The sequence below is a fragment of the Acipenser ruthenus genome, chromosome 1 (genome assembly GCF_902713425.1).
Source record: "Acipenser ruthenus chromosome 1, fAciRut3.2 maternal haplotype, whole genome shotgun sequence".
NCBI lineage: Eukaryota > Metazoa > Chordata > Actinopteri > Acipenseriformes > Acipenseridae > Acipenser > Acipenser ruthenus.
Genome location: NC_081189.1, coordinates 38558843 through 38674852, shown reverse-complemented (window position 1 = coordinate 38674852; position 116010 = coordinate 38558843). Strand labels below are relative to the sequence as shown.

The window sequence follows — 116010 nt, the reverse complement described above, 5'->3', positions numbered from 1 at the left end:
GGTACAGCAGCAGTGTCCCCCCACCGGGGATTGAACCCACGACCCTCTGGTCAAGAGTCCAGTCCCTTTTCAGTCCTTTCCATTTGATTAAAAGGGTCTAATCCAGGCCCTGGATTAAATTGACATTATAGTACTGCTGTAGCCAAGTTAGTTTTGTTCATGAGGTCCTATAATACAGTGGTTCCCAATCCTGGTCCTGGGGACCCCCTGTGTCTGCTGGTTTTCATTCCAACTGAGCTCACAATTACTTAACTAGACCCTTAATTGAACTGATCATTTGCTTAATTAGACCTTTTTAATTGTTTTCAGCTCTTAAACAGTTGCAGAGTTCAAGTTACTTATAAAATGGTATAGCTAATTGAAATATGCAACTGTTAAGAGCTGAAAACAATTAAAAGGGTTTAATTCAGCAAACTGTCAATTCATTTAAGGTCTCATTAAGTAATTGAGAGTTCAGTCCCCCCCCCCCCCCCCCCCCCCCAAAAAAAACGGCAGACAGTGGGTCCGCAGGATCAGGATTGGGAACCACTGCTATAACGCTCCTAAAAACCAGGCTTCTTTTTTAGTCTGACTAACTTTGGTGCATTTGTGAAATTCATGTTGGTGCTCAGAAAAGATGCTGGATTAGGAAAGAGTGAATGAGGGAGCAACTCTGTCTCCATGCAAATCCAATCCTCAGCTTCTCTTTGGAGACTGCCGGCAAAACAGTGCAAATAGAAACGCCTGCGCGTATTTTGTATTTTTTGTATATTATGGATGTTTATATGTATGTGTGTAGTGGTGCACGGAGTGTGGGTTATGTAGCAGAGCGATTTAAAATGTATATTTGTATTTAGGCACAGGGATTACACAATCACTTCACATGCAGGTTAAAGTGGGTATTTGTATGGGGGCACGGGGAGTGCACAATTAGTTCACATGCAGACTGTGCCGAGATTCGATTGAATGATTGATTAGCAATCGAGTCTCACCACAGCAGCATAAAAGAGCGAGTGCTTCACGCACAAGGGGTTGGTGTGTTCAGGGAGAAAACGGGAGAGTCAGGAGAGAAATAAAACAATTGCTTCTCATGCTGGACCTACCAGCACCATACTTGTTTTGGGGCTTCTTGTTAGTGTTTTGTTTGTCTGTTTTAGCCAACGTGCCGTTTTGTTTTGAGTTCAGTGTTTGTTTCTGTTTTGTTCAAACCTTTTATTTATTTTATAATAAACCGGCGCACCAGTGCGTTCAGTCGCCATTTTGTGTCCTGCATTTCTTGGCCTGACGTCACCACACGAGCCAGCCTGTTCACAAGGTGCTAAACAAAGAAGCTACTGAATTAAGTTTTTAATTTCAATCTCACAGGGTTTGTTTGTATGACATAACAGAAAACAATGAAGCTGACGAAGCTGTTTTCTATTTCTTAATTGCGTCCACCCAGAAGCTTGTTTCCCCCTTTAATATTTTAAAATAACAACTGAATACAGACAACAGCACATTACAGGGGCGAATGGAGGAGAAATACAGTACTTCAATATCCCAAGATATTCTTTTAAAATCTTTTATTTTAGTATTGTGTCCCCTAGTGTTTATTTATAGTTTTGCAATGATTGGACAACATTCCAAATCAGAAAAAGTAACAGCACTGGAGTACAAAGCTTTAAAAAGGATCCCGTTTAGTCAACATCGACAATGTAACGTTATAGGCATCAACTTCATGTAACATTTCAACAAGAAAAAAACAATAATAATACAATTATACTAGCCAGTCAATTTGAGTGTCATAAAATGCAAACATTTAACCTACAACTACAGCAGCTGCCAGATTTAAAATAAAAAAAAAATCCTAAACTTTAAACAAGTCAAATCATAATATCTGTGGGAAAACTATAAGTCAGCATGTAAACATTTCAGCTACTGTGTTCATCTGTCTATAGTTTTCCTTCAGAATACATGATTTTTCTATCTACAGACCCCATTTTAACAGCACAATTATGAGGAGGACACCAAGAGGTGGTTCAATAGTTACCACACCGTTTAAAAATCATTCTACATGCATATTACAATTCCATGTAGATCAGAAACTAAAGCAAACCACCTTAAAACATCATTTCTGTACATATAAATCCTCTTGCCTGGAAGCACAGTATTTACCCATACAGGAGAGTTGACATGTAGGAATATGAGAAACAAACTGGTTTTATTGTTCTTCATGCTTCATTGTTAGCAGAGCTTTAATAATCAGATGGATGTTTTACATAAATCATCCACTTTGTTTGCTTTTATGCTCCAGAGGGCATAAAATCATTAAGTAATGGGTATTTAAATTAAAAAATTAAATAAAAATAATACTACTTCACTCCAGCGGAAGTGGTGCACATTAAAACAATACAATAGAAACAAGTTATCGTTTCAAGTTTCTTCTAAAAATAATACCTTCATCTCCACCATCAGCATCACCATCATCATCATCTGCACATATGCTAAAATCAGCCATTCTTTAACAAATGGACACTAAAAAGACTGTACAGTTAGTAAAAAAGAGCTGGGATTTACTGTGGAGGTATTGCATAAAACAGCTGTGTTCTTTGTTTGGGGTGGCATATTGTCACAGAGGAGGTATTTGAAACTTTAGGGTGAAGTTGCTACAACCACCACCACCGTCCCAAAACTACCTCTGCAGTTTTTAAATGTCAGGTTGGCAATGTCAGTGCCCCTTCACTATGCGGTGAACGGAGCTCTGTAGGTCAGCCTGCAGGAGATGCCCCAGATGTCTCTGTTCTTCTTGCTTCCCACAGTGGGTCGGGCGATGGTGGTAAAATAGCAGGAGTTGATTTTAATGTGCGGCAGGCCTTTTGTCAAAATCGGTAGGTTCATGTCCTGCAAGATCCCAAAAACCTCCAGCATCTTCAAAGATGGAAAGTTCTCAAAATCCCTGTGAAATAAAACCAACCAAACAAGGTCAGAAACCTCAGTAATATAGTTTTGAAGGCAGCGTTTCAAAAGGGTAAATCACCATTTTTATTGGCTTAATGGTGTGAGGCAGCACCGTACTGCATGTGTGCTGCATCCTTTCAGCACAGTATGAACACAATGACATTATTATTTATTTCTTAGCAGACGCCCTTATCCAGGGCGACTTACAATCGTAAGCAAATACATTTCAAGTGCTTTTCAGCACACACACACACACACACAAAAGACTCTTGGCATTAGTGCCCATCAAATGATAAAATAATGCATCCGTTTCTGTTTTATGCTATTTAAAGACAGTAAACATGTTTAAAAATATAATTTCAATAAATATAAACTAATAATACCTGAAAGTGGATGTACACTAAAAAATAGAGCATTTTGACCACTGTCAGTATTGTATACTTTTGGTTTAAAAACTAGATCTAATACTTTTTTTTAGTTTTTGGAACACACTCCATAATAGGGACGGGAAGAAGGGAAAGATCGTGTGCACCTGATTTAAGCTCTAATGATAAATATATAAGTGATTAGAACTTGTCTATGTCAGGTGTGGAAATAAGACCCCCATTACATAGCAGTTTGATCCATATCCATTCACCTAGCACAATGCAGTGCTCCAGTGGAGTACTGTATATACTATGTTTATTACAGTGCTGTTGTGGGGGTCTGTACCAGGTCTCCTAAAAGGCTGTACTTACACCAGGGCCGCTGGGTGGATCTGGTAACACCGGCTGAGGGCTAGCTGATGGAGGGCTGGGAGTTTGCAGAAATGCTGAAAAGAGTCTGATGTCAGCAAGACACTGTCACTGGAAATGAAAGCAAAGTGAGAGAAACTGTTTGACACAGAAATGAAATGCTCAATTTAATAAACAATATAAACAACGTACATAAATGAAGTTGGAGGTTATTCCAGAATACATTTGTTGAACAATTAATGTTACGAGAAATTTAAACTACGGAAAACTTTTTTTTTTTCCAGTTCAATTTGGAACCTATCTGAACTAAACTGAAAAAAAATGAAGGAAATAAGAGTGTGTTACTCACCTCAGATCTAGGTTAGTAATGTGTGGACATCTTGACACTAATACCTCCACATCTAATTGGAAATACAAGATTTCAGAAGTTACAAGAGTTCAAAGTTTAGAAAAACTCATATGAGGACCCTTACCTTTTACATCAGTGGCTTTGTTTACATATCAACAGTATTCCACATTTGTGTATTAGGAATTGAAATATACAGTCAACCTCGGATAACTCGACTGGTGGATAACTCCACACCTTCGCTTAATTCGACAGACAGCCTTGGTCCCGGGTTTTCTCCATATAAAATATATACATCCTGCCTCTTACTTTTTAATTCGACACCGCGCTTTACTCGTAGCTCGACATGTATTACCGGTACTGGTTTTTGTTCACCGAGCTAATTCTGTATAACGTACATTTGTTAACTTAAGTCGTCAAATTAGACAGTACAAACCAATACCTAAAAGTATAGTGAACAGTTTGTGGTTGGATTTTTTTCATAAAAATAACGATGTAGTTATTTGATTAATTCTTAATTCAATCGAACTATACAAGTTGTACCAAGTGTAGTGGCAGCAGAAAAGAATATCCACTAGAAACTGTCCTCTGGGCATCACATGATTCTAGCGCATTTGCCAAGCACTCCCACCTTTCACTTCCCGAGCTCGGCAACGAAACCAACCCAACCCACCCTGACACTAACCCAACCCCAACCCTAACCTTAACAACCCCAGCCCTAAAACCTAACCCTAATACCTAACCTTAAACCTAACCCTTAAGAATCATCTGATGCCCTGAAGACAGTTTCTAGTGGATATTCCTTTGTGCTGCAGGGTAGTGTCCAGAAATGTACTGTTGTCCCTTTAAGTAATACAACGTAACCTAGCATAAAGGAAGTACAGTCAAGAACCGGAAGGATTAAAGCTTGTGACAGACAGACAGGCACGGCACAACGCATTTTGCCGCCTGTATCGCTGCCATTGCTTTCCTATGGTGTTGGACAGATCAACGCGGGACGATACCGCCAGTTTTTTTCTGGCTGCCGCACGGTACCGTCGGTGGATTAACCAATGACAGCCAAGTGGTGACAACACGTGCTTGCCAGGAAAAATCATGAAACTGTTGTCTACGGAGGTGTCCAAGCACCCTGAAGTGTTTGATCCCTCCCATATTTCACACAAGGACAGGCAAGTCAGTATTTTATACATCACCCCTGATAAGCAAACCTGTAGCCAATTTTATAATGTTATGACTTTTTGCCTTTTTTTATTTCTATAGTTTGCTACTATTTTTACTAAATAACTGTCTATAAAAGGATACATTTTCTAACACTTTAGTAGTAGGCTACTTGCTGTCAGCAATGTATTGTATGTTTCTTTGCTAAGCTCAGATCGCTCATTTCAAACACCTGCATATACGTGACAGAAAAACAACTTTGAAAAACAAAACAGTGTTTTATTTAGTAGATTATATGGGGGGCATTACAGCTATGGCCACAAGTTTTGCATCACACCCTATAGAATTAATAATATTACGTTGACATATTGAAATTGCATATAGCTTTGTAGTTCCAAAAACTGAAAAATCTGACACTTTGAAATCTAACATGAAATACTGTACTACTATTGTAGTTTCCGGTAGACTTCTGAGATACCATTTTGTAGTTTCTTAAATTGCGTGACGTTAAATAAAATATCTAAATTATGTTCATAGGTTTATTTTTTTAATTAAGGTCTGCATCCTAATATTCTACGAGGTGATGCAAAACCTTTATCCATATATGTAAATTCTATTTGAGTACATAGCCTTCAGTGTGGTACTGACAACTACTGCACCGCATAGTGCATACCACTCCTGTGTGTCCGGGTGCAGACTAGCGGTACTGCACCGTGGAAATGCCCAGCGCTGTGCCTGTGTCTCGGGCATACAGACAGTGTGTGGACAGACACGACGAGAATAGCAGTAACAGCAGCAGAGTGGTAGATTACTGCAGGAGAATAGTAGTAAACATCATTAATGTTAACTAATAAACCACGGAATAAAGCTCATGTGCATCCGAATTTTCATTACTAAAAGAGTAAGGACATTACACCGAGTTTGTTGTACAGTACTGTATACTGTAATTGATTAATTCACTGCAGTTCTTTCAACCATTTTCATAAGTACATTTAAAGGGGAACTGTAATACAAATGAATATATAACCATTTCAATAGAACATATGTTAACTAAAGCTTTTGATGTATTTTCAGCCTCTCCTAGAGCAGTATATCGTATAAAAAACATTAAAACAAATTAACATTGAATGTATTGGAGCTCTCTTCTGTCGCGCTTTGTGCGATGTCCTGTCGTTGACTCGCTCTATAGTCACACATAGTATTCTATTGACCGTATGTCCTGTTCCTATATTATGTAGCCATTGTGTTGTTATGGCCGCCCTTTGTTGGTTTAAAGGCACAGGCACACAAAAATACTTTTTGTTATCCTTTTGTTATTTTTGCACCTGAATGCTTTGAATTCCGACATAATTCACCCTGCAGGCGTTCACTGGTGTGGGTGGCTGTCAAAGATATGATGGAACAGAGGCGCCAGAAAGGTTCCAATATGGCGGCGGCCTGCATTTCCAGCTGACCCAGAAAGCTGACAAAAAAAATTAAATGCTGGCCAAACGTTTGACTTAACAAAATTGGCGCAGCGAGACGCATTTGTTACGTATACAGAGCACTTAGAGAGCTTTGTTATTTTGAGTACAGTTCCCCTTTAACTAAAAATAAATTTATAAACACTGTAACTGTAAAAGTGCGAGTTCTGTTACTTCCATGCAGGTTAACCCGTGGATAACTTGACCCCTTGGATATAAGTCAACACTAAATGGCCATGGAGTTAACCGAGGTTGACTGTATTTTAAATTCTATTTATGTGATGAGGAGCTAAAAAAAGTCACTGTAAACATACTACTTTACATGTTAATGAAATAAAGTTTTCTATGTCAATATTTTTCACAGCGACAGGTCATTCCTGTACATACCAGCAATGTGTAAGTTCTGGCGGTACCCGCTGAGGTTTAGCTGCGTGACGCTTTCAGGAATGTTGTTCACGGCCGCTTTAACATGGTCCGAAGTGAATTCACACCAGGACAGGTTCAGTTCATCCAGGCTGTAAATCACAAAGACAGAGAGAATTAAAAAAAAACAAAAAAAAAACAAAAAAAAAAAAAAAACAAAAAACAAGAGCTTAACATGCAGGAAACACTTTTCATTGCAATGCTCAGGACTGTTACCAAATCTGTCCAGCTCTGTTCAGGGTCTAGTTTTAAAGCTATAGTGGCTCATACAGACCTGTCAAAAACAACAATAATACTCTGAAGTCATACTCTCCGTACTTTATCCGTGACGTTACAGATTCAACTTAGTCAAACCATGTTTTCTTCTTTCTTTGATGTGATGTTTTTGGAGCGAATTGGACTAAAGTCTCCCCACATCACCCTGCAAGCTTCTTTGGGGATTAAAGTTGATTATATTATTGCTCTGTGATGTAAACTACTGTCAAAGGGCTAACCCAAGCCTCCACAGGGGCAGGGCTGGTACATTAACCATCTGTCCTATCAAGTCCCTTGGCCATTAGAGGAATTTAGATTTGAGAGGCCCCCCTAAATGAGAGAAAGACTTACAGTGTGCAGTGGTGGAGCATCTCTCCCAGTGAATGTGCAGAGAATCCTGAACATCCAGACATGTTCAACCGCAGCAGCTCAGGGTTCTGTGCTAAACATCTAGATGAGAGGCAAGTAAAGAACAAGTCTTACAATCTTTCAGCCTATCAATGGTTTATCAACAGACGACATCTATACATCTTTTTAATCCGCTCCACGTACAGTGTTCACCTCTTTTCTTGGATGGGTAAAAAGTTGACCCCTTAAATGCAAAAGATCAACACTTTCATCTTAAATGGTTTAGGTGTTATTTTACTGTCTGAGGTGTTATTTTAAACCTTTATCTGTTTTGTTTAGGTTTCTAGTTCACAATTGGAAATTAGATCTTAGAAGGGCAGCCACGTCCTTAAGATATTCTGTGCATCAGAGCTTTGGTACATGTTCTGTTTCAGTCATCGCAATGACTTTAAAAAAGATTTATATATATATATATATATATATATATATATATATATATATATATATATATATATATATATATATATATATATATATATAAAATGACCTCTCACAGAGAACAAATACATTAGTATTGCTATGGAGATAGTGCTTCTAAGGCACTTACATGAGGACTTGATCTGAAAGAACCAGTCCCTCTAAACTGAGGTCCTGGAGCCTGAAGCAACGGCCAATGATGTCCTCAAGCACTGCTACACTCACGGTGCAGCTGGATAAATCCATATGTTGAACACGCAGAGACCTGCAAAGGCAAAACACAAATAAAAAAATCTAGTGAGTTTCAAATAATGGGGACTGAGGTTAACACAACACTAACATAGCAGCATCAACGACTGCAAAAATGATTGTGAGAACAGAAATTCATGAAAGGGGCAGAGTCTCCAGCTCACCTTATGTTTTTGAGAGAAGGTTTGCCTATGCAGGTCCTGGGGCAGCGCAAGGCCACCACCCCAGCTGTCAGGACCTGACTGAGGGCCGGCGCAAGCAGTGCCTTTCTTGTCAGATCAACGCTGTGCCACAGAGACTCATCGAACCTGGAGGATAAAGAAACACTGGTTAACCAGTGCCAGCTCCCGGGAGTCTTCTACAATAAGCTTGAACATTCATGACACAGCCGTCTGTCCAGAAAAAAAATACCCCAAGGCCTCCTGTGTAATTGACAGCAATAGTTAACAGGGGTTTTAAAAGAGGTCAACAACCAAACCAAAATTCCTGATTCATGACACACACACACTGAAGGTATCAATAAAGAAGACAGTTCCACACGCAGGGATTAAATTATAGGTCTTCTGTCTAACTGTATGTGTATGCTTATGCTTCTTTCCTGATTTTTCTTTAATTCTCTAACATATGCTACTACCGTTGCTAGTTTTTATTTATTTATTTATTTATTTATTTATTTTTTAAACAGGGATCATAAAAGGATAAGAACTGCAGCTCAGACATCATACTTATTTATTCATATTCCCGAAAAATGACTTACGCCAGGCGGTGCCAACGTTTACAGACTTGGGAAACCTTAAGTAGGTCAACCAATGGAAGGCCATGAAATATTCTCAGTAGCAGCTCGTCAGGTAGGCTGTCCCAGGAAATCACTGGAGAAACAGAGAGTCAAAGAAAATATTAGCTGCAGTCTAATTCCTTCAGGTTTCACACTTAAGCAGCAGTACCAAAAATAAATAATAATGCAATTATACAAGTGTTTTGACAAAAAGTAGTCAAGACAAGGATTATAAATACAAATTAGGATATATTCTGCTGACTTTATGCTCTTCAGAAACACAGCACTGATTACACGCTCCCGTCATGTCCTACCTGCTTCGGATTCTCGCTTTTTCCTTGGCCTCCGAGCGAGAACAAAGGGGACGTCTTCATTCTCTTTCCCATTGCAGATTCGGGGTCTTTTCTGCGGAGGAGACCAGCTTTGTATCAGATCCTGAGGAGTGCACTCATTTTCACAATTGTCCTCGAAAGGGACCTTGTGTGTCTTCTTGGTTTCCTGCAGCTGTGTCCACTTTGGCAAGTTCCCACTGGAGGAAGGGAGCTCCTGAAGGTGCTTTCTGTGTTTTTAAAGAAAAAAAGGTTTTCAATAAAATATAGTTTACAGAAAATAAACATTCCAGGTGGGCCTGGGTGTGACCCTTGGTAGTTAATAGCCTGATGCAGCGTGGGCACCTCCCACACCCTGCGTGTTTTACTGTGCTTCACTGCTGCTTTTTAAAATGAACCCATACTACCACTGTTCTTTCCCACAACAGAAACGTGATTTGCTTTTGTCCGATTAAATTAAGTGGAGACATTATGGACAAATCCTGGGCAAGCTGGAAGAAAGAAACAAAACATCCTGACCTGGCAGAAACCGATTAACCTACAGTAAAGGTCAAATACACTGTGCTCCAATAAAATGCAAATTTATTTTATTGTTAGTTCTTTACTGGAATACCAAGATCTTATATCTACAGTTTACAAATGTATATGGCTTTAGCTGAATTAGGTCTAAAATATACTTCTGTGGATGAAAAAAAACCAACAACCAACAAAAAACTAAACAAAACCCCAGAAATAACACATCTAATTTGACTGTTGTATATTCGTATTGATATTCTTACCTGGAGTTATATATTGTGTTAGACTGTAGCCAAGGGTCTATTTGTTAACCCATCAACAGACAAACAAATGCTACATAACCATATGGGGAAACATGATCACAGCAGACAAGTACATTCCTAATGAATGAGCTAGGCAAAAAGCTACAAACTGAGCGGAGGACAAGATTGAAAAAACTTAGGCCCGGGTGTTGTTGTTTGAGCTCACGTAGCAGATCGACACGAACACCAATTTATAATTTATATAAATTGAGAGGGTCTGGAACCAACTCTCCAGTAATGTTGTTGAAGCTGACACCCTGGTATCCTTCAAGAAGCTGCTTGATGAGATATGGGATCAATAAGCTACAAACAACCAAACGAACAAGATGGGCCGAATGGCCTCCTCTCGTCTGTAAACTTTCTTATGTTCTTATACAACAGAACACGTCCTAGGGCACGGTCATTTATATATATATATATATATATATATATATATATATATATATATATATATATAAATGTATACACACACACATATACTGCACTGTACGGGCTACTATTTACCATACAAGCTGCAGCATGTATAGTATATGTAGGTGGTATCGAGAATTCTTCTTTACATCAAACAATAGCAGACTTAATTGCACGCGCTCAACTTTTTCAAAAATACCTTAGAACTTACAAATAAAGACCTTGATAAAAAAAATGTTCCTAAAAATGTGACCTGACTATCTTTATTTTTGTAATGCATTTCCAAATAATGTATCATTTTATACTGTGCTAGATTTCGGCATGCTACATAAAGTACATATGTAATTGTTTGATGATGTGTGTTAAAATGCAGTACCGCTGCTGCTGCGATGGTGGGTTGTTGTCCATTGCATTATTTTTGTATCGCTGTGCAATGCTCAGGTCAGTTGAATTTCATTATTTCATGCTGAAATATCAACGATCATGTTAACCCCGATTCATGTACAGTCTTGATTTATATTAATATTCTGGGTAACTGTTTCGTTATGTCTTCCACCTCCAGTAATAACGTTACAGAATCTCGGATCACCCCACATTTAAAACGTATTGTAAGGATTGACAACATTACCTTTCTCTGAACATCTTCGTTTGTTCCAGTTATGCGTCCTAATCAGATCGTTTTATAAACGTATGTATATATTGTTTATTTCAGTATATTAGCATATAAGCGGGATAATTTAAACCTCCCGCTTCTTAGCCCGCCTTAAAAATTAAACGAGATACACTTTGGAACACTGAAACAGGAAGTGCAATTTGATTGGCTCTCAGTGTTCTGACGTTAATGGAAATTTACAGAAATTCCACAGACGCTCAATGAACAGGACATCATGGAGTTGAATAAATGTTGTATTCTACCCACACAATACCCGATATATTATTTTTTTCAGGCTAAGTTCACCAAAATGGTTCAACAAATAGAAACGCAACTAAGCGCATAAAATAAAACCTGTAAAAAATAAAAAACTGTATAATAACCTATCAAAACCTCAACACATACCGGATTAGCGTATATGAAATACCCTTTAAAACAAATGTGTCTTAAAATGTACAAGAGAGCAAAGCCTTTCAAGGCCCTGAACGCCATAAAAGCACTGAGCCGTAGATGAAACAGCCCATGCTAATTAGATCATCTGAATTTGGGGGGAGGCAATATTTACGGGCAATGGTGAACAAAGTACTGACTGTAATATGTGACCATGCCACAATATATTTCCCTTCTTGTGTGTCTTTACCCAATAAAAAAGTGTGCTCGTTTAAAACAAGGTTACACAATTTGTATGATCCCACTATACTTTTGAGGAACAATATTATTAGTCTCGTAGTACTGGACGGTTGTGTCTGTGTTAATGGTAAATGTTTTTTGTACAGTACACTTTTAAATGTTTTGATTTAGTAGTAGTAGAAGTAGAAGTAGTAATAATAGAAGTAGTAATAATATGACAATGATATACAGTACATGGTGAACCAAAATGTTCCTGCGAGAGACGGAAGACATAACAAAAACTAGGCTGTTCGGTCATGGTTAGCAATTTTGGTGTTGTCACAATTCTAAATTATGGATAGCTTCCAAAAGCAAACACAATTGTGAATCAGCTGAAACCCGTGTGAAACGTCGGCGAAACTGACGCTATGTTTCTCAGTGACTTCTGGGACTGATAGTTTTCCATACTAAATTGTGGCGTGCAACTCATTTGGTAGTCCATTTTAAAGACTACATGTCCCAGCACCCTCAGTAGACCGAGCGTGACATCACAGGCAGGAAACTACCGCGAGTGTGGTATGACGCGCCTCCTTTTATGGAACATACACATCGGAGGATTGCTGTAATTTAACAATTTGAAACATTACAAGTGGGAGTGCTGTACACATCATTACTGACAGCCACCGCGAAGAGGTAAGATAATGTTAGATTTAATAACAAATACAAATAACCAATAATAGATGAGTAGTGATGTGAAAAAAACCAGGTCAAATTATCGTCGATACAAGAAAAATAAACAACAAAGCTCATAGGTTGAGCTTTTTATACTGAGGTGTACAGCGTTGTAGGTAGGGATTGCATGGATGGTATTGGACAGACCCTGGTTGAGACAAATGTATCTTTGCCAGCCAGCAAGTCACCAACACCACCACATATACGGACTCTATACACAGTGAATTGGGACTGTAAACACAGTACAGACCAGCAGAATGTTAAACAATTAGCATTAGTATTACGCACTCATTCTTTGATAATGTAAAGTATATAGTCAAGTTGGTTTCAATAGGGTTTGGGTGCTAAGCCTGTCGTGTTACTAGGAGCAGTAGTAAATAAGTATTCAGCATTCAGAATGATGTATTTAATCAAAAACCTGCCCAAAAATCCCTGGTCTTTTGAAGATCACTCCTTGTTGAAGTATTTTTCTGTTGTATTTATTTAATGTGCCTCAGGTTCCCTTTTTCCTTGTCAAAAAATGGGCACCCTCTTGTAATTACTGCCCTATGTTAATATAAATAAATAAATAAATTCAAATTACCCCAGAGCGACTCCTACTGGAGAAAGGGCGCTGGGAGTAATCACACTTCCCATTGACATAGCTTGGTACATTGTCAATTATTTATTTATATATATATATATATATATATATATATATATATATATATATATATATATATATATTTGATTGGCTCTTGTAATGCTGAAATTTGCATATTTCCCTATTAGTTAGAAAAAAACACCTTTGCTCTTTACACTCTGGCAGAACTAAGAGCTACTCACAGTGATACATTGACAGCTCCTTCATGCAACTTTATTGTATTATACCATTACAATTGTTTTATTTATTTCAGAAAATTAGCCTCTGCACTTCAAAACAATGCCCACAGTCTCTTGCTTTATTGTCACCAAAGACACAGCCTTACAATGTGTGATCTGACAGGCTGATTGTCTAATTTCACAGGTGACAAAGCTCTTCAGTTGGCAGATAAATAGTAGCTTTCTGGCTGAATAGCATTCGATTGGATGTCTGGCTTTTTCACATCACAGTTCAATAGTGCATATACAGTTGTCTACAGGCTACTGCAGTTAAATTTAAAAAAGAAGTTCAAAAAAGAAGTTGCTGCTATGTAATCATTTCCAGTTTTGTTTGTGGAAGGATGTGCTGTGCTAGAATCACAACCAAGGGATTTTTGGTGATGCCTTTAATTCGAATCAGGTGAATATATAGCTGTATAAAATAACAGTATATTTCTAGACCACAAAGGTCTCTTCTGATGAAAAGAGGGAATTGAAGGTAAATAAACCTTCACCAGTGCTATAAACTGAGCTGTAAGAGGAACTTGCTTTTTTCCATCAGTTCCCACTTGTCACCTAAAGAAGAGGCCTTTTGTGATCTTGACAGCTGATGCGTTCACTCAGCTAAAGGTATAAAAAAAAACTTGTGGAAGAAAATAAAAAACATCCCATGTTCCTATGTTAACTTCAGAGACAAAGCTCCCGAGTGGCGCATCCAGTAAAAGCACTTGCGTAGAGTGCCGGATGCGCCCTGTAGTCTGGACGTCGCGAGTTCGAGTCCAGGCTATTTCTTTGCCGACAAAGGACGGGAGCTCCCAGGGGGCGGCGCTCAATTGGCCGAGCGTCGCCTGGGGGGAGGGAGGGTTAGGTCGGCCAGGGGGTCCTCGACTCACCGCGCACCAGCGACCCCTGTAGTCTGGCCGGGCGCCTGCGGGCTTGCCTGTAAGCTGCCCGAGAGCTGCGTTGTCCTCCGACGCTGTAGCTCTTTGGAGGCTGCATGGTGAGTCCGCAGTGTGAAAAAAAGCGGTCGGCTGACCGCACACACTTCGGAGGACAGTGGGTGTTCGTCTTTGCCCTCCCGAGTCAGCGCAGGGGTTGGTAGCGGTGAGCTGAGCATAATAAAATAATTGGCCATTCCAAATTGGGAGAAAATAATAAAAATAATTGGCAACGACTAAATTTATAAAACAAAAAAAAAAAAAAAACTTTAGAGACAGCATTCAGGGTTGATGAGTTTATCTAATTTGCCTATTTTATTGTTTAATGTTACACTTTAATGTTAAATTATTATTATTATTATTATTATTATTATTATTATTATTATTATTATTATTATTATTATTATTATTATTATTTATTTCTTAGCAGACGCCCTTATCCAGGGCGACTTACAATCATAAGCAAATACATTTCAAGTGTTACAATACAAGTAATACAATAAGAGCGAGATAAATACAATAACTTTTGTTCAAGCAAAGTACAAGTGTGGCAAAATACAATTCAATAATACAGCAGATAATAGTGATAGTTACATCAGGATATGATTAAATACAAAATACTACAGGTTAAACACTTGGCAGATTACAGTATTCTGAAGTACAGGATTAAATGCAGTAAAATAGGGGGCAGATAAGAGCAAATAAAGCGCATTTAAATGAAGGGTGATAGTGTCCCAGGATAAAAACAGAGGAGTTCTACAGGTGCTGTTTGAAGAGGGGAGTCTTAAGGAGGTGCCGGAATGTGGTCAGGGACTGGGCAGTCCTGACATCGGTGGGAAGGTCATTCCACCACTGCGGAGCAAGGGTGGAGAAGGAGCGGGCTCTGGAGGCAGGGGAGCGTAGCGGAGGTAGAGCCAGTCTTCTAGTGCAGGCGGAGCGGAGAGGTCAAGTGGGGGTGTAGGGAGAGATGAGGGTCTGGAGGTAGCTGGGTGCAGTCTGGTCAAGGCATCTGTAGGCTAGTACAAGAGTCTTGAACTGGATGCGAGCGGTGATCGGGAGCCAGTGGAGTGAGCGGAGTAGTGGAGTAGCGTGGGAGAAGCGAGGCAGAGAGAACACCAGCCGGGCAGCGGAGTTCTGGATGAGCTGGAGCGTGGTGACGGGTGGCGGGCGCAGGGAGGCCAGCCAGGAGGGAGTTGCAGTAGTCTAGGCGGGAGAGTACCAAGGCCTGGACCAGGAGCTGGGTAGCGTAGTTGGTGAATTAAAATGGCAAGCCAAAAAGCCAAAAAGCAGACCTTCTGAAGTGGACAAAAAGCATGGGTTTCTGCTTGTAAACGTGTTGGAAATTCAGATTTCAAATATATTATACCAGTAATTGGTTAAAATGTCTTCTCTTCCAACGTAGGTTACATGTAAACACATTCTTGGCAAAAAATATTTAGCATGCCACTCCTTTTATTCTGTATTTAAGGCAATATTCCAAATACCAACTTTACTCAAATGGTTGTACAGTAGTGAAAAAAATCTGTCCTCTACCCCTGGGCTAAGTGCTCAGACAGTTTAGTATCTATGGCATTCAAATCTTGACACAAAATTGTGAAAGCTATGAATGTGCTCTTTTACTTATATCTGAAATAGGAGGTACCTTGCACCAGGTGCAAACTCTGTGAGTGTTTGTTTTTTTTAATCGGTTGTTTAAGAAAGCAATGTACCAGTTCAAATGAAAAACTCGCAAGCTGGAAGTTAACATTTGAAAGTACCAAAATAACAAAGCCGAGACAATACAATACAAATTCATCTCCTCTACACACACCTTCGTCATTCTGTAACTTTTGCTAAGGCTGATGTGAACGTGGCACTGTTCCAGCCTTGCCATGAATAATGTGTCAGCAAGTTATACTGTATACAGTACAAGGAGATGATTCACTCAGGGTTTGCAGTCATTCAGAGCACTTGAGTCGGTTACCTCCTTATCTGTCCATCTCTTGGCTAAGTTCTGAACTCTTCTCCAGAAGCACATTCTGTTCTAAAGGTATTTTCTTGTGTTTGTAAATGGCTCGCTTTTTGTTTTGAAGATACTAATGCCAGTCGTTTGGTTTGTTCTTGGGTCACAACACACTGATCTAAGCTGGGAATTTCTATATTTGGTCTCTTGATTGCTAGATGGGGATCATTATTATTGCAGTCAAGCATTGTTAAACCATTTAGGTTAATTAATTCTGTCCATTTATGGAAACTGCACACATGCTCGCAGGATATTCAGAATTATATAACTTATTAGCAGTTTTTGTAATTTTGCTTTTGGGGTTTTTAATAATTTTCACTTAATAACTCATACCTAATGTTGCACAAAGCTTTGCTTTGCACCCAATGCAGTATACGGTAATGTGTTTTTTACACTGCCTTCTTGTCTTCCACATGCCTCCAACAGCCTCGATTTTCAAACAGCTATGCACAAACAAACATAGAAACTATATTTACTATCCTGCATTTATTGGAATATATGATCCTACATAGACCATAGCCTTGAAAACTGTATTATGAATCAACGTCTTATAGTATTAGGAAATGTCTATTTTTATAACTACAATAAATTTCATATTTTAAGCAATTCTGAAGAATCTCAAGCAGCATTTTATTCTTAAAACATTTAAAATAATATGTTAAAGCAGTGTTTAGAAAACTGTCTTTCTGTTCCCTTTCAGCTCAAAGTGCAGTTCTTGTGGGGATCACACAGTAGCTTTTTTTTTTTTAGTTGGCCAAATTCTAGTTTCTTTCAGTCGCTTACATCTATACCACAAACACACACACGGAAAGGGAATTTAAAACCATTATAAAGTTAGGGAAATGTCCTCTGTGAAATATCAACTGTAGCTTCCCTTTGAACTTTTCTAAATTAATCTATTGAGTGTTTATTTTTACTTCAAACTGTGCTAGATTAAGGTCATGTGCAGTGTCAGCTGTTACTCAACATATGGTCTGTAGTGAATCAACTGTACATAAATGTGTGGCTATTGTACATATTGGGAGATCGAGCACAGAGATGGATTATCCTAGAGCTTGCAGAACACAGAGAATTTATTACAAAGTCTGTTGATGCATTTCTGTACAGCCATTTGTTTGACATACATTAGTATTCTATAGCAGCAGTGAAGGTCATACTTTTGAATTGTTTTTTCAGGGAAATGCTTCCTTTAAGAAAAATCTTTAAGAAACTAAGTCAAGTAGGCACGTTATATCCAGTGCATTCATCAGTGTTCTAGGTCCTTTGCTCGTATCTGAACCATGTGTCCATTCTAACCAATTTGCTACACTATCTGAAGATAGTGGTCTAAAGTCTGAACAGTCCTCAAGACAATGGATTTATTGTGAGTCACAAAACCATGAGATTTACATTATTTTGTTTGATAATTTAATTAGATTATAATAGAAATAAAAATTGTTTTCATAGAAACATCAGTTTTAATATTTAACTAATAAATATTAAAAAAAATAAATGGATATAAAAAAAAAGAGTTATGGTGTTTCAGAATAATTTCTCAGTTAAGTATTTCACATTTTTAAAATACGGCTATGGAGAAGCAGGATTATAACCAAATACCAGTTTGTCTGTTTAACAAAACATACCGACAAACAGAAGGCAGCCTTCTGGATATCACTGACCCTTCCCTTACACCCTGCACATTGAATATTCGCAACTGTGCAGGGTTTTCTGCCATCGTGGGGACTTCTCCCCTTGATCAAGAAAACCCCTACGTACACGAGTTCCTTTTGAGTTGCACGAGTGCATTTCAGTCAGTGGCCTCTAACTTTAAGATTGTTGTCTACATGATTTTTTGCAGCCCAATACGATAGAGAGATGCTATTGTGTTTGGTGCTGTAAAGAATCCAAACATCAGTCAGTGTCACTGCAGATTGATTGACTTCAGTCTTTTTCAAGCCTGTACCGTCTGACCTTGATGTGCATCATAATCCTTCATGTGAAGCTGCCCACCCACACGTTTCTGTTAACAGCGCTGTCCCATTGGTAAATCTTAAAAACCTGAAAGTACTGCACAATTGCAGATCGCAAATCTGTATCCTGTTGCTGTAAGATTTTATTTTCAGCCCATCTTTCTTCGTTACAGGCCTGTCTGCACTAGATGCAGATCCACCTGCTGTTAACCAGCGTCACCCAAGACTGATGTACATTCGTTGCTATGGTTTCGTTTTTTGGCTGCTGTTGGACATAATAATCCCCTAATTGCTTGCCAGTTGTTGTTCAGGTTCTAATAAAGCTCTGAGGGTGTGGCCCTTTTTTTAGAATAGACTGCCTAAATTATTAATGCATTCCTTGAAGCCCAGTGTATAGCATGTGTGCTTGAGTGGAGATTAGTGGAGCAGGGCAAAAAGTACACATTTCACTGTCTCTAGGGAAAACATTCTAAAATAATAAGTGCCAGTTTCACATTTAACCTCAACAGCCCTAGTGCTTGTGTATGTTTGTAATATACACTCAGTATTTTGTTGGAATTATCCGTTTGTTTTTTGCATCTGAAACTGACTGTTCCCTTCTTTTCCATTTCAAAAGCATCACCCCAAAGAGCCTCCTAATACTCCTATTGTTCTTATACAGTCAGAAGTGACACCTGACTATCATTGTATGTTCATTTGGAACCGAGAATCTAAATCTATCTTCTCTTTCCAGACTCATTATGAACCACCAGCTATAACTGGGATCCAATAACTGTCATTTGAACCATGAGCGGGGCAGCTTTAGGAATCGAAATTGTGGTTGTTTTTTTCTTGGCGTTGTTCCTGCTTCATCGATATGGGGATTTTAAGAAGCAGCATAAGATGGTGCTCTTTGGCACGCTGTTAGCCTGGTACCTCTGCTTCCTCATTGTCTTCATTCTCCCGCTGGATGTCAGCACGGTAAGGATCTCTTTAGTGGCAAACTCGGAGCATTATTTATGTTTTAGATGAATGATAATCTTGCTTAAGTTCACCATTCCTGTCATGCACTTTTGGAACTAATACTGTAGCCATTTGGCACCAGGGGTAAGTGAACCAACATAGCAATTTTATTTTTTTTCAAGAGTGGTTAAATGTGGAATATCAATATTAGAGGTAGAGGTGTATTATATATACAGTAACAGGATCGAGGATTGGATTAGATTAGATTGCCTTCTCTATCTAACACACAAGATGACAAACTCTTAACCACATTTAATTGGACAGCAGCCAATCAGGATGCAGGAAATTGCCAAGCCTACTTTAGACCCCACATTCAATACCTTTATTCAGTAACTTCACTACTGTATTTAAAGTCTCAGACTAAGGTAGTAAGTTCTCCCATGTCTTTTTCCTACCACAGCTTATAATTGACCTGCAGCAATAAAACCAATGAGCAATTGTTTTTTTTTTGTTTTGTTTTGTTTTTTTCAGACTATTTACAAGCAGTGCAAGATTGATAATGAAGAACATTCTACCTATTCTGCAGTAACAGTTCATTCCAATCAGTCCACAAGAAATGACAGCATCACTCCAGCAGGGTATGAAGGGAACTCTGATTACATTATAGCACTACCTGTATTTTGAGGATCACTTCTATAATTGTGATGCAACCAAGTATGGTCTTTCTTTAACACAACACAGAGTATTGAATTCAGAAACACAGGTCACTCACTTAGTTTTGAATGAATAGTTGGGCTACAGATTTAAAACAAAACAAAACAAAGAAAATATATATACAGGCGTGCTCAAATTTGTTGGTACCCCTCCACAAAAAACGAAGAATGCACAATTTTCTCTGAAATAACTTGAAACTGACAAAAGTAATTGGCATTCACCATTGTTTGTTCCATATTTAATAGAAATCGACTTTGCTTTTGATTTTTGATTTAACATAATATTGTAAATAAGAAAACAAATGAAAATGGCATGGACAAAAATGATGGGACCCCTAACCTAATATTTTGTTGCACAACCTTTAGAGGCAATCACTGCAATCAAATGTTTTCTGTAGCTCTCAATGAGACTTCTGCACCTGTTGACAGGTAGTTTGGCCCACTCTTCCTGAGCAAACTGCTCTAGCTGTCGCAGGTTTGATGGGTGCCTTCTCCAGACTGCAAGTTTCAGCTCTTTCCATAGATGTTCGATAGGATTCAGATCAGGACTCATAGAAGGCCACTTCAGAATAGTCCAATATTTTGTTCTTATCCATTCTTGGGTGCTTTTAGCTGTGTGTTTTGGGTCATTATCCTGTTGGAGGACCCATGACCTGCGACTGAGACAGAGCTTTCTGACACTGGGCAGTACGTTTCGCTCCAGAATGCCTTGATAGTCTTGAGATTTCATTGTGCCCTGCACAGATTCAAGGCACCCTGTGCCAAGCGCAGCAAAGCAGCCCCAAAACATAACCGAGCCTCCTCCATGTTTCACTGTAGGTATGGTGTTCTTTTCTTTGAAAGCTTCACTTTTTTGTCTGTGAACATAGAGCTGATGTGACTTGCCAAAAAGCTCCAGTTTTGACTCATCTGTCCAAAGGACATTCTCCCAGAAGGATTGTGGCTTGTCAATATGCATTTTAGCAAATTCCAGTCTGGCTTTTTTATGTTTTTCTTTCAAAAGTGGATTCCTCCTGGGTCTTCTTCCATGGAGCCCACTTTCGCTCAAAAAGTGACGGATGGTGCGATCAGAAACTGACGTACCTTCACCTTGGAGTTCAGCTTGTATCTCTTTGGCAGTTATCCTTGGTTCTTTTTCTACCATTCGCACTATCCTTCTGTTCAATCTGGGGTCGATTTTCCTCTTGCGGACGCGCCCAGGGAGGTTGGCTACAGTTCCATGGACCTTAAACTTCTTAATAATATTTGCAACTGTTGTCACAGGAACATCAAGCTGCTTGGAGATGGTCATGTAGCCTTTAGCTTTACCATGCTTGTCTATTATTTTCTTTCTGATCTCCTCAGACAACTCTCTCCTTTGCTTTCTCTGGTCCATGTTCAGTGTGGTGCACACAATGATATGAAACAGCACAGTGACTACTTTTCTCCATTTAAATAGGCTGAATGACTGATTACAAGATTGGAGACATGTGTGATACTAATTAAAGAAACTAATTAGTTTGAAATATCACTATAATCCAATTATTTATTATCTTTTCTAAGGGGTACCAACAAATGTGTCCAGGCCATTTTAGAATATCTTTGTAGAATAAGCAATAATTCATCTCTTTTCACAGCTTCTTTGCTTTATTCTATGACATACCAAAGGCATGCAAGTATACATGATAAAATAGCTTTTAATTTCATCACTTTTCAGGAGGAATGAAGCATTATTTCAGTGAGCTGTAAGGGTACCAACAAATTTGAGCACGTCTGCATATACAGTGCCTATAGAAAGTCTACACTCCCTTGAACTTTTTTCACATTTTGTTGTGTCAGTGCCTCAGAGTTTCATGCATTTAAATGATGATTTTTTCCACTTATCTACACACCATACTCCACACTGTTAAGGGGAAAAAAAACATTATTGAGAAAAAAAATTATATATTAAAAATACAAAACTGAAAGATCATAATTGGATAAGTCTCCACCCCCCTGAGTTAATACTTGGTGGAAGCACCTTTGGCAGCAGTTACAGCTGTGAGTGTTGGGAAAGGTCTCTACCAACTGTGCACACCTAGATTTGGCAATATTTGACCATTCTTCTTTACAAAACTGTTTCAAGCTCTGTCAAGTTCCTTGGGGAGCGCTGATGGACAGCAATCTTCAAGTCATGCCACAAATTTTCGATTGGATTTAGGTCGGGGCTCTGACTGGGCCACTCAAGGACATTTACCTTTTTGTTCCTTAGCCACTCCAGTGTCGCTTTGGCTGTGTGACCAGTCTTGGCCATAAAAGCCTGTAGCTCTTGCAAAGTTGCCATTGGCCTCTTGGTAGCCTCTCTGATCAGTCTCCTTCTTGCTCAGTCATCCAGTTCGGAGGGACGGCCTGATCTAGGCAGGGTCTTGGTGGTGCCATACACCTTCCACTTCTTAATAATCGTCTTGACCGTGCTCCAGGGGATATTCAAGGCCTTTGATATTTTTTTTATACCCATCCCCTGATCTGTGCCTTTCAACAACTTTGTCCCGGAGATCTTTTGAAAGTGCCTTGGTGCTCATGGTTGAGTCTTTGCTTTGAAATGCACTACCCAGCAGAGGGAACCTACAGGAACTGCTGAATGTATCCTGAAATCATGTGAATCACTACAATGTAACACAGGTGGAGGCCACTTAACAGTGTGTGATTTTGAAGGTGATTGGTTACACCTGAGCTAATTTAGGATTGCTATTACAAGGGGGGTGGAAACTTATCCAACCAAGCTATTTCAATTTTTATTTTTTATTAATTTTCTACAAATTTCTAGAATATTTTCTTCACTTGGAAGTTGTGGGGGTAGGATAAATGAAAGATACGTGTAGATAAATGAAAAGAAATATATATTTTAATGCACTTTAATTCCAGGCTATAAGGCAACAAAAGGTGAACATTTTGAAAGGGGGGTGTAGACTGTGTGTAATATATATATATATATAATATATATATATATATATAATTACATACACACACATACACTGCTGTGCAAAAGACATAGACATGTTGCATTTTTCTACTCTGTTGCATTATGAGCATCAACAATTTACTCAATTCTCCACTAGTGTTTTCTACTGTTATAACAACATTGACTTGCATAAAGAAGGAAAAACATTTGAGTGAAATAGCTCGCATCACTCGATTTTCAAGGTGTGGTATCTGAAGCATAATCAACAAGTACAGAGAAACATCATCGGTAATTGACAAACCCAGGACTGGAAGACCCAAAAAGCTGTCTAACAAGGATGAGCAATACTTGAAGATAATATCCTTAAGGAATAGAAAGAAGACAAGCTTTGAATTGACAACAGAACTGGCAGAAGGCACAGGTGTCATTGTCTATTAAATCAACAGTACGAAGGTCACTCTTGAAATCAGGACTTAAAGGGTTAAGAAAGGGGAACAAGATTAAAAGGCTAAAATATGCACAAGAACACAGAAATTGGACTATGGAACAATGGTCAAAGGTGCTTTGGATATATATATATATATATATATATATATATATATATATATATATATATATACTGCTGTGCAAAAGTCTTAGCCATGTACAGTAGGACAGCATGTGTTTTTGTATTAGTCCACTCTATAACGCTATATGGTCTATTAGTCCACGCTATATGGTTTATTTTTTTATTACAGTGATACACTAGATTGTAACATCTAAAATATTCCTGACCAAAACTTCATTATTTGTTGTCGTTTTTTCAAAGGTTACGCAAAGAGTGTTACAAACCATGGAGCTACATTCCAGATGGTATCATGCCCATATTTTGGCGTGTGGTCTACTGGACATCCCAGTGCCTGACCTGGTAAGTTATCAATAAAACCAGTTTGTATGTGTTTCTTTTTTTATTTTTATTACCAAGTACATTTTACACATGCACATTGTGTGTTTTTTTTATTTTTATTTATTACAGATGTTTTTGTTGTAATTGGTATGACTATATACATGGTTTTCCCAGGTATTTTCTACTTTAACTGACCATTGTAAGTCTGTAATCTATGGTAATTACTAACTTACAGAGTTCAGGCTAGCCAACGAAAACAGTTTGTATCTGATTAACATTGTAGTATATAAAATGAAGAATCTGGATGCTGTGTATTCAACTTAATGCTAATCATGGATAGCTCCTTTTGCTATTATCACAGAGCTTTGTATATTTTATCACTGTGTGACACTTGCATCAGTACATGTCCATTTTTGTATTTTCTTAATTGTTTCTTGCAGGCTCTTGTTACCTTTCATGCAGTCCTATGCAAGATCAGGAGGGTTTTCCATCACAGGGAAAATCAAAACTGCCCTGATTGAGAATGCAATCTATTATGGGACATATCTGCTGATTTTCGGATCTCTGTTAATCTATGTTGCTATACACCCAAATTTGATTGGGCACCTTGATTGGTAAGTTTTTTTTATTTAGGGTCCTCGTTCAAAAAATAGGAACCCTTATGCGCTGATCCTGTCTGCCCACCGGCCTGCATGACTGTCTGTCTTGTTTTACAAGGATAACATGATAACTGCCTTCATTTTGCACCAATCTTCATCAAACTATTATCATACATCCTAGCCTCTTGTAGATGTTTCAGATTGCATTTGGCTGTTATCCAAAAAAACTCCAATAAATCTACTGGATGATGGCAACCTACAGTATATTTAGTGGACTGCTTATATCAGAATTGACAACACAGAAATAATGACATATGCCACTGTTGTGAGTTTGTGCTTTTTAATACAAAATCAATTGTTGTAACTTTTTTGTGTTTTGTCAGCCAAGTATTTGACTGAGGTACGCCAGGCATATTTACTTGTACGAAATACTGTGTTTCAGGTACCAGTTGCAAACAATTGGGATCACAGCAGCCAACACCTGGGGTCTGTTCCTCCTGGTGCTGCTGCTGGGCTATGGGCTGGTGGAAATTCCACGTTCCTACTGGAATGCATCGAGGCGAGGACACTTGCTGATGAAAACTTACTTCAAGGCAGCTAAACTGATGACAGAAAAAGCTGATGCAGAGGAAAGCTTGGAGGATGCAATGGAGGTATGATTGTAAATTCTCTGTTATGTGGAAATATGTATGTACTGCTTACTTTTATCCTGGCTGTAATCCATACAGTTTTCTGTATTTTCAAGAATCCTGGTAATGCTTGTTTCCATCTGTAATACTATTTTTCCTCCCCACTTTATATTTCTTCATGTTGAAGAACATTAGGAGGATATTTTACCACCTAACGAGCGTGAGTGAGCGGCTTCTAGTGGTTTTGAAATTGTCAGGTCTTGTGCACTTTGCCAGAAGTAGCTGTTTCTCTCGGCTATTCCCTGGCTGCATGGCTGACAGCAGACAGGTCTAAAGACGTCATAAAAGTCACAAAGAAAATGTCATGTGAAGCTTGGCCTTCATTTGCTCTTTAAAATGTAATAAAAGGTACAGAACTGAATGATTTGGAATCGGAATGCAATGTCAGAAGCTGGCTTTTGATATTTTGATATTATTATTGTCGGTCATATTCATTCAAATCGAGCTGTCCTTTTGTTCCTTTTCTATAGGAGGTTCGTAAAGTCAGTGAATGCATAAAGTACAACCACCCCCTGAGAAAAAACATTGACACTATTCTTAAAAAGGTAAGGCTGAAAATATTCTTTCTCATTCTATCATGACGAAAAGTAATCTTAGGTACAGAAATGTATGCACCTGTTTTAGTGCTAGGAAAATGGAGACTAAAACCCAAACCAGTTACAGGACACCAGTGCTATCTTGGCTTCCATAATGTTTAATGACAAATAATAAATACATAAAAAAAGCCTTTATACATGTTTTGTTATGCTTTTGTATTTAAATGGTTTAAATAACAAACAAATTTAAAGACATTCAGAGGACAGAAGGACGACATTGATTAAAAAAAATAAATAAAAAAACATCCCAACACGAACATTGGTTTGACCCATGGTCTGCACTATTATCAGCGATGTGTATGCAACAGAAGCCGGTGGTAGATTACAAAAACGATTAATTAAACTTAGGCTAGGTAGTTGTTATCTTAGTTAGGTTTTTATTCTCTATTAATAAAATTATATTCATTGAAAGGCAAGAGAGAACCAGATTATTATTATTTTTTTATTGTTTTGGCTTAATATAATATAGCAGGCTAATGTTCCTATTGAAATAGGCTACAATATTTTTTTCATTAGTTCTTTGTTGAAATTAATGTTGAGTTCATATTTTGTTGTGTACTACTGTGGCAATGCGCCCCGCCCCTGTGTGTATTTGTGTGTGTTGTGTTGTATGTTGCGTGTGTAAATGTTGGTGTATAGTCATTGGTACACGGGATATAAACGGGTCTGTGTTTCACGTGTATTTAAAAAGTGTATATTTGTATTTAGGCACGGGATTGCACATCACGCACGTGCATTTAAAATATAATATGTGAACACGGGGTTGCACAGAATTAATTCACGTGCTGGGATTCAAGTGAATAATTAATTAGTAATTGAATCCCAGCACAACAGTATAAATAGGCACATTTTTAGTCAGTCAGGGTTGTTAGGTGTTCGGGAGTGGAGAACGGGTGTGGAGAAGGAGAGTTAAAAAGCGAAAAGATCGTGAATATAATAGTTGTTTGTACTCACCGTGTTCGTCTGTCTGTCCTGCACCGTCTGTTTAGTGTTTAGTCGTTTTGTCTGTCTGTTTATTTTGGCGTCAAGTGCCGTGTCCTGTTTTGTATTCCATTGTTTAAACCTTTTATTTGTTAATAAACGCTGAGTGCAGCCATTGCACTCAGCTCATCATCAACCACTGTCTTTGTTTTGAATTCCTGTCTGGTCTGACGCCACCCACTCTGGCCGTCTTTGTGACACGTGGTGTCATCGTGGGATAATAGCGCCTCCAAGCGTCAGACCAGGAGAGGGGGTTTTGTGAAAAAAAAAAAAAAAAAAAAAAAAAAAATAGTAAAGCGAGGATGGGAAGGAAGAGCTGCAGGAAGCAGCAGAAGCAGCAGCAGCAACAACAACAGCTGCAGCCCTCATCCTGCATGCCGGGCTGGGAGGAGGACAGCCACAACGGGGCAGTAGCCACCCCTCTACCCCCACTGCCACCGGGTTCCCCACCGTCCCGGGAAATATGGGACTGGCTGGTGCACCCCGAGGGGAACTTCGCCAGTGACCTCCCCATGGTTATTCACGCACTGCAGATGCGAGATGGGAAACGATGGGAGGACTGGGAGCAACAGCACAACCCGGCATCCGTTCGTGACCTCACCATTGTGGTGCTGGGTTACCTAGCTGCAGACATGGGAGGGATGCCTTCCAGTGAGCAAGAGGGAGAGGAGCAGTCGCTGCCCTCTCCAGTACCTGAGCGGGAGGAGCCTGAGCGTCCACAGCCCGAGTGGGAGGAGCCTGAGCGTCCACAGCCCGAGTGGGAGGAGCCTGAGCGTCCACAGCCCGAGCGGGAGGAGCCTGAGCGTCCACAGCCCGAGCGGGAGGAGCCTGAGCGTCCACAGCCCGAGTGGGAGGAGCCTGAGCGTCCACAGCCCGAGCGGGAGGAGCCTGAGCGTCCACAGCCCGAGCGGGAGGAGCCTGAGCGTCCACAGCCCGAGTGGGAGGAGCCTGAGCGTCCACAGCCCGAGTGGGAGGAGCCTGAGCGTCCACAGCCCGAGTGGGAGGAGCCTGAGCGTCCTACGCCTGAGTGGGAGGAACCCGAACGTCCTACGCCTGAGTGGGGGGAACCCGAGTGTCCACAGCCCAAAAGGGAGGAGTCGGGGCGTCCACAGCCCAAAAGGGAGGAGGTCGAGGATGATGGCTGGGAGGTTTTTTTAAAGAACCTCGCAGCAGAGTTATGCCCTGGCTGTGGGGCTTATGGGCACACGTTAGCCATATGCCCCACCCAGTATGAAGAGGAGGAACCAGCGCCCAGACGGGGGGACCGCGAGCGTCCAGCGCCCAGACGGGGGGACCGCGAGCGTCCAGTGCCCAGACGGAGGGACCGCGGGAATCCGAAGCCTGAGAGGCAGCTGTTCCCACCTTCACCAGCAGAGCAAGAATGCCTGCTGGTTTCCCCATCACAACCAGCAGAGGTAGAATGCCTGCTGGTTTCCCCAGCACAACCAGCAGAGGAAGAATGCCTGCTGGTTTCCCCAGCCCAACCAGCAGAGGAAGAATGCCTGCTGGTTTCCCCAGCACAACCAGCAGAGGAAGAATGCCTGCTGGTTTCCCCAGCACAACCAGCAGAGGAAGAATGCCTGCTGGTTTCCCCTTCAGAAGCAGAGCCGCACCAGTCCGCTGCAAGAGAGGCAGAGCAGCACCAGTCCCCTGAAAAAGGGGGAGACTACACGCTGCTCCCACCTCCATCGGCAGGAGACTACACGCTGCTCCCACCTTCACCGGCAGGAGTAGAGCAGCCGGAGCTGCCTCTGCCACTTCCAGGAGCAGAGGAGCAGGAGCTGCCTCTGCCTCCGCCCCCTACATCGGCAGGAGCAGAGGAGCCGGAGCTGCCTCTGCCTCCGCCACCTACACCGGCAGGAGCAAAGGAGCAGGAGCTGCCTCTGCCACTTCCAGGAGCAGAGGAGCTGCCTCTGCCTCTGCCACTGCCAGAAGCAGAACAGCAGGAGCTGTCTCTGCTTCCCATACCTCCACCACGGGGAGTACGGTGGCCGGAGCCCCAGAAAGGGGAGCTGTCGGCCACGAAGAAGGGGGAGGAGGTCTGGAGACCACCAACCCCAGCAGCAGTTTCGCTGCCGGAGATCGTGGGGGAGGTCAGGAGACCTGCTCCCACTGCAGCAGTTTCGCTGCCGGAGATCGTGGGGGAGGTCCGGAGACCTGCTCCCACTGCAGCAGTTTCGCTGCCGGAGATCGTGGGGGAGGTCAGGAGACCTGCTCCCACTGCAGCAGTTTCGCTGCCGGAGATCGTGGGGGAGGTCAGGAGACCTGCTCCCACTGCAGCAGTTTCGCTGCCGGAGATCGTGGGGGAGGTCCGGAGACCTGCTCCCACTGCAGCAGTTTCGCTGCCGGAGATCGTGGGGGAGGTCCGGAGACCTGCTCCCACTGCAGCTTCTTCGCTGCCGGCAGTACTGTGGTCGGAGCCCCACCAAAGGGAGCTACCGGCTACAAAGAAGGGGGACGAGGTCTGGAGACCACTTTCCCCAGCAGCAGTTTCGCTGCAGGAGTTCTTGTGGCCGGAGCCCCACAGGAGGGAGCTGCCGGCTACGAAGAAGGGGGAGGTCGGGGGACCACCTGCCCCCGCAGCTTTTTCGCTGCAGGACGGGACCAACAGGCTGTCAGCCGTGCCACTACCGGCAGGGGTGCTGACAGCATGGCCAGCCATGGGCCCACTGAAGCCTCCCTTCCCAGCCCGAGACTTTGTCCTGGACTGCTGGATTTTTAAGGGGGGAGGTGGCCGTTGAGGCCATGTGTGCTGCGCACAAGGGGGGGTATATGTGGCAATGCGCCCCGCCCCTGTGTGTATTTGTGTGTGTTGTGTTGTATGTTGCGTGTGTAAATGTTGGTGTATAGTCATTGGTACACGGGATATAAACGGGTCTGTGTTTCACGTGTATTTAAAAAGTGTATATTTGTATTTAGGCACGGGATTGCACATCACGCACGTGCATTTAAAATATAATATGTGAACACGGGGTTGCACAGAATTAATTCACGTGCTGGGATTCAAGTGAATAATTAATTAGTAATTGAATCCCAGCACAACAGTATAAATAGGCACATTTTTAGTCAGTCAGGGTTGTTAGGTGTTCGGGAGTGGAGAACGGGTGTGGAGAAGGAGAGTTAAAAAGCGAAAAGATCGTGAATATAATAGTTGTTTGTACTCACCGTGTTCGTCTGTCTGTCCTGCACCGTCTGTTTAGTGTTTAGTCCGTTTTGTTTATATGTTTCTTTTGGCTACCAGTGCCGTGTCCTGTTTTGTGTTTTTGTTGTTTCAAACCTTTTATTTTCTGTCTGTTATTAAATGCTGAGCGCAATCACGCGCTCAGCTTTACCAAAACCCCATCTCTCTGTTTATTTACTTCCTCCATCTGGTCTGACGCCACCCACTCCGGCCGTCTTTGTGACAACTACTCATTTAATTAAACCAAGTAGTGTAAGAAGTTGCTTGTATCGTTCATGATGTTTTTCAAATCAAGTAAGCTTATTTGTGTATAAAAAAACGAGAATAGAGTTGCAGCCAGTGTCATCTTACTTAAAGGCACTCAAGCTGAAACCGTAAAGTAATTTAAAGTAGGCTACAAATGTGTCAGCGGACTGTCTCTCTTTAGCATGCATGCAAGAAGTTGCAGACTTGATACAACTGTGTTGAGAATTTAAAAATAAAGCATTTTATGAGATTAACTAGAGGTACCTGGAATATGACTCTGCACGCCCAGAGGTTCTGGGGCTGTGCCCCGGCAAACCCCGGCACAAATTAAGCACTGGATGTATGCTTATTTGATTAAAAAAAAAAGGCAACTAAGAGGATGCAGCAGTGGAACATTGGATGTTTGAGACTGTTGACACACAGCAGGACATGCAGTCCAGAAGTCCTCTATCGGTGTGGAGTCACCAGCAGCAGAAAAGTGTTTTTCAGTTTCACACTTGGGCGTGTAAACTTTGTGTTGGGCATGTTAATATTTTGGGAATTGTCTAATCATACACACCAGCTATAACCAGTTCCCTGGAAATGGACTGCCAGATGTTCTCTCTCATTGTCGTCTCTTTATAATTTTTGTGTGCTTTATTAGAACATAAGAACATAAGAAAGGTTACAAATGAGAGGAGGCCATTCGGCCCATCTTGCTTGTTTTGGTTGTTAGTAGCTTATTGATCCCAGAATCTCATCAAGCAGCTTCTTGAAGGATCCCAGGGTGTCAGCTTCAACAACATTATTGGGGAGTTGGTTCCAGACTCCCACAATTCTCTGTGTAAAAAAAAAAAAAAAAAAAAAAAGCGCCTCCTATTTTCTGTTTTGAATGCCCCTTTATATAATCTCCATTTGTGAGCCCTGGTCCTTGTTTCTTTTTTCAATGTCGTTTTAATGTTTTTCAATGACCTCTATAGTGCCCGACCGAGTACCAGGAGAAAATGGGACGGAACATGGATGATTATGAAGATTTTGATGAGAAACAAAACGTGTATCCAAGTGAGAAAAGTTTGGTTAAGCTGCATAAACAGGTACTGTACATAATTTGATAAACTTGTTTCCTAGGTTACTTAGAAGTCAAGGTTAAAACATCAATTTATTATGGTGCATTAAGCATAAGGAAAAAATGTAAAAAAAAAAAAAAAAAAATGCAGTCAGGCGTGCTTTTGTTGTTTATTTTGTTCTATTGGTAGTGGAATAGGTACTGGAATTTGTCCCATATCCAGCATAGCTACCTTAAATGATTTTATGTACAGTTCTCTGTTGTAAAACATCTGTTTAAAATTTATTTTGGGGTTAAAATTGCATTCTTCAAGGTCAGAATGTTGATGCTAAAAAGAAAAAAAAATGTCACCTGTTATTAACCTAATAAAAATGTGTTTGTAATGATGATTGTTATCACTTTATCTACTTTCTTCCTGAAAAAGGTGATTTATGCAGTGCAGAGGCATAACCGAACCCGGGTCCAGTGGCAGATTCTTCTGGAGACAGCCTTCCACTTGGAGGATGTGGCGAAGAACGAGACCAGCGGCACACACCAGTTTGTCAGGAGCTGCACTCCCCAGGAACCAGAGGGCTTTATCTCCCGGTATCTCTACACACCAACAGTAGGTGAGTTCAGAGGACTAGCAGCAGTAAGCTCTGAGCTCTGCAACACGAGGTTAACCCTTTAGTACCTGTTGTACACTAGTTTGGCTGTATGGTGGTATTATTATTATTATTATTCTTCAATGAGCCATACCAAGTAACACAGTTATACTCAACACACAGGGTTGGGCTGAAATGATGCACCTTAAGTTCAGGGATGGGCAGTAGGGATATTGTTGCTGCTGCCCCTCATGCACTTTCAGCAAACATGGCATTCATGATACCATGGCCAAGCTTTTGAAAATGTTCTATCTAGGTACTGTATCACAGATATGTTTAGGTCAAGGTATTTGTCGGTGTCTTCTTCAGCATCAGTTCTGGAGTTCTGCATGTCAGCATACAGTACTTGGAGAACATGTCTTTAGACTGTTGGCTGTTTGCTGCCCCGATGACCCTGTGTGACTGCTGTCGCTTTGTTTGTCTGTGTGTGTGTCCGGCTCCACAGAGTGGTACTGGGAGTGCCTCTTGCGGCAGTGGTGTTACCGGATCCTGGCCGTGATGCTCACGCTATTTTCTGTTGCGGTGGTTTGGTCTGAGTGTACTTTCTTCAGCACCCAGCCTGTCCTCTCACTCTTCGCAGTCTTCATTCAGCTGGCTGAGAAGACCTACAACTACCTGTATATCGAGGTAAGTGACTCAAGCTTAAAAGCATGTGTGGGACAACTTTTAACATAAACTGAAAATGCTGAATTTCCTCATATACAGTGCCTTGCGAAAGTATTCGGCCCCCTTGAACTTTGCGACCTTTTGCCACATTTCAGGCTTCAAACATAAAGATATGAAACTGTAATTTTTTGTGAAGAATCAACAAGAAGTGGGACACAATCATGAAGTGGAACGAAATTTATTGGATATTTTAAACTTTTTTAACAAATAAAAAACTGAAAAATTGGGCGTGCAAAATTATTCAGCCCCCTTAAGTTAATACTTTGTAGCGCCACCTTTTGCTGCGATTACAGCTGTAAGTCGCTTGGGGTATGTCTCTATCAGTTTTGCACAACGAGAGACTGAAATTTTTGCCCATTCCTCCTTGCAAAACAGCTCGAGCTCAGTGAGGTTGGATGGAGAGCATTTGTGAACAGCAGTTTTCAGTTCTTTCCACAGATTCTCGATTGGATTCAGGTCTGGACTTTGACTTGGCCATTCTAACACCTGGATATGTTTATTTGTGAACCATTCCATTGTAGATTTTGCTTTATGTTTTGGATCATTGTCTTGTTGGAAGACAAATCTCCGTCCCAGTCTCAGGTCTTTTGCAGACTCCATCAGGTTTTCTTCCAGAATGGTCCTGTATTTGGCTCCATCCATCTTCCCATCAATTTTAACCATCTTCCCTGTCCCTGCTGAAGAAAAGCAGGCCCAAACCATGATGCTGCCACCACCATGTTTGACAGTGGGGATGGCGTGTTCAGGGTGATGAGCTGTGTTGCTTTTACGCCAAACATAACGTTTTGCATTGTTGCCAAAAAGTTCGATTTTGGTTTCATCTGACCAGAGCACCTTCTTCCACATGTTTGTTGTGTCTCCCAGGTGGCTTGTGGCAAATTGTAAACGACACTTTTTATGGATATCTTTAAGAAATGGCTTTCTTCTTGACACTCTTCCATAAAGGCCAGATTTGTGCAGTATTCGACTGATTGTTGTCCTATTAGACAGAGTCTCCCACCTCAGCTGTAGATCTCTGCAGTTCATCCAGTGTGATCATGGGCCTCTTGGCTGCATCTCTGATCAGTCTTCTCCTTGTATGAGCTGAAAGTTTAGAGGGACGGCCAGGTCTTGGTAGATTTGCAGTGGTCTGATACTCCTTCCATTTCAATATTATCGCTTGCACAGTGCTCCTTGGGATGTTTAAAGCTTGGGAAATCTTTTTGTATCCAAATCCGGCTTTAAACTTCTCCACAACAGTATCTCGGACCTGCCTGGTGTGTTCCTTGTTCTTCATGATGCTCTCTGCGCTTTAAACGGACCTCTGAGACTATCACAGTGCAGGTGCATTTATATGGAGACTTGATTACACACAGGTGGATTCTATTTATCATCATTAGTCATTTAGGTCAACATTGGATCATTCAGAGATCCTCACTGAACTTCTGGAGAGAGTTTGCTGCACTGAAAGTAAAGGGGCTGAATAATTTTGCACGCCCAATTTTCTCAGTTTTTTATTTGTTAAAAAAGTTTGAAATATCCAATAAATTTCGTTCCACTTCATGATTGTGTCCCACTTGTTGTTGATTCTTCACAAAAAATTACAGTTTCATATCTTTATGTTTGAAGCCTGAAATGTGGCAAAAGGTCGCAAAGTTCAAGGGGGCCGAATACTTTCGCAAGGCACTGTATATCTTTAAAGCAAAATGTTTTATTTACCCTGTTTTAAGGGTGAACTGTAGTGGTTGGAGTAAAGTAACAGAGCCAGTGGATGATGTGTTTTGAATCACAGCTCACTGGTTCTTAATAAATACATATTTGGCTCATGTACTTTCTGTGGGTACATGTATAATAAAGGTGCAGAAAAGGAAGTACAACATTTTTTCTAAATGCTCATTATACTTAATGAGCAGTGGTTTACTGCAATTCACACTTAGCAGCAAGGTGACAGATTTACAGTCTCAATCTTTCTGAATTTCTGGTAAGAATGTTATTGTTTTATAAGAGGTCCAACGTTTTGATAGAATTATTTAAACCCTAGAGACGCAACCCTCTGAGAACATGAATGGAAATAAGACTCCCATTGCATAGCAGTTTGATCTATTCCTGGTTCCACTCATGAATAATATAAGAAACATCAGGAGAAGTCAATTGTGAATATTTGAAGGATTTTGTATAGTGTGGAGAAAGTGTGTAAAAGGGACATTGTAGGTTGTATCATGATAGTTGTCAAGCCCCAAGTTTAGGTACAGACATGCCACGCATGGAGAGAGATGACCAGGGCCAAACTTCTCTAGAACAGGGAGGAAGACAGTGGCAGGACAGTAAGCTGATCTCAGGGTGTCTTGGTTAAAATAGGTAAATACCACATACTGTACAGTGCTGGAGAACGTCAGGTAAGAAATGGCCTCATATTTACAGCAAGCTTTCTGTGTGTGGTTCTTCCATAAACTCATTCCACCAAACTGGAGGAGCTCATCAGCAATGATTCAGTAAAAAGCTAATTTCACATTAACTGAAACCCGGAATCTCATAGTACTGTTTGAGTAGAGAAATTACATTATGGATCTTGGCATATATACAGTCTCTTGCTTACAAAGGATAATACTGTTACTGATAATACTGTTGCATGATTCAAGATTAATTTTAACTGTTCTCTTCTAATTACAGATGGCTTGTTTTCTCACCATCTTCTTCCTGTGCACCTGCGTTTACTCTACTGTATTCAGGATCCGAGTCTTTAACTACTACTACCTGGCTTCACATCACCAGACAGATGCCTACAGCCTGCAGTTCAGTGGAATGTACGTAGCAGACCCATTTGAAACAACAATGCATTCAGAATGACTATTAGTGGGGCATTTGTTGCCTATCTGCCACTCTTGTTTACTTAATACAGTAGAATCTGGCTAAGACAGGTGTCGGCAACCTATGACTCGCAAGCCATACCTGGCTCTTCAGTTAACCAAATATGTCTCTCAAGTCTCTAAGTCACAAATACACACTGTGACAGGCTAGCGTCACGGCCAAGCTGTTACCGGCAGGAAGAGAGACAAGAAAGCTGCAGTTTAAGCGCTATTACACACGTTTAATAACAAACAAACACTAAACAAAACACATTCACAAAATAAAAAGGCACAAGGGCCAAAACAAACAGTTATACAAAAACAATATTAAACACTGTCACTACACTGTGGTTTTAGACCGAAACGCGGCTTCACAACTCCCCTAAACACCAACGATAATTGTCCATATATCACAGCACCACAAAACATACCAACGCACACCAACCTTCACCAATATTAATTCTAATATTAACACCCGTGATCACCCTTTTTATGCACCTGTAGCTGGAGCCTAATTAATCATTAATCATTAATCATTTATTCAATTTACAGCTCTAGCCACATTCCCCTGTGTTCTGACAGGGAGAGATTTATCCCTCTCCCTGCCAATCCATTATTCTACACACACACACACACACACACACACACCTGTGCATCAGCAGGGCTTTCACCCTGCCACACACACACCAAAATTAAAATTAAAATTAATTAAAATTAATTAATTGACCAACTCGAGACGTGAGATCTTGCTTTATTTATTTGTTTGTTTGTTTGTTTGTTTGTTTTGTACATCCACCTACCCACTGCTATTATTGGTGCTTGTATTCCTGGAGTCTGTTTCATCGTGTTTTGATTGGTCGAGAGATCTGTCAACAAGCAATATGCACAAGTCACAATCTGAAACCCTGCTGAGTTTTTTCAGTTTTGAAGTGTAGTGTAGAGCTCTTTAGTTTCATTTAATAAATGGCAAAAAGAAAGAAGTCAGATGAGGAATACCGTTCTTTTCAGCTGGAATGGACAGATATGTACGCCTTTGTGGAGAAGTTAGGATTTCCACTTTGTCTCATATGCAGTGAACGACTGGCTTCAAACAAAAAAATCTAATTTACGACAAAACCTGAGAGACCCAGAAATACCCACAAGATGAGGTGTGAAAAAAGGCCTGCGAGGAGCTGCAAACAAAAATGAAAGCAGGGCAAAGTAAACTACTAGCATGGTCGAATAAAGGTGGAAGTTTAAATTCAGCAAGTTTCACAGGCTCTTTAGAGATCGTTCGCAAAGTAACCTTTCACTGACGGTGAATATGTGAAGAGCTGTATGCTTATATAGCCAAAGAGCTATTTGATGAATTCCCCAACAAAGACAACATCTTGCAGCAAGATATGCCTTTATGTGCAAAAACAGTTCACGATCGAGCTGTGACAAGCAGCAAATAGAAAATATAAGTTTTGCTATTTATTTTTCGTTTGCTTTGGCCGAGTTAATGGATGTCTGTGATGTTGCGCAACTATGTATTCTCGGGTGATAAATATGTGGCAACTTAGTAAGAGAAGAAATGCTTGCAATTCTGCCAATGAAAAATCAAACAAGAGGCAAAGACATACTTAAAATTGATGGCACCCAGCATGATGGGGAAGCACAAGGCATTCGTTGCCCTTTTGTCAGAACAACAGAAACGTCCCTTTTTAAGCTTTCACTGTATTACGCACCAGGGAGCTTATTATCTTGTGGACATTACAGGTCATTTGAATCAGCTTAATGTTAAACTTCAAGGGCAAGGAAACACAGCAGGCAGTTTTTGCACAATGCCTCTTCTACTCTCAGCACATCTCTACTCTGGCACGCTCCTGTCACTTCTTCCACAGCAAAAATTCGCCCCTTCCTCACAGACTACTCCACATAGCTCCAAGTTCAGGCCCTGGTACTGTCTAAAACTCTGCTGCTTGCCTTGTCTTTTCCCTTCCTCGTTTCTCCCACACTACACCGCTGCTCCGGTCTCTGCACTGGCTCTCTATCGCTGCTCGCATCCAATTCAAAACTCTTGTACGTGCATATCACTGTCTTCTGCTCCTTCCTATCGCCAGATTATCATTTCTCCCTACACTCCCTCTTGCCCCCTCTGCTCCTCCACCTCCGGCAGACTATCTGTACCCTCCTCCACCCCTGCCTCCAGAGCCTGCTCCTTCTCCACCCTTGTCCCTGAGTGGTGGAACAACCTACCCAAGGATATCAAGACTATCAGTTCCTAACCACCTTCCGGCGCCTCCTCAAGACACTTGTTCAGACAGCACCTGTAAACATTATAACTCTCGACCATACTGGACTATATGGCACCCAATTGTACCAGTACTTGCATTAGCTTGTACTTGCACTGAACTGTTCCATACTTTGCCTTACTCAACTACTGCTCCTAACTATAACTACTTACTGTATCTTGTATTTGATTTTACTCTTATAGGTAACCGTACTCACGTTTTTGTAATTGCTCTTATTTGAAATCATTCTCATCCATTTATCATACTATGTGTTCTTACTGGACTTTACTCATACTGTATAAGCAGATATTTACTAGAAGTTTTAACTGCGCTTGGTCAAACTTGCTTTTATTTATAATTTACTGTATTCTTTATGTTGCTCTTACTTGAATTTGATCTTATTGTACTTTCATAACTGCTCTTATCTGTATTATGATATTCTGCGATGTGATATTTTATACTGTGATAATTTGAAATTTTATATTTTATCATGCAATACTTTGTACTGTGATATTTTGTAACCACTGTAACTGCACTTTTAAAGTACATAAATGGTGTGTTTTGATGGGCTTTTTGCAGACCATTTCCTCTAAATTTCCATTCAGTTTGGCTCTCGTGCACAAAAAGTTTACCAACCCTGGGCTAAGAGAACAACCTTCAGGAAGCATTTGAAATAGTCTCTTAGCCGAAGTGTTCTCTAAGACAGAGTTGACCACCGGACACAATATACCAAGGCCAATCGTGATAATAATCAATAAATACAAATGTTAATAAACGATAATAATAAACTAACTTAACAAAGCACCCCTACATACAGTAAAAACGCAGCAGTGGCTCTAACAGTAATTAACATGTTAAATGCAGCAACAGCGCTAGATTACTCTCGCGATGACAAGTCAGTTTTGAAAAGATTGAATAAACCGTTTGAGTTTAAGTTTGATGATGATGAGTTATCAGGTTATAAAACAGTACTGTATCAGTTTTGAATCGGTTAGCAACTAATCGCTATCGGTGCCTAAAAAGGTGTTCTTTTAAGCGAAATTCATGTTCCTTTAGGCAGTGCATTTACAATGGGAAAATTAAATTTCACCACAAGGTTGTTCCCTAAGCCAAAGTGTTCTCTTAAGAGGTGTTCCTGTATGCGGAGACTACTGCATCTTGGAATCTCTAAACAGGGAACTGGCATAATGAGAGCAGTTTAGTCCTACAAGTACAGTGGCAACCTTAATCTTATTAATCTAAAACAATGTTGAACTAATTAGGTGGGACTTTTGAAACCCCCCAGGTTTTTAAAACAAACTACAGTGCTCTTTCCGTTCTAGTCAGCTCTATGTGTCTGTTTCTGTGAGTCTGTTCTCAACAGGTTTCTGTACCGTCACGTTGCATGCTGTATGTTAGCGGTTTGTTTTAATGTTCCATGCTGTTTGTTTGATCTCAGGTTATTCTGCCGTTTGACTCCTCCACTGTGTCTGAATTTCCTGGGACTGATCCACATGGATTCTGCCATCTCCCACCAGAATAGAGAGCAGACTGCCTATACCTCTGTAAGTTAAAAAAAAAAAATTACAAACAAAAAACATTGCATGGCATATAAGTTTGCAGTTATATCAATATAATTACCACTATTTTGCATGGATATGATTCCTTTGTCGTTAAAATATAGGGACATTTATATATTTCATAAACATAACTTGCATAATAGTACCTGGCCCTCTTATGTATATGTCACCAGCTCAGACAACACAAAAGTTAGAAGGGATGTTATCTCATCACAGCAGTACTATTGGAACTTTTAAAATTCTCTTCCAGTAGATGTCACCAAACCCTCTCAGAATGGTCTTCCCAGGACCACATCAGTTAAACTGTGAAGTGCCCAAGCCTTAACTTTTTACTATGAAAAATGGTTTGGAGTAATTTCAGTCATACAATAAAAAGGTTTTGATTTAGATTTTTTTTTTTTCATTGCTTTTTCTGTGAATTTATATTCTTTCCTACAATGTTTTTCTCAGCTAAAAGCCAATTTTTTATTTAAACTACCACTGCTTTTACCAATAACTTCTAAATGCATAAAACAAATACTGATTGATCAGTTTTCTTGTTGCAGTAGCATATTCCTTAACATTTCCAACCCAAAGAGCAGGATAACATATGCCAAATCTGTTGTCAAATGCTGAGGCTGAAGTAGTAGTACCAGTGGTTAATTTGAAATCATGAAGTAATTAAATGTGCCTGGCAGCGGACTGTGTTGAGAATTTTAAGAGAACGCAATTGCGAGCAAAACTTTATGACATTCTTAACTAGCTGAAGAGGGGCCAGGGCTATGCCTCGTCAAGCCCAGAGGTGCCGGGGCTGATGACACTGGCTGAGAAAGAAGGACTGCGACTATTGTCGTTTTTTATACACAAATAAGCTTACTAGCTTTGAAAAACATCTTGAACGATATAAGCAGATTTTTACACTACTTGGCTTGATTGAATGAGTAGTACACAACAAGCTTCAATATGAAAGCTGAACATTAATTTCAATAAACAAGTTTCAATAAACAAGTTTTTAAAGAAAAAAAAAATTGTAACCTACTTCACTATAGTGAAAACTGTCTTGTTATTTTTAAATACCACTGCTTCCAGTTATTACTACTGCTTAATAACAGGAACAGCGTGCTATTTAGGGTTGTTGTTGAAATTAAACATGTTAATGCTTGCCTGTACCTGTACCCCCCACACAGGAACTTTACCCTAAACTTCCCCTATTCAAAAAATATAAAAAACAACGCTCTGGTTCTCTCTTGCCTTTTTTCAATGAATAGAATTGAATTAATAGAGAATAAAAACAAACCAAGCTAACCACTATCTAGCCTAAATTGAATTATTATTATTATTATTATTATTATTATTTTTCTCCACAAACTGTGGGTTCTGTTGCATTCACAGCACTGATAATGTTAGATATAGCTTGATATTACTACAGTGCGGACCATGGGTCAAACCAATGTTTGTGTACGGTGCTGTGTATCTGGGGTTTTTTTTTCAGTGTCGGATTTTGTGGAGTCATCTGAATGCCTTTCTACTTTTTATTTCATTTTAAACCGTTTAAATACCAAACCATAACAAACACAATAATAGTGCATATACACAGAGCAAGAAAAGTGGACGGGCAAAATACATAGCCGTCGCCCCCCCCCCCCCCCCCCTTTATTTTATTTTATACTGCACATACTACTAATTTGCATATGATGTAGAATACATGATTATAAAATCTAACACTAGTACACGCTCTTTCAAATAAACATCTTTTGATTTTGAATGTGTTTAAAAAAAAGTTTTTGAATAATGGTCTCTATTCACCAACAGTTATTTAAAGCAAGTTTGATTTAAAAAAAAAAAAAAAAAAAAAAAAGAAATGTTCTGGACGACAGCTATGCCCAAAAGTTTGCACGCCTAGAATATTAGGATTGAGACATTAAAAAAAAAAAGAAAGCTTTATACACATAATTTTGGTCTTTTTATGTAACATCATGTAATCAAATAAACTACAAAATGATATTGCAAGTGTCTGTCGGAAGTCATAATAGTAGTACAGTATTTGACATTAGATTTCGAAATTTCGTGAAGAATATGGAAAATTACAAAGCAGTATATAATTCAATATGTTAACATAACATTATTCAGCAGGTTTCGTTCGACTTTATGAAGCAAAATTAGTTCATTCTATAGGGTGATGACATTTTTGGCAATAGCTGTATGTGTGATTTCATTAACAATACTAAAGAACCGTTTCAGAAAAAAACTTATTTTATTCATAAAACAGACTTTGAAAAGCTCCTTAGTTAAAGCTTTGCAAATAGTTCTGATACAAAATTCAACATAAAGCATGCAGATGTGGTAACTATGTTGCAGAGTCAAATGTTTATTCCATTTTATGCTGCTGGCAAACCTAAAAGAGCTTCTGTAACAATGTGTTTTTTCTCTTTTTTGTTGTTCAGATCATGGGTTCAATGCGTGTGCTCTCCTTTATTGCCGATGGGTTTTACATCTACTATCCCATGCTGATCGTTCTTCTCTGTATAGCCACATACTTCAGGTAAGGATTGCTAAACTGCACGTTGAAAAAAGGCTTAAAAAAAGAGATTTTAAAATGTTTAGTTATGAGATGCACAGTAATTAATTGTCTGTTTCTGTTTTCAGTCTAGGAACTCGCTGTTTGAACTTACTGGGGTTCCAGCAATTCGTGGGGGACAATGACATGACTTCAGACCTCATAGATGAGGGCAAGGAGCTAATTCGGAGAGGTAACTGCTTAGATTAACAGCTTGATCGCTCACAGTTTCAAAATCAAGCAGTGTCTGGTAACTGAACCTTTAACTGTAAAGTTTGCATTGATTCAGGTAGCCTTCTAGCAATAAATACTTAATGACGATACTGTTAGCTCAATAAAGGTCGAGCCCATGTTTTGAGGAGAGTACATTAGTTAGACATCCTGTTTTGTTAAGTTTAAAGATAAGTGGCAAGGCAGGACTAATGCATCCTACGAGATAAAATATGTTACCATTTTAATGTCATCTGTCTATCATGGTGGTTTTGTGATATTTGAAATGTTAATTGTTAAGATTACTAAAGTTATATGAACTTGGTTGCTAGCAGAGATTGGTTACAGGAAAACCTGGAGTGTAAATGCTTAAGGATTCATTTTGTTTAAAAATCTGAGGGTATGAATATACAGCTGTTTTGTGTCTATCTGGGACAAAGGTAATTTCAACCACACTCTGAGTGGAACTTGGCCACCATTGCAACATCTGGTCATTTTATAATTTGCAACTGTCCAGGCTGCATTTAAGGGTTTTACTTTTTGCAGTCTTGTTTTGTTATTTACATGTACTTAATAACATGTTGAAACACTTTACAGTATGAAAAGTTAAATACAAATGTATTATATTGTAGTTAACATTGGCTCTTACTAAAAGTAGCAATGTAGTTATTATAAAAACAGGCATTCGCGGGGTCCCCTAGTGGCTCACCTGGTAAAAGCACAGCCTCAGGGCGAGTCATACAGCGCAGGTTTGCGTCTGGGCTGTGCGGAGTCGGCAGTCTTCGCTGGGGATTCAGAAGGGAGTATTGCATTGGCTCTGGTGCTCTCGTGGATTAGGGAGGCAAAACCAGTAGGGACTGCATCTCATCATCACGCTACAGTGAACCCTGCTGGCCAGGCGCCCAATGAGCTCAGAGCGGACCTGCAGTGCTGGCCTTTGCCACCAGAGGCCAGTAGCTCAGTGACATCCACTCTCGGGTTCCTGGGTGTAAAAGAGGAAGCTGGCTTGGTCATGGGATCGGAGGACGCCTATTGAACCTTTGAGTCTCTTGAGATGTGTGAGGAATTGCTGCTGTGAGAAGAAAAAATAATTGGGGACATTCAAATTGGGGAGAAAATCAGGGGTAAAATAATTGGGCACGCTAAAGTAAAAAAGAAAAACAGGTGTTCTTAAAATATTATTACTTAACGCACATACTGTATATACTTTTCTGCAGAGAAAAGAAAGCGGCAAAGAGTAGAAGATGGAGAAAACAGAAGAAGGGTAATTTTCAGTTCATTACCATTTTATTTATTTATTTATTTATTTATATATATATATATATATAAATAAATAACCTAAAGCATACAAGCTTGCATGCATGTGTGCCTAAAGCAGGTTCCTTTACTAAGATGTAGTTTTTTTGTTTGTTTCAGGAATGGAAGGAGCGCTATGGAAATCAGCGAGAGGACTATACCCGCAACAGGAATGTACAATCGTCTGAAATGAAAGAGACCAACTACTCAGACACCAACAACAGCACCAGGCGTAAGTGACAGAAACTGTGTCTTGGGACACACTGTTTTAGGAGAACCATGAGTTCTTAGATTTTGTGTTGCATTTAGTTGTTTGTTTGTTTGTTTGTTTATTTATTTATTTATTTATTTATTTATTTATTTATTTATTTTACTATGTTTTCAATTAAATTGCTGAAAATGTAAAAAAAAAAACCAAAAAAAACCAAAAAAAAACAAAAAAAAAAAAACAGTAAAACATGCCCTGACACATTGAGGACACTTCTACCCAATTGTAGCCACCACAGACATGGCCATGCTCATCTAGCCTCCGCAGACATGGCCATGCTCATCTAGCCTCCGCAGACATGGCCATGCTCATCTAGCCTCCGCAGACATGGCCATGCTCATCTAGCCTCCGCAGACATGGCCATGCTCATCTAGCTTGCTCAGACACGGCCATGTTCAGTGCGTGCTCTTGCATTTGGAACATTCAAACGGTGTGTACTCAATGTTTTCTTCCATTCTGATTTGTACCCAGCATTATGGTTCTGTGTTGGTACTGATTATGTATATTATTTTGTATGACTGACTCTGCTTTAATTTAATTTAGCACTTTGCTTCTGCAATCAAGTCTGTATTGAAATGAGTAATACTTTACTGTACTGATCAAGTATTAATCTTTTGAATTATTATTACTTAATTTTTTTGGTGGTAAGCCTAGATCTTATAAGCCCCAGGGTTGTTGGCTTATTTCAAAAGCACCTTTTATTTTGCTCCATAACTCGCACCACCTCCTGTGACCTTTCTTTTTTTTCTGGTCACAGAAGCAATGAAGTACACCCGGTCGAATAACCGTCCTGAGAGGGACCGGATTGAGCTGCTACAGGAGGCCGAGCCCATGGATTTTAATGCTGAGACATTTGCTGATGACCCCCTTGATGCTGAAGCTGGAAGGTAAAAGAAAAACCTGCACTTGGCTTTCTAAAAATGTCATTAGTGCTCTTTCCATCCATTTATTGAGCGAGTTTATAAGTTACTCGGTACAATTGCTACAAAAATAGTAGCGACATGAGGGCGAAAAAATTGTTTTCCATCCACTGCAAATTCGAGCGAGTCAAAGGGAATTCCCTGTGACGTTTCGTGATGTCATAGCCTAATTTGCATTTGCATGTGTTGCTACGTTTTTCAGGTTATTCGCAAGAAATATACTCGCTAGAAGATTTTCCATAATTTTTTTTTACTCGTTCGCTAGTCTAGCGGGTATGCATTCTACCGAGTTAGCTCTTTAAAAAAAAAAAAAAAAAAAAAAAAAAAAATCCTTGACCCTGTTACCACAGTTTACAAACACAAATAATGAAATGTACATCCCGTATGGTAAAAATGAACCTGCAGTGAGTGTCAAAAATGACACGACGGGGGGCTCCCGAGTGGCGCATCCGGTAAAGGCGCTCTATAGCCTGGACGTCGCCGGTTCGAGTCCAGGCTATTCCACGGCCGACCGTGGATGGGAGCTTCCAGGGGGCGGCGCTCAGGGGGAGGGAGGGTTAGGTCTTAAGTTTCTACCACTATTTATCATTAGTCTAACATAAAACAAAGGTCAATTTCTTTTACATTTTATATATGTATTATTTTATTTAAATGAATGGGTAGAAACTTTGAATTTAAAACGTAAATAAATCAAGTGCCGAGACATCATCATATTCGTTCAGTAAATGTAAAAATAATTTTGTTTCTTCTTTGCTCCACGTCTGCCAACTTGTTTTTATCATCAGAGCGCATTAAACAACTTGACGTCACTGGAATGGTGAGGAGGGTGCTAGGACCAGAAATAGCTCGTTGTGGTTTTCCATGCAAGTGTCGAATAAAATGTCCAGACTTGAATTATTATAATACTCTCTAATCAAATAGTTTATTAAGCCATAACAATCAAGACCAAGGCCTTTTCCTGATGATTTCATGACCGGCTGGAAGACTGTAGCTAGAAGGCAAAGACTGAGTACATTTATGCTTTGCCGCTTATTACAGGAAATGCTGTGTGCCGAGTCTGTTTCACGAGTTCATGGTTTAAATCTTTTGTTCAGTAACAAGCATTTCCCAGCAATCTCCAAAACCAACGCATCACTGTCATATGACAACTCTAAATGGTGCGGAAAGTACAATAAGAATGTTTGTAAATGAACCTTAGTCTGATGATCAATTCTGATCACTGTGATCCGATGTGCAATGGCCACAGTATATTTGTACTGTTTTTAATTCTTGATGGGTTTTTCTTTTGTAAAGGCACCCAGCAGTGGGAAGATATTTGTCAATGTCTCGAAGCCGGATCTTTGACGACGTCTGATTTGGTTAACTTCAGCTGAAGCCGATCACAGTGAACACCCACTCATGGGTTTCTTTACAATTCTCTCTCTTTTGGGGTCTTCCAGGGGGCCGTGCAGAACTGCGGGCTGAAACGAGGTGTTCAGGTTTCTGTGAATGTGTTGTATTAACAATTTACCTCTGATGTTCAATTAAATTATGTATTTTGTAATTATGTAACTACATTTTTTTTTCTTCCATGAAATGTTACGTGTATTCACATGTAGAGCCCATGCCCAGTTGAGGGGAAAAAAAAGAATCTGACATATTCTTGTAGTTTTAGTAGTAGCAAGGGCAGTGACAGCCTGTGGATATAGAGGTTTTCACTGATTCTTCAATATAATACAAGTTCAATACAAGATAACATTCAGCCTTGCCTGCTGATAGTACAGGGGTTCTACGAGGAGTGAGGCTGTAGTCTTATCACATCACACCCCAATTGTACAATCATGCTTTTTGGTTTTTATTTAATTTATTAGGGGATAATTGGAAGTAGTAAAATGGCCCTTTATTTATTCACCTGCAGCTTTTTAAACCTATATATATATGGGAAGTATTCAGAGGTTGTTTTATATATGAAATTGGATTTGGTACATGCAGAATTTCATTCATTTTGCTGAGAAGCAAAAATGTTTTGAGACACAGAAGACCTATAAAAAAAAAAAAAACTAAAAGAAAGCAAATGTGACACCCCCCTAATGAATAAAAACAAAAAGCAAACGGCAGCTAACCGAAAGAAAAAAGAATCTGTTTCATATGGTTAAGAAGGAATTATTTTATGCTGTCCAATCTTTTTAGTTGTGTTTTGTATATTTGTAATGAGTCTATGTGTGAGGGGGTAGGTTATTCTCTAATCAGTAGCTGCTACTCAGATAATTGCATTTTCAATATTTATGTACTGTGCTTTTACTACCATTTAAGCATTTTAGTTACCTGTCTAACAAAATGGCTTTGGGCAGCACTTTATTATGTATTAAGCATGGTTGTGTGGCTTTTACTAGAAGCCACCTGGATTCACTAGATAGCCTTAGATCAGTTTGATTTCACTATTGTAACTTATGATGATGTAAATACTATACCTTGTTTTGGAGGTTCAGAACTGTGTAACCATCACTGTACTTGAAACACTGAAAAGGTACTGCAAGGTGCAGTAATGGCAGAGTGAAGCAAACTCCATTGCTCTTTTCTGAACCTTTTTTATACACTATGCTATGACATCATAAACTGGCAGCCAGAAGAAGGAACATTTAGATTGATACGATCATTTAGAATCGTAAATACTGTAAATACATGTGCTACATGTAACTTATGACTGAGCAATTGCTTATATAAATATTTGCTTTGATTGTGCTTTTCCAGGTTAATGACTTCTGTATCTCAAAGCATACTTTTTAAATAAGGACAAAGATCACTGACTAATTTAGAAAAAAGCAACTGCTCCACCAAATACACACGTCATAAAAGGGAGGTTACAAAGTGTTTTGTTCTTGTGCGCTTTTATTAGATTAAATGTAAAGTACAGTAATTTATTAGGCATTTCTGTGGGGTTTTTTTTGGAAGCTTATTTTTTTTAATTTTTAAATTGATTTAATAAATGTCAGAAGTTAAACCTGTAGGTTTGTTATTTTAAAAGTTGCATTGGAGTATTCAATATTATTTTAACATGTTGGTACATTCGTCTTAGTGATTAAATGATTTAATTGTCACTATATTTTTCAAATGCATTTTGAAAGTGAATCATAGGTAAAGATTAAGTCCAGTCATTGCAATGTGCCAAAGATGCTTCATTTATTATTATTATTATTATTATTATTATTATTATTATTATTATTATTATTGTTTGGTTTATGTACTTTAATTAGAAGTAACTGTCACAGCAGATGAATATAATATTTAACTGATCAAGCATGGCATGACAAAAATAACATAAAAAGGGACATATTTTGAAGGTTAAATAATCAGACTGTGCTATTTAAAGGTGTTTTTCCAGGTGCATCAAATAATTGTGACGCACCTAACGGATTGTTATCCTACTTTATTTTTTATCCTACATTTTTGTGTATTTCTTTTTGGTATTTTAGTTTACATATTTATTTTATATTGTTATTGTTCTTGGCACTGCAATGAAGTTCTGTTGAGGAGAGTGTTACTTGGTCGTCTTAGGCTTTTAATAGAGTACTGCAGCCAAAAAAAAAAACAAAAAACAGACAAGTTTCTAAGTTTGAATGTCCAGTAGCTAAATATTTTTCTTTGAACAAGACAGACACAGACAGAGAGAAGCATCTGAGACAGCCCCTGACTCCATTACAGAAGTAGCCTTATTATGTTACAGGAGGTAATGCAAGCACATCTTGAGTGCCCCCTTCAATGGTGCCTTTTTGTGTCTGCCCTGCAAGTGTGAAAGCTCCTTCAACCCAAGGCTACTCTGAGCAGTGGCCATGGGAACAGTGATCAGATTGAAGCTGAAACCTATTAATCAGGAATCTTGATTTAAATAGTATTGGTAGCACTTACATGCTTTATATAAAATATTACATACATGCACACACCATATGCACATAACTAAACTATATTTAACATTTTAGGGAATGTTATTTCATGCTGAACATCTTTGTAAATGCCAGGCTTTTTGTTTGTGACTACAACTGTTTGATTGTCAATAGAGTGGTCCATTAACCCTTTAAGGGCCTAGCATTTAAACAGGAACACAGTTCCAGGGCCAGTTTCTTTTTTAGCATGTTTTCTATTGCTGCTGTTAGAAATTACACAACAGCGCTGCTGCCTTTAGGGATAATTTGCTTTATATTGTCAGTATTTCAATAAACTGTATATGTAATGCTTTCAACCAGTTAGTCTTTTTGCTGTACAAAATAAAATATTTTGACTGGCCTTTGGACTGCTTTACCTAAAGTAACATTAGGTAGTTACAGTCAGTGATAATTGAAGTCATTGTTAGTAGTTACTCTAAATTTGCATAACCAGAATGCAAATAAAGTTTTAAAAAGTAAATAAAGTAATACAAATTCCACCCACACGTGCTTTAATGTATAAGCAGCCTCCATGTATCATGTCATCTGATGGCATATGCATTCATAGTATCCCTTTACTGTATGTGACTTTGAGATAATGTCATGTTTATGTAATAATATAATTTATTGATGTAAATGGTTCAAATTTCTGTATATCTGAAATGATATTTAATCCAAAGAAATGTAGTGGTGTACTAAATAAAGTGAATTCTATTTACTTGCCTTTTTTGTGTTCAGATTTTATTGCAAGATGATGAAGACAGAATTTGATGAGGATACAAAAAGCAGTTATAGTTTACAGCATGCTATTACCAGGACCACAGTGTTTTTAAAGCTGTGTCAGATGTTGAGATTGACATTTTCATTTTTATCTTTTTTCTTATAAACCTGACAAGTGAAAAATATGCAGGGTGGACTACAAATTCACAACAAAGACGCAGGGCCTGATTCTGAAGCAAGTACAAAGTTATTCACTATTTAAACCAGTATTATAAAAGTAGCAAAATCCACTTAATTGCTAATCAAAACCAGTAAATTATTGTTTTGGAATGTTTCTTTTTAGTTTTATAATATTATAATTAGGGCTTCTGATTTTCGGTTTTAACTGATAAAACCAGATAAAACAACCCCCGATACAAAAAAAAAATGAAATTGGTGGATAGCCAAAAAAACATCGGAAGAACTGTGGAAATTCACGTTGACTTTACCCTATTCCCATTAAAAAATAAAACCTACTACAAAAATAATAAATATATTTCCCAGTGCTGCTGGGCAATGTCTGTGGAGGCTGTGTGGTCCAGTGGTTAAAGAAACGGGCTTGTAACCAGAAGGTCCCCGGTTCAAATCCCACCTCAACCACTGACTCATTGTGTGACCCTGAGCAAGTCATTTGACCTCCTTGTGCTCCGTCTTTCGGATGAGACGTAATTGTAAGTGACTCTGCAGCTGATGCATAGTTCACACACCCTAGTCTCTGTAAGTCGCCTTGGATAAAGGCGTCTGCTAAATAAACTAATAATAATGTCCCGTCTTCCTGACTTACATCTATCATTGATTTGTTCTCAATACTTTAAACCCGCCCCAACTACTGAATGACAGCACATTCCTACATTTCTATTGGAGACTCCGCTTGCAAGATTTAACACGAGATTACAATCAGGATGGAGGCTTGTTAGCGGGATTTCAAGCTGTATTACAGTTAAGATACGGAGGATTTAAAAGAGAATTGTGGCGAAATATACAAAAATGTCTACACACAAAAAACCCCAGAAGAATGTGCCAGTGACCATAGGGATTTCGTTGTGGAAGACAGCAATGGAAAGAAGGTAAAGCTTAAGTGTGCAAGTACCGTCGAGTTACTACTATACATATTTTGACAGCAAAAAAAAAAACGCTGAAGCATTTTGGAAAGTAACCGAAAACACTAATTTCATACAGTATATCAAAAACGAAAGCCTTGAAAAAAAAAGATTTACATGAAACTTGAAATTAGCTAAAAATAAGCACCGAAAAATACAATGAATAAAACAAGAAAAACAGAAGCCCTAATTATAATTAATTTAATGGCAAGCTGTGCATTTGTTATAAGCTGGTCTACAGTGTAGTTGTACATTTGATAAGCTGCTGTGTATTCCTCATACCGTAGATTCTTTGCAAATCAGTTAATAAACATTGCTGATGAGGAAAGGCCCCTGGTCTCTATATGATACTCATTTGTGTCGTGCTTCCTATCTAAATGCCATCTGGAATATCACATCATGCAGAATGAAGGAAGCCAGCTTGGGAACTCTGAACTGCACAGTGGCAGACTCGCTTATATTTTTACTTCACAAGCCAACCACCCTCAACTGGCTCCCCAGTCCTGTTAAGAGATAATAACAGCGACAATAAGGGACCATCTTGAGGTTCAGGGCCCACGTGAGACATGCCGTTACTGAGGCGTGACAGGGCTCCATTCATGAGCTGCAGGGCTCTTCCAAACAGCATGTGCTTTCCATACAATACAGAGCTGTGAGAGCCTCTCAGACTATTTAGTTTGCAGAGAATGAAATGCCAAACTCAATCAGGGTGTCCCTTCAGAGAAATGTGATTTCAAGGGTTGCGGCTCTCTTTGCAGCTGGCCATCTGTGATGGCGGTTCAGGTTTTGGGGTTTGACACAGAGTTTTACCTATTAGCTCCTCTGCTCTGGTGGGACAGTTTTTACTTTACAGTTTTCCTCTGAGAAAAGCAGCAAGGGCTTCGAAATACCCAAGCTGAGGTATTTAGGGACTTCCACAGTCCACAAGTTCTGCGTTAGATAACCAACAGAAACCATGTATCACTTCAGCAAACACATGCTATAAAATGTAGTCAACAGAGATATTTTTTGCTGAGGGTATAAAGAGAATAAGCCACGGAGCCTCATGGTTTATGTAACTTGTTCAAGTCAAGCTCAAGCAGTTAATTCTTATGGTCTATAAAGAGCTCCAAACCACATGGGTCTCTAGTACTGACTTCTTTTCATCTTTACTACATCCCCCAGGAAGACTTGTCATGTTTTACATACTGTTGGACTGTATTAACATTACTATTGTAAGGACTACACTTAGTGAGGGGTTTAATTTCCCTTGATTTGATTAGAAAAAAATTCAAGACTGCCTAAAGCATTTCACAACATCTGTGTTTAATTTTCAGTTTCAGGCTGCTGTCGAGTTGTATGTCACTGCAACTGATCACATAAAAAATATCGAATCCTAAAATGTTTTGCATTGTTAGTATAATAAAAAATCGTATTAACATCATATAACAAAGATTATCTGTCAGAATAACAATCAAAGTCTACTATACCTAAACTGGTTTCTGAATAAAATACATTTTTTGTCTTTGTTCCATTTTTTTTAACTGATCAGTCCGTAGCTACCTTTTTGTTCTTAACTATTGACTTTGTGTGTTTTTTTTTCTATGAGAATTGATGCAATACAATGTGATTCCACAGTGCTGTAAAATGCTCAAAAATCTTATCAGATTAACCTCATAGCGTAATTCTCCAGACATTTTTACTTAAATCCAACATTCACATGTAGCATTTTACATTAGAAGTAGGTGGCTTACCTCTTGTGGTTTGCTTTTTCTTTACGTTCATTTTTCAGGGGCTTACAAAATCCATAATAAATCACTCGCCTTTTAGAGTACTTATTTGACTGGGGTTTTTCATTGGAACACCGTGAACTTGCACTTTAAATGTAGTAATCATTTCTGACCTGTTGAGCCACTGACATAGTGTGGTTGAGTGGGCCAGAGCTACTGGTTACTAAAGTCAACAATATGTTTCATTTGCTGTGATTTTCCTTAGTTTCGATATCTCTGCTCAGCCGCATTTGGTAGCAAAGAATAAATTGAACATCATTGTATTAAGTAGCAAAGCCATGCACAATCAATAGGTTTCATGATGATTCAATAAAGAACAAAAATAAATATATATTTTTGGTCAAACATAACAAATCAACTGGATTTAAGTTTTCCTGTGTTACGTATCATCCTGTTCACAGTCCTTCCTATTTTGATCAGTGTATACAACAGCAAGAGCAGTGAGGCAACAAGTACCAAGATAACATCTATGAGATACTGCTGATACAAGGGCTGTTGCAGACTGTAGGTGCGTAGGTGAGCTCCTCCTCCAGACTGGAGGATGTGTTCCACCCACATTTCTAGACGCTGGCCTGGGGAGGGGGTGGGAGCGGTGGATCACACTCAGTGCCAAGGCTGAAGTCTTGTACCTGAGCCGAGAAACAGAAGATCAACATAAACCAAACATTCAAAAATATATTATTCAGGATAATACAAACTTCACGCTTTAGCTAAGTATTACTGGTTAATTATAGAGTCGTGTTTGATGGGAGTATATACACATGAGGAGATATATACTACTACCTTTAACAGAGAACAGTATGCTAAAAAAAAAACTAACAATTTAAAAAAGGAATAACAGTCTCAAGATAATTAAATGGATAGGTACAAAGAATGAGTGAGAGGGTCATAAAAGAGTCACACTTGTTTGTTATAAAGTGGACCTGAAGACCTCTGTGGGGGAGAAGGAAGTCTAAAGGGTTGACGATTGGAGCAACTTATACCTTGCTTCTAAAGCATTTTATAGTACCGGAGTATCCACCTGGATTGCATAAATAATTTAGTTTAGGAGTAATCCTGGGATAGCCACAGATAGGTGGTTGATCCAATTCAGAGTGATTCCCCAGTGCTATAAAATTCTCAAAAAAAATCCAGCTGTGGTTTATATCAACTGGGTATAGGTTAATCAAATCAATCCCTTAGTGCCTGTTTATAATAAAAAGCAGCTTGGTCCACCTATTTGACCATTATCAGATTACTGCTCATAAAATATTTTCCTGGCCCCTGCTGAATTTGATTAGCTAAAATTTCTGCAAAGGATTTGCTCCATAGACTCTGCCAGGAGAGTAGTGCTCCGCCATGCTTTCAGACTGCTTTTACTAAGTTGAGGTTTACTAAGGACATCTAAGGACAATCTCTTGACTAAACAAAATCCTTCCTGGAAAGTCTTTAACCACACACCATAGCTTGACCCCAAATAACAAAGAATACAAAGTACAATTGCTGAAAATAAACAAGAACGGATCCCTCTTGCTAAGGTCCCTGCTCTCTTTGTAGATCATCTGCCAATTTTGAACCAAAGCCATTTATCACATTCGTAATATCCTTCCTTCTTCTTGCAGGCCTGTTCTCAGTTTTGACCAAAATCCGATCTATGGTCCTAGCTTTAAAAAGAACATATATATCCATTTCACATTTTCTCAGTTTTTAAAATGAATGTTTTTCAAAATTTAGTTTTTATGCCTAAAATGCATTAACTATATCAAGCCTAGTCTAGAAGTTTCGTGAATATTAAACTGCATTTTATTCATAAAGACAAACTTAACATTCTTGAAAGCTTTATGAATAGAGCCCCAGATCTGGTTTATTATGTCAAGCATCACATAGCAAGCCACACATCACCATGCACATATAGAGAACTCTACAGCAAACAGTGAAAACCATAAGGGTCATGTTATAGATGTTCTCTGAAACACTTCTGGTAATTCACCACACACTAATGATATGATGAATGTATACAGTACTGTATATCTGGCAGACCTTTCATGGAAAGCATTACAGATTACTATTACAACAGCTAACATACCGTGAGATCATGAGTCTCTTCATGATACGGGCGAAGCCTTCCTTTCGCAGTTCAGTTGCCTCCAGTGCCAATCCCAGACCCTTCACTTCAGCCCTCACCATGTTATCAAACTGGTCTCCAAAGAGTGGGATGCCAAGCACTGGCACTGCATGGTACACTGCCTGCATCAGGCTGTTCTGCCCCCCGTGGGTCACCAGCAGGCGAACACTTGGGTGTCCTTGTGAAACAACAAGAACATGTAGTCATCACCCGACAACTTCTCATGGAGAACATTATTGAGTGTTACTGTGCTTGGGTTTGTTAGTGTTTAGAAAACTAACGTTGACAGATTCAGTAAAAAAAAAAGGACAATATCTGTTTTACTTGGACTTCTGTTGCTATTTTGTGGTGCCAAATTCTCAGAACAGGCTATACAAAATGTTAAACTACAGTACCTCACACTCCTAATTGTTAAAGTGTGTTATTACTGTTTGATTTTATTCATCTTTCAACACTGTATATATTTTTTTGACTGACATGATAATATTTTTTTGCTGGTGTCTTCCACCTACAGTGACTTATTGAGCTCTTACTTTATTATGCTTGCTACCATTTAGAGTTTTGCATGACTTCAATATTGTGTTTTTTTTAATACTAACACTCAATAAAGTCTGCTTAGGCTAGGAGTTCAGATCTAAAGTAACTGCCTGCCATAGACATGTAATGTAGGCCAATGTGTCTATATATGTAAGCACCATCCCCATCTAATGAGAAGCTGTTTACTGCCAGCAAAACAAAAGGAAACTTGATCCAAACTTGCAGATGACTAGATGGTAATGACTCTTTGTGGCAATGTGCTCCGCCCCTGTGTGTATTTCTGTGTTGTATGTTGCGTGTGTTAATGTTGGTGTATAGAGATTGGTACACGGGATATAAACGGGTCTGTGTTTCACATGGTATTTAAATTGTATAATTGTATTTAGGCACAGGATTGCACATCACTGCACGTGCATTTAAAGTAAGTAATTAATTCACGTGCTGGGATTCAAGTGAATAATTAATTAGTAATTGAATCCCAGCACAACAGTATAAATAGATGCACGTTTCATTCACTCGGGGTTGGGTGTTCGTGAGTGGAGAACAGGAGAGAGAAAGGAGAAAGAATTAAAAGCTAAAGAATAACAACTGCTACAGCGTGCTGGAAGTGCCAGCACGGTACTTGTTTAAACGTTCGTCCACTTGTTTTGTGTGTTAGTACGTTTTGTTTATATATTTATTTTGGCCTCAAGTGCCGTGTCCTGTTTTTGTGTTCTCTTGTTTTGTTTATTAAATGCTGAGCACAACCAAGTGCTCAACTTCACCAACCTCGCGGTCTCTGTCTGTCTGTTTCTTCCGGGTCTGACGTGTCACCACTCAGCCAGCCTTGTGACACTCTTCTATAAAGACACATTGGATGATCTAGCCTACATTATATGTCTATGGCAGGCAATTAGAACTGAAGAGAAATCTGTGAACTCAGACTTTTCAAAGAATAAAAAAAACATTGTTTGAGTAATTGCAATAAGAAACCCTCAAAATGATTACAATCATCATAAATTGTAAGGGGACAGGAAAAAACAAGTATGAAAATTAAATTTAAGGTCTCCACACACCGGACACGACAAGTGAATGTGTCATACGACAACCTTTTGTTATGATCTATGTGTGCTTGATTAAATACATAGCCTTTACAATAAAACAAACCAAAACAAAAACCTAAAATATGTTTTCATTACTATGGGGGGGGGGGAATTTGCCATGACATCACAACTGGTGTGAAAGGTATTGGCGCAGCGAAAATACAATTCTATCGCCAGACATTTGATCACTGTACTTCTGCTGTATGTATTGTAATATCGTTTGTGTTCAGAGTCATTTATACCTTCATGGAGAATTTTTATAAAAGGTTACACTGTTCTTACCTAGCAGGTCGTTCTGAGGCAGCCACTCTACAAGTTTCACATTGGCAGCAGGCTGGAGATCTTCTGGCCATTGAGAGTGGTGATACCTCCAGATGACTGCCTGTGGGATCAGAGTGAATCCAGCGTTCATCTCCTGAAGGAGTTCTGATAGTGGGACAGAAGACAGCATGGAGCCCAGAGTCACTACCACAAATCTACCCTTGCCAAACTTGGAGATAAACTCTTCAAGATCCTGCAATAAGAAAAGCAGAACTCCGAGTCACTGAGAGTCAGCTTGCAATGTATTTGATTTTGTGGTACTGCCTAAATCAAGGCAATACAAGATTTAATGGTCCCTGATAGCTTGAAAGGATTCATAAATAAATCATTAGAGATGCAATTTCCAGTTTTTTTTGCACCGTTGGAGCTTTAGGTGTATGAACACCAATCAGAAAATGAAAACCAGGTGTTGTAGATACATTTCTCAAGGCTCTAAACTGCAGCGCAGTATTTTGCCATTGTCACATAGGAAAGGCCTTTGTGTAACTGGGTACAGCAGCTATACAGGTACTGTGTAGTGCTAATGGTGTCCCTTTCTGAGTGGTAAAAGTGGTATTCCGATGCTACCCACTATTATTTATACAATATGAAGGAGAGCAAGTCAACCAGCACCCTGTTATCATCATGTTGGTGCACTATTTGAGTTTTAGCCCAAATGGGTCAGTGCCCCCTCTGTTGAGCAACAAACAACATGGGGTCTGTTTTAATGATTTAACAGCGGATTTCATTTAAATGTATTTTGTATGCAGCAATGTCAATAGATTAGTCCTATGGGGACAACACCACTGGGGTTGAAGCACGGCTGTATTAATCAAAATTGACACCTGTATTTTAGAGCTTGATGTTTTTTGGCAGTCTCCCACAAAAGAAAGAAAAACTTGGATGTGCTTGCAGTTTTTTCTCATTTTGGAAATTTATTTTATTACAGTATTTGGAGGGAATGCTTACTTGGGGGACTGGTTCAGGTGGCTTTGACAATAACCCTCCGACTAAAAGAGTGTTTGGCATGAGAGGCTGAGGAAACTCCAATGAGAAGTCTGTGTTGAAAGCCCACAGCTCAGCCTTCCTGTAAAGGTCTGAGAGAGATGGCTGCACGCCTGTTCTGAAGTGCTTCTGGATGACACTGTGGAACGGAGCCTATATGTGTCTCTCTGCAATGCTGGAACACAAAAACATTAGGACGTTGTTCGTACGACCCCAGAAGTCCATATGATCAGACAGTTGTGAACGGTAGACAGGGACATAGGACAGGGGGCTAGGGAGAGCAATTTGGTGCACATTTAGTAAATTCCCAGGGAAAAATGCCACATAGGTTAAGCCTAACCACTCTGCCACCAGGAAGGAGCATGGGTTAAAAGCATCCAGTAGAGCAATGTCAAACTTCTCTTGTTTCAAAGACTCCTTTAACTCTGAATCCCCAAGTAAATAATCACATTGATGGGCAAGTTGTCCCATGAAATGTATATATCCACTTAGTGAATCCCTGCATTAAAAAACAAAAACATAGAATAATTTATTGAACATATAGCTCATAGCAAGTTCCAGGACATAACTGTGTTATTCCTTTAATATCCAAATATAGTAGTTAGTATACAAAAATCATTAAAATCAAAAATAACTTGAAATTGTGAACAAAAACAAAGCATCCACTGGGTCACAACAAAGTGCGTTTACTCGGCACAACCTCAAAGAATATGTCGGCTTCCTCACCCAATCAGTCAAGACCACTAGCAAGATGTGGAAAACGAAAGGTTGTTTTACAGTGATAGTCTATTGCAGACAAATATCAATCTTGCCGTACAGTGCAAGTTATTATTAGTATTATTATTATTACTAGTAGTAGCAGTATTAGTATTATTGTTATTGTAAATATAAAAACCCACTTGCTTTACATTATCTAAAATAGTGACACAAATGTTCAGGAATACACAATTCTGTTTTTTTCTTCTAATAAAACTTATGCCTGCCCTGTAGAAATTCTTTCTGTTTTTCGAAAAACCACTTGTTGTATTCCTTGATATATTCCTCACTGACAGACCATTGCGTAATCTGGTAACTGTTTGGTCGACCCACGTAGTTTAATCCTATAAATAAGAAGGCAAATAAGAAAAAGTAGTGCTGATCTTTTGTTAATACACATAAAAACTATTTTAATGACAAAGTTGTTACGTTTAAGAAATATCCTGTTTGTTCTTGTATACCATAAAACAGGAAAAGGAACTCGATACCCTATACTGTTTACATTTTATGGTTTCCTAATTAATAGTTAGTGAGTACTAGTATCATTATGAGTTTTTTCACCCATTATGTGTTTATATTTTTGTATAGTAGTTGTTAACACAAATAGACTTGATGATAAGTTTATAGATGCCAATTGATATGTAGTGTTTACCTTTAATAATGGGGGTTCCCATCTGCAGTAGCATTCGCACCTTGTGTCCCCTCTCGTGGAAGGTATGTGAGATCTCATCCAGCAGCATGTAATGACTACCTCCTTCAAGGCAAAACAAACTGATCAGCTATCAAGAAAAATGGCGAATATTTTATACTTCACAGTAACACAAGTAAAAACAGTAGACACAACTGCTGTAGCAAAATTGTTACACAACTACATTATTGGGAGATTAGTGTATGAATGATGCCATGAACAATTAACTTTATTCACCACTTGTTTAGGGGAATGTAAACCAGTCAGAATCTAATAAAATATCCACCAGTCTTCTGTAACATTCCCACGTCTCCACAGTGTTTGTTTCAGCTGCTGATAAACTGACAGTTGTGTTGGTTTTGCGATTTGTCCCAGTTGTCCACAAGGATCATGGCAGGGGTCATTGACTAAAACTCATTCATCTTGGGCCACATGAGCCACAGGAAGTTCCCAAGCAGGAAGCAGAGCCTCAAGAGGCCCTGTCCCAGTGCTGGGAGAGGCAAGTACAGACTGCAGTTCAGCTGTAACGTACTGAACTACACTGTGACTACAATACAAGATCACTACAGCAGCTCTCCCATTTAATATTTGGTTACGTTGAACAACAACAATACAGTATTACATAACTATGGTTCTGTTTGGAGAAAATGACTCTTAAAAAGTTGACTGTGCTATGATACATCAATAGAGCATCGTAGTAAAGCACACTGAAAGTATGGTAAACACCAGCTTGGCAAAGCAAAGAGAAGGACATGTAAAAATAATATGTGATATCTTGTAACAATTGTAAGTCGCCCTGGATAAAGGCATCTTCTAATAAATCAATAAGAAAAATAATAACTGGCTTGGTGTAAAGAAAAAATTCACATTTATTATATATATATATATAACTTGAGAACATCAATACTTATCATGTTTTTTAATGAAAAAACAAAGGTGCTTTTTTAATAGCTAAAAGCCCATCAGGATTATAGTTTAGTGCATTGTTGGCTGTGTGGTCCAGTGGTTAAAGTAAAGGGCTTATAACAAGGAAGTCCCTGGTTCAAATCCCACCTCAGCCACTGACTCACTGTGTGACCCTGAGCGAGTCACTTAACCTCCTTGTGCTATGTCTTTCAGGTGAGACGTAGTTGTAAGCGACTCTGCAGCTGATGCATAGTTCATACACCCTAGTCTCTGTAAGTCGCCTTGGATAAAGGCGTCTGCTAAATAAACAAATAATAATAATTATTGCTAGGTGGGATTCATGCTAAGCCATTTCCTATTCAAGTTTTTTTAAGCTTCTGTTTCCCTGTTGTCTTTGCAGCAACAAAAGCGAAAGAGACATATACACATGGATAATGAGCAGTCAGCTTATAATTGAATTCCCTGTTTGAACAGATGTACTCGCTCACTGTTGAATTCATGCTTTGCTGTGTTTGTGATGTTTTTCATAAATGGGAAAAAGTTTGACTGGGTCTGACTGTGTGCCAATCGTGGGGTTGGTCAGTAACCAACACATTAGGTTATACTATGTTTATCTGGCTCCTTTTCAAACCATTATTCAAAATTATTTATTTTAAAAGGACCATGTACTGTGTTTTAACGTCAAAGGTTCATAAATATCTTGAGCTGGACAGCAAACTCACTGATTTTCCTTTAAAAATAATATGGACTATTGGTTCACTAAATCTGTATTTTAATGTATAAACCTATTGGTTCACTAAATCTGTCTTTTAATGTATCTATCTGGACAAAAAAAAAACAAAAAACTGTGATATGTATCTCACATCAAATCACTGATTTAATTTACAAATGGCTAGCTTTAGCACTGTTTTCACACCTTCTATGATTATTATGTAGTGAAATGTTCATTTTCAATGTTTTTAAGAAAGTCTCTTATTAGTTTCATGACCACTCAAGCATATGCAGTATCTAGCTTGAGTGTGTGCTGCTGCTGATGTTGCACAGAACAGAGAACAGCAAACTCCAATGACAGAGGGAGGGAGACAAGCTCTTATTGAACACACTGAAACAAAAGACCTCCGATGCCTCCTTGTGAAGTGTAGTGGATAGTTACTACATTGGTATAGCCACATCCAATTCATTGGTTTCTTTGAAAATAAACAGAGTTGATCATTATCTGTTAGAATACCACTATAAATGTTAATGTCAACAGACATCTTTAATACTATTTCTAAAAGATAATATTTAAGTTTGGTAAAAATCCTTATAACCAATACAATATACATTTAAACCTTACATTGTATCATTTATCCATCACAGAAGGAATCCTACAAACACAGACAATATTTGAGAAGAGCTTGCATATCATATTAGCTTTCTGTTCAGATTCCTGATCTAGATGATTTTCGCTCCGGCTGTGTGCTAGTGGGGTAATTACCTGCTTCAGCTGGCAGCATGCTTTACTTCCAAAAACCTGAGAGAACAGGTGATAAGTATTATCCAGAATCCCTTAGACCAGGTCTACGGCTCCAGATGCTGATGTCAATCTGTGTCTTTCTGCTTGTATATCTAACAGGCTGGCACACACACATTAGCATCTTATGTGAACCACCACAGCGCTGGGTCTTTATACTTGGCAGGGAGGTGGACTTGAGTGCCACAAGCTCCAAACAAAACAGAGGGTGCTGCCTGCAACTGATTAGACTGGATAACAATCATTAGCAGAAGCAGAAGCAGGAAGTTTGGGCCTTGGAATTCTCCTGGCACATTAACTCTGATTGTATCAGTTGTGCTCTTTATGAACCCAGCATGTACCCTAAAACAATTTATACTTTTTATTTTATATTTTATATATACTTCTCTTATGGTAAACTGAGGCTGTGTGGTCCAGTGATTAAAGAAAGGGCTTATAACCAGAAGGTTCCCAGTTCAAATCCCACCTCAGCCACTAACTCATTGTGTGATCATGAGCAAGTCACTTAACCTCCTTGTGCTCCATCTTTTGGGTGAGATGTAATTGTAAGTGACTCTGCACCTGATGCATAGTTCACACACCCTAGTCTCTGTAAGTCGCCTTGAATAAAGGTGTCTGCTAAATAAATAATAATAAACTTATGGTGTCCCCCTGGCTTTTATTCCAACTGTGACCTAAATTATTTAATTGGACCAATTATTACCAATTATTGGTCTAATGAAGTAATTTAGGGCACAGTTGAAACAAAAACCAGGAGGGACACCAGCCCTCCAGGAACATGGGTTCCCCACCCCTGCCTTAAAGCATAAAACTGCAGTTTCCCACCCATGCATCTGGAATAGGATTATTTTGCAACACTCTTCTTTGCTTTATATTTCCATGCACTGTTTTTGACCTGAGGACAAGTATTTATTAATGACTTTATTTTTAGTAAAAACCTTGAAACCTGCTGGCTACTACTTCTGTCACTCTTTAAGCCAGTTACACCCTTGCAATAGTGGACAGTTCTGAATGTCATCTACAATTTGATTTATTGCTCATCATGATTAATACTTTCTAATTGGGCAATGCACCTTTAATTAGGTTTAACTATATTACTATTGCATTACAATAGTTGTGGACTACAAAAACGGTAGCAACATATTTATAATGAAAACTGTAACATAGTATTAGCAGCAGTTAAAAAAAAAAAAAACTCTTAGAATGTAAAACAGACACAGATAAACAATCCTTTTTTTTTTCTTTTGCTGTGATCTCACAAACTATTCCTGGTCCAAAACAGGAATATAAATAAACACATTCATTTTACAATGAAGGTTCATCCAACGTACAAACAGCTCATGTGAAAAATTGTGAGTTTATTATATTTTACATTATACATATGTGTATATCTATAGTAGTATTTAAATATTTAAATATCAAACTGACCGATTTATCTGCTAAAATAGAAAGTTTTGGTATTCTGTAATTCATTAAGTACCAAATACATTTTTCATTGAAAAAAGTCAGAACATAAGCTATATTTATGTAATTTGATGCATTACATTTAGACTTAACATGTGTGGGTCGTCACTGAAAAATACTGAGGCGGACACAGAGCATTGGGTGTTGACACGCCGCACAGATGCATAGATTTCATTAGTGCTGACACTAGGGTACCAGGAATGGTAGCCCTAGTGTCACATTTAATAAAGAAAAAGCTAAAAATAAAGGTTTGCCACACAAATGGCGGACGCTAGTCCTACTAAAAGAAACGTCCCACTCCAGGAACCTTGCACTCTACACAAATCCTTTCTACAATGTTTGGGATAAACATCCCCTAAACTGACCTACTTCTATGCTCCCGGAGTCCTGGCATTCTCACAGTGACTCCTGCCTGTTCAAACAGCATTTTCAAACAGCCTCGGCTAGGTAATGCCTTCACAAGTACCGTCTTGCAGTGGAAGGGTTTTGTGTGGTTAATCCTGCAGAGCAGACACTCTCCTCCTTGATGTCAACAAAGCGGCCCTCTATGTAGCATGACGCTGCAGTCGCTTCGAGCTGTGGTGCAGTTGCCTTTTGAGCTTTACACAGCCTCCCTGAGACACACCTCTCAGCACCGGGTGAGCCTACATGCTCAATTAGTTCCTTAGCAACGCGTCTCCTGTTGCGCGTCCCAGCTGCTTCCATAAAGGCACACATGCACCCAAGAACCAACGACAGGGTCTCCCTGTCACATATCCTCCCCCTCAGAATGGCAACACTGGTCTGTTCGATACCTGCGGCTGGTTCCTCTTCTGTTTGGGGTTGGGTCCGCGGCCGCTTTCAGCGCCATCTCAAAGGGCCTGAGAAATGGCAACAGGGGACCCGGCCTGCAGCCAGTCTATCCTGTCTTGTCTCAACAGGACCAGTGACGTCCCACTTCTGACACCATATGTAACAGGGGGATTTGTTACGTGTGTGGGTCATCACTGAACAATACTGAGGCATTGGGTGTTGACATGCCACACAGATTTAATTAACACAGGTGCTGACACTAGGGTAAAAGCAATGGTAGCCCTAGTGTCACATTTAACAAAATGGAACGTCCCGCACCAGGAACCTACTACTGTACGCAAACCCTCTCTACACTGTTTGGGATCAACCTCCCCTATGACCTACTTCTGGGCTCCCAGAGTCGCCGTGAGAATACCCTAGTGTCAGCACTTGTGTTAATTAAATCTGTGCGCCTGTGTGGTGTGGCAACACCCAATGCTCTGTGTCTGCCTCAATATTGTTCAGTGACGACACACACTTGTAACACTTCACCCTGTTACAATGCCTAATAAAAACGCTCCAAAAAATTACAAAGTAGCCTGTCCTCAAATGAGGACAATGGAACTTAATGGGTTAATGAGATAATACTAATTAATATCAGAATATTATGTCCTAAAGCAATATATTTATTTTAGCTATTTTATTTTTCTGAAAGTACGGTCCATATTATTATTATCTTTGCAGTAACATCCACGCGTCAGCCAAGTGCATACATTTAAAACATTTTGCTTTGCGCATGCTTCTAGTATTCAGTAAGTGTTTTTTATTAATCAAACAGGAAATAGTAAACATTCATACAATTCCACAGGTTTGCAGCTATAATTATTCTTCGTAAATCATTGGGGCCCGTTCTTACTACAGTTGTTTGTTTCAACTGTTTTTGTTCAGATTACTACTATATTTATTTCATTTTGTTTCTGTAATTTAAAAGAAAAACATCTTATCCCTGAAATGTATTCAAGCACTGGTAAGAAATCTAAGCAACCCTACAGTATACTTATTAGTACTGTACAGGTAAAGAATTTCTGAAACAAACAAATACAAAACTGCCCAAATGATTCATACGTCATACTACAAACATTGTAACATATTTTCAAGAAATATATAAATAAAATAAAATGCTCCAGAATATTACATGTTTGCAGTCTGAAAGCTATAAGAAGGGCATGCCAAAGTTCTGGTCAAGCATAAATGCAAAACAATACAGTAATAATACAATGTACTGGTAATTTAAGTTTTTTAGTCAACTGCACTGCTCAGTTTGAATGTGTTGGACATTATTTGAAATAAGGTAAATATGTAAAATCATCCCTATGCAACACATGTATGCATTTTATTTTCAGGATATCTGTAAGCTGAATAGATATCAGATGTTATTTCATGTTATGAACATGTTGCATGACCAAAGGCATATATTTTCCTGAACATAAGTTTATTAAAAAAAACTTTGAAATACTTTAAATTAACTTAATCTGTAATGAATGCACTGACTACAGTTTTTTACAGCCCTCAACACTTTGATATTATTTTCAGTACCACATCCTATCCCCCAGCACCTAGAAATCCCAAACATGCAAATACTGCCAACAAGTCTTGCTGGTTCACAATATAACTACAGATCTTAAACAAAAAAACATTCCAAAAAAAAACAAACCAAAAAAGTGTAGCGTAGACTTGTACCAGCATGTTAAAACTACCTGCAATATGTTTGATTTCTGTAACATCACACATGACTTTCTTTGTAACACTATTTACTGTAGAAGAGTCAGTTAGCTCCTTTGTTTCACTTAATAGACTTTCTTATTTACCATCCCTGTAACTTACCTATTAAGCACACAGTCAGGATCTTTGCAGACTCTGAAGGAATGGATTGCTCCAGGAAAAGAAGGACAAGAACCAAAGCTTTGCTGGCCATCTCAGAGCTTTATAGAGAGGTGAGGAAGTGTGTGTTTCTGACAGTTTGATCTCCAGCGCACACTGAGCTGAGGAAATGTTGTGTATGTGTGGAAGAGAGGAGGGGGGGGGGAGTGCTCAGGCCTGACCATTGACAAACCCTCCAATCATAAAAGCAAAATACAGCAATTATGGGTAAACTGAAAAAAAAGGGGAAAAAACTCTTCAATAAGCCTCTGGTTAAACCTGCTTTAAATAAACTTTAAATACAGCAAACATATATCAGCTGCTTATATACCAAAAATGAAATTGTACAGACTGAAACCTTTACGACTATCATAGAACATAAAGGTATGTACTGTAAGTGCACATTATAAAATGGCTTGGATAAATTAAATGCCACGATTGGCTGAACAAGATCACATGACCGTGCATTAAGAATTGACTGCACGGCTATTATTATTATTATTATTATTATTTATTTCTTAGCAGACGCCCTTATCCAGGGCGACTTACAATCGTAAGCAAATACATTTCAAGTGTTACAATACAAGTAATACAATAAGAGCAAGAAATACAATAACTTTTGTTCAAGTGTGACAAACCACAATTCAATAATACAGAAGATAATAGTGATAGTTACATCAGGATATGATTAAATAGTGATAGTTACATCAGGATATGATTAAATACAAAATACTACAGGTTAAACACTTGGCAGATTACAGTATTCTGAAGTACAGGATTAAATGCAGTAAAATAGGGGGCAGATAAGAGCAAAATAAAGCACATTTAAATGAAGGCTGATAGTGTCCCAGGATACAAACAGAGGAGTTCTACAGGTGCTGTTTGAAGAGGTGAGTCTTAAGGAGGCGCCGGAATGTGGTCAGGGACTGGGCAGTCCTGACATCTGTAGGAAGGTCATTCCACCACTGCGGAGCAAGGGTGGAGAAGAAGCGGGCTCTGGAGGCAGGGGAGCGTAGCGGAGGTAGAGCCAGTCTTCTAGTGCAGGCGGAGCGGAGAGGTCGAGTGGGGGTGTAGGGAGAGATGAGGGTCTGGAGGTAGCTGGGTGCAGTCTGGTCAAGGCATCTGTAGGCTAGTACAAGAGTCTTGAACTGGATGCGAGCGGTGATCGGGAGCCAGTGGAGCGATCGCTTGGGGCGAATCCCCTCTGAAGATCAAAGCGTGTCTGGATCAACAGTTTAAAAAGAAAACTCTCGCTGCCTGTGACAGAGAGCGAATGAATCCAAGTCAACAATCTCCCTTCCCAGGAACGGTGTGCCCCGGACTGGATGGTTTAACAGTTCATACCAGGGTCAGTCGGAAGTCGGACATCCAAAACAGGATGAAACCATAATACTAGAAGTCAGCGCCTTACTGCGGTAAGTGATGTGTCAGTCATGGATTGGAGGAGACATGATTTCACTCACTACCAAAGGGGGCGTGACTGAAGGTATATCAGGGAATGTGGCTGAGCGATCTGGTCCTTGTGTTATGGTTACGCATATTGCTGCTGTAGAAAGAGTGCAAAGAAGAGCGACCAGAATTCTCCTGGGTTTAAAAGACATGTCGTATGCAGACAGGCTAAAAGAATTCAATCTATACAGTCTTGAACAAAGAAGACTACGTGGTGATCTGATTCAAGCATTCAAAATTCTAAAAGGTATTGACAATGTCGACCCAGGGGACTTTTTCGACCTGAAAAAAGAAACAAGCACCAGGGGTCACAAATGGAGATTAGATAAAAGGGCATTCAGAACAGAAAATAGGAGGCACTTTATTACACAGAGAATTGTGAGGGTCTGGAACCAACTCCCCAGTAATGTTGTTGAAGCTGACACCCTGGGATCCTTCAAAAAGCTGCTTGATGAGATTCTGGGATCAATAAGCTACTGACAGCCAAACAAGCAAGATGGGCCGAATGGCCTCCTCTCGTTTGTAAACTTTCTTATGTTCTTATGTTCTTATGTACTGTGTAGAAAGACGTGAGTTTTTTTGTGTGTTATTTGCCAGTCTTGTGTTCTGTGTTATTTTTCATTTGTAGAAGGCTAACTAATCCGGGTGCTGTTGCTAAAAGCCAGCACCCATCCCGAATCACTCTACACCATTGTTGTCACGAATAACCTATATGGAATCACCACTTGCACTTGGAGCACTCACTGTTGGACTTGTGATCGTGTGTGTTTAAAAGTGTGTGTCTGCTTCTATTATTATTTTGGGACTGAACCCCATGACAAACCTGAGCGATACACATCGTTGTGTAGAGCCAGGTATTATTATTTCTCAGCAAATAAAGAGCTGCTTTTTCACCGTAAACTGTCTATCATTCCTGAGCACCGCATCATCACTGCACCTGTGCACTACAAACCACTTTGCCACACCCTATACTGCTAGATCTGCTGCTAGGGTCACCAGAATGACTTTCAGCCAAAAAGTGTTTCATATTCCAAACCATACTAACCTTGTAGCTTGAAATAAGGGGACAATACACTATTTTCAAATACATTCTTTTCCACTTCAGCTTTATTTATTGCAATAATTCATATTTTCACAAACATATTTACTCCAATTCATCATATGTTCTGAAAGTAAAAGAACACCAATTACTAATCCAAAATGAATCAGAAACAATTTAAGACTATGTACTAGTACACACTTACATGTAATGAAAAATAGATCCCAATAACAGGTACTGTATAGTTTTCCAATCTGTCACATCGCCTCTGTTTTGCCTCTAGTGTATATGGTCATGTCTCCCAATGAAAGATCGCATCGAGTCTGGTGTGTGGCGGCCTTTATGGTTTAGCTGTTGGATGGATCATTCTGTTTCAGAGACATATTCAAACATGTTTAAAAATTATTTGGAGAAGAATGTAAATATCAAGTAACGGCGACAGTATGGTGGAGGGTAAATAAAAATAATTGAAGCAGGTATTTAAAAAAAAAAAAAACCCTGCCTGGGAAGTATTTATTGTAGGTATCCTGCTATATAAATGGTTGAGCAGCCTCAACTCAACTATAAAGCAAGTACTTCAACAAGGTTGGGATGAGTTGGGCATACCCCAGTAATGGAGCTGCTTAGCTTTCCATTTATTTTCATAAAAGTTTTCCATAGAGCAAGGTTGCCCATTCCACTCCAAACCTATAAAAGTTTCCAATAGTAAAAGCATAGATAAAGCAAACAAGCATTGTAAAAGCCCACAGAAGAATGATAACGCATATTAAAAAACATGGAAAACTACTATAGTAAATATATAGTATAGCCATAAGAAAAGCATGACAAACCATGCAATTACCATGCAAAATGATCATGGTAAACTTTTATAAGGGAGGTGCAAAAGGTGAAATTAAATACAGTACACCCTCGCCCTTCATTATAACAAACCTTTGGCTATAACGAACCTGGCCCCAGGACCCCAAATAAAAAAACAAAGAAAAAGATAATATAAACACACACTGTCCGCATCCTGGTCTCTACGCATGGGATGCCACCTCCGCATTTAAGTCTTTTGTCTTAATAAAAACTGTGCGCTGTGTAACTATGCCTCCAAAATGAAAATCATTTTATGATTCTGTGCTGCGAGTGACACACATGCAAGATAAATCATGTTACTTTCATTTTAGATTAAAAACTACTTTTGTTTTTACAGTTTTGTATGTGCAAAACTGTAAAGGATGTCCTTTTGGAAGTCACACAGTCATGACTGTAGAGTCGATTTTCAAGTGCATGTAAACCAAGCCAATGTGGTAGGTTGTTGGTGTCACCTCTGAGATTACATTTATTGTATACCACATGCCCTTAATACTTCTGGCTGGGGTGCACTGTCTCACACCCTGAACATATATCACTATTTTATTAACTGATTATATTGCCCCTATAAACAAAATACAATCCCCTCAATAAATCCCAATTATTTTTGTTTCTGTACTTAAGTTCTCCTGGACTGGGTTCTCTCAATGTCACTCCAATAGTCCTGGCCCCTGCCTGCTGCAATGTCGCTCCTCACTTGGTTTAATGTTGCTGCGATCCTGGGCATTCCTGGGTTGTTGCAGGAAAGGTGCGGTATGCTGGCTGCAGCAGCAAATACTCTCCTTTTTAATGTTATTGCTCCACAACCCACTGGCTGGTCCATCGTCGCCACCTGGGAAGGGGACAAACAAAGCACGGCCCTGAGTGTGGTTGCAATTATCACTGTAAGGTAGCTTTTCTCAAACGCTTCACCCCTTTAAGTAGCTAAAGTACCCCATGCAGCAGGCTTTCTGGCACAGCCTGCTACTTAACTTCTGAGGGCTTTAGGCAGGCTTGAGCCTGCGGACTTCCAAATTCTTCTCCTGCCAGGTCCGTGTCTGCTGCTCCCCTGGTTCACTGTAGCCTTTCCCAGTGAGCTTCTGAAACACAACTGTGCACTTGTTGGTTAAATTCAATGCCCCTGTACCCTACGTGTGCACAGCGCAATTTGTAATCCTCTTAAGGCAAATAGAACAACACTGGTTACTTTACCGCACCAATGCTTCTTTCCCAGATAAGTATTTTCACTGCTCCAGTAGTTCAATTCCAACTGCAGCTGGTTCTCTTCTCTTCTCTTCTCTTCTCTTCTCTTCTCTTCTCTTCTCTTCTCTTCTCTTCTCTTCTCTTCTCTTCTCTTGTCTCTCCAGTCCTCTGCTTCCTCTTCCTGGTCACCACCTTTTCCTGTTCCTGTGTCAGCCTTTTATAGTCTTCCCCCTACAGGGCTCTGTGCACACAATTAACCAGATACGGGGCTGTGTGCAAACTCTTAAGTGCACTCGTCCCCTTTTATGTCCACCCCATTAAATGCTATAACCAGACACACATTGCAAATCAGCCTGTTAATTTAACCTGTCACAAGTTTTTATTTATTTTTACAGTCAGTTGTGACAGTTACGTACCTTGTCTTTTCTTAAATTACTGCCAGGTGGATGAGACTGGTTAAAGTCGGGCTGAAAAGTTTCATGGTGACGTTGCAAGTTTGCTTTCTTTAACACAGACATGGTCTTTTGACACAGCAACCTCTGGGTGGGTGGATGTGTTCATCACCTGCAACATTAAGGCACATTTTGACAGGATGTAAGGTGGGTCTTAGCCAAGGACGGTTTACTTGGCGCCATGACCAGGTGCTGCGATGTTTGACCTTAGAATTGGAAGACAAGCGGAACATGACCAATAAATTGCCACCAGTTCCATCAAAGCATTACACACAAAAGACAATATTCCTCTGTTCAGGAGAGCAACCACCAAGAAAAGGTGTTAAAACCAAGCCTCGCCCAGGACAACTGGAAGCTGCTGGAGACTGGGAAATGCTGGCAGATGTTGGTTAACGGCTTATTCTTCCACCTTAGATTGCCACCACTAACCTTAGACTAGACATTGTCTTGTGGTCTGGATCAGCATGCCTTGTTCATCTGGTAGAGTTAACAGTGCCATGGGAGGATGCTGTGGATGAGGTGTATGAGAGGAAGAAACTTCGGTATGCTCAACTAACTGCTGAAGCGGAACAGCGAGGAAATATATTAATTTAAAAGTCATGAGGGATACAAATTGACTGTCTAAGGGCCACATGTTGAGTAGATTTGCCATAGACAGATGTTCACTTGTTTGTACTGTACCTGCATGCAGCATTCATGTGCTTTCTGTTCGAATTCAAGTTTTCTCCATGTAGCTTTAATGTCTGAAATGGTTTGTCTAGCGATTTTGAATTTTTCACTTAGCTCTTTTTGTGTTCTGGTAAATGTGCGCTTATCAAGAAAGCTCAACATTTTTTTTTCAAGCTTGTGTGGACATTGAGATGCTTTATAAGCTGTTCAGCAACTGCACACTTCATCATAGTGCTGACGGGACATGTGAGTATATACACAACCTCTGACTTTTGCTTTGTTTAGTTTTTTATACTAGTTCTAAAATTAGAAAAGAAAAATCACATGACCCGTTGTTGGATTGCAGAGTCAGATTTTAGGCAGAAGAGACTTAAAAATCATGCCGGATTCCAGAATAGACAGGTTCCGGATTGATCACACCACTAATTACAAAAGGGATTTGGTAGAGACCCAAAATTCAGGCTGAGAAGATTACTCAATTTCAAATATGGCAGTTTGGGTTGAAAGACAATCAAATTAAATGAATACTGTGTTGTGTCGATATCATACCAATACCTGTTAATCAGAAAATATAGTTTAGTTTATTCACTTTGTGCCCACAGGGCCAGTACAGGTACATCCTATTAGTGCAGCACTAATACAAAGAGAGACCTAAGTGTTAAATCAAATTAACTACCCAAATTTCATTACAATAAATTGATAATTGGTAGAGCCCTGTGAAATTATTTTTATTGTTTATCATTTTTCGTTTTATTTTTCACAGATTTCTGGTTTCACATTTTGACATAAACACATCTTGCATATAAAAATAATTTAGTTACAATAATTTCTCATTAGCGGCAGTAACGGTAACATACAGCCCCTCACTCTTTTTAATTAACCGCCTATTTACAGTAAAATACTGCCCATGCCCTCTATAAAAATACAATACGATAAAATAAAAATATAGACTATATATTTTACTGCCCTACTATTGTGGGGCTGTCAATAATAATTACACGCACGGCAATCTACCCATTAAAAAAAAGAAGATAGGATTTGTATTTATTTGTATTTCAATCCCACTGCACTGAAGCAGTACACAACAAGCTTGGGGTTTCTCAGTACTTAAACACTAAGCAAATTCAAATCCATTCAAAACCAAAACAGCATTTGTTCCTGTGCAAAGTTTACACCATTTGAAATAGAACAAAGAATTAGCATACTAATACAAAATAGAGATGAACCCGTTTTATATCACCTCGCTTAATATCATACAAATCCACTCGCCATGCACCACAGGTTCTTTGAAAAATTACCTCTCTTAATATCATCTCACAAAGCCGCTTACTCTGTCACGTTTTGTGCAGCCGGTCAAATGCTGCATGGCCGAGCTTTACTCAGTAACCACAGGATATAATTAATTTCCAAAGCAACTAACAACTAATAATCACCTGGGCTGATAAACTAACATTTTTGTGCAGCCTATCAAACGTTGCGTGGGCGGCCCTCCGTCTGCTTAATTTAAATCCTTTCTAGTCTCCCTAAGGGTTCTTTCGATGCTCCATGCCAGAACAGTTGCTCCCCTATCATAAGGTGCAAGCCATCTTTTCTGTCAAGCTTGCATTTGCGTGCTCCAGTTATCTATTAGCTAGTAGCACCAACACCAAGGCAGTTTGTCAGTAGGTATAATTGTACTTGAATAACCTGAAGTTTCAAATTTGAGGGCTGTTTATACAGGGAAAGTGAATATGACCTTTTATTTCTGCAGATTCTTGCTTGATGCGCACCTTATTTGTTTTTCCTGGTTATCTTGTCTAGGCTTCACTGGCTGCATACCTGTACGCCTTATCTGTAGTGTATTTCTTTGTGAACATGAACCAAACAGAAAGTATGCTGATGAGCTCTACCAATTTATTCGATATAGATCAATGTATTTATAGGCATAATTACGTCGTTTTATTTTTTCTCACTTTTAATTTACATACATTCTCGTAACTATAGGCTAATATAAAAATAATGCTTTGTAAAATGCACTGGAGGAGAGTTGCTTGAAAACATAATTAAAAAGAACACGTTTCCTAGTGTTTTACCAGCTTCCTTGTGTTAAAATTTAAACACACGTATCCGCATTCCTTACTCTGTGCGTTTCCTTGGAAACACTGAAGCGTGGAAGCCAATAACAACTGCTGTGTGTGTTACGTTCATAGAAGTTTTTTTTTTCTCATTGATTGGTACACCAATCACACAAAAGACTTTTGGTTTGACCAAGACAACCCCCGAGGCTAGGGGAGGGACCTCTGCTACCACAGTAGGTTGTAGGAGTTTGGAACGAAGCGTCTGTGGTTGCAATTTTCAGGTTACAAAAGAGGTAAGACTTTACTTGCAATTAAAAACGTGTGTATTTCATTCAAACCTAATTTAAACTTTAACTTTGATATAATGGTTATTTTATTTAAGTGTCAACTTGATCTCATTTTAATCGCAATTTGTTGATTAATAGGCTACCTTAGGCAAAAAGCTAATATTGTTGCATAGAATGTCAGAATACTGCAAGTTAATATTAACTATTATTTTGGAAGTTTACTTTATATATTAAGATAATACGTGGCATTCGCCATGTTAATTAAACCAAAGAACTGGTAAAACAGGACTCGTGTAGTAAAAGTGAGACTGGTAAAAAAAAAAAAAAAAAAAGGTGTTTGAAATTGGATAATAACGCTCTTTGTCTTTTTTTAAAACTCAGTAAATGTCCCTAAAACGATGTAAAAATCACTATTTCTGTAATTTACGTTTATTTATCTGTTTTATGCAAAGATCATATCACGATATGCTGTTTGAAAGCTATGGACGGGAAACCAATTTGCGTAGTGAAGACTGTTCAAATGTATTCTTATTATTTCTGTATTTACAGTAACATGTTATAGTACTCTTGGGGCCCTTTCACACCTAGTTTGTTTGGAGAGGATAATTAATTCGCACTTGAGTTCAGTTGACACGGGGCCCTTTCATATCTAGTTCGTTTGTGAAGATCCGATTTAGAATTAAATTGCAAACGAACTAAACTGTTGCAATTTTGCTTCGATTGGCCAGAATATCTAAACTGCATTTGTCCTCAAACCAGTTCACGTTCGTCTTATCGATTGTAATCGCACCAGAATGCGTTTGTTTTCACACTGCGTATTTTTAAGTGAATCTGAGCGTCTGGATTTGTGCACGTGACCAAAATGATATCTTCCTGTTATTGCCCCGACGGATGTTCATTACTAAACATGCAGTGTTCTGCCGCAGCACACAGGAATAAGTATATCCCATAGAAAGTGTTCTGAGGGCATTATCAGATCATTCTTAATGGTTAGGTTTAGGGTTAGGTATTGGGTTTGAGGTTGTAGAGCTGTGGAAGTGAACGGTGGGAGTAAATGGCAAATGCCCTAGAATCATCTGAGGCCCCCAGGACACTTTCTAGGGGATATTCCTCAATATGATTGTATTGTAATTACACATAAACGCAGAAAAATTGTGTCAAGGCAGAAAGACCAATTATGCGAGAGGCCAAGTTATTTATATATGTAACGTAAAAATAATAATGTAAAAATAATAATTATAATATATACAGTGCCCTGGCAGAATAAAATGAGCAAAATGAGAAATGGAAACAGTGTTATTCTCTGATGTATTTAGTTGAATAAATATTGTGTTTTAAACTATACTTATTTAGCAATGCTCTGTTTTTGAAGTTTCTTGAACACTCATTCATGCTAGCGCAGGGGTCGGGAACCTATGGCTCGCGAGCCATATATGGCTCTTTTCAGGATTTTATATGGCTCTCCAATTTTCAAATGTTGACTGAAAATACAGCTTCGAACATGATGATAAAATTATTTTTAAACTATTAGCATACTTGATTAATGTATAATTATGAATGTGTAAAATTAAATAAAATACGTTCAAAATATTTAGGAAAGAGACTCGCAGCTTAATGTGATTCACAGCGGCGTTTGGCCTGTAGCTAGCCTACCTTTCAGAGAGCTGGATTTTAATTGGACGACATAGTTAGACCTGTGTCATGTCCTGGTCAAGTTAAACAACTAGCTAGCTAGCTAAATTAAAAATCATCATCAACGAGAGCAAGATGGTGAAAAGAAAAAAAGACGACGATTACCGTTCATTCCAGCCCGAATGGACGGATCAATTTGCATTTGTGGAGAAGTCGGGGTCCGCAGTGTGTCTCATTTGTAATGAACGTATTGCGTCGCTCAAAAAGTCAAATGTTAAGAGACATTTTGAGACGCACCATGCAGCGTTCGCCGCAAAATATCCCGATGGGGACTGCAGGAAAAAAGCTTGCGCTGAGCTTCAGCGGAGAATGCAAACCGGACAGCAGCAGCTGCTAGCATGGACTAACAAAGGCGGGAATCTGAATTCTGCGAGCTTTGCTGGCGCTCTGGAGATTGTGTGGAGCGGGAAACCATTTACAGATGGGGAGTACATTAAGGGCTGCATGCTCATTGTGGCTAAAGAACTGTTTAACGACCTCCCAGACAAGGATGAAATTATCCAAAAAATCGAAGACATGCCTTTGTCAGCAAGAACTGTTCATGATCGGGCACTCGTGATGGCTCGCCAGATAGAGGAGATGCAGATCAACGACATCAGTTCAAGTAGTTACTTTTCTCTTTCCTTGGATGAGTCTACCGATGTGAGCAATGTAGCACAGCTAAGCATAGTCGGGCGGTATGTGACGGGTGATACAGTGCGTGAAGAGAGTCTCGCTGTTTTGCCGATGAAAGATACAACAAGAGGTGAGGATGTGTTAAAATCTCTGAAGGACTTTGCTACGGAGAAAAAGCTACCACTGAATAAACTTATATCCATGTGTACTGATGGAGCACCCAGTATGTTAGGGAAACATAAAGGATTCGTTGCCCTTCTGTGTGAGCAAGAGAAGCGGCCCATCTTAAACTTTCATTGCATTGTGCATCAAGAGGCACTGTGTGCTCAGTCGTGTGGAGAGGAACTTCGCGAAGTGATGTCATTGGTCGTTCGCATTGTGAACTTCATTGTGGCCCGAGCTTTGAATGATCGCCAGTTTAAGGCCTTGTTGGATGAAGTGAGGAGTAATTATCCAGGGCTGCTACTGCACAGCAATATTCGTTGGTTATCCAGGGGAAAAGTACTCACCTGCTTTGCTGCCTGTTTAAACGAACACAATCTTGTCCCTGCAACAGGCAGTGTTTGCATTTGAAACAAAGCTGGAGCTGTTTATCAGGGACATTGAAAGTGGCCATCTCCTGCACTTCAAAACATTGCAAGCGTACAGAGAGGATTGCTTAGCGAGGGACCCCGCTCATCATTTCGACCTCAGGCAGCTCGAAGCCTTCACGTCTGATTTACTGATGTCATTCAAATCATGTTTTGCGGACTTCCGCAGACATGCCGATTTGTTCAAAGTCATAACTCAGCCACATGTGTGCACCGTGGACGCACAAAACCTGAGTGTCATCCCTGGCATCTCCATTGAAGATTTTGAGCTGGAAGCTGCTGAACTGAAGGTGTCCGATATGTCGGTGTCAAAATTTTTCACTTTGAATTCCGAACTGGAAAGCCTCGCTCGTCAGCGGGCAGAACTGGCAAAGCAACATAAGTGGGCAGATATGAGAAAACACCAACGCGAAGACAATCTCATCCTGAAAACCTGGAATGAACTTCCATCCACTTTCAGCACATTGCATCGTGTCAGTGTTGCTGTGCTGACAATGTTTGGCTCAACATACACATGCGAGCAGTCCTTCTCGCATCTGAACAACATCAAAACCAACCTGCGCTCAAGGTTAACGGATGAAAGCCTGAATGCCTGCATGAAGCTGAATCTCACCAGTTACGACCCCAACTACAAAGCACTCAGCAAAACCATGCAGCAACAGAAATCTCATTAATGTGAGTAGGGTGCAATGCACTTCTTGTTAATCACTTGTTTATGATGCCTGTTTCTCAATTTTTGTGGTGTCTTAGGAGTGCTAGAAACCAGCACTATGTCAGTGAACAAAATATAGCACTTTTTATGTAGTATTGTGTGTAGTAGCCTACAGTTAGCATGGGTGTCACTGAGTGAAAAAAAAAAAACAGCGTTATATACAACACCAGTAGGTGGCAATAACTACCAGAACTACTACCAGCGCAAGTCTTATATTACTGCTGTTGTTGTTACATAAAAATTCGCAAATATTTCTAATACACGAGTGTAAAATTTGCTGTGGCTCTTTTGAAAAATTTCTCTCAAACTTTTTGTTTGTTTGGCTCTTCTAGGTAAAAAGGTTCCTGACCCCTGTGCTAGCGAGTACTGTAAAGATTGCAGGTTCATTATTTGAGTTAAGACAGGGGGTGCCAATACTTCAAACTTCGAACACATTTGGTTCGGTTTGTGTTGCATTGTGAATTCTAACGCGATTTCACACTGGCCGACTTTGAAGGGAAAACGCATTACAGTTCCCTCAATCGAGCCGAGACCACCTTTTCAGGTGACTCCTAGTCCTCTTCTTTGGTGCGCACACCTGCACAAACGAACCGAACTTAGGTGTTAACTGAACTCTATTGCGAATTATCCTCTCCAAAGAGAGTATTGTATGGACAACTCTGGTATTGGGATCATTTTCACGCTTTTATTAGTTCATTCGAAGACAATCTAAAAAACGTTCAACGAAGATACAGATACATGATCAGTATCTCACTGCTGTTTTTTGTTTTTTTTTAAAAAGTAAATTCTAATGTAAAAGAATGATATACTGTACTGGCAAGTACAATTCTTACTTTTTAACCCTTATATATAGTGGTTCAGTCTGATGAAATGTCATATACATTTGCTGTGTACTTTATGTACTTAGAAACATTTTTAATTAAAAAAGAAACAACAAAAATTTGCTTGTTTTTAAGAAACTAATTAATCTTCTGTTTAAGTAAAACATGCACATAACATTCTCTGTTGCCATTGTGCAGCTTTACGTGTTTTTAAGGTACCTTTTTTTTTTGTAGGACCATAATGGCTGGTACAGCAAGACACGACCGAGAAATGTCTATAAATGCCAAAAAGCAACTCTCACAATGCTCAGACCCTATTGAGAAACTACGACTGCAGTGCTTAGCACGGGGATCATCTGGCATCAAAGGACTTGGCAGGTATTAAAGAAATCTGCAATATGTTTTTATTTTACAATGTGACATCACCTTTGATAAGTAAATTCTTAGAACACATTCTTAGAACTGTCAGAAAGAATGCTTGTTTCTTACATAGCTTAAAGGAATGATAACCATCATTTTAATTTATATATATATATATATATATACAGTACTGTGCAAAAGTTTTAGGCAGGTGTGAAAAAATGCTGTAAAGTAAGAATGCTTTCAAAAATAGACATGTTAATAGATTATATTTATCAATTAACTAAATGCAAAGTGAGTGAACAGAAGAAAAATCTAAATCAAATCCATATTTGGTGTGACCACCCTTTGCCTTCAAAACAGCATCAATTCTTCTAGGTACACTTGCACAAAGTCAGGGATTTTGTAGGCATATAGTCAGGTGTATGATTAAACAATTATACCAAACAGGTGCTAATCATCATCAATTCAATATGTAGGTTGAAACACAATCATTAACTGAAACAGAAACAGCTGTGTAGGAGGAATGAAACTGGGTGAGGAACAGCCAAACTCAGCTAACAAGGTGAGGTTGCTGAAGACAGTTTACTGTCAAAAGTCATACACCATGGCAAGACTGAGCACAGCAACAAGACACAAGGTAGTTATACTGCATCAGCAAGGTCTCTCCCAGGCAGAAATTTCAAGGCAGACAGGGGTTTCCAGATGTGCTGTCCAAGCTCTTTTGAAGAAGCACAAAGAAACGGGCAACGTTGAGGACCGTAGACGCAGTGGTCGGCCAAGGAAACTTACTGCAGCAGATGAAAGACACATCATGCTTACTTCCCTTCGCAATCGGAAGATGTCCAACAGTGCCATCAGCTCAGAATTGGCAGAAAACAGTGGGACCCTGGTACACCCATCTACTGTCCAGAGAAGTCTGGTCAGAAGTGGCCTTCATGGAAGACTTGCGGCCAAAAAGCCATACCTCCGACGTGGAAACAAGGCCAAGCGACTCAACTATGCACAAAAACACAGGAACTGGGGTGCAGAAAAATGGCAGCAGGTGCTCTGGACTGATGAGTCAAAATTTGAAATATTTGGCTGTAGCAGAAGGCAGTTTGTTCGCCGAAGGGCTGGAGAACGGTACACGAATGAGTGTCTGCAGGCAACAGTGAAGCATGGTGGAGGTTCCTTGCAAGTTTGGGGCTGCATTTCTGCAAATGGAGTTGGGGATTTGTTCAGAATTAATGGTCTCCTCAATGCTGAGAAGTACAGGCAGATACTTATCCATCATGCAATACCATCAGGGAGGCATCTGATTGGCCCCAAATTTATTCTGCAGCATGACAACGACCCCAAACATACAGCAAAAGTCATTAAGAACTATCTTCAGCGTAAAGAAGAACAAGGAGTCCTGGAAGTGATGGTATGGCCCCCACAGAGCCCTGATCTCAACATCATCGAGTCTGTCTGGGATTACATGAAGAGAGAGAAGCAACTGAGGCTGCCTAATCCACAGAAGAACTGTGGTTAGTTCTCCAAGATGTTTGGGCCAACCTATCTGCCGAGTTCCTTCAAAAACTGTGTGCAAGTGTACCTAGAAGAATTGATGCTGTTTTGAAGGCAAAGGGTGGTCACACCAAATATTGATTTGATGTAGATTTTTCTTCTGTTCACTCACTTTGCATTTTGTTAATTGATAAATATAAACTATTAACATGTCTATTTTTGAAAGCATTCTTACTTTACAGCATTTTTTCACACCTGCCTAAAACTTTTGCACAGTACTGTGTGTATATATATATATATATATATATATATATATATATATATATATATATATATATATATATATATATATATATATATGATCACTTTATTGTGATTAAAATCTTCACTTTTTTTTCTTCTTAATCAGGATATGCAAGTATGCATCTTGGTTTCTGTGCTGCAAGTCACATGGTCTGGTGGCAGGTATGCCATTGGAGTGAGTTTGAACGACAGCACAGAAAGTACAGTACATAGGAAGCAGCTTTTCATCTACAACACTGTATTCGACATATATCTGCATAGCACAAAAAATATGCATGAAAACAAGCAAGTAATATTTTCCACACAAGAAGAGGGTGACAGGGATAATGGTGACATTGCTAATATACATTTAAATAGGAGATCGATCAATACTTAATTTGAGTTCACATGAAGAAGTACATGAAGAAGTAAAAACTAATAACATAATAAAAAAGACAGAATTTTTGCAGAAAGAATGTATAAACATTGATTTATATTAAAATAATTTACATAAATGACATGCTCCCACAAAATCCAAGAACAGGTTTGGTTAGAGGTAATCCATAAATCCACAAAGAAAAATACCTGATGCGAATGATTGTCAGCACAATTGATAACTCAACTCACATTATTGCGGAAATAGCTGAGAAGCAGCTGCAACCACGTGTTGAAAGTTTACCTAGCAATGTTAAAGGAATGAAAAGAATGAATAGAATAAAAGACTAAACTTCCAGAGAATACTATTTTAATTTGCATGGATGTAAAATCCCTGTACCCCAGTGTTCCTAGGAATGAAACTTTAGAAGCATGTAAAGAGGCACTGGATAACAGAAAAGAGAAAAACATAATACCTACAGAAGAGGTATTAAATATGATCAAGATAGTTTTAGGAAATAGGTATTTTATGTTTGGAAATAAGTTATAAACCTGTATAAATAAACCTGTAGAATACATAAAATATGTGGATTACATATTTGGAATATGGACACATGGAGAAGAATCTCTTTTCCAGTTTCATAAAGCAGCAAATAATATCCACCCTAACATTTCAGTGGATCTACGGTAGACAAAATCTGAAATGTAATTCTTGGTTAAACTATTAAAACAGATCTTTGCCCGAAACCTACTGATATATCAGTACCTACATGTGTCATCTGCACATCCTATCCATACAAAAAGAGCCATTCCTAAAGGACTGGGTATAAGGACAAAAATAGTTTGGAAGCATTTACGCATACTTCATAATTTAAAAAAAAAAAATGAAAATAATATTTCCAAAAGCAGCGGTAGTGGTTTTTAGAAAATATGCAAATATAGCTGACATTTTGGTCCACAGTAAACATTAACGGATCATAGACACATTAAAGTATGCAAATATATTTGTAAAGAGAAGTGAAATCGCAAATAGAGAAAATAGATATTCAGTCGTAAGAAAACTGTCTTGCAAAACTAGCAAACTTGTTTATAGTGTATTTTGCCAAAAATGAAACACAATAAAATACGTAGGAGAGACAGGTACAACATAATATAAAAGAATACAGAATCACCTGTCAATTAAGAAATAAAAACGTACATTTAACCAACAGTTCAACCCTTTACAAAAAATGAACATAACATGAAATAAAATGAGATAATGTGCATTACAGAGGAATAAAGGAAAATAAACAGATTAGTAGACTTAATACAATGATGCCTGAAAGTTTAAATAGAAAGGAATAGCAGATAGTTACGTCATTAAATAATGTGATATCTTGTAACAATTGTAAGTTGCCCTGGATAAGGGCGTCTGCTAAGAAATAAATAATAATAATAATAAAATAATAATAAATATCATCACAAACACATCAGTAGATTTAAATAGAAATAAATGAGTGTAGTTACCATGGCATCAAAGCCTGTAAGTACTTCCACTGTTTGTTTTCACAGAATAAAACTTTATAAACACACTTTCCCTTGATAGCCCATATCGAAACATTGGGAAGTTGGCTCTTTTGAGGAAAAACATATATACCGGTATATACAGGGTTAGAAATTTCTGCTAGCCCTGCACCAAGTAGTGGGTTTCAGAACTACCCTTATTCAGGTATATTCAACATAAGTCTCACCTGCATCTGTAAGTTGACTATTAGAAGCTGCATGTAAATATAGAGGAAGAACAATATGTTTAACAGGGGTTGTTGAAACTCTTGGCTAATGAATTATTTAAATAATATACTTACTTAATGGTAGTTGGAAAACCCAGGACTGGGCATAGGGCTAGGGTGAGTTTCTAACCCTGTATTTATTTATTTTTAAATGCACATTTTCTCAATTTAGCTTTGAGATGGTTTACTATATTAATCTGTTAGACAAAATGAAAGATGGTGTTATGGCAGAATAGATCCACAGGGGGGCCTCACAGACAAACAAACCAAAAGCTATGGCTTGACATGTTGTTCACAGGGTGCTTATATTTCATTATTCAGGACTTTCAAGATCATGGATGATGATAACAACAGATCACTTGATTTCAAAGAGTTCCTGAAAGGGGTAAACGATTATGGAGTGATGATAGAGAAGGAAGATGCAATGTAACTTTTCAGAAAGTTTGACAGAGACGGAAGCGGAACGATAGACTTTGATGAATTCCTCATTTCATTAAGGGTAAATATTGAGTCACACATTTCAAGAGGTCTTTTTTTTTTGTATGTGCAGTAGCAACAGCAGGAAATAGTGGTAAAACTTAATCTATTTCTTAGCAGACATCCTTATCCAGGGCAACTTACAATTGTTACAAGATAACACATTATTTTTACATACAATTGCATTAATTTTTACTTACGGTCAAGAGTCCAGAGCCCTAACCACTACTCCATACTGCTGCCCTATAATGTAATTTGTGTGTTTGTTGTATATCACTGTACTATTAGTATTGTTTTCTATTGTATATACTGTAGGTACTGTATGTACCTGAGCAGAGAGTTTTCTTTGCTAATAAAATCTCACATTACTGTTAAAAAGGAGATTGTTAAAAGTTTGATAAACAGAAAAAAAAAAAAAAAAACTCACCTTTTTACTGATGTTATTGAGTGCCAGTCATGCCGGAAAAAAAACAACATGCTCTGTACTTTTTGCTTCCTGTTTAGTAAAATATGCTTGTAAGTGTGCCAGCACACACCCAATTTTATAACACCTTGAGAATGGTTACAGGTAATACTCATCTGGGAAAGGCACTTCACAGTTTTTTTTTTTTTTATATAAATTGTTGATTGTATTTTTAATCACATCCCACCCTTCCTGCTTAAAAAAATGTAATATGTAAGCATAATAAAACATCAAACCCATACCAGTTATTTATATTCACAAACAAACAACACACCTTTTTGTAGACCTGTTCTGTTGTTCAATTTAGATTACTAAAAACAATGAACATAATACACACTTTCATAACACCCCAACAGCCCCCACCACTTCCTTTTTTGTTTACTTTCCCTTTGATATTGAAGGTACGATTGCATGTATTTCTAACTGGCAAAAGCCAGGCAAAAAATGTGGAGAAGCATGGTTATGTGTTTGAGAGGGGCATAACAAAGACCTAATATCCTTTTCATTTTCCTAATGTATTTAATTTCTTACCTGTTATGTGTGCTCTGTATTAATCTCCATTGTTGTGTTTGCTTAGGTCATGATTTGCCATATTTACTAACCGTTACAGCAAAAATGGCTTCTTAAAGACTCCTCAAGTCTCATGGTGGGGAAGCAGATCAGTTTTGCGCTGTGCTCTGAAGCACTGTAGACGAAGCATTGTGCACCAAATCTTGTGCAACACTGATATGCTTTCGCACCTCAATTCTCCACAATTAGCTTTGAGGAGTATTTTATAGAACAAACACAAAGGTAAATAAATGATTTTTTTAGGAAAATGTACGTCATATGAAGTAATCCATTCATTCTGTGTGTTAGACCAGCAAATTAGCAGAAGCTTAAAATATAGGTTCAACAGAACTGGGAAATCTGAATAATACAGTATATATGATCATTTTCTGTAGCCACCCATGTCCAATACAAGAAAAGAAGTCATCATGCAAGCTTTTCGAAAACTTGACAAGACAGGTGATGAGGTTATAACGATTGAAGACCTGCGAAGAGTTTACAACGCAAAGTATCACCCCAAATATCAAAATGGAGAGTGGACGGGGGATCAGGTTTTCAGGACTTTCCTTGATAGCTTTGATTCTCCTTATGATAAAGATGGAAAGGTATGTTGTTCTAAAACATAAAAGAAAACACACAGCTTTTCTGACATCGCTGCATTACTTTCTTGTATTGGCAAAACATCTTTGATTTGCAGCAAGGTGACTGGAGACCAGGCAACACTAGACATGACTATGGGAACATGTCATCAGAACTGGGACAAATTAAACCAAACTTTATTTATTTATTTATTTATTTTTTCCAGGTTGACTACATGATGTGTTTACCTAAAGTATGTGATTTTAATTATTACTGTATAAAGTAATTGGCACTTAGTCAGCATAGGTTAATATAGCAAAAATTTAATAAGCAAAATAAGAAAAAATAAATAAACATAAAAGATTTAATGTAACAATCTTTCTCCCTTGAACATGGAGAATTTTCCTGTTTAAGATTTTTTTTAACCTGGAACTTTTTTATACAGCAAATTATTACCAACTTGGCAGTGCTTAATTTGTGCCGGGGCTGTTATGAAAGTTAAAAATGTCATACTATTCTTTGCTCTCAAACGCATGCTGTTTGAGAATTTAGCATTTAGAGTCTGCTGCCAGGGATGCTCGTTTTTGGTACGAGGCAGCTGAGTGACGTGAGAGCGGAGGCGGGGTATTGATGTGCTGTTGCTCATGCTGCGGGCCGTCAGCGCTTCCACACGACAGCCATCTGTTTTCTATTGATTCACGACCCAATTTTTGTGTTTGTTTTCTTACTTGAAGGTAGTGTGCCACGTCTATGCATTATATTATAAGCAAAGTTGTTTGGGCTTGTTTTCAAAATGGTTGCTTGTTTTTGTGCTTCTTTTAAAACGGTAGAACCCCCCCATTTGGTCCTGCGTTTCTCTCTATATGTGGTAAGGTTGACTGGTTAATAGCCACTGCATTTGATCTATTTTGCTGACGGCCATTGCTGCTTGCTCATCCCACTCGGGACTGCGGTTTTGCCTATGTTGAATGTGGATGTTGAATGCATTTTTATTCATGCTTTGTAGAGTTCATGTCACGTAGTTGGTTGTAAAATATCACAATATAGGAGGCTGTGTGGTCCAGTGGTGAAAGAAACGGGCTTGTAACTAGGAGGTCCCCAGTTCAAATCCCAACTCAGCCACTGACTCATTGTGTGACCCTGAGCAAGTCACTTAACCTCCTTGTGCTCCGTCTTTCGGGTGAGACGTTGTTGTAAGTGACGCTGCAGCTGATGCATAGTTCACACACTCTAGTCTTGAATCTTGTAAAGCGCTTTGGGGTGGTGGTCCACTATGAAAGGTGCTATGTAAAAATTAAGATTATTATTATTATTATTATTATAAGTGGGCTAAGGACGATTGAATGTATTGTAAAGAGTGGGAGCAAGAGAAGAACCTAAAAGATTGGATTAAACCAGTTACAGGAGACGGAGCAAAGCTGCCTGCAGGTACTGTAAATGTGAAATACGTGCACACAACGCACCAACCTTGTTCAGCACATGAGCACAGACATACACAATAAAAATGCTCAGCTGTTTTCCTTCATGTGCCTAACAGATATTGGATTGACTTTGTCTAAATCTTCTACAACCATGCACCAAACAGAGCTTAAACTGGCCTGTTACGTTGCTTGCCACACAGCAGTTAGTTCTCTTGATCACCTGGAAGAGTTTGTTGGATCATGTTTTGAGAAAGATGTGAACCTGCATCATACAAAATGTACGATATTGATAAACAACATTATTGCACCCTCCATGTTCGACGGTTTTAGTGCTGCTTTTGGCAGATGCAAACCTTGATAATGCACAGGAAACAAAACTGAAAGTAGATGCTGGTACTTTGTTCTAGAAGCAGCTAAACAAGTACAATTAAGACTTTCAGCAAATATTAATATTTGGAAATCAATGTCAGCATTTAACCCATCAGTTATTCTCTCACAGGCCAAATCTTCTCTCACGTCTGTCTCCATGATGAGGATGTTTAAAGGTGACTTAGGCATCATAGATACTCAGTATAAAGACATCAGCTTCCAGCAGTGGACTAAAAATGCAGCAGAGTTTGGGGTGAAAGTTTACGACTTCAAAGATACTAGTGGTGAATGGGGCTGTAAAGAACTATCCCTGTTCACTCTCCCTACTGGCCTGGCCTCTAAAGCATTGCTGATGTGAAAACGAATGTTCTCTCAGATGAACATAGTGAAGTCCAAGCACAGGAACAGGATGGGTAACGAGTCTCTGTCCAGCATGCTGCAAGTCAGTTATGGCTTTAGGAGTCTGTGGATTTGCTGCAAAGATTTTGTCCGGAGCCAAAACATGCTACAGCATTTCAATGCGAACATGTGCCGCAGCGAGGCAGCAGAAGCATTCAGGCCTGAATACAGTGAGGAGACCAGAGTATGTAGGGTTTCTAGTGTTTCATGCTTTGCAGGTAGGAAATGGTTTCTTAATGGTGTGAAAAAGGTGCAATATTTAGTTTTCTTTCATATTGCTAACAATAATAAAGTGGCGACCTGTTAACAAACAATGATCCTTCATTTTGTGGCTGTATTTCGTATCATATTCCTTCATATGTTGAATACGTGATTGTAAACTTGTAACACTAGTACAGTACAGTACTATTTCAGATATACTTTTTGTGATTTTGAATGTGTGGTTCTAAGAACTCTACTATTATTGTCACTGCTTGCGCCCCGGCACCTCTTTCTGTATAAATTAAGCACTGCTTAGAGGCCTCCTTGTGTCTCGATGATGAAACAAAAATCCATGCAGTCTGCGAAAGAAAGATGCCATAAGAGTCTAAATTATTTTAAATGGCAACATAAAAACATAAATAAGAACAGGGAGGCCATTCGGCCCATCTAGTAGCTAGCTAATTGATCTCAGAACTTTGTTGAGCTGGGCCTTAAAGGATCCAAGGGATTCTGCTTCAAATATGCTATCTTTCCATACCCTCTGCACTCTAGAAATGACTCCTACCCTCGGTCCTCAGGCTGTCTCCACCAGGGTTGGGGTCAGTTCCCTTTTTTCAATTCCAGTTCCTTTTTAAAATCATTTCCTAATTCCAGTTCCAATTCCAAGTCCTAATTCTTCCCCCCCTAATTCTTCTTTAAAATGATGTTTTTATTTTAAAATGAAACTCGGGAATCAATAGCGTAACCTACATTAGTTGTTATTTCAAAGTGCTGTGCACCGGCCCTTTTTAAATACACATCTCTTCTTCAGGATCTTATTAAGAGTGCTATTGGGCCCTTCATAAAATGTCTCTAAATAACAAATATTATTTGTATTTCAGTTATCTCTACACTTCTACATAACCGAGGAAGAACATTTGAAACTTACCTTGAGCAAGGTACTTTACCTAGATTGCTCCAGATTGCTCCAGTAATTGTATGTAAAAATAATTTATACCTTGTAACAATTGTAAGTTGCCCTGGATAAGGGTGTCTGCTAAGAAATTAATAATAATAATATGTGATGACAGTCCTTTTAATCTTCCATTCAATGGGCTGAAATCAATCAGACTGGCTGATATAACACAGAAATGGCAGTTGTGGGTGTTAAGTTAACCAAGGATTTAAAAACTATTTCTTGTTTTTTTTTTTATTAACAGGAACAACTTTAATAAACAATATACATAGATTTTTCAAATGCAAAAATAATGCAAATGCAAAATAAAGTATACCATTACCTAATCACTTCTTGTACTGTAGTGCATATGCTCTGATTACAGTTATGCTTACTTCAGTTAAATGTGCCCACAACACAGGAATTCATTTTGAAGGGAGCAAATGTACATTTTAATCTATAGTATTGTATTGGATAAATCAGCATATTCTTGAATTAAAAACTAATATATATATATATATATATATATATATATATATATATATATATATATATATATATATAATATCCTTTTTTTGTTTATACTAAAACAATGTTTCTTTTAGGACTGCTTGAAAGCTGCTGTGTCTTATTATTCCCTGCATGTATGTAACTGCTTTATTTGTTATGTGACTGCTTTTACTACTAGGTTACTAAAGAGGAGTTTCTAAACTACTATGCTGGAGTCAGCGCCTCGATTGACATCGATGTCTACTTTGTCATCATGATGAAAAATGCCTGGAAACTAAACTAATATGCAACATGTGAGCTTTAGGGTAACTAACCTCCATCTAGCCACCTGCATTCAGGAATATAAACACTACAGCACTAATTGCATGTGTGTGAGATTCCTTCCTAATTCACAGAGACTGATGTCTTGACCTTGTGATTCAACACAAAACCTTTCCAGCTGTTTTCTTCTTTGTTGTAAAGAAGTAGAACTAACATATGAGTGTGTTACTAACTAACCATTGAATCATTTTCTGAATTATTCATTAATTCAGTAGTCATTAGTACTCATTTAGAACACTGCCGATATTTGTAGATTTTCTTCTGAATTTAGGAGGCAGTAATCCCATTCAAGCTTAAATAAGATATATATATATATATATATATATATATATATATATATATATATATATATATATATATATATATATATGTATATGTATATATATGTATATATATATATATATATATATATGTATATGTATATATATATATATATATATATATGTATATATATATGTATATATATGTATATATATATATATATATATATATATATGTATGTGTGTATTTTTTTTGTCTGGTCTTGCAAAAGTCTTTCTGAAACCGAAAATTAAGAATGAGGATTTTGGGACTAAGACGCACACATTATGGTTGACGTGTATTTCATTTTTTTGAATTGTAATTTCATGGCAGTTACATGGAGGACTGCAGTTGACATTGAAAACACATCATAGGGAAAGCAACAACAGGTTACTGACAGGTAATAAATGACTTGCATCAGAATGTGTATATATATATATATATATATATATATATATATATATATATATATATATATATATATATATATATATATATATATGAGAATTAAAAAAAAAAAAAAAAAAAAAAACTTGCCTTCCCAGTAACCAGTCACTGCTTTCCTCTGCCTCACGTGCTATCAATGTCTGCTGCATTCTTGTATGTGGCCCGGCCTTGAAGTAGAACTGTAGCATTGCAATAGCAATACATTTCTCCACTAAAAATCTAATACACGTTTACAAGTGATGGCAATACATATTAGGTACAATTTATTGGAATTATTTTGCTATATCTATGGCCTTGAAAGGATTACTGTGTCTGTATACTAACAATCTGTACAAATATTCCAGTTCAATTCTTGGTTTTATGTGGATGTAATATAAAATGAAATTTTGCAATTTAGGGTCAGGCCTTCTAAATTGAACCAATCATTAAACAACAGTACAGCAGTCCTGCTTGTGCTTGATTCAGTTTCATCCCATACAGCCGAATATAAGAATGTAACCTTCAATATTTTTAGGTTACTAAAACTTAAAAGCTGAATAAATACTATCAACATTTTTAATCCAGAGTAAAACACTGCTTTAGTATTTTGTTTTGTATTTTGACAGTGCCAAAGACAGCCTTTCTTTTCAAACCCATTGACAGCCTAAAAAGAGATCATTAACTTATAAATCAAAAGAGATATGTTGTTGCTCATTGAGCTCTACAGCATATGGCTCAAGAGCAGTCAGACAGCCCTGGAATAAGTAGCATTTGTATGCATAAAACTATTCAAGATTGTTTTTAAATACAGGTTTCATAATAGTGAAAATAAAACACTAGTTACATGTCTGCTTGATTTATACAGTGCACATGCAATAGTGAACACATATTTCAATTTGCTTTGAAGTGGAGTTCTGTCACGCTGATATTGAAGAAAACTCTGGAATGTTGTATCCATTTGTGTTTTCTTCAAGTGCAAATTATAACAACTGCTTTTTTTCCCCATTTTTTATTATTCTGGTGCAGGTTACCAAAGAGGAATTTATAAATTATTACTCTGGAGTCAGTGCCTCTATTGACAACGATGTCTATTTCATTGTGATGATGAAGAATGCATGGAAACTGTGATTTGAGGCTTAAGTTTACCTGGACTTAAAAAATCATAGAAGTGATTTACAGTGAATACTTTTTTTTGTTTTGTTTTTTTAGATATGTTTGAATGAATGTTATGTCTTCAAACATGAGTACAGTAAAAAAAAAAAAAAAAAAATTACGATTGGATATCTGGACCTGAACATAACATTGATCTTTATGAAGGATATGTTTTAGCAGAACAAACCTGGAGATGATATTCCATGTGTTCAACAGATCATCCCCTTTGTTCTTCCCTTTTGCAGGCTTTTCAGTGTGTGGATGAGAGTGCTCACAGTGTGGCTCCATAATGAAGTCAGGGTGAATAAAAGCTAGTCAGGTGCAAGGCATGTCTTCCCACGCTAACATTCTTTGGTCATGTTAACAGCAATTTTGTGCAGATTAACAGCTCTACTGTGACCAAAGCATTCCAAGTCCATGACACAAAACCTTTTCTCCCTTGGATAAAAAAAAACACAACCTTTTGAGGTAAATTTATTTATTTATTTATTTTAATTCAAGTCTGTCCAATTTGAAAGCAGATTTTTTAAGAGGCCATTTATTTTGGTTCCAGATCCATATCTCTATTTTCATGTAGTTCTCATTTGAACCCTGATTGCTTTCTGGGAAGCACTTAGAAACAAAGCATAACTCTACTGATGTTTCAATTTTTGTCAGTTATTGGTTAAGCATATGGAAAACTACAAAGTGGTTTGTAATTCAGTATGTTAAGGTAACATTATTCAGCAGGTTTCATTCAACTTTATGAAGCAAAATGAGTTAATTCTATAGGGTGATGCAAAACATTTGGCCATAGCTGTAGTTCCTTTTCTAGGTGTTAACTTTTTCTAGCCCTCTTTATTTTCTTAATGTGTTTTATCAGCATACAGTGGGTGTGGACAGCCTTCACGGAGACACTGATTTTGTTGTAGTTTTTCTAGCTCTAAATTTTACACATAATTTGCTAACTCTTATATGGCTTAGACTGCCTAATGTTGCAGTACCTTTGGTGAGCTAGTCCAAGTTACTGATAGTAAAGGACTGTGAAACCAGCTGATTACAAACCATATACAAGCAACAGATGATAGCTTTGTATGTGCCATCAACACTTTTCCTTAGTGGTTTGACAAGAAAATGCACACGATTTAAGGTTTATCATTGATTAGAGAAAAGGGGTGGACAGCCTTGATCTTCCAGTTTTTTTGTTATTTAAACCACGGATCCTGTTGTAAGCAATTACTAATTTCCGTGTACCTATTAAACCAGTTGACTAGAATAGCTTACTTCTGTTGTAGCACTTTGGAAAGCTGTTCATTACAGTACTTCTGCAGGACTGCCTTCAATTAGCCACGGGAGGATTCTATCATTTTGTGCTATTGTGTTAGCCCTTCCTTATCTGGTAGGCTGGGCTTTCTGCCTGCTAGACTCTTCTAGATGTAATGACTTTTTATTGCACATCCAGACTGTCCCAGGGGGGTTATATAAAGACAAAGATTTGATTGTAAAGCCATGAATATATTTATTTTATTTCAGTCCAGTACTCTTATGTGGTAGTTTTACCCAATTATTATCGAATGCATGAATATAATAGTTGAATTACAAGAAAACAGTAACAATCATGCACAAATGAGAAAAGAAAACATGTTTTCTTTCATATCTGCAGCAACTTTATATTTTTCTTTGTACAATTTTAGGGTTGTAGTCACAAAATCAGTGAACATTTATGTTTATTATTTTACCAATGACTGTTCTTCAATTCCTTTAGCCTACATTGTTTTTAAAAAAATAAACAATAATAATTGTGTTGTACAGATGTTAATATTTGTTGTGATGTGTCGACACAAACCTTACATTAAAGGAGCAGGTTGTTAATGTAGTAATCTGTCTTGATTTATTTTTTTATTATTATTTTTTTTTTTACGAATATGACCTGTGAGTAACAAAACATTTCTCTTCAAAAAACCCATTTTGGACAGCATTGTGAGGTTTGATAATATATTTCAGTGTGTCACCTTTAATCCAAATAACACAGAAAACAGACGACTATTGTATAGATCTGCATTAGATTAATTTAGATTGGATGGTTTGTAAAATATTAGCAGGTGTAGTGGCAGGGGCAAATTTCACAATTTATACATGCTCCATTCACAGGGGTGCCTATAGTGTTACTGTAACTTGCATAAGTGAAGTCAATAAAGATAAGCCGCACTTTCACGACAAAAAGCAGAACTCTGGCTGCATCTGATGTTGCAGACAATGGAAGAGCGTCTTATTGCTTTTCTATCAAGTGCGCAGGTTCATTTTATAGTAAATGTATTAAAATTGTTTAAAAATGTAAGATAAACAAAAAGAGAGTGATTATTCTATAAAGGCTTTGACAACCTATTAGATGAAGACAGCAGAGAAATAAAACACAACTCTTGAGATTATTATGCTAGTTTATTAAACCCATGGAGATTCTGAGGTATACTGCAGGATTGTTTGAGAATCTTGTTCTTAATTCATAAAACTTTTAGTGCAAAATAAAAAAGCAGAAAGATTTTAACTCTGTAAGACCATTAGCAGCCAATGCACTTTGAATGAATCATGTTAAAATAATATTTCACTTGCTATTACTAATCATTTTACTATTAAGACACATTTAGACAGTAAAAAAAAAACAAAAAAAAAACTTACATTTACTATATGTAATTAGCTAAAATTGCAAAAAGTTAAACACACATCACTTAATCCTTTGACTGACCAGCAATGGATTGTGACTATATAATGCTTTGGTTTACAATATTAAAAACATGCTTTTGCAGTTAGTGTAAGCCATAGCCAACAACCATGGTCAATTTTATACTGCTACTTGATGTACTGTGCTAATTTACACCACAAAGAAACTTAATTTAATTGAATTACTGTAGATAGATTAATAAAAAAATAGCCCATAATATGAAAATTACTCCAAAAAGAGTTCCTTGATTTGAGTCTTGGGAGATGCCTATGTGTGGATGCATTAGTAAATGTTACATGTGGGTACAATTCATTGTGTTTTATAAAAATTGGACATTGTGACATATGCCTCATCTCGTCCAGTTGCCTGACCCACTTGAAAACCCACCTGAGGGTTTAAAGCACACACACTGTCACATGCAGGCTCATTGTTTGAGGGGTTACTTCCTGAGGTTGTAATCCCAGGAGAGCAGCCTTCTATATCTGAGGTAGCCTGAGGGTCAGCGCCATCTTCATTGCATCTTTCACTCAGGAGCCATTGGTCCTGGGCCTGGGACACCACCACATTTGACAATTCGTTTTTCAGATGCAAACTCGCCTGATTCCTCTCTTGTGTGTCCGGAGGGTCAGCAGGAGAAGGGAAAAGCAGGCATTCACCGATAACCTTTTCTTCCATTCCGTTAACCATGTGAATATTGCGGTCTCCGAATGTCTCCGGGTTGAAGCTTGCATTATGACCCTAGATTTGAACAAAATGTGTTATGGTGGTTATTTTTTTTTCTGGCCAGGAATGCCCCACAAGTGAGCCAAGTTAGTTGTAGTGATTTCATTTTTTCAGTCTGGAGACAACAAAGCCAGTATTATAAAAAATGTATTTATTTATTTTTTTTAAATAAAATTACATCCAAACAGGTTAATGCAATGTTATGGTTCCTTGGATTTCAAACATAAACTAGAAAAGAAAACTGCACTGACCCGACCTTGCTTCTTGTACATTTGCTCCAAAGTATTTTTGGGGTTTGGAATACTTGGCCAAAGACACGATACTATACTGAAATAGAAACAGAGTATTTATTTTTTAATTACAAAGAGTAACACCCATTTAAAACAGTACATGTACACCCAGTAAATATATGCATTAAAATGTGTATATATTTGGTAAACCTACTTTTCCTTCCAGTGCATAAAAGCAATTGCAAAGATGATGAGCAGCAGAATTAAGATGGCAGGGCTGAGTGTATAAAGTAATACAGATTTATCAGGATCTGTGAAGAGAAGAGAATGAAACGTTATGCTGAACAACGGTTGGTAACGTATAACAAATAATTTTACTTGATCATATTATTATTATTATTATTATTTAACAGAGCCTTTTGTTAAGTGCTATTTAGTTCCCTCTAACCCCCTTTCAAATTGAGCAGTTGGCCCACCCAGTTAATATTCAGCATGAAATATTAACTACTGACTGTGAGTCAAGATTATTTGCCAGGGGTGAAAAAATAGTACATTTGGAGGGTCTCTTGAGGTCTTGCAAGTATGTTTCTGTGAAATATTTAGTATACTAATTTCTACTCTGACAAAGTGCATTTCCTGTAAACAAATTTGACCACATTGACTGCCCAGTGTTTGTGGTAATATGTATTAAGCTGTTGACAAGATGGAAATGTGGTTTCAGATGACTCAGACATGTTATTGAACTTGCCATATATTTTTAGATCATGGTCCGTGATTAAGCAAGTATACTGTAAACACCTTTATATCCCTTGTCTCTTATTTTAACAAATGCAAAATTAGGCTGGCAAACTGTTTTGAGCTGCCTCACTGAAACTTAATTAATATCTGTCAACTACTTCATTTTTGTATTCTACTTAGATTATATGTTTAATCGAATAATTATATAGAAATACGTGAAGGCTTTAATTTATAAACTGGAGGTATGTTTTACTCATTTGATTTCCTATTGTAACTAGATGTGTCCGCCTATTACTGGATTTACTGACAAATTGCAGGTGATGTTTCTATGAAGAACTAGTCTGCTGTGTTATTTAAAAAATAGACTTTTTTAGCCTCCCATATGGTGCTCTCTTTTTTATTGAATTACTGTTAATTATTACTTTTGTTACATGAAAAATGGATTGCATATGGGTTATTCCATGTCAGCTGCAATAAATCTTTCACGCAAAGTCCAGAGGTCACAATAATTGTACAGTGGCTCTCAAAAGTATTCACCCCCTTGGACTTTTCCACATTTTATTGTGTTATAACATGGAATCAAAATTGATTTAATTAGTAGTTTTTGCCACTGATCAACACAAAAAAGTCCATAATGTCAAAGTGAAAAATAAAATCTACAAATTGTTCTAAATTAATTACAAATATAAAACAGAAAATAATTGATTGCATAAGTATTCACCTCCTTTGCTATGACACACCTAAATAAACTCTGTTGCAACCAATTGTCTACAAGTCACATAATTAGTTGAATCAAGTCCACCTGTGTGCAATTAAGGTGTTTCACATGATCTCAGGTTAAATACACCTGTCTCTGAGAGGTCCCACAGTTGGTTAGTACATTTCCTAACAAAAACTACATCATGAAGACGAAGGAGCATTCAAAGCAAGTCTAGAATAAGGTTCTTCAAAAGCACCAATCAGGGGTAGGATATAAGAACATTTCCAAGGCATTGAATATCCCCCGGAGCACAGTAAAGTCCATTATTAAGAAATGGAGAGAATATGGCACAACTGTGAATCTGTCTAGAACAGGCCGTCCTCAAAAACGGAGTATCCAGGCGAGAAGGGCACTAGTCAGGGAGGCCACCAAGAGGCCTATGGCAACGTAATAGGAGTTACAGTCTTCCACGGCTGAGCTGGGAGACACTGTGCATACGGCAACAATAGCCCAGGTGCTTCACAAAACTGGCCTTTATGGGAGAGTGGCAAAAAGAAAGCCATTGTTGAAAAAAACTCACATCAAATCTCAGCTAGAGTTTGTGAGAAGGCATGTGGGAGACTCTGAGCCCAAGTGGAAGAAGATTCTATGGTCTGATGAGACCAAAATAGAGCTTTTTGGCCTCAACGCTAACCGCTATGTTTGGCGCAAGCCTAACACCGCACATCATCCTAAGAACACCATCCCTACTGTGAATCATGGTGGTGGCAGCATCATGCTATGGGGATGCTTCTCTGTGTCAGGGCCTGGAAAGCTTGTGAAGATAGAGGGCAAAATGGATGCAGCAATGACCCAAGCATACAGCCAAAGCCACACTGGAGTGGCTTATAAACAAAAAGGTCAATGTCCTGGAGTGGCCCAGTCAAAGCCCGGACCTCAATCCAATTGAGAATATGTGGAAAGAGTTGAAAATTGCTTTTCCCCAAAGGTCCCCATCCAACTTGATGGAGCTTGAGCAATTTTGCAAAGAAGAATGGGCAAAAATTGCAGTGTCCAGATGTGCAAAGCTGGTAGAGACTTATCCAAATGGCTGGACTCATGGCTGTAATTGCTGCCAAAGGTCCCTCTACCAAATATTGACTCAAGGGGGTGAATACTTATGCAATCAATTATTTTCTGTTTTGTATTTGTAATTAATTTAGAACAATTTGTAGATTTTATTTTTCACTTTGACATTATGGACTTTTTTTTTTGTGTTGATCAGTGGCAAAAAATCCTAATTAAATCCATTCTGATTCCATGTTGTAACACAATAAAATGTGGAAAAGTCCAAGGGGGGTGAATACTTTTGAGAGCCACTGTATATGTGTGAAGGCGTACACAATCAAAAATACCATACAGATCATTTGCTAGCATTGCATTGCACGTGTAAAAATGTAAGACAGACTTGACACAGTTTGTGTTATATTTAGAAACTGCTTCATAACTTCAATTTTAAATAAAATCTGCAAAAATGTGTAATATTATTTTATTTTTATTGACCTCCGTGTCAGCCATTTACACTATTATATGCTTCAGGTATGTTGTCAGAACAAAACATGCTTAGCTCCATTCCCAGAAAATGTTTTACTCTGCCAAATATAGGGAAGATGGCCATGCCAAATACTTAAAAGACATATATACTTACTTTTATGTACTGCAGGAGTTTTAAAAGTTGCCACATTGCTCCAGTCACTCCAATAGCCTTTAAAATAGTCCCCATTAGGGATAGAGCGACACTTAACTTCATAAATGAAGTCAGGTTTTAGATACTTCCCTTCAATCTTGAGGGGCTGGTATGTTATGTTTTGATACTAAAAAGCAAAGGATGAAAAATAGGATTAGATTTTAAATTATTTTTTTCTGATTGTCCCACAGACAAGTGCAAGGCAGGTCAGTGGTTAAATATATATTGCATTTATATTTAACATTCAAACACGGAAAACTAGTCTTCTACTATAAATAATTAAAGTAGACAAGCATTAAAAAAAGTATATTTTGAAATATTGTACCACATAAATATACTATAATAAAGACTACAGATAAACAGTACTAACATGCATCAAATATATTCGTGGAAGACAGATAGCCTAACAGAAAACACAAACACAACATGTTAACTATTCTGAATAATTATTTCCTAAGATCCTTATGTCGATTCTTGTGAAAATTGCAGTTAAAATTTAAAAGCTTGTAGGTGATTACTATGTTACGGACACCTAAAGGGACATGATGTGAATTAAAATAGAAGGTTAGTATTTATGACGCACGACATAATCGGGCTGATGTAAGTATAAGCGTAGTGCAAACAATTGCGGCTGCATAATCCAAATTGCCTAGCAGCCAGGCAATTATTTTGCACTGCGGCCTGTGTAAGCTTAAGAGCAATGAAAATTACTCAACACACACAAATAATGAGCTGCAATCATGATAATGAGGGTCGCAAGCCAAACAAAAAAATGTCAGAGGAAGGGCAGCAAAGTCCTCTTGGCGCATGAAAAAGAAAAGAAAAGTTTTCGCTTCTTCAATGGTTTGCACCTTGTACAAGGAGGGGCAAAGTTTTTTTTTCGGCCGCTAAACAAGTTTTGCTCGTGCAGATTTTGGCCACAATATGGGTGTTTTGCAGCTTCTTACATCAGCCCCTATATCATGTGAGCACAAGATAAGATGACACCTGTTGTTCTCGTGGATAGGTTAGGAGACATTCACTGTATTTTCCTGCTCATGGCATAACAACTAAACAAAACTGGTATGCTTTTAGACTCATGCTATTTTAATGTAAATACATTGCATCTAATTGTATTCTCTTACTTTCTGGAACATTTCACCCAGTTACAAAAGCAAATGTAAAAGGAGTAATTTGCGCCATGATTCAGGATTTGCGACTTAATTATCTCGATTTACAATGAAGAAAAATAGGCACATCTACAGCCCATAATAGTACTGTGCTCTACAGCACACCACCATGCTTCTGATAATTTTAATGTAAAAACCAAACAAAGTAAAGTGGACAAATATTTGGGCTACTAGATGAAGACTTTGGCATATTGGGCAATGTTTGATAGAATGTGTAAAGTCATTGATGCTTTTAAATATTCATTAAATAATAGCAACTGTGTCAACATTTAAACAGAGGTTTCTTACTATAAGTTTAAAAAAAAATGCATTTTTAAATGAATTACAAAAGAAAGACGACTTTTTAAGATTAATTACCAAAAACAAAACATAACAGAAACGTAACATACTTACCTCCCATTGTCCATTGCTCTGAATTCTGAAAGCAACAGAATGGACAAGTTTTTCTGTCAAGTAATCTTTTGACGGTAATGCAGAATATGGCGTGTCAAATGTTATGTAAGCCGCATGGTGTTTTTCTGAGTAGGAAGCATTCACATTGTAAGGTGCCATTGGTTTAACTAAAAAAAATAAGAAAGGTCAGTTTGTTCAGATTAAACACTTGTCACTTACCTACAGTATTTAGCAAAAGGTTTGTCTTTGCAGGGAGTAATTGTGTGTTGTGATTAAACAATTTCTCATAGCATAAACAAAGTCTTTAATGGTTAGGTTTTACTACTAGGCTTTTTAGTGAAAACGGGGAAACTTACTACTGTGCTGTGAATGTTCATACGATAGAGCTAGCACTTACTTACATAGGGACACTTTGACTTGTATCCTTTGCTATTCATGTCGATGGTTAGCAACGAGAACTGAGAAGCAGCTCAGGTCGACAGTAAAGTGACCACAAGCCACTGCCACTACATAGGGCTAAAACCAGCCTTCATAAGGACCCATGCTTTCTTTTAATAGACACTAAACTCATTTTCTGGATCACATTCATGGTAAGTATGTTACAAATGAATACTTACTAATAAGTCTCAAGTCTATTACTTGAGAGATGTATCGGTTTGAGGTGGTGAAGGTGTGAATTTCATATTTCTCGACAGCTAAAAATTCTTTTGTGTTTAGTACGTATCTGTCATGGTCATCCATTGTCATGTTCATGCAGCCTTTAAAATTAACATATTCACCGCTGTTGGAATATAAATACAATTAAGGATTTTTTTAAAAGCAAATGTAAATGCAAACAGATAACAGTCCACAGTTGAAAAAATAATCATATTAAAAACTTATTTTTGTTAGGGGGTTACTTATTTAAATGGTTTTAAATAGCCTGCAACTACAGTACATCACCCAACAGAGATGAATTACTTTTGTAATCAATAATTAATTGTTGCATCTACTTCAATCTCTTTCACACACCCTGTCCCTCAGTCTCATGTGGTTTGAATATGTTTTATGCTTGCTGCATAGCTGCAATATGAGGGTGCATAATGGATAGCTGCTGCTTCCTATTCTGTTTTTATTGAATCCCTTGATTTGTACACTGATAAAATAGTTTGTATTTTGTGGTTACAGTTTGTGTGTAACTATTATCAGTGGATTTGAAACTTCTTGATTTAGCAAGTGATGAGCATGAACTAAACATCAGTATGCTTTAGGTGATGAACAACAGATTTGATAGAAAGTGGGATGTGTTGATAGGCTATCTATGGAGTAAGCCTTATACAAAAATTAAAAGCATGAATGATTTACTGTATGACATGTATTACTGACATCAAACTGTAAAAAAACTATTGTAAACTTACCATACTTGCACTGTAATGTTGTAACTTATGTCTCCGTTGAAATCACCCCTTAAATTACACACCAGGGACTGTTCCACCTGCAGACTCAGGTGGGACAAACACTCCATCGGTTCAATTGCCTCATCCATGGTCTCTTCAAAATAGCAAAATACAATCCAATGTTCTACATTAATTAATCGTGGTGTGGTCGTATTTATTAGAAGGAGGTCTCACTTTCACTACTACCTGCCTTCTATACTTATGATACTGTGTGTGTAAGATGTCACAATCCTCTGCAGAAAAATAAGTTAATACCTGTGTGAGGCAAAGTGGTTTGCAGTGTGCAGGTGTAGATGTGATGCAGTGCTTAAACAGATGACAGACAACAAAATTCACGGTCCTTTATTTGTTTTCATAATCCGGGTCGTTTGGCGACCATAAATAATAATCCCTGGCAACAGTGAAACCTCAATTTTCAGTCCTGAAATAATCAACACAGTATAAACACTCACAGAACACAAACACGATCACAAGTCCAGAGTGAATACTAATGTGCAAGTGGTGAAATACAATTTATTAGTGAACAGTAGTGTAGTGCTGTCCGGGTTGGTGCTGGCCTTTAGCGACAGCTCCCGGTACGTGTTAGCCATCTAACAAGAACAAACATTTACAATTAGTACGACAAAACAAACAAACACTAAACACTTACGGTTGTTTTACAGTCTTTCAGCGGTTCTCTCATAACCATAACAAAGGAGCAGTTTGCTTGGCCACATCCCATTTTGTACCTTCAGCCACGCCCCCTTGGTTAGCGAGTGCAATCACTTTTCCTCCAATCCACGATTGCCACATTGCCTCCCATCTGGGGCGATGACTTGGTGTACTGTGGCTCCGCCCCCTTCCTGGATGGGAGCATCTTTTTACTGAGGTACAGGGTGGGGTGTTCTACTCCGTCTACCTTTTGGAACAAGACCGCCTCCAAAACAACATCTGGAGCGTCGGTGTGGCGGATGAATCCTTTGTTAAACTCTGGTGTAATAAGGGTAGGAGCCTGGCAAAGTCTCTGCTTAAAGGTATCAAATGCCCCCTGACATTCTCATGATCATTTAATTAAATTTGGTGCACACTTTCTAGTGAGGTATACTAAGGGGCTGACCACTGTGGCATACATAAATCTTCGGTAATAACCGGCCAACCCCAATAGAGACCTCTCCTGGGACTTGGTTTTGGGGATTGCTGCGTTCATCAAAGCCTGAACTTCGGTGGCTACGGGTTTCACCCACCCATTTCCCATAATAAATCCCAAATATTGGGTCACTGCTTCGGCAAATGCACATTTACTAAGGCTACCCTTAGAGACTGTAGGACAGCCGTGATCTAGCCAGATGCTGCATATTCACGATGTGGGTGTAAGACGTCAGGTCCAAAGTTGAGATGAACCTTGCCGTTCCCAGTCTGTCGAGAAGCTAGTCGACCCGAGGCATGGGATAGGCATCGAACTTGGCAATAGTGTTTACCTTGCGTAAATCAACGCAGAAGCGGTTGGTGTCGTCCTTTTTGGCGACTATCACAATCGGACTGCACCACTCGCTCCTGGAAGGCTCAATTATCCCAAGTTCGAGCATCGCCCGTACCTCTTTGCGAACACCACCCCATCGACTTTCCGGGATCCGGTAATGTCTCTCTTGAACCATGATACCTGGGGGAGTGATAATAGCATATTCAACAAGGTTATTTCTTCCAGGCAAGTCAGAAAAAGCATAATTGAAATCCTCAATTAACTTATGCAGTTCTCTTGTCTGATCAGGAAGTAACTGTTCCCCCATTTGAATGTTTCTGATGCTTGGAGCCTCGATACAGGGCCTTAAATCATCCTCTACTTCGCCTGGGGCTATAAACAAGGCCTCCCTTGCCTGCCAGGGCTTGGTATGATATGATAAATTTCACGTTCATTATGGCGATCGGGCTGCTAATTTCATATTTTACCTTTCCTATAGCCCAAATCACCTGCCGTTTAGCACACAGTTTTGATTGTGACGTGGGAAGGAGCAACAGTACTTTGTCTCCTGGCCGAAAAGTTCAAATGTGTGCATTTCGGGTTGTACTGTTGCTGTTGCCATTGCTGAGAGGATTTTAGATTGTCCTGGGCCAAATGACCGACCAAATCCAGGTAATCTCGGAGTAGGAGCACATGCACTACATTTTTGGTCGAGCCTTTGTGCTCTTCCCACCCCTCTCTCAACAGATTGGCTGTTGGCGTGCTCCAGTGTGGGGTCATTGTTTTGGCCCCACACTTGGTCCGTGCTTCAGTCCCACATGTCCAGTATATTGAGAGGGGCCGGATGTAATATCTGCCCTGCATGGCCCAGTAACCTCGCCCTCTCGGTCACACTGTGTACCGACTCCCTTTGATGGGCGTCTGATCCCAGCCGAGATTTCTCCCACCACACCCCAACCTCATCTCATTGATGCTCCCTCTCATTTCTCGATCCGTCTCTTTTTTTTTTTTTTTCTAAGATGAAAAATGGGGCAAAACTATTCAGCTTGTAAGGGGAAAATATCACCAATAATTTCCCATTTCCTTTTTTCTGCCACGTTTATTTGTGTGGCCGGGACTGCCATTAATTTCACCAATTCTTTATAGTTTGGCCAGTCTCCTTCCAGAATTAGTGGTAGCCTTTCTTCCACCCCTACTACCAGGTGGCATTTTATCGGTCCCACCGATAAATATACTTTTAGAACAGGGTATATCACTGTGTCTCCATGGATACAGGAGATAGCCACCTTACCTTGTGGCTGCCACAACACACCACCCAAGAGAGCTGTCCGAATTAAGGTCTGCTTGCACCATGTGTACACTAATGCGTGGGTTTTCACTTTCCCTATAACCACATCAACAATACAAGACCCCTCCCGACCATTTCCCCATCGCTTACCTATTTCTGTGCCAAATAGCACGTTGCCACGTCAAACTCTATTGCTGATGGGCATAACCGGGCGATGTGTCCAGATTGATAGCATATAAAACAGACTGGAGGGGCAGAGTGAACTGGGGCTACATATTTGCGTGGGTTTTCACTTTCCCTATAACCACATCAACAATACAAGACCCCTCCCGACCATTTCTCCATCGCTTACCTGTTTCTGTGCCAAATAGCACGTTGCCACGTCAAACTCCATTGCTGATGGGCATAACCGGGCGATGTGTCCAGATTGATAGCATATAAAACAGACCGGAGGGGCAGAGTGAACTGGGGCTACATATTTGTCTCGCTGTTGACAAGGCAGCGGGGGCTAACCTTTGCCTCCATGGTGGGGAGCTAAGGTCACCCATTGTGGGCTGGGTTCTGGGAGGTCTCAGTCTTGTCCAAGGTGGAAGTGGAGTAGAGGAGGGAGACAATCCTCTGCTGTTCCGTGGAGAGGGAGAAGTCAGTAGGCTGGTCTTGGAGGAGATCAAGGAGTCCCTGAAGTCCTCGACCAGTTTTACCGCCTCTTCCTGGGTGGCGAGGTTGTGGCGCCGTATCCACGCTTGTGTTTCGGCGCCAACCACATGGCAAAACTGGTCGGTGAACATTGCCTCGCTCATCTGTACCCCCGACTTCTGTACCATGTGGTCACACAAACATTGTGCAACCACCCTGGGGTGGGTATCCTGTGGTACTCCCTGAAGCGCACCGGTGTGTTTCCCCAGTGATGTTCAGTCGTCGGAGAATGGCCAGGTTTACTAGGTCGTACTGGACGGCTTTGGTGTCCGTCATGGCCTGATAAGCTGCCTGGGCTTCCCCGATCAAGCAGGGTCCTAATTGGCTTGTCCAGAACTCCCGAGGCCATAACGCGGTGGTAGCCAGCCTCTCAAACGCGACCAGGTATGCTTCCGGGTCATCCTCCACCATCATTTTCTGCGCCCTCGCCTTTGGGGCCATCATCACGGGTCCTGTCGGTGCTCTTGGCTGTAACACTATCCCCACCCTTTCGATCAGCGCTGCGTATCTCTCCTCTCTCCTTCTCTCCTGTCTCCCGTCTTCCATCCTTGGTCCAGCTCCTCCAGCAGCGTGGATAGTGTTGTGTGGTCTTGGTGTACTGTGGCCCCGCCGCCTTCCTGGATGGCCGACTTCTGACTGACCCTGGAATGAACTGCCAAACCATCCAGTCTGGGGCACACTGTTCTGTTTACACAGCACCCTCACAGGTCGGGACGGAGATTTATAACCAAAATGAATTCTTTCTCTGTCGCACTGTGGTACAGTGGTCAATGACTTCCTGATTTCATTTGTTGTCTTTGGTACAGATGCTCTGATTTGTATTATTATTATGCATATCGGGCAACCCAAAAAATGTATTGTTTAAACTACCAATAATCAGTTGAAATCAGTCTCTGTATGAGCTTTAAGGTTTGTTGGTATTCTTTTTTTCACTTCCAGTACCCACTGGCTGGGTCAAGAGTGAGAAAATTGTTAATCCTTGAAAGTGTAGCTGCATTCTTCATTCCACTAATACCCTTAATATTAAACCTCCATCCTTCCTTAACAGTACTACTGGTGCTGCCCATGGTCTCTTCACTGGTCACTGGTTTCCATTATCATCACGTGATCGCTGAACTCATTCTACTACAGCTACAGCTATGCAAAAGGGTGTCATCTGAGATGGCACTATTACCCAAGCAAAATATAGAAACGTTTATTGTGCCAGAACCTTTCTGCTCATTTACGGGTTTCTGGGGCCATGTTAGGTAGAACCCCCCCCCCATATTACATTTTACTTCCACTTAAACCATAAGCATGTGCAACCTATGGACATATTCAAAAAACATGATAAAGGCTTTCACTATAAATACTATAAAGTCATAACAGTACTGCTAGGGTACAGCCATACATGTGATGTTACTTTAAATGGACCTATTGCCAGAGGCATATCGCTGTAACTCAGACTGACAACTCAGACCGGCAACGGCACTGATACTACCCTTGTTTCAGAATGAGTTCAATCCTGCTTATATGGCCACAATGCATGAACTGAATCAGTCTCTTTTTCACGCAGACAGACATCTGTTGAAATATTTGCACATTATCCTCAAACTGCATCCCCCCTTTTTTTTAAACTGTACTATTAACTACCCGGAATATTAGCTATTTTTTTATGATCATTTTTTTATTTAGGATATTAAATTCAACATGACAATGCTGAGAACATGAACTATTACAAAAATACCAGAGCATAACACATTAAGTAAATTAAAAAAATATATCCAAAAACTAAAAAAACAACAACAACAACAAAAGACAAACAAAACCAAAGCAACAATATAAGAAAACAAAACAAAAAATAATTGTCTATATGGTCTAGCTTCTATTAATTTGTTCAACATGACCCCTAATAATAACCGAAGATTATGGTACAATAGTCACATCATCTTACTCTACAGTGACTAGAAAACAGTTCCAATAACAAGTAAAAATGGACTTGGGTTCCACCATACCCAGGTTATACTTGCTTCATCACTCCAAAGGCTCTTATTCCACAAAGATGCTGGCATATCTATATGCTCCTTTAAAAAAAAATATTACAAATGCCACCCTGTCATTCAGTCCACATTCGTTTGTTTGTGGATGCTTGCCCACTACCTTTCAGGCTCTTATCTTTATCAGTCTTACAATTCTTCTGTCCATTATTGCATCAGTCATGGCATGGGGTTATTTTTTACTGTACTGAAGTCTTTACAGTATGCCCCTGAATAGTACTGTGAGCAGTAATTGTGTAGGTTCAGTAGCCTTGTTCCTGTAAAATAACTCTTATTACACTAAATTAAGATACTGGGTAAATGCTTTTTGGTTGACATTTTGTACATGTGATTTGGAAACTTTGCAGTGTATGAGGAAGAATAAAAAACACATGGAATGTAACCTAAACTAAGAGCAAAAACTGAAAGTACAAACTTAAACACGTAGTTAAAATCCAGGCTGCTAGTTAAATATCTCAACACATTTACTGTAGGTACTGTTATATTTAAGCTATTTACTTCCAATTTGCTGCCAAAAATGTATTTGCACGCAACAAAATTGTGCTTCAAAATCATGAGCATAATATTTACAGTAGGTGTGTTTTCTAAAAAAAAAAAACTTGTTTTAAACCATTGCAAATCTAATATCTAACTTCAAGTGAATCCTCCAAGACCAAATCGTTGACTGAAATCAAAAAACATTTAGGCGTTTTGGTTACACTGAAGGTATGAAATACATGACATTTGAAAATACATCCTGTTATCACTAGCAGAGCCCACTACAAGCCATGTCAACACCTTCTTTTATTATTAGACACAAATGATAAATATAAACTCCAAACAAAAACCAAAATAACACAGTATATATAGGCAATGGCACTTACCATCATCTCCTGATCCACTTTGTCCAAATACAGATGGCTGAACCATGAGTAGAATGGTTAACATTAAAGGTTTCATTTTTTTGGTTATAGACACATGTAAGGTACAGACGTGTGGTGGTGCATTGACTTGAAGTTGTGTGTGTATTTAACTTGACTCACTGATAAAAACCAACATCCGTCAGTTTGGAGAGAGAGAGAGAGAGAGAGAGAGAGAGAGAGAGAGAGAGAGAGAGAGAGAGAGAGAGAGAGAGAGAGAGAGAGAGAGAGAGAGAGAGAGAGAGAGAGATGAGGTTTGTGAATTGGCAAAAAAAAAATACAGGACATTCTAAATAGTTTAAAATTAGAAGATTAAGTATAAATATGTCTACTTTCTCTTTCTGCGAAATCAAAGTATATAAATCAGAGTATAACTGCCAAGTGCTACATAAATGAAAACATATCCCCACACAGACTAAAAAAGTATTTACTGCTATTATCTTGGATTTAATCTCATTTACATACTGTGTACATATATGTGCATATATAAATACGATGAGGGGTGTAGTGCCACCATGGGCAGCTGGGACATCACTGATTCAACATGCATGCTACTTAAATATATAGTTCTGGAGGTATATGTGACCTTGCTGCTGGAGATGGAAATCTACAGGTAAGTCTGGTCCTCAAGAAATATGAGCAATTTGTATACAGAAGCACCAGCCCTGTCAAATCTGCTGTCTTGTCAATCATGACTGAAACTGACTTGTATCATGGAGATTGTATAACAAATTCAATCTGTCATGCAAGGGGACTATATGTTACAAAAACAGGAATCTGCTGCACTGCCTCCAGCTGTAGATGCTTTGTCAATAGACTAATGTGCAAATTATGTTTTTTTTGTTGTTATTTTTAAAGCATATTTATATACTGACTGAAAATCAACACAAGTAATACACTGCTCCCCCTTTATAAGGCGGCACTTTATACTGTGGTACAGGTTATAAGGCGGTATGGTCATGGCTCCCATTTGCCCCATAATGACAATACACTTACACTAGTATTCTCGTTATAAGGCAGAACAAAACAGCATGGTCTCTTAACTATGGCTTCCAACTACAGCATTATAAAGGGGGAGCACTGTATCTAGATAGATATGTATGCTAACACATCTCCACAGTGCATTCCCCTGCCTCCAAATATTCAGTTTTCTAACAGTTAAAGGTATTGGATGAATAAACCTTTTATCTGTATGGCTTTGCCAATGTATTTTTGATTAAAAAAAAGCTGCTATTGTAAACTATATAACAGACAAGCCCACAGGAAGTGGTTTTTAGACTTCAGGCAGATTACACATCTGAGGCTGTCAAATGTCTGGGTGAAAATAAATGCAATAATTTATTTTTGTATCAGTTTAAAAGGATGACGAAACTGAGATTGGACTAGAAATGTGGTAGTTTTAGTTGAAAAAATCTCCCTAACTTAAAAATGTTAAATCTGGCCTTTAAGATAAAACTAAGTCGGGTAGACAAACTTGGGCTAGTGTCTTCTTCAGTGTAATGAAATGTTTGCCTACTTCTTATAACTTTCCCCTTAGAATTTAAAATTGTAATATTGCATATATAACTATGTTATATTACAAATAACTATATCCAAATGTATTGTTTTTCATTAGCTAGAAGTCATTGCAGATTTTCAGCCTTGAATACAGAGCTTGGACACCCAATATCACACCCCCAATAAAATCATTGCTTCTGCTCATCTTGTGACCAACAAACTAACAGATGATTGCTGAAGGACATGAGAGATCATGTCCTTGCAGGTTATCAATTTGCCTACTGAAAGACTCCAGGAACATCTGAGACTCAAGGAGTACCTACAGACAAACTCTGCATAAACAAATAGCTCTCGCCTCAAGATGTACATAGAATTTATTCACTTTAAGGTAATTATACCACCAAATGTACAGGATGCTCCTGGAATAGCTTACATTTAACTATTTCCTTAACCTAATCATATTAATTTTTAAATAAACTACTGGTATCTGTTTCCCCTTAACTAAATTTATGCCAATTGCAATATATACTTGTTAGTTTCCTTAGCCCTGATAAAACCAAACTAATACAAAATATAAATATTTCTGTAACTCCTTTGTGCTCAGAAATGAATTAAAATTAAAAACAAAAGAAACTAGAGTTGCCAGCAACTTTACGGCTTCCAGGGCCAGTACCAGTACTAGTACCAAACACTTTAGCAAATAGTGCAGAATGCAGTACCAGTACCAAACACTAGCAAATAGTGCAGAATGCCAGTAACAGTACCAGTACCAAACACTTTAGTAAATAGTGCAGAATGCAGTACCAGTACCAAACACTAGCAAATAGTGCAGAATGCCAGTAACAGTACCAGTACCAAACACTTTAGTAAATAGTGCAGAATGCCAGTAACAGTACCAGTACCAAACACTTTAGCAAATAGTGCAGAATGGCATTTTTACATAGTAACCATGACCCCATGTGCACTCTATTATGAGTTATAAGGCAGTTTTACATTTGACCTTTAGGAGAGGTCAAAGGTCACGGGCAATGACATTTTTTGACAGAGCATACATGGGTTGCTATATGTGTTCAAGGTGTGCCAATTTTTGTTCAATCGGACTAGCAGTTTCAGAGACAAAGTTTTTTGAGCCAGTTTTGTATGTTGATGATGTCATCCAACGTGGCCACCATGTTTTTTTAATGTAGCATCTTCCCTTTAACACCCTTTAAAGACAACCACACTACGATCATATGTGCCATTGGGTTTGTTTCAATCGGACTAGCAGTTTGGGAGAAGAAGATCTTTGTAGTTTGTGATTATGACCGCAGTACCGTGCGATTTTGACGTCATGCAGCATGGCCGCCATACCACACAACCTGTCAGCTTCTTACAAACACCAGTTAATCATGGACAATCCCTCAATAACTATACCAACTTTCAGCACTCTGCAATAAGTGGTTGTCGAAAAACAAATTTTTACATTTAGGCAAAATGTTTTTTTCAATCAAATATGGTGGCCAAATAATGTGACTCACGACATATGTTCATTAGCATTTTCCATCTTCCCATAAGCATCTACCAACCTAGTGAGTTTTCGAGCAAGTTTTGGCAGAAAGAAGAAGAAGAAGAAGAAGAATAACAATAACAATCACAGCAATAACAATAGGCTTCCCAGCCTATGGCCTGGAAGCCTAACTATGAAAGCCGCATATTCCCAGCCCAGACATGAATCCCAGGACGCTACCCTCAGGGTCATTCGGAGTCTTACAGCGATAACAAAACAGCAAAGTAAAGCTTGAGGTACAGGCTGACCCCTTAGTGATGTTTAGTTTATGTGTAGATACTTTCAGAACCGAATCGATAACCCATACGTGGTTCAGCTCCATAAAACATAACCACTCACTCAATGCTACAATGGTGTAACAACTCAAAATTAAAATCACATACGTACTCTACAACGGTAAAGTTACATCCTTAGAACTTTCAAACAATAGGTTTACACATTTCAGTGTTGTAAAGGCTTTTTTTGTTTTTTGTTTTTCTTTTGAGTTATAAGTTGCAGTTTTTGTTTTTTGGCATTTTTCCCTTTGGGTTACAGTACACTTTTGTCATTCAATTCATGGAACAGGAAAGGGTTTTTTATTGTACATGTTATGTAAAAAATTTTGCAACAAAAAATAAATACGGTTGATTATTTTCAAACTGTATAATTCACACCTGTCAGACAAATTAACCCATGCCTTTCACAAAATTGTGGAAGAAACACATCTTTCTAACTGTTCCAAGGCCATGCACTTCCCAGTATAGGATGCATAAGAGCAGTCAAAGGGTAAATGTGAGGGTGCCGGCAGCATATGAAAACAACTAGTCAGCACTCGGATATATAACAAAATTTAAAAGTTAATCATTAAACAGTTTTAGATATTGTGATGCATTTTTTTTAAATCTGTGATCTTTAGTTGCTTTTGTGTATTTTCTTTTGCAAGTGAACTGTGACATAAGGCCACGATATACCATGCAATTTCGGTGCAATCCGATCGCATGCAATCCGATTGTGTGATTGCATGCAGTCGACGCTGATCGCTCTGTGTGCAATAAGGTGCGATCGGATACGATGCATTATATATAGAGGGTGTTTGGAAGCGAGAACGAGAGTATTTGTATACGCCTATTTCATATTTTGATGTACGCATAGAACATACAGCATATATGTAGGCTATTATTCTTAGTAAACAGCAGTAATTGTCTCATTAATTGATGGGCATATTATTTTCATCGTTATTTTATACGTTACCGAAGTACGAAAGGTGAAATATTTGTGGGGGTTTAAGTTTAACGTTTTAAACACTCAACATGTATACACTTTATTAAACCCCACAAATAACTCACCTTTCGTACCTTTGAATTAATTTGCTAACATTTTCTTGGTTAGTTACTTTGTAGTTTTATTTCCCCTTCTGTTATTTTTTATTAAAATGTTTAAGAACATAAGAAAGTTTACCATTCAGCCCATCTTGCTCGTTTGGTTGTTAGTAGCTTATTGATCCCAGAATCTCATCAAGCAGCTTCTTGAAGGATCCCAGGGTGTCACCTTCAACAACATTATTGGGGAGTTGGTTCCAGACCCTCACAATTCTCTGTGTAAAAAAGTGCCTCCTATTTTCTGTTTTGAATGCCCCTTTATCCAGTCTCCATTTGTGACCCCTAGTCCTTGTTTCTTTTTTTAGGTCAAAAAAGTCCCCTGGGTCGACATTGTCTATACCTTTTAGGATTTTGAATGCTTGAATCAGATCACCGTGTAGTCTTCTTTGTTCAAGACTGAACAGATTCAATTATTTTAGCCTGTCTGCATACGAAATGCCTTTTAAACCTGGGATAATTCTGGTTGCTCTTCTTTGCACTCTTTCTACAGCAGCAATATCCTTTTTGTAACGAGGTGACCAGAACTGAACACAATATTCAGTCTTACTAATGCATTGTAAAGTTTTAACATTACTTTCCCTATATCCAAGCATCTTGTTGGCCTTTTTTATAGCTTCCCCACATTGTCTAGATGAAGAGATTTCTGAGAAAACATAAACTCCTAGGTCTTTTTCATAGATTCCTTCTTTAAATTGACCAGGTGCTTGTAAACTTGTACGTTCATAGAAAACTTTTAAAACTTTTACCAGTTTACCACAGTTTCATGTGTATGACTATGAGTACAGGAGCAGAGCGGGAAATTGCTTCTCCTGCTCTCTCCTGTCAAGTTCAAGTTATTTAGAGTAGATGTTGTCATGTGACTCCTCCTTGCTCACTGATTGGATACTTGTCCAGGGCGATTGTATCCGATTGCATGAAAATAGAGCCCCGCTCGATAGCTTGCGATAGGATGCAATCCGATTGAGCCAGATTGCACGGTGCAATAATGATGCGATAACCATGCAATCACATGCTGTAATCAGATTGCACCGAAATTGCATTGTGTATCGTGGCCTTAAGGGCCTTATCGAGCACTACATTCTGCAATTTTGAAGACTGACTTTGGATACTGTTTTAATTCTGGAAATTGTGTTTTTTTTTTTTATCTTTTGCTAAATTGCATTGCCTTTTATGTTTTATGCAGTTCTGTGCATGGAAACATTTTGATTTCATTTTGCTGTTGGGTCGCTAATGGGGAATTTTACATACTGCTACAATACGTACCGGATTTAAAGGTATGTACTGCATTACAGTTCACGTGTTCAGTTGTCTCTTTTGGCAAGTGATATTTTCAGAATCATATCGTTCTGAATTAAAATACTACTTCTGTTGACCGTACATTTAAATGGAAGCCTACTTATTTTAAAACACAGCTCTTTCACCTTTTTGACATTCTATCTTTTTTTCTGTTCCCTTAACAAACAAGACAAGTTTTTGTCTTTTACTGCTGTGTTATTCCCCCAACTCATGCGCTAATAAATTTCAATGAAAGAATTAACGTCTCCCTGTAAAGTTCCTCAAACCCAAGTCATATTTTTTCTTTCCATACGAAATGTGTGTGTGTGTGTGTGTGTGTGTGTGCGCGCAGGGCAGAAGTTGTTTGGGTGGTCCGGGGCAGGTTACAACATGCTCACCTACATACACTCAGATCAGATGAAAAAATCAGATATGCATCACACTCATTTAACACTGAAGTCAAAATTTTATACGGTTGGATATGTAAGTACTGACTGTACAGTAGTTGTTTCTGCGGTTGCTAAAGAAAGTTGCTTTGCGTCTTGCAAGACCTGAACATTGAAGTACTCAGCTAAATGAAAATTCTCAAACAATAAAGCTATTTATTTTTCAGATTGATTAAGATGCAGACCATAACCAAGGCTTAAAAAAAAAAAAAAACTGTGGAAAATGCTAATCCCTGTGCCAAATGTACCATAGCTGAAACTTGTTCCCATGTTGCAGGTAGGACTTCAGGCGTCAGATGAGTTCCCAATACCTGCCATACAGGGATCTTGTATGATGACCTTATACTAAAAACAAAAAAAGGGAATATATCTTTAAATATGTCTGTATTTATCATTACATAACTGATGTACAGTAGTAGGTGACATAAGGCTGGTACACTATATTTTTTCTGTATTCCGAATTAAATATAATAAATTGATAAGTACAAATTGTTTCTGCTTATTGTGTAGTACAGTCTCTCGACAACAGGAAACAAGACATAACAAACAAGCATGGAAATAAACAAACAACAACAAAAAAAACTTGCAAAGATTTAAATAAAGAGCCAAGAGGTTCTGAAGATACAGAACAGTTGTTGGTTAATGATAGTAATGTTAATGATAGTAATGTTTAATAAATACACTAGGAAAAAGAAAATTGTGACATCAAACTACACAGTGTTGATTTCAAGACAAGCATAGATCCCTTTATCACAGTCAAAGTTTGATTTATAAAAAGTACTGTTAAACAGCAAAGATTGTGCCTGTGGCTTTTTGTGTAGGTTGGACTGGGTTCGCTAAAAGAAGCACTTTTGTGGGCACCATGTGTGAAAACCGGCCTGCTTCTTGGTGTCTCTGTGGCGACTTAAAGGATGTACTTTCAAAAGCAATTTTTTGCTTTTCTCCAGTTGTATCAGGAGGGAACCATGTTGGTATATCTAAAACATTTTATTTCTGAACCAGTGCATTAAACATGAAAACAAACTTATCTTACTCCTTCATACAAACCATTTAATCCCTCAAACAGCTCTGATAGCTTGCCAAAGTTTGCGACACAGCACTTTTGAGCACTTGCTGTTGTGAAGCAAGGCCACTCTTAAGCACTGCAAGCTACTGAGTGCGTAGAGCAGATCCCGAAGGAAACTTTGCTTCATATGCAGAATGGCGAGTTTCGTAGTGTCTCTGAATATTGAACCATTTTGGAATTGACGGTGCTTCCTTGCAAATTAGGCCAAACGGCTTCCCCTTATGGTCAATAACAAAAAAAAAATCCAACTCCCAGCTCTCTTGAACAGTCCTACCTTCATCACCAATGTTTCGTTTTCTGACACTTCCTTCACCACTTTTTGAAGTAGCAGATGAACTCGGCTCTCCACCATCTTTTTCACCTAACCTGGTAACAAATAAATCAATTTCTTTTTCTTTTTTCTTCTTTCTTTAAAACTATAATTATTACCACAGAGAAGTAGTCAACTAAACTGACGGGTTTAATCAGAAACAAAACTCTCACATGAACTGAAATGTCATACCTTGTGACAGCATTCTGTCAACACACATTAAATTATAGAGAGAATAAAGTACAAGCTACTGTACATAATCAGATAGTAAAAAGCCACCAAGGAGTTCCCTGAAGGCCGAGTCCCCTTGAGATGTCACGGAACTCCGGCATTTTTTTTTTAACCAATAAGCTTTCTATTTGAAAATTGTCTACTTGAACTGTCAAAGCACTTGAAACTGTTAGATAATTAAAAAAAAAGTTTAAAAAAAATGTTCATTCCATTTACGTCAGATCGCACCTGTAATCAGAAATATCTGCGCGATCTGTCATCATAATAGGGATTACAGTATAGTACTGTCGTCACAATAGGGATTACAGGATAGTACTGACGTCAGTAGTAGCCTGTAATCATAGAATTAAGAATAGGGTTTTATAGGGAAATATCAGCTGGTATTACTCACTTTTTAAAGAAACAGTGTACATTTATGTTTTTATTTTATGTTCATGAATGGAAGAGAGCATTAACTCACTTTCGTTCTTAGGGATTTTTTTTTTAATTCTATTTATTTTTTGATCGATGAGGGAGGCGCAGGTAGATGTGTCGTGGGCCGCGGGATTCTTTTTCTTTCTTTTTTCGGATGGACGAGGGGGCTGCAGGTATTTGCGTTGCGGGCCGCGGCTTGCCCACCATTAGTTTAGACGATTACAATAGACTCTGTACACTTTTCTTATTTTTGCTCGCTAGAACACAGGTTCCTGGGTTCTCTCATTTTGTTTGGTTATTTTTTTTTCTTTTAGAATTATGTTTCCTAATTGAGTATTTTCTAGTCAGAGGTTAGTCACACTGTTTGTGGTCACAAAACAGTTAACGTGTGTTTTCATTGCTTGTTTACTCCCATGCACATTAAGGTGTAAGGTGTAAGTGCTGGAGATCTGAGAACGTTGTTTTAAAGGTCAGATGCAATGCAATGTACCACAATCCACAAAGTCTCTTTTCTATTGTCTATAGAGCAACAGTAAACTCTCATTGCAATGGCTGGGTGGCTGAGAACCACAGAGACCCATTTCACAATACTGTTTACTCTGACCTAGAATCCATATGGCTTCACAACATAAAAGGCTGGAGTATTATAAACAATAAAGTAAAGGTAAGATTAGATTACTGTATCAATAGCAAACTCCCTACATCAACTGATACTTATCAACACTCCACTACTGCCTCTGACATTCTGTCTTATCTTTAGAAGTAATAGAACTAATGTGTGTGCGTGTGTGTGTGACAGTAAGGAAATAATGCTACTTGTTTTATACAGGAGGCATCATGTATCAATACTGTCTCCTCTCAGAAAAGAAAAACAGTATCAAATCAAAGGAGTGCTAATCAACGCTTTAAAATACAGTACATATAGCTTTCAAAATAATTCATGTATGACCATCAGTTCACAGATCTCCGACTTTTCATTTTCATTTTTTCATTGGTATTTTTTTTCAAAGATCCAAATGAACAAAGTCCACCAACTGCTTGTTGATTATTCCTGCACTTATGGTGGGACCCTGCATGCCATTTGAAGAGGTCTCATGCATGTGAGTCACTGGAGAAACAGCGATTGGTTACTGAGGACTTACTTGTGGGAGTTTAAAAAAAAAAAAAAGAACTCCCAGAAGCCTTATGCTCTAGTTCTCCTTTTCAGTACCGTAATGCACATTTTTCTTGCATTAGGTTCCTTTGGCATAGTAGCATCGCAGTCAAGGCTGGTCAGCCTCAGAAATAGAAAACCCAGGCTTTTGCACCCAGCGCTTTTGCACACTTTTATTATTTAACAAAACAAACAAAAGATTTAAACAAACACACAAATCAAAAACCTATCTCCCTCTGGGAGAACTGAGCTAAACCTAACTCCTTAACTCTGTCCTATACTAACTATGAGGGAAGGCTAAGTCCTTTTAACAAATAATAAGACCTTTTAACTGACCTCTTTTTCTTCCACATGACACAAAACAGTACCCAAGCTACGTCTATCTCGGTACCATAACAGGGAGCACAACCTACTGCTCTCAGTCTTCTCTCTCTCCTAAACTAACTCTCTCTCAAACAAAGGAGCTGGCTCTTCTTTGCCCTGTCACAGTTCCTCTGTGCAATCAATACTACGAAGTTGAGAGGATGCATTAGTATTTTTAAGCCAGCTTATGTTCTTGCTTATCATAAGCTTAGAAATAGGAATATCACTGGGCTCTACCCTGTAAAATGAAGTAGAATCAACAGACACCAGCAAAGGGGTCTCAGGTCCAAAACTGGGCTAAACAGGCAAGATGAATATATGGATGAGAGAAGCAAAAGCTAAATTAGGATAAATGCGGCCAGGACCGGCCTTAGGGCAAGGCGACCGCCTAGGGCCCCACATCTAAGGG

The 116010-nt window shown here is 38.7% G+C and overlaps 4 protein-coding genes and 2 pseudogenes across 4 annotated transcripts; 2 read left to right on the top strand and 4 right to left on the bottom strand.

Moving 5' to 3' along the window:
• Nucleotides 1-1526: 1526 nt before the first annotated feature.
• LOC117421557 (S-phase kinase-associated protein 2) lies at nucleotides 1527-11593 on the bottom strand. Its single transcript, XM_034036085.3, has 10 exons — nucleotides 11331-11593; nucleotides 9459-9703; nucleotides 9127-9238; nucleotides 8534-8677; nucleotides 8251-8385; nucleotides 7647-7745; nucleotides 7005-7132; nucleotides 4000-4051; nucleotides 3654-3761; nucleotides 1527-2914 (listed from the first exon to the last, which is right to left on the bottom strand). Exons 1-10 carry the CDS (start codon nucleotides 11342-11344, stop codon nucleotides 2701-2703), a joined length of 1251 nt encoding a protein of 416 aa, XP_033891976.3. The 5' UTR covers nucleotides 11345-11593; the 3' UTR covers nucleotides 1527-2700.
• A 906-nt stretch (nucleotides 11594-12499) lies between these two features.
• LOC117421233 (G-protein coupled receptor-associated protein LMBRD2B) lies at nucleotides 12500-48161 on the top strand. Its single transcript, XM_034035349.3, has 18 exons — nucleotides 12500-12656; nucleotides 19158-19384; nucleotides 19898-20004; nucleotides 23808-23906; nucleotides 24326-24499; nucleotides 24927-25137; nucleotides 25644-25718; nucleotides 31137-31250; nucleotides 31647-31830; nucleotides 32312-32493; nucleotides 35182-35315; nucleotides 39051-39156; nucleotides 41595-41692; nucleotides 41797-41900; nucleotides 43135-43181; nucleotides 43334-43445; nucleotides 44239-44368; nucleotides 45695-48161. Exons 2-18 carry the CDS (start codon nucleotides 19211-19213, stop codon nucleotides 45753-45755), a joined length of 2112 nt encoding a protein of 703 aa, XP_033891240.3. The 5' UTR covers nucleotides 12500-12656; nucleotides 19158-19210; the 3' UTR covers nucleotides 45756-48161.
• A 2461-nt stretch (nucleotides 48162-50622) lies between these two features.
• Nucleotides 50623-57575, bottom strand: LOC131705018 (UDP-glucuronosyltransferase 3A2-like; annotated as a pseudogene).
• A 344-nt stretch (nucleotides 57576-57919) lies between these two features.
• On the bottom strand, nucleotides 57920-65080 carry LOC117421235 (UDP-glucuronosyltransferase 3A1-like). Its single transcript, XM_059006522.1, has 3 exons — nucleotides 64939-65080; nucleotides 58365-58466; nucleotides 57920-58056 (listed from the first exon to the last, which is right to left on the bottom strand). Exons 1-3 carry the CDS (start codon nucleotides 65027-65029, stop codon nucleotides 57920-57922), a joined length of 330 nt encoding a protein of 109 aa, XP_058862505.1. The 5' UTR covers nucleotides 65030-65080.
• Nucleotides 65081-72140: 7060 nt separating this feature from the next.
• Nucleotides 72141-91625, top strand: LOC117421236 (calcyphosin-like protein; annotated as a pseudogene).
• Nucleotides 91626-92171: 546 nt separating this feature from the next.
• Nucleotides 92172-106055, bottom strand: LOC117421234 (interleukin-7 receptor subunit alpha-like). The gene is made up of 8 exons (XM_034035350.3): nucleotides 105907-106055; nucleotides 99547-99679; nucleotides 98767-98930; nucleotides 98150-98316; nucleotides 96549-96714; nucleotides 93638-93734; nucleotides 93445-93520; nucleotides 92172-93208 (listed from the first exon to the last, which is right to left on the bottom strand). The coding sequence occupies exons 1-8, from the start codon at nucleotides 105980-105982 to the stop codon at nucleotides 92780-92782; spliced, it is 1308 nt and encodes a 435-aa protein (XP_033891241.1). The 5' UTR covers nucleotides 105983-106055; the 3' UTR covers nucleotides 92172-92779.
• Nucleotides 106056-116010: the final 9955 nt, after the last annotated feature.

Excerpts from the sequence above, each read along its gene's own strand:
- LOC117421557 (XM_034036085.3), bottom strand. Across the intron at positions 9,239-9,458 it reads AAAGCGAGAATCCGAAGCAG|TGATTTCCTGGGACAGCCTA; the intron begins GTAGGACATGAC and ends CTGTTTCTCCAG. Across the intron at positions 4,052-7,004 it reads CCAGAACTTACACATTGCTG|ATGTGGAGGTATTAGTGTCA; the intron begins GTATGTACAGGA and ends ATTTCCAATTAG.
- LOC117421233 (XM_034035349.3), top strand. The coding sequence starts at position 19,211 with ATGAGCGGGGCAGCTTTAGGAATCGAAATTGTGGTTGTTTTTTTCTTG. Across the intron at positions 20,005-23,807 it reads GACAGCATCACTCCAGCAGG|GTTACGCAAAGAGTGTTACA; the intron begins GTATGAAGGGAA and ends GTTTTTTCAAAG. Across the intron at positions 24,500-24,926 it reads TTGATTGGGCACCTTGATTG|GTACCAGTTGCAAACAATTG; the intron begins GTAAGTTTTTTT and ends ACTGTGTTTCAG.
- LOC117421235 (XM_059006522.1), bottom strand. The coding sequence starts at position 65,029 with ATGGCCAGCAAAGCTTTGGTTCTTGTCCTTCTTTTCCTGGAGCAATCC. Across the intron at positions 58,467-64,938 it reads CCTGACTGTGTGCTTAATAG|GAGGTAGTCATTACATGCTG; the intron begins GTAAGTTACAGG and ends TTTGCCTTGAAG. Across the intron at positions 58,057-58,364 it reads GGGAACCCCCATTATTAAAG|GATTAAACTACGTGGGTCGA; the intron begins GTAAACACTACA and ends TCTTATTTATAG.
- LOC117421234 (XM_034035350.3), bottom strand. The coding sequence starts at position 105,982 with ATGAAACCTTTAATGTTAACCATTCTACTCATGGTTCAGCCATCTGTA. Across the intron at positions 93,521-93,637 it reads TTTATGCACTGGAAGGAAAA|TATAGTATCGTGTCTTTGGC; the intron begins GTAGGTTTACCA and ends TTTCTATTTCAG. Across the intron at positions 93,209-93,444 it reads TGTACAAGAAGCAAGGTCGG|GGTCATAATGCAAGCTTCAA; the intron begins GTCAGTGCAGTT and ends GTTCAAATCTAG.